The 144,179-nt window shown below is 41.1% G+C and overlaps 1 protein-coding gene across 2 annotated transcripts; it reads left to right on the plus strand.

The window, feature by feature from the left end:
- Positions 1-2,441: 2,441 nt before the first annotated feature.
- CDK19 (cyclin dependent kinase 19) lies at positions 2,442-119,760 on the plus strand. Of its 2 annotated transcripts, XM_072141785.1 has the most exons (14): positions 2,442-2,734; positions 16,077-16,152; positions 40,115-40,225; positions 44,578-44,718; positions 64,133-64,190; positions 66,020-66,151; positions 98,090-98,233; positions 100,461-100,530; positions 102,250-102,322; positions 106,455-106,552; positions 109,090-109,168; positions 110,415-110,666; positions 116,181-116,296; positions 116,805-119,760. In XM_072141785.1, exons 1-14 carry the CDS (start codon positions 2,607-2,609, stop codon positions 116,887-116,889), a joined length of 1,563 nt encoding a protein of 520 aa, XP_071997886.1. In that variant the 5' UTR covers positions 2,442-2,606; the 3' UTR covers positions 116,890-119,760. The 2 variants fall into 2 exon arrangements, with proteins under 2 accessions (XP_071997886.1, XP_071997887.1); XM_072141786.1 differs by having other exon boundaries at positions 116,181-119,760.
- The last annotated feature ends 24,419 nt before the right edge of the window (positions 119,761-144,179 follow it).

Below are 144,179 nucleotides of genomic sequence, written 5' to 3' on the forward strand. Positions count from 1 at the left end.
CTTCCTTCAACATGCAGTAGAAACCAGGGGCCACATTTACAAAGCTCCGTGCACCAGTTTTCAGACTTTGCATGTTCTTTCTAGTGCAAACTGCTTGCATAGGTAATTAAGAAGTGTCCACTCCACCTTTGTGTCATAGCTGCACTATTCTTCATGCGACACAAATTTCTGCGTTCCGGTGCTTGGTTGGTTTAAAATGCAAAGTCAGAAAGAATTGTGTCGCACGTCACATATTAAACGCGCACTACAAAAAAGTGGTGCTCTCTGTCGGAGATATACAGAGGACGCCAGATTCATGAAGAATGGGCACCAGAATCCCGAATCTAGTGCCCTCTGCACACTACACAGACTAACTGCATATAGTGCAGTTCACACTATTCTTAGTAAATGTGCCCCCATGTTTGCATACATATTCAACATCAGGAATACTACTTGTGGTTTAATAATATCTGAGTAGAAGAACCTGTGCCAACTTTTGAGCAAGAAGGAGTCTGCAAAGATCTGGCGATGGCTATAACTCGAGCCAGAGATTCCCCAATTTGAGGGCCTCATATTTACTGAACATTTGGAAATAAAGAAACCACTGAGATATTGTAAATGTATTGTAAACTTATTATGCCTCCTCTAAGTTCTAACAGGTGATATCTTATTTGTGCCTGTATTTTTTATATGTAATGTTAAACTGTGTGGACATCCTGACTGTCTCCGTTCTGAAATGCAATACAAAGACTGATATTTTACATCAGAGTTCAATCAGTTTTCAGTCAGAGTTTGTTCAGTGTCTCAGTTTTTCACGTAAGAAGGACTCAGGACTGAGGTCTATCTTTTCTATGGCAACTGATGCGTGAAAAACGCATTGCACTTGCATTGAACTGGAATGTGTCTCAGACTACAATGCGTTTTTGATGCATCTCCATAGACTTGTATGGTGCGTTTTTCACGCGCGTGAAAAAAAGTCTGAAAAGGCCCATTGATTACAATGGGTCAGAATGCAATGCAAGTTCTGCACGTCAAAAGCATGCGCAGAAAACACGGCAGAAAAACGCAAGTGTGGAAGGGGCCTAAGAGGAAGAGCTTTGCCTTGGGGTTTGTTCATGAAAGAAAATTCTCAAATTTTAATCCTCTAGTGATGTTTACACAATAAATACCATTTTAACCCTTAACATTACAATTTACTCAGTTTTATTGCTGTTTTAGCTCCTATCACCCAGTGATGGTCAGTGTTAATGTCCAGGGTGTGGGCATTATGATCCCTGTAGTTCTATGAGCTGACAGTGTGGTCAGATTATCAGGGTGCAGGTTATATACACTTTCATTTACCTTCTGAACATTCTACTAGTATCTGACACATAGAAAGAGACATGAGACAGATCAGAGAGAGGTTTGTAACAATATGACACTCTCCAGCTCTACTCCTCACAACATGCTGGCAGGATGTCAGTGTCTGTGTATCAGTGAGAGCTCCTTCCTAGAATGCAGGGGCAGGTGCCCATGCAGGGAGCAGAGAGAGAGAAGAGCTCCCTGAAGCCTCAGATAAGATGGCTACCAATCCTAAAGTCAGAAGATCCAGGGTCGTGTTCAGGATCAACTGAAATTGGGTACACCAGAAGTGATTGGAATTATATCTGTGAAATGCTGTATTTTTGTTAATAACAGTGAATTAGAGAATGTGCTATTCTGTTATCCTGAGTACATTTAAGAAACTTGTCTTTGTGGGAATACCGCTTTAATGCAAGTGTGATGTTTGTAACAGTGCGTTCATGTAAGCAGAGAACTCTCTGTTCCACGAAGATGGAGCAGGGACCATGCTCTGTGTAACACAGCCTGTGCAAGCATGCTCATCCTAATGCGGAAAATCACTGTCCTTCTCCAGAATTGGTTACGGTTGACCCCCTAGGGTGCCTGTCCGAGGAAAGGATTCAGGGAAGAGGAGACTGTCTCCCATCTAATTGTCATTCTATTTTCATGTGTAACACATATGGACTCAAATCCTCCCCTTAGGGCGAGTATTTACTGGACAGAGAGTTTTATCTTTATAAAACATCATGTATGGTCACCTGGAGTGCCCCACCCAGACATGCAAGATCACTAACTGCCCTAAATTGCTCTGGGGTTGGCTAGGAACATTTTTTTTTCTAAGAATTTTAACGGTTTTAGCCGTGTTTTTTTTTTTTTTTTTTTTTTTTAAGAAAAGGTACAATTAACTCAATCTTATCAATAAAAATCCTATAAGCACATGGTTTTTATTCACGTTATTGCACAAAGTGTCCTATATTAGTGATGTATTTTACTGTGTTAGTTTGTATAGTGGAATTGTAATATTAATATGATTCATTTTATTGTAATCTGTTGGTTTAAATAAAGTTTCTCTTCTCTGCTGGGATAGTCAACTTAAAAAGAACTAGCCTCTGGCAACCTAGTTTGCTGAAACAGAAAGTAAAGACAGGGGGCGCTGTGGCTGCAAAAGTACATGGCATGCGTCCGTGTGCACGGGAGAAGAAGGAAAACAAGGAAATGGTGGAGGAAGAGCTGCCTAGTGATTACATGCTAGCCCCGGCAGCCGCTCGGGGGGCATTGATGGGTTAAACACTGCTTGGCCGAGGAGGATGGATTACGAGTTTAAGAGCAAGCTGTCTGCCGAGCGGGAGCGGGTGGAGGACCTCTTTGAATATGAAGGTTGCAAAGTGGGTCGTGGTACCTACGGGCATGTTTACAAAGCCAAGAGGAAAGATGGGTAAGTGGTTCGGGTGGGAGGGCAGAGGGGCGTGTATAGGGCGGCGTGTGCCCGCTCTCTCCGTGCATTCATGCACATTAGTGTGGTAGAGCAGTGTGCACACCATACATACGTGTAGAAGACGCATGCTCTTTGTGTGTGAACAGAAGTGAGCCATGTAGTGGGCGGCTGCTGTCAGGTTATTGATGAGGATGTTGTTGTGTTGTAGTTGTGTGTTACAGTCCTCCTCTGCACACGCCCGGGATGCTGAACTTCTGCTGGGGGAGGGGGGAGACCCAGCTACAAATGTTTATGTTGGGGTAAGCCAGCCTTGTGGGCCGCCTCCTCCATCCTCCCTCCCACCCCTGCTCCCTCCTGGAAATGCCTGCACAGCTCTATAGTATGTGTGTGACAGCAGCAGCAGGCTCCCTCCTCACTGCCATTGTTACAGCCAGCTGCTGCCTACAGAGATGTCACATGGATACATTGCATGCGATCATTATGTAGCAACACAATATCTGCCATTTTATACAGAATTGAATGAGGAGAAGTGATCACATGCAAAGTGTGTCCAGCTTCAGAGCAGAAATACAGAAATAATTCATAGTCTGTGGTAAAATAATCCCCCCCCTCCCGCCCCCCAAAAAATGAAATTCCGTAAACACATTGGTTTACAACTATATTTCCCTGTCTTCATTTCTTATGTGGCACAGGTGGGCTTTTACATACATTTTAGCTATATCTCCCCCCTGCAGAGGATACTCCTTAATGACATTTGTCGATCCACTTTTTGGAAGCTCTTCTATGCCATTTCGTGTTCTGGGGAGATTGTATTTTAATGTTTTAATAACTTAATGAAAATTTACATATTTTTTAAAAAATTCTTTCTATCAGCACATTGTAGCATCTGTAAGTTTTTTAAAAAATGTTATGCTTTGATGAACAGAGCTACCACCAATTTTTATAACCTTGTATCTCTCTTGACCTGGTATTTTACATAGATTTTCTGAAATTACAATTTTGTCTACTTATTTATTGTCATTTTGCCATAATTGCATTTAGGAAGGAAATTTTGAATATCTACCTCTTGGTCAGTAGGATTACACGTTGGACACTATATAGCAGTGATGGCGAACCTTTAAGAGGCCGAGTGCCCAAACTGCAAACCAAAGCCAACGTTTCTATTGCAAGGTGCCAACACAGCAATTTAGCCCAATAGCGCCACAATACCACTATACAAGAGGCAAATAACACTGTGACATCATGAGGCCACCATTACAACCACATAAATAGCATAATTCTGGTTATAAAGATCACTACAGAAAGGCCAACATTACCAACAATAACACTATACTAGAAGCTAATATAGTGATGATTACTGTATTACTGCCATCAGTGTGGAATATTACCGCCATATACTGATTATCATTACCCCCATACAGTGACAGCAGTCCTGAGTAGAGGCAGGGACTTGGGGACTATAAGTTAGTCTGCTTATGGACCAAATATTGCCATCTTAACCCCTTTTTTGTTTTTGCATTTTCATTTTTCACTCCCCACTTTCAAAAATGTAACTTTATTTTTTTCCATGTAAAGAGCTTTGTGAGGGTTTGTTTTCTGCATAATGCAGTGAAATTGGTGCCATTTTTAGTGCCATTTTCTTGTGGGCTTGGATTTTACTGCTTTCACTGTTCACCACAAATGAAATGTCTCATATATTCTTTAGGTCGGTGCGCTCACGGGGAAACTAAATTTATAAAGGTTTTATAATATTTTCATACATTTACAAAAATGAAACCACCTGTACAAAAAAAAATTATTTATTTTGACATTTTTGGCGCTAACTTTTTCATACTTCAGTGTACGGAGCTGTGTGTAGTGTAATTATTTCCGAGATGACCTGATGTTTTTAATGCTACCATTTTGAGGACCGTACAGACTTTTGATCAGTTTTTATTACATGCTGCAAAATGGCTAAAAAGTGGCATTTTGATCCAATTTGGCAGGGAGGTGGAGAAAGGTGTGGGCACATGTGGATTTGGGATCACACGTATGACAGCTGTCTGTGGCCACATATATACTTGCCTCCTCATATGCACCATGCGGCCAGTGATGCAGCATAGCACCCGGCCACATTGTACATGCGCTGCCTGCAGTGGAGCTATGCTGGCTTCATTGCCCGCCTGATGCAAGTGATGAGCGCTTCAGACACAGACCAGTATATATGTGGCAACAGACAGCTGTCATACAGGGGGATTTGGGACACTAAATCACAGTTACCTATAGTTGGTTTAGTGTCCCAAAGCCACCTTACAGGACCTCTGAAGGCATTTGTAGCTCTAACACTGAACTGCTGATGTGCAAACCACACACAGCAGCCCCCGCATCTCCTGACCTCTTATCATCTTCTGATCCTGCAGGCTTGCTTCTGTGGACTCTCACTCCTCGTACTGCTGTACTTGTCTTCCCGGGCTGAAGAGGAGGAGGAGGGGGGGGGGGGGCGTTCACTGATCGGCTGCTACTGTCTCACTAAGGCATCACTAGTGAGAGCAGAGCCGATCAGCTTCAGGATGCAGTGGCTGCCAGAGCTCCGACTTTGATAAGAATGGGGAGATGGTACGCTTGCCTGCAGAGAGGGCTCTGCGTGCCCTCTCTGGCACGCGTGCCATAGGTTCGCCACCACTGCTATATAGACTTCTTCCTTCACTTTGTAACAACAAAACACTGACGTATGAACCTTGTCTAAAAAAAATCTCCCTTAAAGAAAATCTACCATCAAAAATAAACCAGGGTCACTATCCCATTGATTCAAGGACCATGACTGTGGTAATATTCTTATACTTGTTGCCCATAGCCTCCTTCCTTATAAAATCAACTTCGAAAATTATACTAATTAATCTGACTTTACAAACTGTTACACTGTCTCACCAAGAGGTGAGCAGGAAGTTCTCACTGCACAACTGCTAAGGGAGCAAGGGTGAGGTCGAGACAACCAGTCTATAAAACTAGATCACCCCTCAGACTAAGGCTACATTCACACTAACGTATGGGGGACGTATATACGGCCGATATACGTCCCCCATACACTTCTATGGGCGCACGGCACCCTACGGGAGCGGTACGGTGCCACACACGTGCGGCACTGTACCGTTCCGTACCTGGGAAAAAGATAGGACCTGTCCTATCTTTTCCCGTAATACGGCGCCGTGCGCCATAGGTTGCTATGGAGAGGGGCGGGGGTGAGCTGCGCTCACCTCCTCCTCCTCTCCCCGTACACTGCCGTTGCCCGCTACGGTACGGTACGGGCGGGCAACGGCAGTGTGAATATAGCCTTATTAGCATCATTTTAAAAGTAGATTTCTAGAAGGATAGCAAATATAAGCAGATTACCACAGTCACAGTGCCTGGGTGTATGAGTAAATGTACTTAGTTTATCATGATGGATTTTGATTATAGATTTCCTATTTTAATGTTATAAAAAAGTGCTAATATAAATGTATACTATATGAAGACTTTGAGAGTGGTACATTTGTGCCCCCCAACCCCTTTATGATATGGTAATGAAGATCACAGTAATTATACTGTTGTGAAACATTATCACTTGTGTTATAGAAAAAGATGTTTCCATTTGCTGAAGTTATCTTTGCATCATAAAACAGACAGCATTGATCAGGTTGACATGGAAAATCCCCTGCAGCTACTTTTTCATGTTAGAGCATCACGAGTTGTTCTAGACTGTATTGTCTAGGCTGCAACAAGTCGGCCATAAAAAGATACAGCAGGAAAGTACTTTAGAAATCTTTGTAAATAGTGATACGTTTGTCCTGTGTATGAGTAAACAAGTTCCCATGTTATCTTTCTTTTCTTTGCTGAAGGTGAAGTGTATTTCTGGTGTTGGTTATGAAGGTAATATTAGACATAAGATAACCATGATTATTCATCCCTTTTCAACCTATTCACCTAAAGGACATCATATTTGAATGGGGGGGGGGGGGGGGGTGTACATTGGAGCCAGTGATTGGCTGCTGCCAATGAATGTGGTGTTCCTCTCCAGTGATGTCACTCCCAGGGACTGTGGGTAGAGATGCAATGTGCTGCATCCGCTTCCCATAGAGGCCCATTGCCTTTGCTCAGCGCATACGTCGCTCAGGCAGAGGCTGCAGCATGAAGACACAGCTTGCTGGGCATTTCCATCCTGCATTTTTTGACGTATGGGAAATGAAGTGGCCAGATGGAGGAACAACTATGCCACTATTTGTCAAGGTATATGCTAAGGGTATATGTCGGACGCTTTCCTGACATATACGCTTAGCATATACAAAAACGTGATGAGCACCTAGGCTGATTTGCATATTTTATAAACTTTTATTTAGCCAAAATGTGGTCATTCTAAGATATACGATGCTTACTGATCCATAAAAAAAGGATACTGCTCAGCAGTTTGAGTCCAACTATGCACAAATAATGGAAGGCGTAAAAGCAGATACTAACTAACAGCATTGTAATCAGTGGAAAATAAATCTAATCCACTAAAAACTGCAAAATGGAAGCCTGAAAAGGATGGGAACTGGCCCATCTGGTTACTTCATTTCTAACTTCCACCACGAACCAACCTGTTCTGCCTGTTCAGTCCATGTAAGAATCAGCCTGTTTTATGGCTAGGTCCCTCTACAGGCAGACCGGTATTTCATGATCCATCTTGTTCATATGTCATTCCTTAGAGGTGACCACTTGTCCTCTGGAGTAGCCCCTAGTCCACACAGTTTAACAGGATATTCTATAAATGTCTGAAAGATACAGGTCTCGGTGGTGGGTTCTTTCCCTAAATAGAGGTGGCCTAAATGAAAGAAACTGTTAAGCTAGCTGTTCAATGCTGGTTTCTTTAGTTTCTATAGAATGAATGGGACTATTTTGCTACTCAGCAGGTAGAAAGATGCTTTGCAGCACTTAAAAAAGCTACCTATCCAGTGCTACTGCAGCCTTTTTTGGGGGATTGTGGGGTTCCTGGCAGTTGGTTCCCCACCAATAGTCTAGGGAAGGCTGGTATGTTGTAGAAGTATCCCATATAAATATGGTTTAAATAATAATCTTTATTCCTATAGCACCATCATATTCTACAGCATACAAACAGTCATATGGAACAATAGGAGTGAGTGCCCTAGACCTAGAGGATGATGGGGAGGTATAAAATCTTTTATAATGGTCCAGGTATTCTTTAAAAAGGAAGAACATAAAATTTTAATTGAAAAAAATGCTGCTGCTTATACATCAGCTGCTTTGTTATATACAGTTGGCTAGAAATGTTAAGGACCTAATAATTAGTTTCCTAGCAAGCCCTTTGCAGCTTAATGCACATATTTCAGATTCCAAATGGCTTAATGACCAGCTCCTTAGATGTATAGTGCAGCGTCATTAATGCTGTATGGTGAGGGCAAATGGGTGGAGCTCTCCTTAAAGGGCCCATAACCCCACCAATCGTGGATGTTATACCCATACCTCAGAACATTTGTCATGGGGAAAGAGGGACGCAGGATGTAGTTGGTGATGCCCACTGTATAATGCCTCCTGTCATGTGGCCATGTTCCCTTATGGACCTCCATATATAATTCTCCCTAATGTGGCCCACCAACTTCTAATACCCCTTAATTTCAGTTGCTCCTACTCCCAAAAAACACTTTTCTGTTGGGCCCACACATATTATGCCTCCTTTACTTTTGATCCCACCCGCTCATAGCTTACCCTTTTATTTATCCCCCCTTACATTGTGGTCCCCACCTTTTTGCTTTTCAGTTTTTCACTTCCCACATTCCTTAAACCGTACTCATTTTACAGAGGCATTTGAGGGCTTGTTATTTGTGGGACAAATTGTACTTGTGTCATCATTGTATATTTTGTGAAGTTTCCTAGAAAGCTGGAAACAAACTCCAAATGCTGAGGAATTCACAAACAAGATCCACCATTTTCTAGCAGGCTTTGTTTTTGCGACTTTTTACAGTGTGGTCTAAATGACACATGCCTTTCTTTCTTTGGGTCAGTACGATCATGGAGATAAGAAAACGTTTTATACCATCTTATTTTGGGGGAAACAGGGTGTTTTATATACATTTTTGCTCCTAAGAACACTATGGGTCTTATTTTTAGGGGATGTCTTATATTTCTATGAACAAAAATTTTAATTTAATGTTGAAATAAAAATTTACATTTATTTATACACTGTAGTTTCCACTTATATATTCTATTTCCATGTACATCAATCTATGATACATTTGCCCATATTTTAGGTCACATCATCATCTTCTGGAACCTCATCATAACTCTGCAAACCCTGAATGTCATGCTGAATTTTTTGTGACATTTCTTTTAGAAACATTGGCCCCAATCTCTCATATTTAGTCAAAACATAAATATTTATAAATATGTATATGTGGCAAATGTTTGAAAAGTGATGATTTGTACTTTTAAAAGAAATCTTTTCTAGATCGGGCATTTTAGGATGTGCAGCTAATATGTTTCTGATTTTTTTTTCTTTTTGTATATACATTCTAGGGAATGTTGGTGATTTGAAAATAAAAAATTCTAAATGTTTTTTAAACTTAACAGGTTAACTGCTGCTCTAGTGTAGTAAATCTGCAATAAGGTTATTGGTATTGGTGCTGGATATTACATCCCCACTTATTCCCTTATAATGACCTATGCTATGGATAGGTTGTTAATAGTTAGTCTTAGGCCCCTTCTCCACTGGCGTTTTTCACGCGCGAGTTCTGCGCGTGCATTTGACGCTCAGAACTCGCATTGCACTCTGTCCCATTGTATTCAATGGGTCTTTCTCCATTAGCGTGGTTTTGAACGCGCGTGCTTGCGTTCGTTTGCACGCGCGTCAAAATCGCAGCATGCTCTATTTTTGCGAGTCACGCGCAATTTTCACGCCCCATTCAAGTCTATGGAGATGCATCAAGAACGCATTGCACTCGCAATCATTGCAAGTGCAATGCGAGTGCAATGCGTTTTAAACGTAAGGGTTGCTAGGTGACCAGAATAACATTATTTCCCCTGCTCGCGAACGATCATTTAATTAATAAAACACAGTGAAGAACAGTGAAGAATAGAATAAAAACAGTGAACACAGTGACCACAGGATCATTTAAGATAAAAACACAGTGCAGAACACAGTGCAGAATAGATTACAGATGTTCGGCACATCTGCTTACTTGTCGGGAGATACGCGCGGAACGGCGCGAACAAAATAGCATGTGAAGAACAATATATATGTGTGAAGAATACATTGCAGATGTATTTAAACATCTGCAATGTGTTCTTCACACACATATATATTGTTCTTCACATGCTATTTTGTTCGCGGCGTTCCGCGCGTATCTCCCGACAAGTAAGCAGATGTGCCGAACATCTGTAATCTATTCTGCACTGTGTTTTGCACTGTGTTTTTATCTTAAATGATCCTGTGTTCACTGTGTACAATGATTTTATTCTATTCTTCACTGTTCTTCACATCTGCTAACTTGTCGGGAGATAATATACGCGCGGAACAGTGAAGAATAGATCGCAGATGTTTGCAAATTATCAGAAGACATTATTTTTCAATTAAATAACACATTTTAATCCCAAACCATGGTCCCTTTGAAAACTGCTCGAGTCTCCCATTGACTCGCGCGTCAAAAATGCGCCGAAAACGCAAAAACAACGCTAACAACACGCGCGTGAAAAACGCAAAAACGCAAATTACTCCAAGGAAAAATGGAACAAAAACGCAGCCAAAACGTCAGTTTTTCACGCATTGCACCCTGACGTGAAACGCAACGCTAGTGTGCAAGAGGCCTTAAAAATCCCCTTTAAGTTGGCCAGATAGTTGTGAAGCCAAATATAATTTCCTTGCGGAAGGGCAAAAATCTGAGTACTTCAGGGGTAGATTTTAGGTGTTTAAGATTATAATACATGCCGAAAATTGGTCATTTTTTGGGGGGGGGGCACAGTATCTGAACATAGGCCATTCAGCAGATAAAAGAAATGCAAATAATGATTTAAAATACTGGAACCGTCACTTGAGACAGAAAGAAACGCGTTGGATTTTTCGACTAAAAACTGAGTCTCCATCAGGTCTCAATGAACAGTTAAGTTTTGCTTGCTTTCTCTAACCTTACCCCTTCTATTGAGGTTACTACTGCTTCATTTCCTCTCTGTTTACATTCACAAGATGAATATTTCCCTGTCCTCTACCTCCACTGTGCCATCTGACATAACCATTGAGACCAAAAGGCCCTCTAAATCCCTATCTACTCATCATAACACTAGGTATACTATTAGGATTACTATAGGTCACGTCACTGCCTATGCCTTACCTGCACCTCTGACATTGTTTATTTTTGCGCTTGAATATGTAACTTATTACCTACCGGGTTTTGATCCCTCCCCACTGCCGTCTATGCACGACTTGTCTTGATCTTTTGCCCATGCAGTCGCGGTTTTTCTTGATGGCAGTGCGCACGCACGATTGTGTATACTCGACTGGGTGTGCGCATGCGCAAGCCGCACATTGTTGTGTGCGGCCTTGCCCAGCATCTCCTAGCCGGTGTGCACTCTACACGCTCCGCCCACTACACACGGACTTGGATGAACTACTCCAAGGAGTCGTCGCCTTTAAACCCGCTCACAGGCACCATTCGCCTCAACCCACTGGTTGTCATGGCTGACATCTAGAGTCTACGATACAGACTCCCTCAGTCAAATATACGCCACCCTGCTCGCACATCTGACCCCTTGATGCCTCATTAGGATAAGGTAAGATCATGACATATTTTTTCACCCTAATATAGCTTGTCAACTACTCTCATCCCAAAGACGCTAATGTGGCATACATTGTATCCCTATTTTTGATAGGGTGTCTTTTGACAAATCCAGTGATCCCCTGATGAGCCTAATAGGGCGCAACAAGCCTTGTCAGGATTTTGGATGCATATCTCATTTGTGACACCTTACGACACCATATGACTAAACCTGACTATACATGCTGAATAGATCTTTAATAGGGCCAGTTATTGCAGGGTCAGGCTCCAGTCGGGACTGTGGTTAATTAGGATCACAGCTCCCAAGCTAGGCAAACAGGGCGCAATAGATTTGTTGTTCAAGATAGGGCTTTTGTAGGGATTTTTGACAATGGGGCACATTTAGAAATATTCTGACTTTCAGACAGCTTGATAAATCTTCCCCAATATCTATTACTTACCCCTTTTGTTTTTTAATCCATGCACTCCGTACAGATCTCTATGCACTTCACCTATACATAACTGACTTACTGAAAGTCATACACATTGGGGGGAACTACTCTTGGCATTTCCCCAAGGAGCAACATTTATGACCTACCGGTGATTCTTGAGATGTACAAACAGCTTACAAGGTGAACCCTCTACATATTTTCACTAAATAAAAGAGGTGACTCACAGCAGGTTATCATACGTTCATTTATCCTTCTTTTTTTAGACTGGTTACAAGTGCAGAAGTTGCAGAATTGAATGTACCAACAGTACTTCACAACATTTTTTATGTAGACATTTTTAATATGGAAGTAAAAGTTATATTTTAAATCACTATTTGTATTTCTTTTTTCTATACTCTGGAGGGATATTTGGGCTACCTCAGCAGAAAACTGAGTGACCCCAACATTGTTTTTTGTGATTCAGTGGATTAGTATACCTGGCTGTTGATTACGCTATGAATGGTATCTTGAGGTACAATAGATTTTTGCGACTTTTAACTCTGTTCTTTTTCAAGTATGCCTTTGTGCATCATTGTTTTTTTGTGCATCTTTGTGCATCATTGTTTTCCAGATGTTCCGTGCAACATTTCTCTTTTTTTAGTCCAGTGCAGGTGCAAAGGAAGTTTTTTTTTTTCTTGGATCTGATTTTAAGATGTATATTGGAATTATTTCACATGCTTTAACTGTTTAACATTTTGCACAGTAACCTCTTTTGTCAAAATTCTTGCATTTTTTTTATTGGTCACACATAGCAGTTTTATTGCGTTTTTAATGCATTTTTAAACTAATTACAACAGCTGAGGAGAGGTGATTTGCCTTATTTCATTACTGTTAACATTGCGTTTACTATGCGTTTTGTAAATTCAGATGTTAACACTAATGTAATTAGGAAAATGTCTCTAAAATTCACCTAAGAGAGACAAAACTATGATACATGTGGCCTAGTATTTATTATTGCACTAGTTACTCATTATGATTGGTATATGGTTCCAACTTTACTACTGCCCTACATTTTATCTGTGCTGATGGTGCAATTGCATATGATTTGGCACAGTGAATTGTCTTGGGCTGCTGTTGGCAGCTTCCTCATACCACACCTGTATTAATTGTTGTTACAAGTCCTGTCTGCTCACCAAAAATCATTACCTCATACAGGTTTTTTTTGTTGTTGTTTTGGAGAGGTGCCTACTTCCTTACTTTCTGACTTGTGCGCTTAAACCATTGCATGGCACATTTCTGCTCTTTCAAAAGAAAGTAATTTAAGATACTTTCCATGATGTACCTCGCCATGGGGCCACTATGGGTGTATGAAGATAATTCATGGGCTGAGACCTCTTCAAACGTACCTGGTGTTTGCTGCATTATGCAGCAAAGACTCGTCAGTAACACCCGCCACCTGTGCCAGCAACGATAGTGTGTGTAACTAGTTAAAGGGAACCTGTCATTCTTGAGGTCATTTTTACATGATGACAGGTTTCAATAGCCTCTGGCATGTTAATTTAAAAAATGCCTTTGTGGTGAATCTGAATAAGTCCACTGAATTTAAAGTCCTCTTCTCCTCACTCCGTCCTGCTCACTTATTGTCTTCCCTTTCTTCAGCCTCTCCCCTGCTCCCTCCCCTTGCTTAAGTCAGCTCCCTGCTGCAAGCAATTCTCCACACAAACTGTTGATAGATGGTCTACATCAACTTGTACAGGGCAGAGAAAGAGACTTGTGCTCCCTCCCTTATACAGGTATAAAACTGCTTTTATAAAAGAAAAAAACTTAACATTGCCTTATATATACAAAAAAACTACTACAATACCTTCTCTGATAGACAAGAATGTAACTACTATAATACTGCCCCTAAGTAAAATATTTTAGAATACTGCAATTTCTGTACAAGAATATAATACTATAATACTGCCCCCTATGTACAACAGCATTACTACTATAATATTGCCCCCTATACTACTATAATTACTATTACTACTATTTCTATGCCATATAACCCTGTATACAGCCAGTGCCCAGTATACAGCTAGCCAGTCCCTCCCAGTATATAGCCAGCCAGACCCCCAGTATATATAGTAGCCAGCTTTTCCGAATTTTGCATAACATAAAAATGTTTATAAAAAGTGATCAAAAGGTCGGACAGTCCTCAAAATGATAGCAATGAAAACGTCAGCTCATCTTGGGGAAAAATGACACCATACACAGCTTTGTACATCGTAGCATGAAATAGTTATTGTCAGAAGATGGCAAAACAATTTTTTTTTTCATACTCCAAGGTTTTCATTTTTTTTAATGTGGTATTCCCAAGATTGTACGGAGCCAAAGAATAAAGACAACCTATCATTTTGAGAGTGCAGGGAAAGCCGTAAAAACCGAGCCCACAGGAAAATTTACTGCTTCCCAGTACATGGCATTGGAATAATAATTACTGTCACTAAAGGTGCTGTCACACTTAGCGCTTTGACTCCATTTAGAAAGAGAATCAAAGCGCATGGGGACATGCTACAGCTCGATCGTATATGCGTGTCTATAGAAATATATGAGATTGGTAACCAGCACCAGTTGTCTTGTAATGTCTTAAAGCAAGACACCGGGTGCTAGTTAACACTGGGGGACTTGAGTCAATTATAGAGAGCTTTCACTGCAGAAAACGGTCTCATCCCATCTATTTCCCCAAATAAGCAAAGTTGCCATCTGTACCAACCAAATGGAAAAGAAAGATGCAAACAACAGGGTTGAACCTTCTTCTTTACAAATTAATTAATGCCCCCATAGTGAAAATGCTCATTGTTAAAGGAGGATGGCTATGTACACTACACGGGGCTGGCTGGCTATGTACACTACACGGGGCTGGCTGGCTATGTACACTTCACGGGGCTGGCTGGCTATGTACACTACACGGGGCTGGCTGGCTATGTACACTACACGGGGCGGCTATATACTGGGAGGCTGAGACCAATGCATTTCCCACCTTCGGCTTATACTCAAGTAACCTTTTCTTCGAGTATATATATACGGTAATACTATATGTATGTATGTATGTATATATGTTTCGTGATTGTAACTCACATGTGTGAGTATACAAATATGTTTTTTTTTAAAGGGAAAGGGGCCCCATTCACAAGTCTGCTATGGGGCCCTGTCTCTCCTTGTTAAACCCCTGTTTAGTCCCAATGTTTTTTTTAAATCTATAATCTCAAAAACGTATACACTGTAACAAAGCATTTAGGAGCTGCAGTTAGAATCTCATATTCCCTTCATTAACTGTTATTGGTTATAATACCATCACGTATATGGGATTGGCACTACTTGTTCTTTCCCTAGAGAAAATCTAGTTTGCAGGTCAGATTCTTGCAACCTGTGCTTTTATCAATGGGAGACAGCCACCCAGCAACAGCTCATGGGTGGAGTAGCACACACACCTGCCAGTAGTTTCATGAATTTATACAAAGTAACTCCAATACACTGACCTCTGTCTCAATGGGGCTTACTCATATGACATAAAAGTGTTCTTCCCAGAACCTGGAAAAATGGTGCCAGACGTACGCTTACCTGGATACGGCCTGGCGGGCATAAGTTTGTGTGAATGTGGCCTTAATTGGCGGTCTTTGTAATGAGAACTCTTACTTTCTGACAATCAATGACTGAGACACAATTGTGAATTAGAGCTAAATTTATTGGATATTTTAAACTTTTGTAAAAAAAAAACAAAAACTTAAAAGTGGGGTGTGCATCTAGTGTGCCTATTGGCTTTTCTGCTAAACAACAAAACTCCCCTTGTCCAGCTCTGTTCAGAAGGATCCTGGCGAGGGGCAGTGTTGCAGAGCGCGTGACCACCAGGTCTGACTCATGAAGTTGACTGTCTTTAGAAAAACAGGGTTGCAATACCAAATTATAGATTGAAACATGTTTTCAGTGAACTAACAGAAAATCAATATCGGTGTGCAAGACCCTTTAACTAATGACAAGTATCATATAGTAAATATTAAGCCACATTGAAAAAGAAATCATTTAGAGATTCTAAATAAAATACATCTTGATGTTATTTTAACAAAGAATTATAGACCTGGGTTGTAAATATAACCTTTCTGACTTTTTCAGAAAAGATGAAAAAGAATATGCACTGAAGCAAATTGAAGGTACAGGGATATCCATGTCCGCCTGTAGAGAGATTGCAGTAAGTGTGAATTTCATTATTTGTATATGATTTTTCTTTTCTGGCCATATTTTTGCTGTTTCATCTGTTAGGAGGAAATTTTCATGATATGTTGGAGTTCTTACTGTGTTGTTATAGATACCATGAATAGGCTGACAATTTCTTTCTAGGTGGATAAACTTGGGGTATTACCAAGTTTCATTCTAAACCCTTATCCACAGAATAGGGGATAACAATCTGATTGGCAGGTCTCCATTGATGATAAGAATTGACACCCCTCCCCCCCCCCCCCCCCCCAAGAAAATGGGGCCACCATGCTTTTTTTTTAATTATTGAAGTGATAGGTCAACCATGCTTCCTGTTGATACATTCAATGCTATTGGAGTGTCAGAGTCACAGTGCTCAGCAAATACCACCGACCCTGTAAACATTGAATGGAGTGTCATCATTTAGTGAGAATGGAACCCTTGTTTTCATGATCGATCAGTCTTACACCCACTGATCAGATTGTGAATATAGAATAGCAATAATACTTTAAGGAAGGACTCTGTCTTAGTGTATTTACTGTTGTTACATTTGATACAGTAATAATATAAATACACAATGGTCTTATTTTCTAATTCATTTATTTGTTGATATAGTTATGTTAATTTTAATTGTGTTACTTTATAAATAATGCTACTTTTTGACTCTTTACAATCCTACACTTGGCAGAAAATCGGTATTTACAGATCATACTTTGCATAATGTCCTTGCATAGGAAACATGACAAAGATTAGTTTAAATGGAAGATATTTATTTAGTGACCAACATTCAATAGGGATAGCTCCCCGAGGTGGGATATGGCATATACCATGAAATCTATTGGTATGCAGCGAATTTAGTCTAATTTGAATGGAAATCTACCACATGGATGCAGTATTGTACACCAAGCACACTTACACACTGGTGTGTGATCCCTGAAACATGATCTGTTCTTCCTTTATCTTCTCAATTATTCTGCTAATTATGCACGCCTCTGCTCAACATTGCTGCCCGCCAGCCCTACCCAGCCACAGAGCCGATGATGTCAGATGGAGTCAGAATGGGCTTATGTGACGTAAACAGGAGCCCCTGAGGCTCATTTGCATTATTTTAAAAGGCAAAACGAGGCCATTAGAAGATAAAGGAAGTATGGATCCTTTTACAAGGGACACACCAGTGTGTGTGATTGGTGTACAATACTGCAGGCACGTGGTACATTCCCTTTAACCATAACAAATATTAAACGTTTCTGATTGTGTGGAACTGTGTAACAATTGCCATTGTGTTTTTTACAGTGATTTGCAAGGTAAATTTTTGTTTGAACAACTGCAGTAATAGAATGTAGAAGGAGCAGATGGCCTTAAAGTCAGTGATGTGACAACCATGTGTTCTATCTTCATTACAACTGCTCTAAAGTCTTGTTGAGTTGCACTGTTCTCTTGCAGTTTACTGGGTAGGCTGAAGGAAACAAAGAACCTCTGTTCAAGTGTATATCATGCAGTGGCACCACCCCAATAAATAAATGCTGGCACTGGTCTCTCTTGATTGCTTACATATGTTTTAAATCGGTGGTCAATATGAATACAGAATTCATTGTAAAATCTGCTCTATATCAACAACCTAAAAAGTAGATTACACAGTTTGCATTTTCTAGCTGAACAAGCTAGTTTCTACTTCTAGCATATGCTTCACCTGTTGTGATCGCCAGGCTTTTGCAAGTAGGAACGTATCATTAAGATCTGACACACAGCATTCGTGTTTTGAGGAATACATTTTTCTCTGGTTTTCTCTGGGGAAATGCTCAGAAGTGGGTGACTTCATGCTAGGACTACAGTATTGTCCAGCATTGTATGTATGCCTGAAAGTCCTAAAAGTGGCCAGGATCATGCCTGCTTCAATGGAATGTATGTATTTACTTTTATTTTCGTTTATTAAAATGTAAATATTTGGAAGCAAAAGAATGTTTATAAATGTCACAATTTTATTTTTTAACCCACCCCTTTAATAACTTCCAAGGTTAAAAGGATTTTCCCATAAAAGACGTTTCTTGTTTCATTTTGGAAAACACAAAGTTATAAAATGAGAATGAAGTTCAGGTGTGCATGCCATTCCTCTGCCCCTTTGATTTACTATGGGGGCTTCTTTTTTGTGGGACAAATTGTACTTCATACCATACTTCATATTCATACTTTGTGCTGAATTCTAATGGGTTTGTTTTTACTGCATTCATGTGTCGGAAAGGTGGATAATTTATTTTACTGATTAAGCTATGAACTATAATTTCACTGAGTATTTTGTGTAATAAATATGATTGGCCTTTTGATGGGCCTCTAATGGGTTAATTCAGCTTCTAAACACATTTCCCCATGAAGATGACTGAATGGGCTAAGTTAACGCCTTTCAACATATACAGTATGTATGTGATTCTCATCATTGTGGGATCTGCCCTTCTGAATTTGGGGACGGCATATGGACCCACTGATTCCTATCATTCTGTTCACACTTTTTGTTTTTTTTACATGGATATGCAAACCATGAAAAATAAAATTGCTACATGAGCTATTTTTTTTCACATGCAGACTTGCCTTCATAGAAGCCAATGGATCTAGGCAACCAAATGGACATGGCAAGAAGTAGATTAGCAACTCATCAGTTTTTTTTGGAGATGTGAAAAAGGGATACTGATACAATACAGACTGAACATGGACATCACACATTTGCATTTTTTGCTGATGCGCAGCAGACACGTCTTTCTGAATGAGCCCTTATTTTGTGCCTTATACATTTTTATTTAATTTAACTGTATTAATTATATGCTATTAATTAAAAAAAAAAGGATGATGGAAATTGCGAGTTCAAATCCCATCTAGCCAAAACAATATTTAATTGAATAACATTAACATTTAGAGAGGTGACTGTTGATCCACATTCTATAAAGCCCTTGGCAATGACGAGATTCCTATTACTGTGCTTGATTTATTTAAAGAAGACCAAATATTATAAGGAAGGACATTTTGTGGGTGTCTATAATCCAATTATGACTATAATGGATACACTTTTGCAATCTTCTGCATTTTAACTGTTAAGACTGCAGTGTCACCATAAACCTTCACTTCACTCTGTATGTGTGACTTATTAAAGGACACGGACCCCGGCATTTAATTAGAAGAATTCCTTATATATCAAGCTCCAACCTGGGTGAATTCAGGTCACCATTCCTGGGAACATGTTCACCAAGCTATACTAGCTTGCAACTGGAGGGGGGTCAGTGGTGGTTGCAAGCCAAACATTTTTATGTACTGCACCTACTTGCAGCCACAATGACATGGAGGTAGGGAATAACAGTATCCTTTCTCCACTCCCATATCTCAGGTTTACTTATGTCTTACACTGGAGACTGTTTATTGGAATATCATTGTGTTATATTCCATGTCAAATTTGGGGGTTACTGACTTGGATTTTGGCCCACATGTTCTATATTTGTAGTGGAATTTCTAGTGGATTAAATTTTGTGGACCCCCCTCGTATCCACCCAATCTCATCACTCTTCAATATTTTCTCAGAGTATGGGGCTCAAATTTGCCTTATCTCGCCGCATCTGATCTGCCTCCTCTTTTTACATGCTCCACTGTTCCCTCCCAGTATGGAGACCCCTGGGGCATTTCATTCTTGGAGGGAAAGCCTATTACCCAAAATATACTTTATCTTCTATAAAATCCACCTTTTGGATTCATGCAAAATAGTTTTATTTTATATTTATATTACAGCTCATTCCCTTTTTAAGGAATACAGTGCGGGCAATTTAATTATCCCTATTCACTATTTTTCCAGTGTCTTCTACCCTGCACAGCACTTCTGGCATGTTGGGGTTGGAAGGAGTGTTAAAGCCAAGACTATAGCAGAGACCTTGTCTAAACTTGTCCGACCTGGAGGAGATTTTACCAGACTCTACAAAGAGGCCACATCCTATTGTATATGGCCACCGGATCAAGAGCAAGGGGGAATTTTAAGACTAGTGTTCAAAATGCCAGGCTTAATAAATTCCCTCCAATATTTAATGAATTAATTCCTTTATTTATATAGGGCCAACATATTCTGCAGCGCTGCACAGAGCTTTCCATGCTTAAAGACCCTATTTTAGTGATAATCAGTGGAAGGGGTTGTTCTCATTCAATTTGCCAAATGGATCTGCATGCTTCTATATAGACCTAGCTAGATCAGTTCACTACAGTACCCTTTGAGGAAGCTGACCTATAAAGGCACATCCAGTTCCTGCGGTGGTTGTCTTTGATCCCTTGTAGGATCCTACAATATGGTTGGTATGCAGCTTGACCTCTGGTAACTTCTTTTCAATATGGTTAACTAACTGTTTTGTGTTCTGTATTTCTAACAGAGCTGGATTATGGGTGATGGAGGCCCCTGGGTGCAGACAGCTCATATTTAGAAGGAAGACTTAAAGGAAACCTACTACTTGAAGTGGTAGGTGTAAGCTGCAAATACTGAGCACCAGCTCAGGGTGAGCTGGTGCCGGAGCTTACTTTCGTTTTTGTCATAAACCGCTGTTTCGCAGTTTACGCACTTTTTAATGTTTATAGCTGAAGCAGCTTCACCGGCTCTTCCGCACTTCCTATGTAGGGGCGCCTACATAGGAAGTGGCGAAGAGCCGGTGACGTCACACGCGCACGGTCGCGTGCTTGGTGCACCGAAGCTGCTTCAGATATAAACATTAAAAAGTGTTTAAACCGCGATACAGCGGTTTAGGACAATAACGAAAGTACCTACCATTTCAAGTGGTAAGTTTCCGAAGCTCTGTGACTGACACTAAACATAAGGGTTGCTTTACACACCAGAAGGTTAGTTAGTAACTACAGGACTGAAAGGGCAACTAGCAACTCACATGTAATGATCTGCTCTGTTGGGACCAGAACTTGGTGGTGACCTCTCCCGGTCTGCAAAATTTTCCCCAAGATGTTTTCAGTGACCTTTAATACTTATTGTACTAAAAATAAGCTAAAAATACCTGTAAATAATATATAGCCCCTCTTGTTTAAATACAGCACCCTCAATTTATTATATAATATACAGTACAGCAACCATACCATATATACATCATATACTTCTTAATTTATTTACTGCATACCCATAACGACCTTAAAGGGGTATTCTCGCCTGGGCATTCACATTCAGTTTGATAAATCTGCCATATATAAACATTTCTTCAATTAGATGTTATTAAAAAAAAATGTTCCTGTGTGAAGATAATTTCTCATAAATGTAGCCATGTTGTCCCTTAGAAATGATATAGCTTCCTCGGATACGGCCACGTCTGCTGGAGAGATTGCACAAAGAAACAAAAGGTTTTTGTATATGAAATGTCCGTGATTTACTACATGTCGCACAGTCGTCCTGTGGTAATGATTGCTGAATGCTGGAGGTCAGACAGGACTCAATAGCTCATGTCTGGCCACCGCTGCCAAAATGTGACGTGGTCGTATCCGAGGAAGCTATCTCGTTTCTAAGGGACAGAATGACTACATTTATGAGAAATTATCTTCACACAGGAACATTTTTTTTAATAACATTTAATTGAAGAAATGTTTATAAATGGAAGATTAGTGAAACTGAATGTGAATGCCGAGGCGAGAATACCCCTTTAAATATATAATCTCTATTATTAATTAAAATCTAGTATAAAGCAACTCCTAATTAATACATGCAGCACCCTCTTAAACAGTTATTTATATCCTGTGCCCCCAGTAATTAATGTATATTAGTCCCTAGTAATGAATACATACAGCCCACAGCAAAATATCAAAATAATAAAACTTTACTCATCTTCTTCTGCTTCCCCGGTGCGTGGAGTAACCTCCTCCTCATTCAGCAGTTGGATATCATATTGCGTGATGTCACTGCCCCGATTGCACCAGGACACTGATGTCCCATGCGTTTCTTGGTCTATGGCAAAGCGGGGAGCGTATTGTTCCATCGCTCTGCCATAGACCCAAGTATGTGGAGGGTATGCCTCTGGCTACGCCTTGTTGTCCAGTAAGCCATACTAGAGTCAATCCTCGGACCTCTAGTAGGCGATTTGGCCACACCGTGATCCACCATTGGTGGTGTGAGCCCCCAATAGGAGCAAAGTGGTGCCCTCCACATAATCCGGGCCTGCTAACAAGTATTGCACATTGTTATCTCCAATGGGACTTGTATTTAATTTGTTTATTGTAGTATTGTACTGTAGTCTTATAACAATATATAGCTGGTATGTTGGATGAAATACAAAAAAAGTACTTTATTACATCATCAAAAGATTATTAAATATATACAAGACACAGACAATATAAAAACACCTAAAAACACACACACAGAATTGTGTGTTAGACTCTCCTGGGTCAGAAATATGACCCAGTACTCCCCGGCTATCACCGCCCACGACCATAAATACATTCCATGCAAAGGTATAGGTGAGGGCAACAAAGTATACAAATTTTTTTTTTTCTTCTTCTTGGTATTTACATGTAGCATTCGGATGCGGGGATATTCCCTTCTATATGATATACTCACGTTGGCAGTGCCTGTCCGTGCAGCATAGTTCAATATATAGCTGGTATGTATACTTGTTTGGGAACTATCTGTGTATGCTATTAGGTCAGATGACCATTCTGTTTTTATGTATCTTTTGTACTAATACTTTAGTACATAATAAAACTTTTCCACATTTGGAATTTTTTATCGGCTTCCCAGTACACGGCATGTTATAATAAATTACATCACTGGAAAGTAAAATTTGTTACGCACAAAATAAGCCCTCACACAGCTCTGTACACAGAAAAATGAAAAAGTTATGGATTTTTGAAGATTGAGAGCGAGAAATGAACAAAAATACCCTGCGTCCTTAAGGGGTTAAGAAGATTATAGCTAGAGGGATAATTGCAGCGCCAACCTAGCAGGTACAAGTGATGTCGTCTCTAGTGGCCCAACTGATGCCTTATGGGATTAATGGCAAAGCACAGAGGGCAATAAATCTGGTAATCAAAATGTTTTCTGATCAGAGGGTTACAGGGATGGATTTTTTAGGGGTTGGGGTCCTAATTTAAATTGAAATACCTAATGAATTGTCATTTAGAATGTTCCACAACATATCAATTAGGTAGTGTAATATCTATTTTGACAACTGATATATACAATGACTGAGTACTGTGTGAGCATATTTCTATTTTTGCCTGTACAGTGAACAGTATTGCTGCGTATTCCCCAGGCAAAGAGTCAAGAGAAGATTAATAGTCTAACGGAAGATGGGTTAGTAGCAGAGCAATAAAGAGCTAAAAATAGCTCTGGAAATTGTTATTCTCTGCAGTACAATGACACAAAAACTGCCGCATTGTCCACTCTTAGTGTATATTACAGTGTGTGCTTACCGTAAAAACATATATATAGGTATTCTAGTAACCGGAAAAATAACAGCCTGCCATATATATAGCTTTCATTTGAACATACAGTAAATTGGCAAAATATCCATATTAATATTCTTCTGAATTTTTGAGCATGTTTGTTTAAAAAATAATTTCTGAAAAGAAGCAAGAATAAGGAGTTTAAGAGAAAAATAATACCATGTACAGTTATATGCCTTATAAATATAAATAGCTACAATGTTAATGGTTTTCAGAAGATATGCTCAGCTCTCTATACATTATAATACAGGTTGCCATAAACTCCAGTTACAAAAAAAAAATTGTAATAAAATAAGCATGTGAGATGGCATATTGTGAAAACCTATTTCTGTTGACAGACGGCATACTGGAATCCTTGGTCTTGCACTGTGAGTCTATTGGCTGCAATGATTCTGGCCATAAATGCATGTGATTAGATTGGAAAGGCAGGCTAGCAACAGCAAGCTGCAGCCAATAATCAGTCCTGTGCCTAGTGCAGTGACTCATATAAATGACTTTCCCCCTAAACACACAATCTTGTAATGTGCTTTGCATCTATAATTACAGTACAAGGGATTAGAGGAAAATCAGTATCCTGCAAGGCAATCGGCAAATGATTTTAACTATCTGCAATATTCATTGTATAAGACGGGCAGTGTTTGCAGCTATATGTGTACAAGTATACACAGTGGCTGGCCACCTAGACAGGAGAAAGGTTATTAATGCGACAGAATACTTAAAATGGAATGTCAAGAAGTTTTTCACACAATTCTGTCCCTGCCTATTGCCAGCCCTGTACTAAATCACAGACAACAACCGGGCAGCGTTTTCAGACGACAAGGCAAAAGTATAAAAAAAAAATCAAGATCGTGGCAAGATTCATAAGCGTAAGACAGAAGTATAGGCAAAAAGGGCATAATATCACAAGGGAGCCAGAAGACCAAGTCCATAACAGGCAGGCATTGTCAGGTGTAAATGAAGTGACCGAACACTGCAGGCGATTGGATCAGACTTTTGTCACTTCAATATGCACAAGACACCCCCCCCCCCCCCAGCCCAGAGAGACTGGCACTCAAGCAGCCTCCCCCAGAATATCACATCTGGTTGTGTTTCCAAACCAGGATTACTGATCTCCAGGCCCTTATTCCACTGAAAGCTAAGGAGCAGGAAGTTTGTACCATTTTGTTTGCTTCAGATATATTTACTGTACCTAAATTTAAAATAAGGAACATGAAGAAATCTGTTTACTACTATAATTTTACCACATCGAGTAGCTGAGTGCAGAGGTACCTGCCGTGCTGATGCACACAGGAAAGAGTGGGAAGCAAATTACATCCATCTAGGCTCACTGCCGGTGTAGCTTCCCATGAGTTTGAACTTTTGTAAGTTAAATCTACATGAGTAATTCAACCCTGAGTGGGGAAAAAACCCCACTGCCACAGGTCCACAGATACTAAATTTTAAGAGAAACTTTCACTACTTTCACCAACCCCAACTTTTTGCAACCTTCAATAGGCATTGTTGTGAAGAAGAGATTAAAAAATATTGTTTTAAAACCTCTTGTTACACCATTACACTAAATTGCCTGAGCGTGCATTTTCCAAGGGTGGGGATTGGCACTCGCTCACATGAGTGACCATTAATTAGGATAGACAGGCCAAAAACTTCAGTGATGTTTATCAGATGTTGGTATATGTCTAATTGAACATCACTACGTGACCTTGCACTGTCCATGCGTTGTCCGGTAAACATGGGGTAGACAGTAAAATTAATCCATCAGATTGAGGTATGCATATGTAGTAAATGTTAATTCATTTATATAAGGAGAATGAGGCCCTTCCCTCTTTGAGCATTCTCTTCCATGTGTTTTAAATGTGCAAATGCTCCCAGTGGACTTAGAATGGATCTAACTTTTCCTAAAAACAAAGTCTTTCCAAGTGGTATTTCCAAGCTATTGGTACCAGTAAACTTCTCTCCAGCTCCCTCCATTCCAGAGCAATCAATGAAATTATTTTCAGATCTCTTCTGCCAGTTGTGTGGAGCCAGAATTCTCCATTTTAGGTTTCCCACAACCGACCATAGAGAGCTTAACTGCCACAGTTTTCACAATAATTTTAGAATCCTATGTGCTAATTGGTCCCTCCTGTCAGATGTGTGGTCTCTTCCCACCTGACTCAAGAGATCTGAAAGTAATTAGACTAATTACTGGGGGAACAGTAATACCTAGAGAGAGGTATCCAACTGTGAAACATTGCCTTAATATACGAGGCACCCTAATTAATATACTGCCCCCCACAAATAATTATTTAATATACTGCCCCCAAACACAATTGTTTAATTTATATAATATATGAATTATTTTTTTTTTATCATTCAAGGTTTTATTGATTTAAATTGAGAAACATACAGAGTAATATAATTTTATGCATTACTTGCCTTTAGGGCATGCATATTTAACAAGTCAACATTTCAGTTAAAGATACAATGATGGAACATTTATAACAAGAACGAGCAGTAAAAACTGATCTTCACTATTGTATTATCTTTGTTATAAGAGATTATACATTATAATGAAGGTAGGGCAAACCTTGTTGCCAATACACATAGCAAATATAGATTAAGAAGACAGGAGATAGAGGGGGGGGGAAACGAAAGATTAGGTAAGCGGGGGTTAGGAGAGGATGGGTGGGGACGGGAGGAGGGAGTAGAAGGGGTATGTAATGGTAATAGTTATGTGGACCGGGAGTTGTAGTTTTCCCCAGTTGCACCACCTCCACAGAAGCCTTAGTCTTGTAATGTGCGGTAGGACTGGGAGCTCAAGAACTGCTGCCAGTGAAACCACGTCTTAGAAAATCGCATTCGGTCCTTTGGGGACTGAGCGATGAGTTCCTCCATTCTGTGCGTTAGGGCTACCTCCCCGAACCATTCACTCAGTGTGGGGGGGGAGTCTGATTTCCACTTCCGTGGAATGATTGTCTTGGCTGCCTGCAAGAGGTGTTTTGCTAGCGATTTCTTGTATGTTGAGACGGGGATATCAAACATAAATAGTAACACTGCTTCAGGAGTATTGGGTATTTTAAGGCCTGTGACCTCTTCAATGACCTGAAGTATCTTGGGCCAAAAGTTTTGCAGGCGAGGGCACCGCCACCAGATGTGGGACATTGTACCTCCTGTCGATCCACATCGCCAGCAGCTGTCTGGGACATTTGGGAACATTTTGTGTAAAAGCGAGGGTACTCTATACCATCTCGCCAATATTTTATAACTAGTTTCTTGGTGTTTAGAGGCTATGACTGCCTTCTGAGCCAGAGAGAAACATTGTGACCATTGTCCTTCCGAAAATGACTTCCCCAATTCCGTTTCCCAAGCTTTGCAAAAAGACGGAGTAGACGTACGGCTGGGAGAGATTAGCAGTTTGTACATCTCTGATAAGGCATGAGGCGTGTGAGTACGTGCCAGACATAATTGTTCAAAATGTGTCAGAGTACGTGAGAGTTGGGAGTGAGATTTAATGGAGGCATGAAAGTGTCGGAGTTGGGTATATTGGAATTGGTGAGTGGCTGTTGGTGTGGTGTCTGATAATAGTACTGAAAGCGGCTGTAGAGTGGTTCCTGCCAGAACATGTGCAAAGCGAAGAGGTTTAAGTTGTGTGCCCGATAGGAATTCACTCTTTTGGAAGCCAGGTCGGAATAGGGGGTTGTCCATGATAGGTGTGAGTGGCCCTTGTTTGTTCACTAGGGAGTAACGGGGGCTTAAACCTTTCAGAATTCGCAGTGTGTGTTCGGTGGAGAATGAAAGAGGGGTGGAATCTCTAGTGGTGGGGCACCACGTCCAGGGGAGGGTGGAGATTTCTCTGGGACATATATCTTGCGCCAGTGTGACCCATGTTTTGGAATGTTTATGATGAAAGAGATCAAGCACTCTAGCGTGAGCTGCCGCCAAGTAGTAGAGGCGACAGTCCGGCAGACCTACACCTCCTCTATCTTTTGGTAGAATCAGTATTTCTCTTTTCACTCTGGGACGACCCGTGGACCAGACAAATTTAGAGAAGCACTTTCTGGTTCTATCCCAAAAGGAAGTAGGAATGGTGATGGGGATGGTTTGCAGGAGGTAAAGTATTCGAGGCAGGAGGGTCATTTTAAGGATATTCAGCCTGCCAAACCAAGAGAAATCTTTTTTCCGCCATGTATCTAGGTCTGCAATGAAGTTGGCCAGTAGGGGGGAGAAATTATTATTAAACAGTTTGGATAAGTCACTAGAGATCTTAATACCCAGGTAAGTAATGCCCCCGGGGGGCCAGGTAAACGGAAGGGCTGTTTTGAGGGTATCTACTTCAGAGGGGGCGAGAGATATGTTTAGGGCTTCTGATTTTGTCATGTTAACTTTAAAGTTGGACCACTTCCCGAATGCTGTTAAGTTGGACATCAGGGCTGGTAGGGACTGGGCAGGGTTGGTGATATAGACCAGGAGGTCGTCTGCAAAAGCTGAACACTTATGCTCAACCCCGGCAATGGAAATACCCTGGATGTTAGGGTTGTTACGTATGGCTCCTAATAGGTGTTCCATCACTAGAACGTATAGGAGCGGGGATAGGGGACAACCCTGCCGGGTTCCATTTTTGATGGAGAAGGGGGCAGATAGGGTCCCGTTGATTTTCAATCTGGCTGATGGATTGTTATATAGTGACAATATTTTGGCAGTGAAGACGGGCCCTAATCCAATGTTGTGTAGGGTTTCTTTTAGTGAAGACCAGGCAATCCTATCGAAGGCCTTTTCGGCGTCCAGGGATAGTATCATCATAGGGATTTTATGGGACTGGGCGTAATTCATGATGTCGAGGGTTTTTATGGTGTTGTCTCGGGCTTCCCGGCTAGGGACGAACCCTACTTGATCCTTATGAATAAGATCTGGCAAGAGGGGATTTAACCGGTTGGCTATAAGTTTGGCATATATCTTAAGATCGATATTAAGGAGTGAAATCGGTCTATAGCTACCGCAGGATTGGGGGTCTTTGCCTGGTTTGGGAATGACCACGACGTGTGCGGATGTTGCTTGGGGGGGGAAGGGAGATTCCGGAGAAACAGTGTTAAATGCTTTCAGCAAAATAGGGCTCAATATGGACAGGAAGTGTTTATAAAATTTCCCTGTGTAGCCGTCCGGGCCGGGGCTCTTACCACCTGGGAGGCTTTTGACAACCGCTTCTAGTTCTGCTTGTGAGAATGGTTCTTCTAAGGCTGAAATGGTATCTACTGAGGGGAGGGTAAATGGGGAGGGGGGAGATATGTTCGTCTCTCCTGCGGGAAGGGGGGTGACTGGGAGGTTGTATAAGTCTGTATAGAAGGAGTGGAAAGCCTCACAGATATCTGGAGTGGAGTGTGCTATCTTGTTTGGTGCAGACTTAATACTTGAAATAAAGGATTGGGCCGCGCGCCTCTTCAAGGCTCTCGCTAGCATTTGTCCACATTTGTTGCCGTACTCATAAAATTTACTGCGACATATTTGCAGCATTCCCCCGTGTGCCAAGTCAAGCAGGTGTCTAACTTCTAGTCTGGCCGCTTGTAATTCACGCAGTGTAGAGGTCGCTAGCGCACGTTTGTGCTGTGTTTCGAGAGAGGAAACTTTTTGTAGGGCTAGTTGCAGTTTGTGAGCCTTTTCTTTTTTCAGGCGGGTCCCATGTCTGACAAATACGCCCCTAATTAGCCATTTAAGGGTGTCCCATTTGGTCAGAAGGGGGGTCATGTCTTGTTCTCTCTCCTGAATGTAGTTAGTGATTGTTTGTGACACTTCAGCCGTGCATAGGGGATCTAGCAGGAGTGATTCATTTAGTCTCCATGACCATTCGCGTTTGGTCAGGGAGGGCAATCTAAGGGAAGCGTAAACTGGGGCATGGTCTGAGAGCAGTATATTGCCAATGGAAGTGGAGACTACCCAAGGGAGGGTGTTGTGTTGGGTCAGGATGTGATCCAGTCTGCTATACACACCATGTGGAGCCGAATAGAAGCTGTAATCCCTGTCCGAGGGATGTTGTATCCTCCAGATATCACATAATTGTAATTGTCTGAAGGCTCGTTTTACTTTTTTCAGAGCTGAGTAAGCGATGCTGGATTTACCTGACGAATTGTCAAGGGTAGGATCCAGAGTTAGGTTTAAGTCACCACATAGTATAGCAGAGCCTTTTATCAATGGGAGAACCTCGTCGAGCAGATTACGTAAGTAGGTCACCTGGCCCTGGTTGGGTACGTAGGCATTAAGAATGGTGAAGATGTGGCCACTAATGTCAATAGTGAGTAAAAGATATCTGGCGTTAGGATCTACGGTACATTCAATTATTGTATGGGGTAGGGATTTATGTATGGCTATGGCTACTCCACAGGAGCGTGATTGGGGATTGTTAGCAAAGTGCCAGGAGGTATAGTGTTTATGTCTCATCAAGGGGGAATGTCCCACCTTAAAGTGTGTCTCTTGCAGGCATAAAATTTGTACCTTGTTTCTGTGGAAGTGGTGCAGTACCTGGGCTCTCTTAGAGGGAGAGTTGAGTCCTTGGGCGTTGAAGGAGGCAATCTTGAGTTCAGCCATCGTCAGGGTGATTGATTTATTGAATTTCCGTATCTCTGGGTACTAAGGGAGAAATGAGTTAGCAGTGGGGACAAGAATGATGCTTAGGGAGGGTTTTGGGGAAGGGGTGGGGAGGGGCTGGGTTGATGTGGGGAGAGGGAAAGATAGGCAGCGGGAAGAAAGGGGAGGAAAACAAGACAGAAGCAGCGCCTACGAGGAGAGGCGAAGGAGCTGCAGCAGTAACTAATAACCAGTGGTATAGAGGGTGTCGGACTGACAACCAGTGTCGACCGATATCCTCCAACTATTGGGGTGTGAGGTTCCAGTCAGGTGAGCCACACGTGGTCCCCCTAGGGTGAAATGGTAAGATTATGGGCCATCAGGCAAAACGTAGTGATGCTAGATATAGTGGGCAAAACATTATACAATGTAGTTAAGAGGGCGTAGAATCCTAAAAGGATTAAGTTGTGGTAACGGCATTCAGATAGAGTCCATGGACCAACATTGTGGTAGGTCAGATCTAGACATCAGCGTGGGGGTGCTGAGTCCTGGCCATTGGTGCGATGAGGCCGCTTCCTGGGGCTCCTCTTCGGGAGGCCTAGTGGTGTTAGGTTGGCAGAGAGCGGATTGATTCCTCCTTTTGGTGGTATGGAGAAGGAGGGCCAAGTGGTTAGATGAATTGTAGGTAAGTTCAGGTCACGTAAGAAGGATGGCAAGTCGTCAGCTGAGCGAAGGGAGGTTTCCTTGCCTCCTTGGCGGACGTGCAGAGCAAAGGGAAAACCCCATCTATAGGGTATGTCACGTTCACGTAACAGATCAAGCAGGGGTCGTAAGGCAGCCCGTTGCGCCAGTGTATAACGGGACAAATCTGGTAGGATTTTAATGACAGTACCTTGATATGTTATCTGTTTTTGAGAGCGGATTTTGAATAGGAGCTGCTCCTTTAGTGCGTAGAAATGTATCCGGCAGATGACGTCTCTAGATGTTTGAGAGTTCGGATCAGGGGGTCTCAGAGCGCGGTGTGCTCTGTCAATTTCAATATATGTGTCAGGTGGGCGTCCTAGAATGCCATTGAATATGGTGGTTATTGTAGAGAGCAGGGTAGCTTGTGAAACACTTTCTGGGAGGCCTTTGATGCGCAGGTTATTGCGCCTGCTTCTGTTTTCAATATCGTCTATATGTTGCTGTATGGCAAATAGCTGGGTCTGTTGTCGCTGAACTGTGTCTTGTAGGGTCTCAATAGACGCTTCCGTGGAGGTTTTGGCCTGATCCAGAACATCAATTCTGCTAGAGAGTGTAGAGATCTCAGAATGCAGTTTGGCGAATTCCTGCTTACAGTCGGCAGTTATCTGCGCTGCGAAGTTAGACATGTCAGTCTTAGTAGGCAGGGAGGCAAACAATGTATGGAGGTCTGACAAGGTGGGCATTCTTTCTCCAGTGAAGGAGAATTGTGTGGATATGGAGTCCTGCGCTGTGACCCTGGGAGGAGTGAGTGTTCCTGATTGTGGGCCAGTTCCGGGCCCTGTGTGAGGAGGAATAGGCCCCAACCCTAGCTGTGTTATGGTTTGCAGGGGGGAGGTTAAGGGGACTCCAACCCCGTACTCACAAGCAGGCCTCCGGCCTGAATCCGCATTGCTGGGGCTCGAGGGTCCTGGGGCTCCTGTCCCGGTTTTGTGCTGGATTTCCACGGGGGGGTCAAGCAGGCTCCCGTTGTGTGGTGTTCCCTGGTCCGGAGCCAGTTCACCTCCTCTCATTTCCTTGCCGTTTTCCTCCCGGTGGGAGACGGCGTCTGGCAAGTTATTGGCCGGTTCTGCCGCTGAGGTCGTGCCAGTGAGGAGCTGCATCTGCGGCGCTGATCTCGGCGGCGGTGGGGAGGTGACGGTCTGGCGGACGTCTGCGGCTTGCTGCAGGCCTGTGGGTTCGGCGCATGCCGTTTTGTTCTCCTCGGCGCGGGCCGTGGGTTCCGACGGCACAGCGCATAGCAGAGGTGCACGGAGCAGTTGTAGCAGTCATCCGAGCGGGATCGGAGGCTGCGGGTTGCGTTGTTGTCGCCGCGCCTGGCTGCGATGGGGAGCATGGCGGGCGGTGGCGGCCATCTTGGCTCCTCGTGGTCGGCGGCATGAGGTCCATGTTCTCTGGAGTGGTCGGAAAAAAATGGCCAATTCCTTTCTTGGTCGTATATATCTTTTGGGGGGTCTTGGTTAGCCCTTTTCTGGTGGGTTTCCCCATGCCCGTGTGCCTGATGGCTATCGATGGAGAGGGGTTCACAGCGGAGCTCAGGTTCAGTGCGTCCTCACTCTTCCATGGCTGGCCACGCCCCAATATATGAATTATTTTATATATTGGACCTTCACAAACTTTTTTCAGCTGATAGAAAATCATGTACTAACTTCTGCTCCTGCATTTTCTATCTTCTTGCCGCTGCCAGACAGGAAAGGGTGAGCCTGGAGTGCCAGGCCAGATAACCTGGATCTAGGGCCCGGCACTGGCGCTCCTATAGCGCCACTGATAATCTGGTTCTGTTTGTACTTCACACATTCGGACCCCGACCAAAAACTCTATCTGGGCCAGCTTCTTTCCCCGGTTTATCTTTCCTCAGACAATTATGTACATCTTCCTGAGTAAACTTTAACATAGATTGCCCTAATGTTTCAGTAAAGTTGTCACTACCAGCCCCCTCTACTAGGGTCCCATACTGCCTCTTTACTGAATGATTGAGGAAAACATTGAGATCATTGGCCCTCTACACCTTACCATTTTCTTCAGGACCATTTGCATACATACCTGTAATCCTCTTTAGACCATTCCAAACTCCTTTTAACCTGTCTCTGTTCTAATTTATTCTCCAGTTTCTCTGATCTTCACCATCATTTCTTACTCAATGGCTTTGACCAAAGGTTTATTATTATTTATTATTTAAATTTTAATCCTCAGAACAAACATTGATGCAGTCTATGACCACCTCTACACCTTCTTCAAAGTCGTCATGTGCTACTTTGGTGGAAAAGCACAGTTGCAATTCTTCCTCAGCCGCTTCGCTCCAACACATGATCTACCATTTCTGGAGTAGAATCAAACTGTGATCATATTGCCCCAGGGGTGGTAACACCACCAAACTATACCCATCTGTGACATTCGCAAAAACCAGGCAAAGTTCAATCCCCTCTGATCATACACTTTGCTGCCTACCAAAATTCTGGAAACCTGTTGCAGTGATTAACCCTTTAACAACGTGTGATGTATACTTAAGTCACAGGCTGAGCCCTCTCCATACCCGGTGAGTGTTTGCTGCATATTGCATATTACTGTAGCATGGAAGTATATGGTAGGATCAATCAGACAACCTAGGTGGTCTGAAAAATAGTAAAAAATAAAATAAAGAAACCCGAAATATTCTGATCACCCCCATTTCCCTAGAACTGATATAAATAAACCGTAAAAATCATAAACATGTTGGGTATTGCTGCATCCCAAAATGTCCGATCTATCAAAATATAATAACAGTTATTCCCGGCATTTAACCCTGTAACGGAAAATAGCGCCCAATGTTGTAAATGCCACTTTTTCCACATTTTGCAATAAATAAAAAAAGTAATAAAAAGTGAACAAAAGGCCGTACAATACTCAGTGGTAGCATTGCAAATATAATCTTAAGTCGCAAAAAATTACACCACACACTCCATACACTGATGTATGAAAAAGTTATTAGCTCCAGAATATGGCAAAATTAAAAAAAAAATTTACAGGAAGTTTTAATTTAACCCAAACCCTCACATAAAAAAGTTATAGATTTTTGAAGGTGTGAAATGAAAAATGAAGACTCAAAACCAAAAAAGGGCCCGGTCGTTAAGGGGTTAGAATCATCCGTGATGACAACAATCCATACAGATATCTATTTTGTAAATTTCCCACTTCACTATGCAAGTTATAACTTTCTTCTGAAAGACATGCGGATGGTGGGATGTAGAACAAAGTCGTGGATAAATGTCTGATTGACACCGCAGTGGTATTCCCATAGATTTCCCTTTTAAAGATATAGAAATAAAGATATCTGGTTTTATTATACAGTTAACTTTTCTCTGACCAATGGTTCCTAGTGAGGCCATTTCTAGGCCTTTTTTGTGAAATTTGTCTAAGATGGTGAGATGTACATGCGTACCAGGACTATTCCCAAAGGTTCTGAGTGTTTTGAATGATATAGAAGCTGGCTATGTATCAAGAAAATTCTGTTTTCTTTAAGGCATTTTCCTATGTTCTTCAAACAATACAATCTTGTTGAAACTAAAACAAGTTTCAAGTACCGTACTTGATCTGTACAACCAGAGGTTAAAGCAGCTGGTTATAACCAAGCACTTAAGTAATGGTGCCTAAAGAATTGTGGGGCAGCATGTGTATATATACAGGTCAATTAAGTTTAAGAAAAGAAATGGAGCAAACCGGAGCCTAAATGATAAGCAGGTAGGAGAAATCAATAAGACCAGTTGTAGTACAGGCAGTCCCCAGGTTACATACAAGATGGGTAGGTTTGTTCTTAAGTTGAATTTGTATGCAAGTTGAAATTTGTGTAGTTTATAGTTGTAACCCCATACAGAATTTGTTCTGGTCTCTGTGACAATTGGATTTTAAAAATGTTGGGTTGTCATAAGAATCAGAATTAACAATAAAGCTTCATTACAGACACCTTTTATAACTCCTACAGCTGATTATTATATCCTAGGGCTAAAGTACAGTGAATTACCAACATCTAGGGTTCCATTTGTAACTAGGGTTCATCTGTAAGTCGGTTGTTCTTTAGTAGGGGACCGCCTGTATAATGGCATCTAACTCCCATTTTAAGGAAATCTACCAAGTATTTACATCTTTATTAACCATTAATGCTGCTGGGTAGCATGAATACAGCTATATGTTTATATAGAGGTTAACCATCCCGACACAATTTTACCATTGTAGTCAAGAAGTAAGGTATCTAGTAAACCATTTTTTAAAACACCCATCCTGACAAAATATATTTATAGACGATCAATGGTTGCAGTGGTGCCCCCTAGAGAAAATCACATGTGCATGGGCAAGATCACAGCATTTCTTTCAATGATTATTAATTTTTTTATGAGCACTATCCACAGTTGTTAAAAAATATAGAATTTTTTCCCTTGGTGTACAGAGGTTAACTTACAGTGCATGACATTTAGAAAGTTTACCCGCTTTACAAGGTTGCATGTGCTCACTCTATCTGTTGAGGACTGTATTTTTTTGTTGTTTTCAGTTGCCCAGATGTTCAGTTTTACAACAAAGGACACAGGGCGGCTAACATAAATTTGCATTTGGGATAACCTGACTGTTGATGAAATCCCAAAAACATTTACCAAATATTATACAGATTCTGTAACCTAGAAAACTTTTTGCATATGGGGCTGCTGACATTTCACTGAAAAGATATTGGGCTGACACAATAACAATCATATAATGGTATGTTAAGGGTAAACTTATGTGGAGACATTTATCGTCATACAGTTATATCATGCAGCTTCTAAAAGTCAAGGTTGCTTTTTGGAGCCTGTGTAAAGATTAGATTTGAGAAATGTAAATAACAGTGCAGATTATCGCTGCCATTCCAAGTATGCTATTCTTTTCTAGAAGAGAATAATGGATATTAAAGGGGTATTCCCATAAAGACAATTTTTTAAAATATACTCGGGATAATAAAATAACACATTCTCTAATACACTGTGATAAAATACAGCATTTCACATATATAATTCCAACCTGTCTCTATCAGTCCTGGTGTACACAATTTCAGTTGCCCCTGGACTCCAACCCTGGATCTTCTAACTTTCGGGTTGGCAGACATCTTGTCTAACACTGTGGAGCTAAGCTGTTCTCTGCTTCCTGCAGCTTTTCCTCCCCCCTGAATTCATGGATGAGCTCACACTGATACACACTGACTTCCTGCTGGCAAACAGCAGCAGCAGCGAGAGGAGAGCTACAAGCTACAGGCAGATAAGTTCTTTATCCCCGGATGGGGAGGGAGGATCCTCAGATCTAATAGTATGAATGTATGTGTGTGTGTGGTAGAGCAAAGATGTAGCTGAGCTGCAGTGTCATTGTGTGTAATATGCATCTCAGGGATCTCATTATCTAATCTCTGATCTGTCTCTTCTCTCTTTCTACGTGTCAGACACTGGTACAAAGTTCACAAGGTAATTGAAAGTGTATATAAACTTTGTACCCTGGTAATCTAACCACATTGTCAGCACATCTCACAGCACTACAGGAATTATAATGGGGAACATTTACTAACAGTGGTGCAAACTGCACTAAATGTGGTTTGCCTGTCTATAGTGCAGGGTGTGCCAGATTCATGAAGAATGGGTGCCAGAAATCATGAATCTGGCGCTCCCTGCACTGGCCCAACAGAGTTCACTAACTTTTTTGTGGTGCACCTTTAACATAGGGCGTACAACACAATTATCAGACTAGTCAGATTTGCATTATAAATATGGTGCTTTGTCCGACTGAGCAACGAAACGCCCCCTAGTTTGTGTCGCATAATGCCTAGTACAGCTGTGCCACAAAAGGGTCGCTTGCGACACAAAAGTGTCTCAGATATTTCTTAAATACCTGTGCAAGCAGTATGCACTAGGAAGAACCTGCCAAGGCTCTTAGTAAATAAGCCCCAATGTGTCTGCTGTAAATAAGCCCCAGTGTGTCTGCTTAGAGAGTCTCTGGAATTTTAAACTGACCATCACTGAGTTAAAAAAGCTAAATCCGCTCTGAAACTGAGTAAAATTGCACGGAGGCCGGAAGAAGCGCAACCTGCACGAAACGGCCGTTGCCTTTTTGTAGCATCACTCCTCACCCCCTCCCTTGCCTGTCCTATATTATGTGAGTATCCTTTTTTAACTCAATAAAGAAGAATCATCCTTGAAACTGGACGTTGGTGAGTGCCATCCTTTCTACATGACCTTTGCTTGTAAAATTGTAAGGGGTTGATCTTGAAAAATGATCTTTATTGTGAGAATTTTTTTTTTTTCTGTGGGCAAACCCCTTTAAATATGGAAAGTCTTCTTTTCACCTTCATTTCCCCCTAGAATTACATGTACGGTATTTGTATGTATAGTCGCACTACAGTTTAATTTCTGCCATAATGGAAATACTCCTGCTAGCATTTGAGGAGCATTTTTTGTCGAGGAGGAGTACTTTCTGGGAGAGTAACAACACTTATTACCTTCCACAGGATAGGAGAAATAAACAGTTTGCAAAAGGAGAGACTTCCAACACCTTGTAACCACTCTGGTGAGAGCTGCCAGGTTCAACCCTATTGGGGCACATTTACCTAGCTGTCCGCTGTGTGGGGTGGTGGAGTAAGTGGGCAATTGTATCAATTGTAGCTTAGTGGCTAATACAGGCAATCCCCGGGTTACGTACAAGATAGGGTCCGGAGGTTTGTTCTTAAGTTGAATTTGTATGTAAGTCGAAACTGTATATTTTATAATTGTAGATCCAGACAAAAAATTTTGGCCCCAGTGACAATTGGAGTTTAAACAATTTTTGATGTAATGGGACCAAGGATTATCAATAAATCTTAATTACAGACACCTTATAGCTGATCATTGCAATCTGGGACTATAGTAAAGCATTCAGAAAGCTTCACCAGAGGTCAGAGTGGTCTGCCTGTAAGTCGGGTGTCCTTAAGTAGGGGACCGCCTGTATATTTTTTAAAGAATTTAACAATAGCACAGTGGGCCTATGCAACTGCAGCACAGCACAATACTATCAAATTTTAGAAATTTCAAGTAAAGACATTTGGGATGTACAGGGGTGTTGGAAGCTGTAAAGGCTATGAAGGTAGGGCTTTCATATGGAATAGTTTTACCTTATGGAGTCAAGCCATTTCTTAATTGAAATCTCAATAATATATACACAAATGTAGCCTTCGGAAAAGTTTCTACTTGCATATTTCTGCCTTCTAGCTAAACTGATGCTGTTCATATGATTTTCAGTTTGTCTAACATATGAGTTATCACATGAGCTTGTTGCTGCAAATAAATGTCTTCACAGCATGACTTACAATGAACTTGAAACCCTTGTTACCAAAGTTTAAGAGATTTTTATCTAGGGCTTAACTGCCCTAGGTGGATCATTACAAGGGTAAACTGTCTGACTGGAACCCACCTGTTAAATTGAATCTTGGGGCCCACCTACTGCTATGCGGAAGTATTACATATACTTACTCCCTGAATGTTTATATGCTTAGACCTCGTAAGAAGCAACATATGCTTTGGTTTGTTTTAAAAGCACTCAAGCATTTAGTTTTAAACACATCTGCAGAGGAGTAAATTCTAATGCTTTTCAAAATGAAATTCAGGCCCATCTTTTGAGAACGGCCGTAACCCTTTGCTGTCTATACCCTTTTTAATTTTTGTGCTTCCATTATTGGTTCCCCTTTAAAAAAAAAAAAAAAATCCATAACTTTTTTATTTTTCTAAGTTCGGAGCTTTAAGGGCTTGTTTTCTGTTGTCCTTCCTATTGGCTCTGTTTTTATGGCTTTCACTGTGCGCATCAAATAATACTTCCTCTTTATTTTTTGGGTCAGCACGATTACGAGGATACCACATTTATATAGGTTTTATTAGGGTTTAATCAGCTGTAAAAAAAAAAAAATCTAAAATATTTTCTATGAAAATACCGTAAATATCATTTTGCCAATGTGCCACTGACCCATTTTAACAGTACAGTGGTTTGCAGTAAGTCATAGCATAGCATAAGTCAAGCATAATACAAAATATTGTACTATTTTGGTACTCTTTGCCAAGGGGTCGAATAATTTATTTAGAAATTGTTCAAAGCATACAAGCCAAATTAACATAAATCAACTTTCTCAAATACAGTACTTTTTTCATTTCCTTTATTGTACGCACCTTCAGATTTATAGTGTATCTAGTGCAGAATGACAGATGTTATTTGCAATTAATGTCTTTTAAGGAGTAGCCCTCTTTTTTTTGTATAATGGTGGGGTTAAATATTATTGTATGTATAGTTTCCTAGTTATACTATAGGTTGGTATAACAAAATTGGAATTGATTTTATCTATTTTTATATGCAAACAATTGAATTGAAAAATTAATTGGTGCCTACATGTCAATTGCAACTAATTTTAAATGAAAAAGCTTCATTTCACTATTTGATTTCCATTATGTCACAGGTGCTCCAGCGACCCACGACCTGGGTCGCAAGGGCACCCATGCACCTGTCTGTGCCCCCGAACCACTGCCTCTGCTCTCGCCTCTCCACGATCCTGTGCTGGCTCCAATGCCAATAATTGGCGCTGGCCTGCTGCCATTTCTGAAAAATTTCCAGTCTCTTCCTGTGTTCCCTGCCAGATCTTGTGCCTTAGAAAAAGCTTTGTCTCATGCCCTGCGCTGTTATTGTGATTTCCTGTTGTGACCCCGGTTCCGTTCCTGACAACGCTCCTTTGCTGCCTGCCTTGACCTATTGCTACGTCCCCGACTCTGATCCCGTGCTGCCCGTCCTGACCTCCTACCTGTCCCGACTACGATTCTACCTAACGTCTTTGTACCTCGTCTTGGCTGCTGCCGCGGACAAAGTTGCACCTGTAGAACGACCTGGTGGTACCACGGCGCAGCAAGTCCAACCTGCTTTGCGGCGGGCTCTGGTGAAAACTGGGTGCCACTTAGATTACGGTCCCAGGTGTCGGCTTATGTCATCGTCCGTGTTGGTCCGGTGGCTCCACTACCCCTGGAGCTTTACACATTATCTTACACATTATATTTCTAATGCTGATGTCAACATAGATGCTTTATTAATAACAATTTTCAAATGAAAGCGAGCAATAAAAGTATCAGTCATAAAACATGTCTTGATATGGTATTAACTTAATTTTAGCTGCCTTATTGATTTTTAATATACTTTTGCATACTGACCAATACCTTTCTATTTTTTACTTCTTCCTACAGCTGTTACGCGAGTTGAAGCATCCAAATGTCATTGCTTTACAGAAAGTATTCCTGTCTCACAGTGATAGAAAAGTTTGGCTACTGTTCGATTATGCAGAACATGATCTGTGGGTAAGTTTGGATTTACTTGTATGCGGTTTCCAAAAGCTGAAAAAATAGCTATGGATCCTGCAAATCAAATCATGAACAAATGAACAAAAAACCTTTAGGATTATGTAATATATTGCAATTTACAACTTGCCTAGCATTAATGAGCACTAAAATCAAGCTCAATATATAAATAGAATAATAATAATCTTTATATAATGCCATCATATTCTGTTGCGCTATACAAATCATAGGGAACATACGTATACAAATAAAATGCTACATTCCAAAACCGTACAAAACTTCATATAGAACAGTAGGAGCGAGGGCCCTGCTTGCAAGAACTTAGTTTATGAGGATGAAGGGGTATAAGAGCTTGTATAATGACCCAGCCATTCTTTAGAAGGGAACAGAATAAAATCATTTAATAAATAATAATCCTGCTGCATGAACCAACCATCAGCTGCCATCTTAAGTCCAAGGTGAATGTGACTGCAGAAAAGTCTACAGGCGGTCCCCGTGCTATGTACAAAAGGCTTAAGTTGAGCCTCGGAACTGTATATTTTTTTTAGTCTCTGTGACAAATGGATTTAAAAAAATGTTGGGTTGTCATAAGAACCAGGATTAACAATAAAGCTTCATTGCAGACACCTTTGATAACTGTTACAGCTGATCATGGTAGCCTAGGACTAAAGTAAAGTAAATTAATGAAATCCAGAGGGCTGTTTGTAACTAGGGGTCATCTGTACGTTGGCTGTAAGTAGGGGACCGCCTGTATCTGGTATTTGCCGGATGACAGACAGGAAAAGCACATAGGATGGGTCAGTAACGAGAGTTGACATTTCATGCAGTTAGTGAGTGTGATACCCTTGTCTAAAGATGACACCAGCACAGGCTTAGCACCAGAACCAATTTCTGTATGTAAACAAAGAACCAGGCTCCATACAGAATTATAGCACCAGAATACGGATCCTTTTAGAAATAGAGCAACAAAATGGGCTCCATGTACGGCACCTAAGCAATGGTTATAACACAAAACCAACACCTGAAATAGCCTCTGTACACAATTTAAAGGAAACATGACAGCTCCCCATTTGATTTACATATACGTATACTTCTCAAGCTTGACACTTTTAACTGTTATGTGGGGGCGTAAGTAGGAGAGGCACATTTGCACAGACACTTTATACAAAAACACTCCTATATACACACATTTATGTGATTATATACACACATAAAGTTCTGAACTCACACACTCAATTTTATATGCATGTGCAAACATACACACATGTATATATTTATAGGCACATATTTATGTGTTCATATATACATTTATACACTAATGCATACAGTAGATACAAAGTCAAATGGTATATACACATACAGTATATTCGCATCCATACATTTAAACACACATCTAGACATCAAATTTGCAAGCATACTGTATAGTACAAACACATTATATATATATATATATAATATACACACACATACACATGTATATAGCATATACCTATACATAAAGTATACACTCACCATACGTACACATACATGCAGTATAAAAACACTATATGCACACATACTGCTTATGCATACAGCATCTACACACATAATGCATATACTTACAGGATATAAAACATATACACACATACATACAGCAAATACAAACGTACGGTACAGACCAAAAGTTTGGACACACTTTCTCATTCAAAGAGTTTTCTGTATTTTCAGGACTATAAAAACTGTAGATTTACACTGAAGGCATCAAAACTATGAATTAACACATGTGGAATCATATGTACAAAAAGTGTGAAAGAACTGAAAATATTTTTTATATTCTAGGTTCTTCAATGTAGCCACCATTTGCTTTTATTACTGCTTTGCATATTCTTGGCATTTCCTTGATAAGCTTCAAGAGGTAGTCACATGAAAAGGTTTTCACATCACAGGTGCCCTGTCAGGTTTAATAATTGGTATTTCTTGCCTTATTAATGGGGTTGGGACCATCAGTTGTGTTGTGCAGAAGTCAGGTGGATACACAGATGATAGTCCTACTGAATAGACTGTTAGAATTTGTATTATTGCTAGAAAAAAGCAGCTAAGTAAAGAAAAACAATTGTCCATCATTACTTTAAAAAATGAAGTTCAGTCAGTCTGAAATATTGGGAAAACTTTGAAAGTGTCCCCAAGTGCAGTTGCAAAAATCATCAAGCGCTACAAAGAAACTGGCTCACATAAGGACCGTCCCAGAAAAAGGAAGACCAAGAGTCACCTCTGCTATGGAGGATAAGTTCATTCAAGTCACCGGCCTCAGGAATTGCAGGATATCAGCATCTCAGATTAGAGACCAGGTCATTGCCACACAGATGTCTAGCAACAGACACATTTCTATAACAACTGTTAAGATTAGACTGTGTGCAGCAGGCCTTCGTGGTAAAATAGCTGCTAGGAAACCACTGCTAAGGACCGGAAATGAGCAAAAGAGACTTGTTTGGGCAAAAGAACACAAGCGTTGGACATTAGACCAGTGGAAATCCGTGCTTTGGTCTCATGAGTCCAAATTTGAGATCTTTGGTCCCAACCACCGTGTCTTTGTGCAACACAGAAAAGGTGAACAAATGGACTCTAGATGCATGATTCCCACCAAGAAGCGTGGAGGAGCAGGTGTAATGGTGTGGGGGTGCTTTGCTGGTGACACTTTTGGGGATGTATTCCAAAATTGAAGGTATACTGAACCACAGCATCGGCATGCTATTCCATCCGGTTTGTGTTTAGTTGGACCATCATTTATTTTTTAACAGGACAATGACCCCAAACACACCACCAGGCTGTGTAAGGGCTATTTGACTAAGAAGGAGAGTGATGGGGTGCTACGCCAATTAACCTGGCCTCCACAGTCACCAGACCTGAACCCAATTTAAGATGGTTTGTGATGAGCTGGACCGCAGAGCGAAGGCAAAAGGGCCAACAAGTACTAAGCAACTCTGGGAACTCCTTCAAGACTGTTGGAGGGCTATTTCATGGGACTACCTCTTGAAGCTCATTAAGAGAAGGCCAAGAGTATGCAAAGCAGTAATCAAAGTAAAAGGTGGTACTTTGAAGAAGCTAGAATATAAAACATATTTTCAGTTCACACTTTTTTTGTATATAATTTCACATTAATTCACAATTTTGATTTTGTGAATCTACAATTTTTATAGTCGTGAAAATACAGAAAACTTTGAATGAGAAGTTGTGCCCAAACCTTTGATCTGTACTGTACATACAGTATATACACCATGTACATACACATACATACCATGTATACTCATAAAGCACAAAACAAAAAATGTGTGTGTGTATATGCAATATCAAACAGGTGGGTGAATGAGTGGCTGTGTCAGGAATTCAGCCGGCTGTGTCGGCGGGTGGGAAGGAGGGCTTTTGGGTGTGCTGTCAAGGGAGAAGCGGGAGACTGTGTGGGTGGAAGGCAGGTGGTCGGATGTGCAGATAGGAGGATGTTCGGCTGTGCCAGCAGGTGGCCGGTTCTACAGTTGGGCGCAGAGGTGGGGTGCAGACGGGTCCTATTACATTTCGGGTAGCCAGACCCCTATTCATGCTGTGCTCTTGCTGTCAGCAGGGAGAGAAGGGTCTGGGAGAACGGTGTTGATCATTTTTTTGGTTCTGCTGTCCATCCGATACCCCTGTGCAATGCGGGCCCCGAAGCAGCCGCTATGGCAGCTACAGCTGTTGTGTCCCTGCTACTATTCATACTGCAAAATCTACACCACTAACTTGTTAATCTTTAACTAAACATTACCAGCCTTGTATGCAAATGAGGTCCTATAGTCCAATCTACACTACTCTGAGGGGAGCAGTCTGGTGTACTCATGAGATGACAGCCCGGCAACTCCCTCCTATTTCCTCATTATCTCTAAGCCTTGTGCTTGTGCACATTCTTCTTCCTGAACCAGCCTTGTCATCGAGCCTCCTGCTTGCATAGCGCATGCGCTCCCCCCTCTGTAAATTGGCAGGATTTCCTGAGAGATTAGGGTAAACAGCGACCGCAAGGGGTGTATACGGCTAGCCTGGAGGACGGTTTAGCCATAAATATAGATAACGTCACAATGCTAATTGGCATAATTGCCGGGGATAAATACAGTAGATTTTTGGAACTTCAAGCAACAGAAAGAAAAAAAAATGTGAAAGTTATTAGCAGGAGTGCTGCGTGGTGCAATCGAAATGGTAGGAAAGAAGCATGTGATAGGTGTCCTTCAAAGCTTCAAATTCAAGCTTGGTACATAACTACAGCACCAGAACTAGGCTCTGTACGGAAATACTGCAACAGAAGCAGGCACTGTACAGAAATACTAAATTATATTTTTTTTATGTTTCAGCATATCATTAAGTTTCATCGTGCCTCAAAAGCAAATAAGAAGCCCATGCAGCTACCTCGATCAATGGTGAAATCTTTGCTGTACCAGATTTTGGATGGAATTCATTATCTGCATGCAAACTGGGTACTTCATCGAGACCTGGTAGGCAATCAAAGTCTAGATTCCCTATGACATGTGTGTTATTCCTCTTTTCTGTAGCCCCTCCCCCCCCAAACTTAAACCTCCCCAACAACGGGGGAAATGTTTTAATCTTGATTAGAGGAGCTGACTGCTTCCTTCTGAAACGTTCCTGTAAACCCCATCTGCGTCCTCCCTATAAAGGGACAGAAGATGCCCTTGTTGTGCAAACTAGTTGCCTCATGTAGAAATTGCTCTGTGAAGTCTTTTTTTTATGTACTTGTTTTGATAAATAAAAAAACAAAAACTTAAAGTGTGTGTGCTATCCTACTTTTCTTCATATTAAACAGTGTATTTAGCTGGTAGGTAATTTGGGAGCTAGTAGATTCCCTTTACTTGGTAGACCTATTTCCTTACTGAGCAAAAATTTCATTTGAAATATTATCCAGGTCTGCAAGGAGTTAAAGTGGCCCGCAGGATAAGGTATAATAATCTGATTGGTGTAGACCAATCATGCATTAGAAAGAAGCATTCTTTTAAATACAACCTGTCACCAGCAACCTCATTTTCAGTAAAGATCAGTTGCGGAAGCCCATCACACATGCTGGGTACGGTCACACTTTGCAGTTAAAACTGCATTGCAATCAGCTTTGAGATGGTTTTAGGTGCAGTTTTGTCAATTGAACAGGTGAAAGACATTAACTGAATGGATGAAAGACATTTGTGGAACAAGTTTCCCGTTCAAAATCAAATTTACTCGTTCAGTTCATGTCTCACCTGTTAAATTTACAAAACTGCACCCAAAACCACCTCAAAGCTGATTGCGATGCAGTTTTAACTGCAACTTGTGACCGCACCCTCTGTCTTCTCTGGGCATTTGCATTACAATATAATTGTGTGTTATAACCTACAATGCATGCTGACAGAATCCTATGTGTAGTCCCAGGGGTTGGGCTTTGGTGACTTGTCTGTGCTAGACTCCTTACCTCTCAGCTACTTTTGTGCTCTAGCGATGTGTTTGCGAGCAAGCCGGCTGTTGTTTGTGAAGGACGGGAGCCGGCTCCTTTCAGTGAGCCAATGGCTTACTTAACCCCACCCCTAACCAGCTTACCACGACACCTTTAACCTAATATAATCGTGTTAAAAGTGGAGTGGTGTGGGGTGATTGGCTGGACTGGACCTCTCTATTATATATTTAATATGAAGTCGTTCAGGAGCCAGAAGAGCCGGCTCTTCTTAGTCAGCAGAGCCTAATGAGCCAGCTCACTAAGAAGAGCCAGACTTCCCAACATTATTGTGCTCCTGTACAGCCCCTCCCTCCCCCACTGATGTCAGCTCACCAGGCTGTGAGCTCTCTTCCTGTGATGGAGCAAGAGGGAAGGCTTGACAGGAGCACAAAGGTGAGAGCTGAGGAGCGATCAGCGCAGAGAAGCCACATGCTGTTTTTGAAATGCTTCCAAACCAAAACCCAACACCTAGGACTACACAGAGGATTCTGTCAGGGTGCAGGGTAAGTTATAACACTATTATATTTTATTGCAAATGCTCAGAGAAAGAAGAAAGGCATATTTGCACTGCAGGTGGGATGGGCATCTGCAACCTGTCTTTAGTGAAAATAAGGTCCCCGAGGACAGGTTCCCTTGAAATAAAAAATATTACATTGGTTATTATTATTACCTGCACTTATGATCTATGAAATAAAGAAATGTTTTAAGGTAAGGTAATTGTTTTCATTTTGTTTAGGTCAATATTCCTAGACACCTTATTTTCAAATAAAGTAGAATAAAAGAAAGATGCAGACAAATAATAGTAAGTTATGGGATGGTAATGGTTAATGCTAAGCTGTGGAAATAGTCAGATATAGGTCGCTGAGATTTATTCTGGCACAAAAAAGCTGTATTTTCCACCCTAAAAATGTCATATTCTTTGATAAATGTTTTGAGCCTATTTCTGTATATACATCTGCTAATCTGGGACCCTTACCATTAGCTTGCTTCTATCTTTACAAAGAATCTATGATCGATGTATGAAAAACCTATTTGACTGCTTGAATAGGATATTAAAACCATATATTTTTCTTAGCCCACAGGTTTTAACTATTTTGGCTAAGAAAAGCCAAAAGGCCAAAGGTTAACTATATTTCAGGCCTTTATCTAAAGCTATAGGGCTTAGACCATTTCCCTGATAGGTAATTGGGTTACTGTGGCTAGAAAGGGTATGTAGAAGCAATGGCACTGAAACACTTCTTATCCCATATGCATTCCTTAGGTCAGGGTTGGTGTGTGGAGTGTTAACTCTGTATAGCTATACAGTGGTACTTTGTGCTCCAAACAAACACAATAGTGCACAATAGAAATATCATGAGAAAAGGAATGGCGCGGTACTCAATCAGCTTGATTCTGAAAGTTATTACGGCATTCCAAATAATTCCAGGGATGATGAGGTGAATGCAGAGGTGCACAAACAAGTGATGGTCATTTCACACTGATAGTGCTGTTCCTGCTGCCACCTATTGTATATTTCACCTGTCACTCAAATTGCATCACCTGCAACAACACTCTCATGTGATTACGTAAATTAAAATGAGCTTGATGAGCTTCACTTAAACCAGACTTTTACAGAAAAATACTCCTACTAACTTCTAAAATCTTTTGACGCTAAACTAAGCAAAAATAATCAATTCTCTAATTTACTCTTATTAGCTATTTGCAAGTGTTTAGCAGCTAGCAGAGGTTTTAGCTTGTCCCCTTAGGCTAATCTGCATTTGTCATGCTTCCTGGTAACCATGGGAAACTATATGGAATACCTAGAGATGACTTGTTAGGAGGGGCAGTAGGAACTTTGGTGATTTCACAAGAATGTGACTCATCACCTGCTACAGGTTGGCCTACCGGGGGGGTCCGTGACTCCGATCGCAGCCCCGGGGTCGGCCAGTGCCCCAGGGCTGCGTGCTACACTCCGGGAGCCAGGTCCTGCTTTCTAGCTCAGTGTGTTACATAACACAGTGTAATGCAATTTGTAATAAGAGCTTGAACAGGCGATCAGAGCATTGCCTGTTCAAGCCAACCTGTAAAAGTAAAAAAAAAAGTTTTTAGCTTTATTTGTTTGGGTGTTTTAAAGTCCCCTAACATTACTGGACCAGCTCGGTGAACGCTGTAAAAACAAAACCCAAAACACTTGCCAAAAATGTAAACTTTTCAAAAAACCCCTTCACAAAAATGTTCGAAAAGTGATCAAAAAAAGTTATGTACGCCAAATTGGTACCACTGAAAAGGACAACTCAACACGTAAAAAATAAGCCCTAAACCAGCTCTGTCAACCAAAAAGTATAAAAGTTATGTCTCTGAAAAGATGGTGACGGTGACAAAAATAAATGAGATTTTCTCTATATTAGTTTTTCTTCAGTAAAATTGTAAAAAATACATAAAAAACTATATAAATGAGGTATCATCGTAACCGTAGTGATCCATAGAATAAAGATCATATGTTATTTTTATGGTACGGTGTACAGCCCCCCCAAAGAATGCAATAAGAAAGGAAAACAAAATTGGCGATTTTCTTTTCCTATATACATTTGAGGGTGCGGTCACACGTTGCAGTTATAACTGCATCGCAATTAGTTTTGGGCTGGTTTTAGGTGGTACTGTTTATTTTAACAAGTAAAAGACATCAAATCAACAAGTGAATAACATTTGTGGAACAGCTTTCTCCTTCAAAATCAAATTCACCCGTTCAGTTCATGTCTTTCACATGGAAAATTGACAAAACTGCACCTAAAACCACCTCAAAACTAATTGCGATGCAGTTTTAACTGCAACATGTGACTGCACCCTTAGAGCTAATAACACCTCATCAATAAGCTAATGACCAACTAAAATGAAGTATTTGTAAAGTGCATCTCATGTCGCTGAAAATAAGCCCTTATTTGTCCAAATTGCCAAAAAAATAAAGATTGTATAGCCAATAAAAAGGGACAATGCATAATCTGCTCTGAATGGCGTAGCTTCCCATCAATGCCCTGGCGTGTGCCCATACAGCAGGTTACCAACACATATGGGGTATAGGCGCACTCAGCAGAAATTGGGTATCAAATTTTGTGGAGCGATTTGGTATTTTATCCACTGAGAATTTGTACATTTTTTGAAAAACACCTTCCTTTTTTCCAAAAAAGTAAAAATTTCAAAATTGCACGCGATTTTGTTTTATCCCCTGTAAAACAATTAAAGGGTTAACAAACTTCATGAAAGTTGTTTTACATATGTTAAGGGGCGTTGTTTTACATATGTTAAGGGGCATAGTTTCTATAATGGGGTTTTACTTTTATTGAGGCTTCTTAAAGTGACTGGAACCTGAGCAGGTCCCTGGCAGCATTTTGTGTATTTTATGAAAATGTGAAAAATTGCACCCAAATTCCCATAACATCCTACAAAAATGAGAGAGTGCATAAAAAACCATGTCCGCACATTCGGTTAATGTTAATTATCAAGTTTTTTTTTTGGCTGTTGTGACTATGTGTGGAAAAAGAACATTTTGAATTTCGAAAATCAAGAATTTTTCAGAATTTTTACCAAATATCCGTTTTTTCATAAATAAACGCACAACATACCACCAAAATTTTTAACTAACATGAAGTACAAAGTGTCACAAGAAAATAATTTCAAAATCACTTTGATATGTTAAAGTGTTCCAAAGTAATAACCACTTAGTGACACAGGGCAGATTTGAAAAAAATGGGCCGTGTCAGGAAGGTGAAAAGTGGCTTCGGCATTAAGGGGTTATACACAGGATAATTTGCTGATCGACGGGGGTCTCAGTGATGAGACCCCCACAGATCACTAGGTTCCAATGGGGTCCCAGGTACCTCCGTCGGATCCCCATTACTCCCCGAGTGTAATGGAGCAATTCTATGGCGCTGATGGAGATTGCAGAGTGCTCCACTTTTCAGTTAATTATTTTTTACAAAAGTTTTTAAAATGTCCAATAAATTTTATTCCACTTCACAATGGTGTCCCACTTGTTGTTTGTTCGTCACCAAAAAAATTACAATTGTATATCTTTATGTTTGAAGCCCGAAATGTGGCAAAAGGTAGAAAAGTTCAAGGGGGCCAAATACTTTCGCAAAGCACTGTATAGAAAGAAAATAAGACATTACAGTGTAACATTATCACATGAACAAAAGGAGTAGCATTTATCCACCCACCAGCTCAGGGATAACTTAACAAATAAACTATTACAGGAGGTCACCGAGTTAAGAGCAATCGACTTTCAAACAACCCCTAGATACAGATGGACCTTTCTGCCCATTGTGACCTCTGGTGAAGCTCTCTGGACTCTCTCACTTTAGTCACAGGCTGCAAAGATCAGCTTTGGGGTGGCTGTAATGAAGCTTTATCAATAATCCTTCTTCCCATGACTGCACAAGATTTTGAAAATCTAATTGTCACAGGGGCAAAAAAAATTTGTCTGGAGTTAAAATGATAAAATATATGAGTTCTTACTTACATACAAAATCAGCTTAGGTTCTTTAGTTTTGTTCCTATCTTGTGCGGGGACTGCCTGTATTTTCATGTTTTTTAGTTTTATAAAGCAACTTTCTTCAGACTGGCTTTTGCAAGAGAGTGCTATTCACATTGCCTACAAATATGAGTAGCTTCGAGTAGATTGTTTGTGGTATGCTATGAGAATTTTGTCATCTGTCTGTGTGGCAGAACAATGAATAATGGGCAAAGGAAAGCAGCACGTAACTTGGGAATTGTTCCCACGGGAATTAAGTTCTTAAACAATGTCTTTTTATGCACAAAAAATAGTCTAATACCATAACACTATAGGGTCAGTAGCAGTTTATGCAACAAAATAGAGCAAACAAAATAAAATAGGAAGGCACCCGTAGAACTGTGCCTCGGGTAATACTGTCAGGAAGGTATCACAGTTAAAGACACAGCGGACAGATTAATTCCACGGAACAATGATGTGCAACATCATGATGCAACAATGATGTGTAACAACATTACCAAACACCCAAAAAAACGGGGTCCGGGAATACATGCAAAAAAGTAAACAAGCAAAAGTAGGTAAATGCAGGTAGTAAATGACGTCAACGGTTTTTTGTAAAATAGGAAACCATTTTATTTACATCCACAAAACAGTGGTCAAATATACCAATGGTGACAAAGATGTACAGATGGGTGTTAACATGAAATAAACCACCTTCTTCATGATACATGAGGGTGATATGTAAAATGGTGTGGGAACTTGCAGTCTATATGTTCAATAGGCGTAATAACAAAATCACGGTAGCTGCATTTATGTTCAATAGCTGTGTGTCGTATAGCCACTTCCCTAGTGGTTGAATAGTGCATCCAGTATATTGTAAATTACAGGAACACCCTACAAGATAAATTACAAAGCCTGTACCGCAATTGATAAGTCAATCTAGTGTTTTAGAAAAGGATCATGGCCTAAAACTTGCCTCTGTTTTTTTAAACCCCTTAACGCCACAGCCCTTCTTCGTTTTTCACTACCCACATTCAAAAATCTATAACTTTTTTTTTTCCATGTACAGAGCTGTGTGATGGCTTATTTTCTGCGTAACAAATTACACTTCAAAATGGTGGTATTTCATATTCCATGCCGTGTACTGGGAAGCAGGAAAAAAATTCCAAATGCAGTGAAATTGGTAAAAAAACGCATTTGTGCTGTATACTTGTGGGCTTGGATTTTACGGATTTCACTGTACAGCCCAAATGACATGTCTACTTTATACGGGCAAATTTGTATAGGTTTTATAATGGTTTCATACATATTAAAAAATGTAAACCTCCTGTACAAAATTTTTTTTTGGATTTGGCCGTCTTCTGGCGCTAATAACTTTTTTATACTTTGATGTATGGAGCTTTGGGAGGTGTCGTTTACAATGTTGTCATTTTTAGGACTGTGCAACCTTTTGATCACTTTTTATACATTTTACATATTTTGATAGATCAAGCATTTTCGGACGCAGTGATACCTAATGTGTTTATGATTTTTACTGTACATTTATATCAGTTCTAGGGAAAGGGGATGATTTGAGTATTTAGGTTTTTTCATTATAATTTTTTTTTTAAACTTATTTTTATTTTTACTATTTTTCAGACTCCCTAGGGTACTTTCACCCTAGGGTGTCTGTACGATCCTATCATATACTGCCATACTACAGTATGGCAGTACAGGCGGTCCCCTACTTAAGAACACTCGACTTACATACGACCCCTAGTTACACACGGACCTCGGGATATTGGTAATTTATTGTGCTTTAGTCCTAGGCTACAATGATCAGCTGTAACAGTTATCAAATGTGTCTGTAATGAAGCTTTAGTATTAATCCTGATTCTTATGAAAACCCAACATTTTTAAAATCCAATTGTCACAGAGACCAAAAAAGTTCTGGCTGGGATTACAATGATAAAATATACAGTTCTGACTTACATACAAATTCAACTTAAGAACAAACCTACAGACCCTATCTTGTATGTAACCCGGGGACTGCCTGTATATTGGGATTTTACTCCTCATACATTACAATGTGCTGATAGCACATTGTAATGCATGGGTTAACCCGAAGACACGAGGCTACCATGGCAACAGATCGCCGCTCTCCGATGACGTCACGGGGAGCGACGATCCTCGCCGGCGGCATTCAGCGGGGAAACACCCGCGATGGGTGCCAGCATCGGTGTTACCGGTATCACAAATGACCACTTTTTTGTTCTTAATAAAAATTAAAAGGTTGAAAACTCTACTATGCATAATTATTTACAACATGATTACTTTAAAAAAATATATACTGTTATCATAGGCAGTTTGTTCAAAAACATTTCAATTATACTCTAATTGTTGATGACTGGAAAATTACAATGACTGCAATTCATAAAGGTAATTTTGGAAAATATGAGAAAATATTATTTGCATAATAATTTGGAACACAGTGTAGTATACCTATTGAACACACAGACTGTAAGATCCCACAACGTTTAAATGTCTTAAACAATGCAAAAGATTATATTATATTATTATATATTATTGTTCTAATACTATATTTTTTTCTATTGATCTGTATGGTAAAAATTACATACGACTTACATACAAACTCAACTTACAGAACCTACAGAACCCATCTTGTATGTAACCCGGGGACTGCCTGTACTGACAACCCGGACTTCACTGCTATAGATGTAGTGGCATGGCATTTGTGGCCAGGTGCACTGCAGCCAATCAGTGGCTTGAGCGGTGAGCTTTTCATAAATGGCATGTTGCTGTTGAGTCTAGGGATTGACTCCAGCTCTTTGACCATAAATGAGAACTAGTCCAGCAAGGACTGGAAAAATGGCAAGAACAATTATACTGGCACTAGAACAAAAGAGATTTAAAGTGATATAGGGCACATGCACACAAAAATGTAAAAACAATTATTCTTGGTGATGAACCCCGTAATGGAATATAGGGCCTAAATTCATGAATCAACACTTTTTTCGGCAAACAATTTTTTAATTTATTTTTTTTATAAAATGTGAAAAAACGGTTTTACAGTTAACAAAATAGTATTAATCAAAACATCATCCAGTCCCACAAACAATGATGCCTTACACAGCTTTGTACACTAAAGTATGAAAAAGATGCAAGGCAATGGAAATCAAGGCATTTTTTCTAAATACAAGGTTTTTAAACTTTTTAAAACATAACTAAAATGTATATAAATTTGTAATCCATAGAATAAAGGAGAGCTGTGTAGTTTCGAACAAACATTGAAAGCTGTAAAAATAAAGCCCATCAGAATATGTTGCAACAGTGTCTTTTGAAATTGGTGAATTCCACCACATTTGGAATTTTTTTACGGCTTCCCAGTATATGGCACAGAATTTTAAATAGTACCACCAGAAAGTACTACTTGTCTCCCAGTTAACAAACCCACATATAGCTTTGTACACAAAAAAAGTTATGGCTTGAGGAAGGAAAAGAGTGGAAATGGAATGCAAAATACAAAAAAACCCCTTGATCTTGAAGGGGTTAAATGGGGATCACAGCGGGAATAGGTTGGCCCCTTAGGCTCATTAGCATAATTTACCAAGTTGATTTTAAAAGGAAGGGGACCATGGACTACAAATATAAGAAGATTACCACAGCCACGGTGTCTGGATCTATAAGTAAGTGCCCCTGGTTTATCATCATAGATTTTTATGCTAGATTTCCTTTAGAGAAGAGCTGTACAGAACAGCAAAATGTGACCTGGTTATTCCAGGACCAATAACCCTTAATTAATGAAAGGAAAATGGATCAGTATCCATATCCATTATTTTAAGACCGTTTGTCTTATCTGTTAACCCCTTACTGACATGTCATAATAGCGCGTCACATGTCAGCTGCGGGTGTATGGAGATGGCTCATAGGCTGAGCCCTCTCCTTACAAGGTGGGCGTTTGCTGCATATTGCCAGCACCAACTGCGGGTGTTAAACATGTAAAAAACCCGGCAAAGCTGCCGGAGTCATTTAAATTCGTGCTACACATGGGTGCCACCATCTTGGATTCGATTGCCACTCCCTGTGAGGTAATTTTGGGGCGGTGATCAGTTGATATGACAGCCTTGGGTCATACGAAGGTTTCCTTTTAACTCAATCATTACAATGTGCGATTTTCACATTGCACTAAATGATGTGGTAAATTCCCAAATACTGCCATATTGTAGTAGTACCCCAGGGGGTCTGAAAAATAGTAAGACATTTTTTTTTAAGTTAAAAAACAAATTAAATAAAAAATAATTCAAATCACTCCCCTTTTACCTATAAATGATAAAAATATAAATAAACAATATAAATCGTAAACATGTTAGGTATCGCTGCATCCCAAAATATATATCAAAATATAATAAGTTATAATAAGTTATTCCCGGCGTTAAACCCTGTAAAAGAAAATGGCGCCCAAAGTAAAAAAATGGCACTTTTTTAACATTTTTAAGAATAAAATTTTTTTTTATAAAAAGTGATCAAAATGCTGTAGAATCCTTTAAATGATAGCATGAAAATGATATCAGGTCGAAAAAAACCTCTGTACACCGAAGTATGAAAAGGTTATCAGCAGCAGAAATATTTTATTTTGTAAAATGCATTTTTTCACCATTTTCACTGAATTTTTAGATTTTTTTTTCCTGCTTCCTAATACACGGCATGGAATATTAAATACTGTCACTATGAAGTCCAATTTGTTACGCGGAAAACAAGCCCTCATACAGATCTTTAAATGGAATAATAAAAAAGTTAGACTTTTGAAGGTGGGGAGTAAAAAATGGAACTGCAAAAAAGAAAAATGTCCTTGGCGTTAAGGGGTTAAAAAGTAGAGCATGTCCTCATTATATCTATTTTCCATGGATCACTTGTAGGGCCAGATACATTAAAACTTGTGGACTGCATTATTTTGCAAAAAAGTGTTGCAAAAAAAAAGGAATCTTGTACTGATTAATTATACATAATAATCTGAGATTGGAAAGATTCACTGTTGTGAGCGTGTGCACCCATTTTGACAGATTATTCACACTAAAGTCCACATAAAAAAACACCTACTGTATCAGGGATATTCCTATATCACACGTTTATGATTTCTGCGCATTCTAAAATGGATTGGGAAGTTCTAAATAAGTTGTTGTCTTTCTTTATCCCTAGTATTATTTACAATATTCTGCATTTTGCTTGTAAACTAAAACATTTATGTCTGTAAAATCTATTAGTCTGGTTCCAGGCTCCTTGCTGGAATAGTATTTTTGTAGAATTGAATAGATTGATTATATATCATAAGCACAACCTTGGTAAGCTTCTTATTTGGTTTACAAAGCATAGCAGTATTCTTGGTTTACCAAGGCTATACAAGCTGTAGTGCTTACATTTGCTGAAAACATCAACCAGCATTTTCCTGTTTATTAAAAATAACACTGAGTGTATATTTTTATTCCAGTGGATAGACTTCCCTCCATTGAAATGATGCCATTGCATTGTTACTACTGGAGAATATGCTCCGGTAAGATAACAAGCTTCTATTCTCTTCACAGACTTTTATAAGAAAACGTCATTCTTCTCATGGCTCCATAGTGCATTCCTCACATTTCTATACAGACGCCATGATTTGACATATCAGGATTGGTACAGTAGTTTGCAATGTTTTTTTCTTTATATTTTATTTTAAACTACGTATCAGGTTTTTAATGGAGGAGGGGCATATGAGACAGGGTTGGACTGGGGGGCCTAAGTCTGGGCAATATTACCTGTATATTCTAAGGCCACATTTCTAGAATGCATTTTCCTCACATTTTGAAAGGCACAGCAAATGTATACCAAAACACCTCAGTATTAATGATTGTAAAAACATGGATGTTTTTTGAGATATGCAATGTATTTTAAAGTGTGAAGGCAGCTTAACCCCTTAAGGACGTAGCCATTTTGTAGCTTAAGGCTCAGTCCCATTTTTGTATTCTGACCTGCGTCGCTTTATGTGGTTATAACTTTTGAACACTGTTACTTATCAAAACAATTCTGAGATTGTGTTTTCCCCACATGTTGTGCTACATTTTAGTGGTAAATTTTGGCTGATAAGTTTTGCGTTTATTAAAAAAAAAAGAAATTTTTTATTTTTTTTTTAAATTAGAAATCATTGCGTTTTCAGGCAGATAGATTTACCACCTAAATAAATTGCTGAATAACATTTCCCATATGTCTACTTTACATTTTCATAATTTTTGAAATGTCTGGATAATTTATTTTGACGTCACGCGGCTTACAAATAGATTATCGATTTTCTTTATTTTCAGAATTTTGGGGATAAATACTGTTTTAAATGAAATTTTACATATTCAGCATTAAAACCCCCCCTATTTTTACTTTTTTATTTTTTTTGTGTTCACCGTATAGCCTAATAATCATATTATCTTTATTCTATGGGTCGATACGATTACAAGGTTACCATTCATGAATATTTTTTCTTATGTTTTACTAAATTTGCCAAATAAAACCCTAATGTGGGGAAAAATCTGTCATTTTTGTATCGTCGTCTTCCAAGTGGCATAACATTTTTACTTTTTTGGCTACAGAGCTGGTTGATGGCTTGTTTTTTGCGGGACATGTTGTACTTTGCAACAGTATCACCCTGGAGTACATATGTTTTGTTGATCACTTTTTATTGCATTTTTAGTGGGATTCAATAGGTAAAAATCATAATTTTTGGCAGGTTTTTAACATTTTTTTTTACGGCGTTCATCGTATGGGTTCAATAGTTATTTAATTTTATTCTACGGATTGTTACGGATGGAGTGATACTATATATGTGGGGTTTGTGTTATGATTTAGACTTTATTGAGCGTTATATATCTCTTTATATGTTTTGGGGCTTATGGGCATTTTTAGTGATTTATAAACATATTTTTTTACTGAAGAACTTTAAAAAAAAATTTTACTTGTTCCACCATGGCATTGACCGCGGCATTTAACGGGTTAAACACCTGTGATCGGAGCCCACTCCGACCGCGGCTGTTACCCAAGGATGTCAGCGGTAGATTACTGCTGACATCCCGCGACCCCCGATGCCCGTTCGGCTCCTGTGCAGAGCTGAAACGGCATCGTCTCTGCGCAGTAGCTGTACTGTGCTGAGCACTATTCCCAGGACTCAGCGCAGTACAGCTACGCCGCAGAGCGCTAAGGGGTTAGAACCATGTGCATAAGATGCGATTGAATTCTGTTTTAAAATGCATTTTAGGCGCATCTGGTGAATCTCCTCCCAGAACATCTGCATTACCCACATTCCCCTAAAATCTAAGTCAATCTGGATGTTGGGTCCAGCATTTGGTAGGACCTATTCAAAGCAATCAGTCCCTCTGCCAGCTCCTATTGTAGACCCTCACCTCCCCCTCATATTGTGGCCCTTCATCTCGCCCTCATATTGTGGCCCCTCATATTTTGACCTCTCACCTTCCCCTCATATTGTGACCTCTGATCTTGCAGCCTCTTATCTCCCCCTCATATTGGGGCCCCTCATCTTCCCTTCATATTGTGGACCCTCATCTCCCCTGTATATTGTGACCTTTCCTCTCCTCCTAATATTGTGTCCTTTCATTTACTCCTCATACTGTGCTCCCTCATATCCCCCTCATATTGTGACTTCCTCTCACCCTCCGCTCCTCTCATATTGTGGCTTCTCTCATCCCCCCCCCCCATATTATGGCTTACTATCATCTCCCCCTTACATTGTTACCTCTCATCTCCCCCTCATATTGTGTCTTTGCTCCTCATACTGTGGTCCCCCATGTCTCCCTCATACTGTGGTCCCCCGTGTCTCCCTCATACTGTGGTCCCTCATGTCTCCCTCATATTGTGGCACCTCTCATCTCCTCCTCATATTGTAGCCTCTCATTTCCCTCTCATATCCCCTATAATGTGGGCCCCCTCTCATATCCCCTATAATGTGGGACCCCTCTCATATCCTCCATAATGTGGGCCCTGTGTCTTATCCCCCATAATGTGGGCCTCCTCTCATAACCCCCCATTGTGTGGGTCCACTCTTATAACCCCCCATACTGTGGGCCCCCTCTCATACCCCTTCATATTGTGGACCTCCTTTCATACCTCTCCCATATTGTGGCCCACCCACTCATCCTCTTTTCTTTGTTTCAAATGAATTTAAACACCACATACTCACCTGTCAGGTCAGCAGCTCTCCTTCTTATCTTTCTCTGTGCTGTGATGTCAACCTGATGATGACATCATCACTCCGCATCTGCTGGCATCACAGATGCAGGGGAACAGTGATGATGCAGAGAGCAAATTGCTCTCCGCACCATCTGGTTATTCAACTTTATCTGTGCCTTTTCAGCACGCAGGTGAAGGGCTGGATTAATAGGTGTCAGGGCCCACCGGTGTTTTCACCATAATGCGAGGGGGTGTTCACCAAGCAACTTTTGGGGAAGTAAGTCCATGGACTTTGTGTCACTCATTTAGTGTCATAAAAATCTTTGTGGAAGACGCTTATTTGAGCATTGCTATAGATATTAAAAAGGACTGTTTGCCAATGTACCGCACAAAACTGGGGTGAAATAGAGTTTTAATATCTTAAAGGAATTTTTCCTTGTTGTGTTTCCGTCCGCCTACCAAAACTTTGGCAAATTTAGTTAAGAATTAAAATGAGAAAAGGTTTGTCCCTGTTATTGAAACATTGAATGGGAGAAAGATTTTCTGGATTCGGAAGGTATTTTAGGTTACAAATGTTGAAGATTTATACAGGCAGTCCCCAGTTTACATACAAGATAGGGTCTGTAAGTTTGTTCTTAAGTTGAATTTGTATGCAAGTCTGAATTGTATATTTTATCATTGTAATCCCAGCCAGAACTTTTTTGGTCTCTGTGACAATTGGATTTTAAAAATGTTGGGTTGTCATATGAACCAGTATTAACAATAAAGCTTCATTGCAGACACCTTTTATAACTGTTACAGCTGTTTATTGTAGCCTAGGACTAAAGTACAGTAAATTACCAATATCCAGTGTTGCATTTGTAACCAAGGGTCGTATGTAAGTCGAGTGTTCTTAAGTAGGGGACCGCCTGTATACATCTCAAGCTAGTATGGAGGATGGGGAGAGAGATCATTATTTGCGAGATAGAGATACCTTGCTTGTCTACATTCGAAAAGGAGACCCATGATACCCCCGATTTCTTATGGGTTTTGTGAGGTTTTGTTGAGAACTCCAAAAGGTAAGGTAACTGGATTGGATGGAGTCCACTTCAAACCAGCCACTGTTAAATTTTATTTAATTTATTTAAATACCCCCATCAATCAGAGAGGCACTGATAGTCTTGATCTCCAAACATGATAAAGATCAGTAAAATTGATTCTTATATGCCCATTGCATTGATTAATTCAGACAATAAATTACTGGCCTGAAAGTTCTGTCTGAAAGGTTAAAAAAGTTTTATGCAAACTTATTAATGTAGATCAAAATTGCTTTATTCCTTGTGTATAAACTATTGACAATATCAGGAGGCTGTATTTGAATTTGTAGCTGACTCCAATCCGGTTCAGTGTTGATCTTTTATCTCAATCCCAAATCCCCCCGTGTCTCGCCGCTTTTATGTGACCAGACTTGATTGACTGGACAACACACCAATAACGGTGCTAACTTCAAATATACAGGCAGTCCCCGGGTTACATACAAGATAGGGTCTGTAGGTTTGTTCTTAAGTTGAATTTGTATGTAAGTCAGAACTGTATATTTTATCATTGTAATCCCAGCCAGAACTTTTTTGGTCTCTGTGACAATTGGATTTTAAAAATGTTGGGTTGTCATAAGAATCAGGATTAATACTAAAGCTTCATTACAGACACCTGTGATAACTGTTACAGCTGATCATTGTAGCCTAGGACTAAAGCACAATAAATTACCAATATCCAGAGGTCCGTTTGTAACTAGGGGTCGTATGTAAGTCGAGTGTTCTTAAGTAGGGGACCGCCTGTACTAATAAAAAATTATTTACTACTAAATATAGAAAGAGTGCACAAATACTAGATAGATATTATTCAATATTGCACATAAATAGCAACAGAACTAGCACATAGGTGAGTATTACGATTTACTTTTTTAACCCCTTCCCGACATTTAATCGTACCTGTAATAAAAAGTAGTAATAGTACTGCATCGCGGGAGGTGCATTCCCGCATTTTGCAGAACTATTACGACAAAGCTTCTATATATTATAGCCGACACCCGCCTCTGACACCCGCGCGTAAGCGGTTGGGCGTATTCATAAAGGGGGCGAAATAGGGGCGTTGACTGCCTATGGAGTAGGAGGGCAGTCCAGGGGTGAAGCAGCGGACTGCCCCCTCATGAATACGCCCGACCACTTACAGCGTGGTCTGGCCTTATCTATTGTACAGCGCGGCAGTGTTTGCTAGCGTTATCGGAGGTTTCCGATAACGCTAGGAGTGTAACACTGCGGTGTCTGTTGTAGCACTAGGAGCTGATTACTTCAGTAAGCAGCTCCTAGTGCAGTTTTTAGAGGTTACAGGTCCTCTTTAAGGTGGAGTTATTTTTTTTTATAAACCTCTATTGCTGCGAGCTACAAGTTGGAGAGCCCATCTAGAGAGCATTTAAAGGAAACCTACCACTGATGGTAGACCCCTAACACTTACATGTTCATCTATTGCAGTGGATTCTTGTGCTATGTTTTTTTATATCCAGGAATATCCACAATTTGTAGAAAAAAGTGTTATCAGAAAAACATGTAAATGATGGGCTATAGGGCATCAGTGGAGCCCCTCTGCATGCTGTCATCTGTTAATTCATTCACTTCTCCAGTATGAGGCTGACCACCTTGTCATGCCTCTACTACAGGATGACCAGTGACGCCACCGGACTCTCTCACAGTACTATCTTCCTCGCACAGCCGGCTACACAAGAAAGATAATATCGCCTATGTGCAGGATTTGCAGAGAGCCGGAGGACACCTCTGCTTGATGTAGGGCCAACCTTGTACCGGAGGAGTAAATAAATTAAAAGATGACAGAGCGCAAAGGGGCATTTTTGAAGCACACATAGACCCTCAGGCTCATTTACATATATTCTCAAATGCTTTTTTCTACTAATTGCAGGTATTCCTGAATATAAAAAACACCGCACAGAACTCCACTTCATCGGACAGACATGCAATTTTTAGGGGTCTACCATCAGTGACCTAGCATGCTTACATGGTGCTGTGTACCCCCCTCTGGCAAGATCCACTGTTATTCAAGCTTCCTATGCCCTTGTTTTTAAAAAATGTAAAACTATATAGCTATAAAAATAACTATACAAATTATAAAGCATTAACTGTAGCCTGGCAAATAGGTAGCATGATATCAATTCTGTGTAGAACGTTTAAGTATCAAACTGTATTCATTCATTTGTTTTTAGTGCAGTACATTATGAGGGTCTCTTAATACAAGATGATATTGTTTGCATCTTTATATCACTGCAGGGGCCTTTACCTGTACAGCTTTATGATAAATAAAATAGAAGAAATCCCCAGGGGGGTTCTGCAGGGAAGCTGCATTACAACTTGTGGATAATGATAACTTCCTTGTGAGGAAACCTTGTAGTTGCTTTTGTTCCCATGACAACTCTGTCTCCGAGGTCTAGGCAGTATCATGAGGATAACTGTGATACACCACCGGGACTTCCACTCTATGGAAAGCTATTGTTCCTTTGTAGAGTATCGAACTCTACCGCAATCATTATGGTTTAACAGAAAAGAAAAATGTGACAAAGTAATTCAGTTGCAATGAGACTTTGGGTAGACAAGACTTCTAAAGGTTCATTAATTTTGCATATTTGCTTATTTATTTGCTTCTAGAAAATGCATTTTCTTGCATTCATTTAAATGGGCACTCCCACAAGTGGTCATTTCCAGGGGAGACCTGGGAATTGTTTTAATAGTAACATTGAGGATTGGTGCAGGAAATATCAATAATTTTTTTGTGACATTTTAAATCTTTTTGTTTCATTTTACTGCTTGTTCATTGAACTGCAATAAATAATAATGCAATATAAATAATAAGCATTTCAGACAAAATACAGACAGTTTAACTAATTTCTGAGATAGAAAGTAATGTGTTGTATTTCACTAATGTGTTGTAAGGTGTATAAAGTTAACGTATGGGAACAGGTATATTGTGCATTGTTACAGTATTGGCATTTTATGAGGCTTTGTTCTGCTCACTGAAAACTCTGGCAGACAAAAGATAACGTAACTTTTTTGTCGTTATTGTGGTATTCTTATATTTGTTATGAATGGCCTCCATCATTCTAAAACCAACTTTTTAATTATGCTTATGAGTCTGAAGGGCTCTGGGGGTGGTATAAGAGCCCCTCCTTGCATTAGCTTTGCAGGTTTTTTTTTCACTGGCTCACCCTTCCCTCTGCTCCCTGCCCACACTTCATCCCTCCCTCTGTCTGATGTAATATCACTGCAGCAGACAAAGATTCAGCACACAGTGGGAGAGAGAAGTGCTCCTTGCACAGTGTAACAGTCTGTGAGTATGTAGCAAAGAGGGGCTCTGGTAATGCACCCCCCCCCCTACTGGGTCATTAGCATAATCTAATAAGTAGATTTTTGAATGGAGGCGGCTGTGGATAACCAATATAATAAGATGATCACAGTCACAGTGCCTTGATCAATGAGTAAGTGACCCTGATTTATCATGCTTGATTTTGATGGTAGAGCTCCATTAATTTTTCCTTGAAGTATATGTTAAGTTTTATCTTTTTGTTTCATTATTTGTTATATGGCACTGTGTTTCAGCTCTTGATGTTCACATGTTATCCCAGATATACATCCAGGCTCTGGGTTACGTACAAGATAGGTTCTTTAGGTTTGTTTTTTTAAGTTGAATTTGTATGCAAGTAGGAACAGGTATTTTTTATAATTGTAACGCCAGACAAAATTTTTTTTTTGGCCCAGTGACAATTCGATTTTCAAAGTTTTGTGCTGCTCCGGGAAGGGAACAAGGATTATTAATAAAACTTCATTACAGACACATTACAGCTGATCAGTGCAGCCTGGGACTCAAGTAAATCATCCAGAGAGCTTCACCAGAGGTCACAGTGGGAAGAGCGGATCTGTAACTAGGGGTCGTCTGTAGGTCGGGTATCCTTAAATCTTGAACCGCCTCTATTAAGAACCAACAATCATTTTTTCTGACGCATGACTGTGCATCAGGGTTGGGGTAGTATTGCACCCTTTCCTTTAATATAAACTGACAAAGGCTAGCTTATGCCAAGCATGCCCCACTCTGTCCGCTTGGCATGGAGATGAGGTAAGGGGGCGGGTCATAATTTTTCAAGACATGTATGCTAATACATTCTTTGATAAATCCCCCCCTTTATTAAATAGAGCTAGTCTACAGGCTTACTGGGAGGCAGTGCGTCTATATATAATACATATCATTATAAAGATGATACTGCAGCAATTAAGAAATTACTATACTATACTATACTATACTATACTATACTATATTCAGACATAAACCTGTCAAACTTCTAAAATAATGGACCTAATAGTTAGTCCCTTCATTTAAAACTAATATAAAAGTTGAATAAAATATTGTATTCTAGTTTTCCACCATTATGGGATAGACAGGATTACAGTTACCAAGATATTTCCCTTTAAAACATGCACTCTATTTATGTGACATGGATGATACATAAAATGTAATTATTTCAATTTTATTCTTTAATAGGGTTAAACATCTATTTTAATAATATACAGACATGGGGAACTGTACATATTCCTCTCCTGCAAACCTCTAACTTAATTATATTTATGCTCATTAAATAAACATATTAAACATGTTATAAAAATAACTTTCCTCCCATTCTGAATTTAAGCCTTATATTTTGCAGAAACCAGCAAACATCCTGGTAATGGGGGAAGGTCCTGAGAGAGGAAGAGTCAAAATAGGTAAATAAAATTAACATAACTGCATCAGATTTTGATTTAAACGTGCTTGTATGCTATCTAGACTTTCATTAAATCTGTACACTAAGCATATTTCCAATTCTAATTTTAGGATATGGTTGTCAAACTCTAACATAACTAAGGGTGAAACATAACGGAGAACCTTTTTCTAGGACAAATGTATCTATATCCTTTTTATAAATCTTAATAATGCAATAAATACAGAGAACTACAATTAGGTTCAGTTACACCTATTAAAGGGGTTTACTCATGGCAAGTGGTAAAGTATAATGGAATTATGAGCCTTTAAGGTTCATTCAAATGAACGTGTGATTTCTCCAGTCCTGTACTTCCGTGCAGTATGAATCCATATATATGTGATGTTTTTCATCCGTATGTGCATGTATGTCACTGTATCTGTACCGTATCCATATAAAATATGGCAGTCTGGCAAATGATGGCTAGCTGACTATTGGCTGGCTGACAGAATGCACCTCCCACTGGTTCTGGCATCCCTGGATACTGCACATACGTCAGTATACGGTACACAGCCATATGCAACATGTAGGCAACCCATATTTTATACATTCCCATAGACATTCCCATGGAGTATGGACGGAAATACATGAGAAAATAGGACATGCTCTATATTTTTTATGTCTCAAAAACGGTATGGTACGGTGCACAATACAGCCATTCAATGGATATCAATCTTCATGTCAAGCCCAAGAAAAATGGAATTTAAATCTGAACTTTGAAAGGGCCATTTTAAAATATGAATACTTTTTTATATAAACCATTCAATTGTAGACTTCTCAATATGTTTAGTGTCATTGCCCTTCTGGAAGGTGAACCTATTCCTCAGTCACAAGTCTTTTGCAACCTCTAAAATGTTTTCCTCCAGGATTGCCCTGTATTTTAGTTTCATCCATTTTCCTATCAACTGTGATCAGCTTCCTCGTCCCACTGAAGCAAAGCATCCCCACAGCATAATTCGGTCACCACCATGCTTCACGGTGGGGATACTGTCTTAAGGGTGACGTGCAGTGTTGGCTTTCCTCCCTACATAGCATTTGGCCTTTAGGCCAAAAAGTTACATTTTGGTCTTATCTGAGTAGATCACCTTCTTCCATATGTTTACTGTGTCCCCCACGTAGCTTTCCACAAACTGGGCAAGTTATGGATTGATTTAACCCCATAAGAACAAGGCTATTTTCTTTTCTTTTTTTTTTTTGCGTTTTCATTTTCACACACGTTTTTTAAAAATCCATAACTTTTTTGTATTTTTCCTCCTACACAGCAGTAATACTACTATTTAACATTTACTAATATAATTCTACTTCCATGTGTCATTTTATTATATTTCAATTATAATACAGCAGATACTTGCCCTGTATGGACAGGGCTCAGCCTGTAACCTTTCTTTGTACAGTGTTAAAGAACATCTACCATCCGTTTTACTAACGTATCCTAAGAAGTCCCTCCGGAATTTCAATAGTTGCACCTTTTTTTATTGAACAAAAGTACAAAGTTATTTAGGCAAGTAATTTTATTTACAATGCAAAAAACAATGGTTTAATTTCTTTCCATATTACCTTTCTATTTTCAGCTAAAAGTTTATATAACCAAAAACATAAATACCCTAAAACAGGGTGATAAAAGTACAAGTCATAGCTTACAAATGAAAAAACGATTAGGACCTTTGAATGCATGAAAGCATTAGCACTGTCAATTCTACCAAATTGACTTAGTAATAAAGAAGGGGTAAATCCTCAGGTACTTTATTGATTAATATGGTAGTAATGTTGAGTTTGTTTGTTTTTATATTGTAGCTGACATGGGCTTTGCTCGATTGTTCAATTCTCCTTTGAAACCACTAGCAGACCTGGATCCAGTTGTGGTTACATTTTGGTACAGAGCTCCAGAGCTATTGCTTGGTGCAAGACATTATACTAAAGCTATAGGTAAGTAATTTTGTAGATGCTTATAGAAAAGAAAAATGCTTTGCAATATTTTTAGTTTTTCATATAAATATGATGGATACTGGTGTGTATTATGAATCAGTTTACTATATTTTATAGCAAATCTAAGCATTCAATTAAAATTGCGAACAAAAACTTTTTATGGACTCACAGTGCATGTGATATAGTCCCGCTAGGCTAAATAGCTAAACATAGCCCAATTAGAACACTCTTTTTAAGACTTGGATTCCTGCAAAACTAGAAAGCTTATGGGTGGGTAACAAGCAATTTGGGGAAACCTAAAATTGAGAAAGAAAGTTGAGAGAGTTGAGAGATTTGCTGGACTATTGACTCAGATTCTAGTTTTTCCAATGACCCTAATCGCCCCAAAGTCATGACCTCATCCCCGCAAGTGAGCTTTGATGGGTTAGCCACTTGTCTATTTATAGCATGATAATTTATATGGCAGCCTGGCTTTTCATGTGTAGCACTAGCACTTTAAGTTCATCCTTATAACTAGCCTTGACATGCTGTTGAATATTAATTTGAAGTGGACATCAAATAGGGCTAAAATTACTAAATTTACCCAAAAAGGAGTTTATATTGATATTTGTCCCTTGGGGATTTTTATTTGTAGATGTCTACTTGATGCCTCAGAAGAGGAAGTTATTATGTCTTTGGCAGGCTTTGCTGAAATGTCATGAGGGAGTGAGAGGATAGGCAGGTGAGACTTTCACAGGGGGTATTAAATACACTTTTAGTCCACCTTACAGGATAATATCATACAGAACCCCAATTATATAAGCCGTGATCAAGAAAATATCATGGTGGGTGGAAAATCTATAATAATCTCGAAAGTTTGTATTAGAAAATTCCATATGAGTATGTAGTTGAAGCCACCAGGAAAGTCCTGGTAAAGACTGGGAAATTTGAATACGTTCTATCAGTGCGGGGACCCCCACAGATCGTGAAAACGAGGGGTCCAACTGACCCCTTGTCGCTCCATAAGAGTAATGGAGCACACCACAACGCATGACCGTTCTGCTCCATTAATCTCTATGGAGCTGAGGGAGATCGCCGAGCGCGGCAGGACTGAGACCCACACTGATCAGCAAGTTAGGCCCTAACCTGTGGATAGGGCCTTACTTGTCTATGTGGGAAATCCCTTTAAAAGTGTATAAGAATAAAGAAAGGCCCCAAATACAGTAATACTCTATTTCTATTTCCATAATGGCTATTGTTTGTGCAACTTAGGGACAAATCTTAATAATAGAAAGTGGCATTGGAAAGCATACAAGCAATAGTAACTAATGGTACTGCGATGGGCAGGCTGACAGTTTGGACGTTTGCCAACACATTCCTGCCAGTTTTTGAGAATAAATACATATCTGTGTTTATTGAGTAGTCTAGGTATATTTGCTTCTTAATGACATATGTGGTTGACTTTTTCATGTTTGTTCTGGTTCAAAGCACTTTTTTCTTAATTTTGTGTCTTAATGCCAGCTCCATTAACCAGTCATTAAATTTAAGATGGATTACACCAAAATGAACTTTATTGATGTATTGGTGAAAACAGAAAGAGATCTTTGCTTACCACAGTGTATGGAAGGCCAACAGCTACAAATACACTTTTACATTTTATGAGCTATAGTTCCCAGCAGAGTTCGCATTAACGCCTCACCACGCGTCATAGACGCCTGATGAGGCGCCATTACCCCCCAAAATAATTGCCATGCGTAAAGTTACGCTTGGCAATTATTCCCTGTAGCGCGCAGGCTGAGCGGTTCAGTGCATGCTGCAAATGAGGGAAATGTCTGTAGGGCGATCAGAGCGCGCACCGGGCCGCTCAGCGGGACACTTGACACAGTCATCAGTGTCAGGGGCGTGCCGGAGAGACCCGGAGTGAGAGCAACGGCCCCAGAGCGGTGAGTGTGTGCTGTGTGCGGTGAGTGTGTGCTGTGCTGTGAGCAGTGAGTGTGTGTTGTGCTGTGAGTGTGTGTTGTGCTGTGAGTGTGTGTTGTGCTGTGAGCGGGTGCTGTGCTGTGAGCGGGTGCTGTGCTGTGAGCGGGTGCTGTGCTGTGAGTGGTGAGTGTGTTCTGTGTTGTGAGCGGTGAGTGTGTGCAGTGTGTGCTGTGTTGTCAGCGGTGAGTGTGTGCAGTGTGAGTGTGTGCACGCTGTGTTCTGTGTGAGTGTAGTGTGTTCAGTGTTGTGAGTGTAGTGTGTTTAGTGTTGTGAGTGTAGTGTGTTCAGTGTTGTGAGTGTAGTGTGTTCAGTGTTGTGAGTGTAGTGTGTTCAGTGTTGTGAGTGTAGTGTGTTCAGTGTTGTGAGTGTAGTGTGTTCAGTGTTCAGTGTAGTGTGTTCAGTGTAGTGTGTTCAGTGTTGTGAGTGTAGTGTGTTCAGTGTTGTGAGTGTAGTGTGTTCAGTGTAGTGAGTGTAGTGTGTTCAGTGTAGTGAGTGTAGTGTGTTCAGTGTAGTGAGTGTAGTGTGTTCAGTGTAGTGAGTGTAGTGTGTTCAGTGTAGTGAGTGTAGTGTGTTCAGTGGTGATTGTGTTGTGTGCTGTGCGGTGAGTATGTGCTGTGCTGTGAGCGGTGATTGTGTGCTGTGCTGTGAGCGGTGATTGTGTGCTGTGAGCGGTGAGTGTGTGCTGTGCTGTGAGCGGTGAGTGTGTGCGGTGAGTGTGTGCTGTGCTGTGAGCGGTGAGTATGTGCTGTGCTGTGAGCGGTGAGTGTGTGCTGTGAGCGGTGAGTGTTTGCTGTGCTGTGAGCGGTGAGTGTGTGCTGTGCTGTGAGCATGTGCTGTGCTGTGAGCATGTGCTGTGCTGTGAGCATGTGCTGTGCTGTGAGCGGTGATTGTGTGCTGTGAGCGGTGAGTGTGTGCTGTGCTGTGAGGGTTGAGTGTGTGCTGTGCTGTGAGGGTTGAGTGTGTGCTGTGCTGTGAGGGTTGAGTGTGTGCTGTGCTGTGAGGGTTGAGTGTGTGCTGTGCTGTGAGGGTTGAGTGTGTGCTGTGCTGTGAGGGTTGAGTGTGTTCTGTGCTGTGAGGGTTGAGTGTGTGTTGTGCTGTGAGGGTTGAGTGTGTGTTGTGCTGTGTGTGTGTGCTGTGAGCGGTGAGCGTGTGCTGTGCTGTGAGCGGTGAGCGTGTGCTGTGAGCGGTGAGTGTGTGCTGTGCTGTGAGCAGTGAGTGTGTGCTGTGCTGTGAGCGGTGAGTGTGTGCTGTGCTGTGAGCGGTGAGTGTGTGCTGTGCTGTGAGCGGTGAGTGTGTGCTGTGTTGTGAGCGGTGAGTGTGTGCAGTGTGTGCTGTGTTGTCAGCGGTGAGTGTGTGCACGCTGTGTTCTGTGTGAGTGTGCTATGTGTGCGGTGTATTACCAAAATTTTCATACTTCTCCTCGGGTAAAAATACTCGGGTGGGTGCCATCCCGGACAGTGGAGTCTCACCTTTCATGCCATCGGGTAAGACCTGGTTTGTACGATTACACTGTAATGTTTATTGACTATTATGACAATGGCTGTATGTACCTTCAGCTTCATAGTGGGCTCTCACCCAAGATCCCACCCTCATCAGTACTAGGTCTTACCTGTGTATATACATTGTGGGGTGGGTGCCATCCCGGACAGTGGAGTCTCACCTTTCATGCCATCGGGTAAGACCTGGTTTGTACGATTACACTGTAATGTTTATTGACTATTATGACAATGGCTGTATGTACCTTCAGCTTCATAGTGCGCTCTCACCCAAGATCCCACCCTCATCAGTACTAGGTCTTACGTGTGTTTATACATTGTAATGTTCCTCCACTCTTTGTTGTCCGGTGATGCCCCCCTTCTTTTTCTGTTTTCGTCACCACTGGATTTTTAATGTTTTATGAAATGTTTAAATAAAGTACAAATCATTTTTCTAACTCTAGTTCTAGTCTGGCTTCCTTCCTTCAGGGGGCTCCCGGGAGGTACAATAGGATAAGTGAGTGTGTGCACGCTGTGTTCTGTGTGATTGTGCTATGTGTGCGGTGTATTACCAAAATTTTCATACTTCTCCTCGGGTAAAAATACTCCTCAAAAATGGTAAGAGGAGTATTTTTACCCTTCTGGAAAAATGTTAGTGCGACCTCTGGTTCCCAGCATGTTAAGAGGCCATTACTCTTTGTTTGTTGGCCTTGTATGGATCTACAGCGATGATTTTGTATTTATACTGCAGTCAATGTATTTCGTAGAGTATATTTAGGAAGCATTACATAGGAGGCATTTACTTAGGTGTTAGTACTAGATTGAGAAAAATTGGACATTTGTGGTAGACTAATTGTTCATAAGTGGAATTTTTTTTTAGTTTCTTTTGATTTCAACTAAATGGTTCCCATGATAAGATCTGCTATCAGGAAACACTGTCATCTAATGGATGAAGATACAATTCTAAGATGCGTGATTCTAATTTAAAGGCTAAGTGGACCAATATTGGAGTTTACTTTTCATGTGAGGTAGTTTATTTGCTCTAAGACCAATAACCAATAAATATGTACAGATTTTCTGTTGTAAAAATGGTTTTATCTTATATACTCAGAGAAGATTGTATTAAATGGTTATTCCCACAAAGACTAGATTCTAATATGTACTCAGGATAAAAGAATAACACATTCTCTAATTCACTGTTATTAACAAAAATACAGCATTTCACAGATATATTTCCAACCTGTCTCTATCAGTCCTGGTGTACACAATTGCAGTTTCCCCTATACACAACCCTGTAACTTCTGTCTTAGGGTTGGGGGCCGCCATCTTGGATTTCTGTGTGAGGCAGTGAAACTGGGATTTCTTTCTCTTTCCACTCTTTGCACTGTAGCCACGCCCCCTGCAGCCCTGGACGGAGCTCACAGACACTCAATCATTCACTTCCTGCCAGCAGACACATCATCAGGAAAGAGAAGATGCAATCTCTAGGCAGATAAGTTATCTGGGGGAAAGGGGAGGCAGGCACAGGAGATCTCATAGTGTGAGAGCACATATGTAGTAGAGCTGACCGTGTAAAAGTCTGTGTGCCATTATGTAATATGCATCTCATGCATCTCCTCATCTCTGAGCTGTCTCATCTCTCTTTCTATGTGTCAGTACAATGTCAGAAGCCAGATGAAAGTGTATATACACCTGTACCCTTATAAAGCTCACAGAACTAGATGGATCATAATGGGGCACATTTACTTACTGTCCGCTAGGGCGAGGGCATTGTCTGATGATAATTTTACACTGAACAGCTTAGGGCAGTGATGGCGAACCTTTTGGAGACAGAGTGCCCAAACTACAACCAATCCCCATTTATACGTTGCAAAGTGCCAACATGACAATTTAAGTAGTAGCTTATTGATCCCAGCTGTATGACAGGTTTCAATTGTATTGGCATCCTGAGTTCACCAATACAATAGAAAGATGATGGGGAAATTTGGATTGTAACTTCCCTCCAGGGTCCCCTGAAGAGGAAGAATCAGGGGACCCAGAGCAGGAGCTCCAATGTTAATCCATCTCTATCCACCCCTTCTCACTCCTCCTGTAGTCCTGGCAGCCGAAGATGTTGCTTTAAAATGGCGCTGAGCATGGCATGTGGTCTTGGACCACAGGAGGAAGCTTTGAGTCCTGTCTGTTGGTGTGAAGGCCTGGGTGCCCACAGAAAGGGCTTTGAGTGCCACCTCTGGCACCCGTGCCATAGGTTCGCCACCACTGGCTTAGGGAGTGATAGGAGCTAAAACAGCAATAAAACTGAGTAAAATTGCTAAGAAAGGGGTTAAATGATCTTTATTGTGTAAACATCACTAGGGGCTTGAGATTTGAGAATTTTCTTTCGTGGGAAAACCCCTTTAGATATATATCCCCCACACAAACACATATTTGGCTGTTAGGGTAGCATGGTGGCTGAGTGAGTAGCACTTCTGCCTTGCAGCGCTGGGGTCCTGGGTTCAAATCCCACCCAGGTCAACATCTGCAAAGAGTTTGTATGTTCTCTCCGTGTTTGCGTGGGCTTCCTCCGGGTCCTCCAGTTTCCCCCCACACTCCAAAACATACTGTTAGGTTGATTAGATTGTGAGCCTCATGGGGACAGGGACCAATTTGACATGCTCTGTGCAGTGCTGCGTAATCTGTAGGCGCTATATAAATAAATAATTATTATAGGGTTTAAATAGGGTTTAATCCACTGTTGTCTTTTCGAGGCATGGAGCATGCTAAGAAATGGCTTCCTCCTCTGGTGAGGATCTTGAGCATGTGTGTAACCCTCATTGAATAGCATGTGGAGATCAGTCCAAGGCAATGTCCATTGAGCGTCTAGGTTATCCTTTATCATATGACACCACACGTGCGTACGTTTGTTTATGGCCAGTTTTCATCTCAACCATAGGTGGTGGGTTTTTTAAAGGAAACCTGTCATTAGCAATTAATCTAATAAAGCAATACTATTATATTATCAAGTAGCTGAACACATTCTAATCTTCCGGAGATCTGGTTAGTGAGGTCTCTGGATGTAGAAACATCAATTACATTATAGGTGGCTTTTTGAGGAAGAGAGAGCTTGACTTCACTGTTAAAATCTCTGCCTCCTTGACAGGTGTTCAGCTGCTTGGTAAAATACTGGTAGTGGTTTATTAGGTCAAAGGGAACCCTACAGCCAAAATTGACCTAGTTAACCACTACAAATACAGTATTTTTTCGGATTATAAGGCGCACCGGAGTATAAGGCGCAACATCAATAAATGCCAGCTAAAATTCATATATCAGGCGCACCTGATTATAAGGATGTATGACCAGCAGTTGGCAGACCTGTGCACAGTTTAAGGCAGCTGTTGTCTGTCAGTATGGTTCATATATAAGGCACACTGGACTATAAGGCGCACCTTTGATTTCTGAGAAAATCAAAGGAATTTTTGTGCGCCTTATAGTCCGAAAAATACGGTATGTTGTTGAGCAGCATATTACTATTCAGATCATGTTTCTTTCATGTTCCCACTTTGTGGCACCTTTGAACTTTGAGGTGAGATGTAAATTGGTAGTATAAACCAAGACCAATGCGGAGAGCTTAGTGCTGAAGTCAAGCTCTCCCCATCTCAGAACACCCCTCTCTTGTGCATGACATAATTTACCATTTTAAGGCTATATTCACACTGCCGTTGCCCGCCCGTACCGTACCGTAGCGGGCAACGGCAGTGTACGGGAAGAGGAGGAGGAGGTGAGCGCAGCTCACCCCGCCCCTCTCCATAGGAAGTAATGGCGCACGGCGCCGTACTGCGGAGAAAGATAGGACGTGTGCTGCACCGTACGGCTCCCGTAGGGCGCCGGGCGCCCATTGACGTCTATGGAGGACGTATATCGGCCGTATATACGTCGGCCGTATATACATCCTCCATACGTCAGTGTGAATGTAGCCTATTATGGAGACTCGGTTTGTGTGCCTGGACAAAGAGCTATCATTCTGATACGGGAAGAGCTTGACATTAATGGTAAATGATTGGGTTGTCCAAAAAGAAGTAGTTGGTATTGACATCTAAAAGGTTCAGATGACCAATCACTCCCCTGTCAGCGGGAACCTGGCTGTCATTCATGGCTTTTAATTGTGTGCTGTCACCATGACACAGATTTACATCATGATACCATAAATGTTTTGCCAGCACATAGTTACATTATAGAGCTTTAAGGGATTAAACCAATGAACCTTTAAAAAGAACCAGGTAAAAATTTATTTTGACACATTTCAGTCTAAAATATTTTAATCCTGTTATCTAAAGCTTACATGTAAAAAAACAACAGGAAATGCCCAAATAAGTGGAGCTGAAGCATGCATGTGCTTGGCATCCAGACTTCTGCATCTTTCTGCCAGGAATGATACAACATGCTTTTTGCTTGAGCAGGTGGAAAATATTTAGTGATTAGTTTTTGGTTTAAGGTTTTCAAAACAAACCATTCTAGAATTTGAGAAGTTATGGGAATGGGTTGTACAGGTGTTTCCTATATGAGAGTGCTTGATATATGTAAAGTCATCATTATTTGATGAATTTATTTTTTTGGCACTGTAATTTTTTTACTACAAGAAACAATCAAAATGTGACATTCTTTTTTGACATATATGATGTTCATTCCGACACATTGTAACGCAAATAACTCTATATTACTAACATTTCCATAAAGACATAGATAAACCTTAAAGGAAACCTACCACTTGAAGTGGCAGGTATAAGAGGGAACTACCAAGCACCAGCTCAGGGTGAGCTGGTGCCGGAGCTTATTTTTGTTAGTGTTTTAAAACGCAGTATCGCGGTTTAAAACACGTTTTAAACTGTATGGCCGAAGCTGCTTTGGCGCAGGGAGGTACGCGCTCGGCGCACCATGCGCGCGACCGTGCACGCGGCTACATAGGAAGTGAATGAGAGCCGCGGGCACGGTCGCGCGCATGGTGCACCGAAGCAGCTTCGGCCATAAAGTTTAAAAAGTGTTTTAAACCGCGATACTGCGGTTTAAAACACTAACAAAAATAAGCTCCGGCACCAGCTAACCCTGAGCTGGTGCTCGGTAGTTCCCTCTTATACCTGCCACTTCAAGTGGTAGGTTTCCTTTAAAGAAGGATGTAGTTGGAGTGAATTTAGACTTAAAGGGCATCTACCACCAGGATGAGGATCTGTATGCTAATAGGAACTAATATAGGAACAAATGTACAAGTGAAAATATGCAAGAATTTTCAGGAATACCCCATACAGTAGGATTAACCAGCAGTTGAAAATTTCAGTAAAACTTTAGATACCATTTGTTTGTTTAGTATGACCAGCGGAATTACATTTCACAATTACTTACTAATTTACAGATATGTGGATATCATCTAATTTATGTCCTGACCACAATATAGCTGACCTTGCATTCCATTCTGAGATAAAAACATGTTGGTTTTGTACCAGGTGCCAGCTGTGTCCCTTAGCAGGGTGGAAATTCTTAGATGTGACAGCTCCAGGTGTTGAATGCTTTATAAGAGAGAGCCAATGTGTGGTTCTCTTTTGTTCCCTGATGATGATCATATGGTTGGAAGGATAAGAAGAATGTGTAGTTTGATCAGGTGTTATTTTTAAATATATTTTTATGAACAAAACTTATCATGAAATTGGTAGTTCTAGAGAATTTCCTCATCAAACAAAAATATGTATGCTATGATAGCATTTTTGCAGTTCTTTGAGAGATAAACATTTCCTTAAAGCAAATCTACCATTAATACTGCTACGTAGATCTTTTCCTGTATTTAATGTATAAAATCAGCCTTACTTTTATGCTAAAGAATCGCAAGTGCTCCTGGAGCGTCACCATAACCCATCCCTGCTCCAGGGGCTCTGGCTATTACGTGGTCCCCCTTCTCACTATGTACCAGAAAGAAACTAATACTGTACTGTGTGGGTGATGTGTAATAGTCAGAGCCCAGGGGGCACACACAATAACGATTATTTTAACCCCTTACTTCACAATTTTACTCAGTTTTATTGCTTTTTTTTAGCTCCTATCACTCTCTATTGTGCTCAATGCAAAATCCCAGAGTGTGGGCGGGGCCTCTTTGTGGGTGGGGCCTCTCTTAACAGGCACATTATGACCCGTCTAGTTCTGTGGGGCGACAATGTGGTTAGAGTATCAGGGTACAGGTGTATATACACTTTCATCTGGCTTCTGACATTGTACTAACACACTGACACATAGAAAGAGATGAGACAGATCAGATTTAAGTAAAGTATCAGATCTCCTAATGAAGATATAGTCCAGGAAATCTTATAGTAGTTTTTTTTACATTCAATTCAATAAAAAAATTTTATTAGCTTATTTTATTGAAATATATCTGATTACAATTAATACAGTACTTCTAATCTAATATATAAAGCTGAGTGCACAGCAGCTCTCTGTCACGTCATAGACTCGGTTTTGATTTCACCCCACACTTACCAAAATCCACTTATTAACCACCACGTACAGGAGGCATTGTCTGCTGTAGTGATGTTTCGTTTGAGAATGAGTCGGCCCCCTTTAACCCGATACATTCAGGTTAAAATGGGAGTGGTGTGGATTGCGCCTCCCTATTATATATTTAACTGGGAGTCATTCAGGAGCCAGAAGAGCTGGCTCTTCTTAGTGAGCTGAGCCTAATGAGCCAGCTCACTAAGAATAGCCGTAATTCACATCACTAGTCTGCTGCTGACAGGCAGGCTGCGACGGGGCCTGACAGACAGGCTGCGACGGGGCCTGACAGACAGGCTGCGACGGGGCCTGACAGACAGGCTGCGACGGGGCCTGACAGACAGGCTGCGACGGGGCCTGACAGACAGGCTGCGAGAGGCCTGACAGACAGGCAGGCTGTAACAGGGACTGACTGACAGACAGGCTGTAACAGGGACTGACTGACAGACAGGCTGTAACAGGGACTGACTGACAGACAGGCTGTAACGGGGACTGACTGACAGACAGGCTGTAACGGGGACTGACTGACAGACAGGCTGTAACGGGGACTGACTGACAGACAGGCTGTAACGGGGACTGACTGACAGACAGGCTGTAACGGGGACTGACTGACAGACAGGCTGTAACGGGGACTGACTGACAGACAGGCTGTAACGGGGACTGACTGACAGACAGGCTGTGACGGGGACTGACTGACAGACAGGCTGTGACGGGGACTGACTGACAGACAGGCTGTGACGGGGACTGACTGACAGACAGGCTGTGACGGGGACTGACTGACAGACAGGCTGTGACGGGGACTGACTGACAGACAGGCTGTGACGGGGACTGACTGACAGACAGGCTGTGACGGGGACTGACTGACAGACAGGCTGTGACGGGGACTGACCGACAGACAGGCTGTGACGGGGACTGACCGACAGACAGGCTGTGACGGGGACTGACAGTCAGTGACAGATAAAATATTTTATCTATTTTGTTATAGCTAAGAGCAGTTATTTACTATCCCGGGCAACACTGGGAGCTACTGCTGGTTGTTACATTAAAAAAGCAGGTGTCCTGAATTTGGAAAAAAAACGCACAGACGCCTTTACCAGTTTCTATTTTGTTATACCAAATGTGCAGCTACCACAACTCTAATGCGCCGGGGTCCCAATAGGGTCCGGAGGAAAAGTGGAAAGATTTTTGCAAAAAGCGAGTTCACGTGGAGCGCTATTAGTAATAACTTACCCAAACTATGAAATATACCAATGTTGAAACCAAAAGAAGTTTATCAAAAGAATTTAATGTTATTTTAAAAATAGTTAAAAAGTATATAAATCTTACAAACAAAGTCCAAATGACGCGTTTCGGGTCGCAGACCCTTTCTCAAATACAGGACATAAATGAATAATCATATCAGTATTGCAGTCTTTAAATACAAGATAAGTGTGTACTTACAGTTGCGATGCTGTGCGGTGAATGGGTAGGGAAAATGGCGCGGAATGCGGGTTTTTGCCGCGCAGACGGCACGGAGCCGGGTAGCGCATGCGCAGTGGGTTCATGTTAGAAGTTGTTGCCGGAGGTATCGGAAGTCAAGCGCGGTGAGCGGCCGTCATGACAACGGAGCATGCGCTCTCGAAGTTCCAGGTATGTAATGTTAAGGGCAATAGAATAAGTGCTTAATGAGTACTTGATGCGCATGTCAGGGTTTAGCGCTAGTTACAAGAAGAGAGCACAATGTGTTTACTTGGATATGGATAGCAGAATAGGGAAAGAAGAAGAATTTGCATGATCTAGGGTAATTTTAGTAACATTGAGCCGATTTGGTGGGAAATAAAGGAATAATAGATCAGTATACCTTTGGTGATAGGAGTTTCAAAATAGTAATTATACTGGAAAAAAATTCAAAAGTAGGATCATTAGTATTTGCAATAAATACTGAGTATTGATTAAATAATTAAATAAATAGATGTATAGATGAATTACATACATAAACAATGAATGCATAAATAAATAAATAATAATAATAATAAAAGCTCTCATGAATAGTTAAAAAGAATATGTTAGAGTGGATATTATCAAAATTAAAAAGGAGGGGATGAGAATTATGGTCACATATAAAAATATATATCAATACATACATGCATAAAAAAACTAATTTTGTATATATACATGTTCATATACACTCAAAATTAGAAAGTATTGGGACTATAATGGTATAACCAGAGGGTAAGACAATATTTGTCTCAAAATACGTTTTCTAGGCTTTCGTTTAGTCCTGTGGGTGTCAGGCATTGTAGTTTGAATATCCAAAACATTTTCTCTTTTCTTCAGGTAGTTAAATCTCTGAGGTGTATTGGATTTTATGTGCTCAATAGGTGTAATATTAAAATCACTCATGTTGCAACTGTGATGGGTGGCTGCATGGCGTGAGACACTATGTAGAGCAAAACCTTTTTCTATGTTTTGTCTATGTTTGTTAAAGGGGTTGTCCGAGTTAAAAAAAAAAAAATATATGTGGCCGGGAGCGGGGTTACTAAAACAATAAAGCTGTACTTACCTCCCGGTGCCCTCCCGTATCCAGCGCTGCTGTCGCTCCGGTCCGGGGGCCATGTAAACAAACATGGCCGCCGGAGCAGCGCTGGACTCAGCTTCCGGCCGGATGCAACAACCTTCCGGTCCCCATACACAATGCTGTGTATAGGGACGGATAGGCGTACCCGGCCACGGCCGGCCGGAAGCTGAGTCCAGCGCTGCTCCGGCGGCCATGTTTGTTTACCCCTTTAAGTCTTTCCCTCAATGGTTGGATGGTGCGTCCAATGTACTGTAGCTTACACTTACATTCCAACAGATATATAACGTATTTAGAGCTACAATTGAGAAAGCTCTTAATGGGGTAAACTTCTCTAGTAACTGTAGACATAAAGTTACTTTGTCTGTGTGTGATCGAGTCGCAACATTTACAACGATTGTGACCGCATTTGAAGCTTCCTAATAATTTGGGAAAGAAAGAGGATTTCACATTCATTGTGGCTGCCTCTGGCCGAAGGCGGCTAGGTGCCAGAATATTCTTGAGGGTTTCTGACCTTCTGAAAGTTACTTGTGGTTTTTTGGGAATAGATTCCCTCAGATAAGGGTCATGCATAAGTATTTCCCAATTTTTGGTTTCAACATTGGTATATTTCATAGTTTGGGTAAGTTATTACTAATAGCGCTCCACGTGAACTCGCTTTTTGCAAAAATCTTTCCACAGCAGAAAAAAAGACAGCAGCACAAAGCCAAACTTAAGATACATGTACCACCTAGAGCTGTAGAAAGCAATGGGAAGTGATGGGCTGTGCATCAGTGAGTGGTTCTCAGTGAAAACAAACAATGTGGGGTAATCAACCTGGCAAGAAGCTAAAAAGATTGCATCATAGTATCAAAGTATCATAGTATATCAGGCTGAAAAAAGACGCAAGTCCATGAAGTCCAACCTTTAAGAATTAAATAAATGTTTTATCCCCATAACCCGTGATATTTTTTCTCTCCAGAAAGGCATCCAGGCCTCTCTTGAACATGTACATAGAGTCCGCCATAACAACCTCCTGCGGCAGAGAGTTCCATAGTCTCACTGCTCTTACAGTAAAAAACCTTTGTCTATGGTGATGGAAGAATCGCCTCTCCACTAGGTGTAGAGGGTGCCCCCTTGTCCTGGTCTCAGGCCTAGGAATAAAAAGAGCTTTGGAGAGATCCTTGTACTGCCCATTCAAGAATTTGTACATTGTAATGAGGTCTCCCCTCTAAACTGAGTAATCCCACATTTTGTAATCTGTCATTGTAATCTAGTCCCCTATTCCCCTAATAATCTTGGTTGCTCTCCTCTGCACCTGTTCCGGTTCTACTATGTCCTTTTTATACACTGTTGCCCAAAACTGTACACAATATTCCATGTGTGGTCTGACCAGCAATTTATATGTAGGCAAAACTATGTCTTTATCATGAGAATCAATTCCTCTCTTGATTCCTCCGTGATTTTATTTGCTTTAGCAGCAGCTGCCTGGCCCTGGTCACTAAAATTAAGTTTACCATCCACCAATACCCCCAAGTCCTTTTCAGCTCCAGTTTTAACAAGTAATTGACTGTTTAAAACATAATTATATTTTTTGTTTCCATGGGCAAAGTGCATAACTTTACATTTATCTACATTAAACCTCATCAACCATTTCTCTGCCCACTCCTCAAGCTTCCACAAATCCCTCTGTAATGCTAAACTATCGACCTCAGTATTTATTACTTTACACAGCTTAGTATCATCTGCAAATATTGAAACTTGATTGTGTAAGGTCATTAATAAAAATATTAAAAAGAAGTGGCCCCAATACTGACCCCTGTGGCACTCCACTGGTAATGTCAACCCAATCTGAGAATGTGCCATTAACAACCCCATAGCGCAATAAGACGTACCCTTACGTCTTACTGCGCATGGGGGAGTATGAAGAGGGCTCACAGGCTGAGCCCTCTTCATACTCACCGGGCATTTGCTTCATAATGAAGCAAACGCCCGTCGCTAACACAAGGGTGTTAACCCTTTGATTGCCGCCGGCAAAGCTGCCAGCAGCATTAAAGAGCCGGCGGCGCGTGGGCGCCGCCATCTTGGCTCCGATCGTCACTCCCCGTGACGTCACCGGGGAGCGGCGATCCGTTGCCATGACAGCCTGGGATCACACAAAGATCCCAGGCTGTCATGATCGAGGCTATCTATTATAATGTGCGATCTGCACATTATAATAGATGGTATGCAAAATCCCCATATACTGCCATACTGTAGTATGGCAGTATATGGTAGGATCAATCAGACAACCTAGGGTTAAAGTACCCTAGGGAGTCTGTAAAATAGTAAAAAAAATAAATTAAAAAAAGTAAAAAAAAAAAAATTATATTAAAAAAACATAAAAATTCAAATCACCCCCCTTTCCCTAGAACTGATATAAATATAAATAAACAGTAAAAATCATAAACACAATAGGTATCGCCGCGTCCGAAAATGCCCGATCTATCAAAATATAATAACCGCTTTTCACTGCGTTAAACCCCGTAGCGGAAAATAGCGCCCGAAGTCGCAAATGGCATTTTTTTGCCATTTTGAAAAATAGAAAAAATTCTATAAAAAGTGATCAAAATGTCGAACAGTCCTAAAAATAGAAGCATTGAAAACGTCATCAGAAGTCGCAAAAAATGACACCACCCACAGCTCCATACACCAAAGTATGAAAAAGTTATTAGCGCAAGAACACGGCAAAATGAAGAATTTTTTTTCTGTACAGGAGGTTTTAATTTTTGTAAATGTATGAAAACATTATAAAACCTATACAAATTTGGTATCCCCGTGATCGTATTGACCCAATGAATGAAATAGACATGTCATTTAGGGTGCACAGTGAAAGCTGTAAAAACCAAGCCCACAAGAAATGGCGCAAATGTGTTTTTTCATCATTTTCACTGCATTTAGAATTTTTTTCCCGCTTCCCAGTACACGGCATGGAATATTTAATACCATAACTACGAAGTGCAATTTGTTACGCAGAAAATAAGCCATCACACAGATCTGTACATGGAAAAATAAAAAAGTTATAGATTTTTGAAGGTGGGGAGTGAAAAATAAAAACGCAAAAACGAAAAAGGGCCTGGTCCTTAAGGGGTTAATGACGACCCTCTTTTTTCTATCACTAAGCCAATTACTTACCCAAATACACAGATTTTCCCCTGGTCCCAGCAGTCTCATTTTATGTACCAACCTTTTATGCGGCACTGTGTCAAATGCCTTTGAAAAGTCCATATATACAACATCCACAGCGTCCCCCAGATCCAGTCTGGAACTTTCTTCTTCGTAGAAACCAATCAGATTAGTCTGAGAGGACCGATCTCTCATAAACCCATGCTGACGCTGGGTTATAAGGTTATGTACAGTGATATACTCTAGGATAGCATCTCTAACAAACCCCCTCAAATATTTTCCCCACCACAGAAGTTAGACTCACAGGTCTCTAGTTTCCAGGATCGCTTATTGATCCTTTTTTGTATATTGGTACCTCATTTCCTATGTGCCAGTCGCGTGGAAAATAACCAGTCCTTAGTGAATCTTCAGATATTAAAAATAACGCTCTATCTATCACGTTACATAGTTCATGTAGAACCCGGGGGTGTATCTGGCCCCGGTGATTTATCTGTCTTAATGGTTTGCGAGGCGGCGCCGTACCTCTTCCTGGGTTAAACGGTTGACATTCCAAAGACAATTTACATCATTCCTCATCGTGTCTTCCACCAGGGGATTTTCCTGGGTAAAGAAAGTCGAGAAGGCGACATTCAGTAGATTGGCCCTTTCCTCGTCTCCTTCCTCCATGACCCCCATGTTATTCCTATGAGGGCCCACACTCTCTGTTTTTATTTTCTTATCATTTATATACTTGAAAAATAATTTAGGATTAATTTTGCTCTCCCTGGCAATATTTCTCTCTATTTTAGCGGCCTTTGTCTGCTTTTTACAGGATTTATTTTTCTCTCTATAATTCTGTAATGCCTCACAGCAACCATCACGTTTTAGCACCTTAAACACCTTATCTTTCTCGCTTATTGCTTTCCTTACAAGACTAGTTAGCCACATTGGCTTTTTTTTTTTGTTCTCTTATGCTTTTTCCCATATGGTATATGTTTCTCACAAGACTTTTTTAGAATATATGAGAAAAATTCCCATTTGGGGGGGGAGGTCTTTTGTCTTTGAGAAAATTGTCCCAGTTTATGCCTATAAGGTCTTTCCTTAGTTGTAGAAAATTTGCCCTCCTTAAGTTTAGAGTGTTAGTTGCCCCTCCACTAACCCTCTTAGTAAAGCGTAATGCAAAATCAATGATATTATGATCACTATTACACAGGTTTCCCCCAACCTGTAATTTTGACACCCTAACAGGTCTGTTGGTTAGGATAAGGTCCAGCAGTGCCCCCCTTCTTGTTGGCTCCAGGACTAGTTGCGACAGGTAATTGTCTTTTGTTGTTGACAAAAACCTTCTACCTTTGAAGGACCTGCAGGTTTCTGCCCCCAGTCAATATCTGGGTAATTGAAGTCCCCCATGATAAGTACTTCACCATGCTTTGAAGCCGCATCCATTTGACTTATCAGTATTTCCTTTGCTGCCTCCATTATATTTGGGGCCTTATAACAAACCGCTGGTAATATTTTATTATTCTTTTTCCCTCCTCTTATCTCCACCCATAGGGACTCCACATTTTCATTTGCGTCACTGATGTCATCTCGCAGGACAGGCTTGAGGCAAGAATTCACATATAAACAAACCCCTCCCCCTTTTTTATTTATACAATCATTTCTAAAAAGACTATAACCATCAATAGTAACAGCTAAGTAATAGCTACTGTCCAGCCATGTCTCGCTGATACCCACTATATCATATTTGCCTTTTTGCCTTCCAACATTAAGAGTTCCAGTTCCTCCATTTTGTTTGTGAGGCATTTGTGTACATACACTTTATATGGTGTTCCTTATCCCTATTCCTTTTGTTCTTATTCCCCAATCTTATTCCAGCTCCCATTCCCCCCCATGGACTATGACTCTTCCCAGCTCTCTATCTACACTGTCTTTTTGCCCTGCACAAGTGTAGTTGTCCTCCCCCCAGGTCTCTAGTTTAAAAACTCCTCCAACCCTCTAGCCATTTTGTCCACCAAACAGCTGCACCCTCCCCATTGAGGTGCAGCCCTCCCTACTGCAGAGCCTATAGCCAACAGAAAAGTCAGATCAGTTCTCCATGAACCCAAAGCCCTCCTTCCTACACCAACTTTTGAGCCACTGATTTACCTCCATGATCTCCCTCTGCCTTTCTGATGGAGAAAATCTGTCAACCTGATCCGCAACATGCTGAACCCAAGCACCCAGCAAACAACACACTGTTCGGTATGCACGGTCTTTGTTACCGATTGCCCTGTCTGTTCCCCTAATAATTGAATCTCCCACTACCAGCACCTGTCTGACCTTGCCTATGCTCCCATTACCCTTCTTACTGGAGCAGACAGTCCCCTGGTTGCTAGAGGCCATGTCTTGCTGCAGCATTGCTACCCCAGAGCTGATATCCCCCTCATCCGCCAGCCTGGCAAACTTATTGGGGTGCACCAGATCAGGACTAGACTCCCTGCAACTCTTCCCTCTACCCCGCCTTCTACATGTTACCCAACTAGCTGCCCCCTCACTCTGTACCTCTATACTTCCATCCCCAAACCAATCTTCCCCAGAGAGTTTGTGCTCCAGGAGCAGATCTGGCTGCAAGATCTGGCTGCAAACCATTTCAAAATAAAATTGCTTCCATATAGACTTTAGATGAATCTGCTGTTTTTGTAACCGCACAAGGTCAAACCAGGCTCCCTGTGCGCACCAGGAGGCTCTTAAGTATACAGACTTCCAGCATTAGCATAACAAATAAAATGTCTCACTCCTCTATCTGGTAGTTTAAAAGATACAGGGGCTTATTTACTAAGGGTCGCAGAACGCACTTTCGTCGGACTGTTCTCCGTTTTCGGGATTTGTGCAGCTTTGACAGGTATTTAACAGGGGTTTGTGTTGGTGTTGTGCCGCACGTGATCGGATTGTGGTGCAGCTTGTGCTGGTGGCTTCCATGCGACACAAATTGGGGTGGCGTGCTGTCAGACAATTTGACTGATTCAGACTCAACACGGGATTTAACTTTAAAATTGTGTCGAAAGACAATGCACTTACATACACCAGGAAGAAGAAAGTGTACTCCGGCGGACCTGAGCAGAGAAGCGACACACATGCAGGATATCGGGCGCACGATCTAAGTGAATTGCGGCACAGTGCATCATCGTCGGACAATGCACTTTAGGTGAACTCAGTTGGGCGGGTAAGGATATCTCCCCCACGGTTTTAAAGGTTGGTGTTCTCACCACTCCAAAAATGATGAAGAATATAGGAAATCCAGGATCCCTCCAGTGACTACTCCCAAGTTTACGACTCCACCGCCAACCTCAATCTACTTCCTTATCCAATCACCACAGTGGTTCCTATAAATATTTTGGCTAGCTGCCTAGATCACCGGATTACAGTATTAAAATTATTTTATTTATCTACCGTAAAAGTGCACATTTAAACTGAATATAATATTTGTCACCACACCCGATCCAGGTTTCACATCTTCCCATTTCCTCTTTGGCATGGTGTTGGAATGTTTCTTAAATACAAAGTACAAAGGCAAAAACCCTCATTTTCCTAACAGAGAGTGCTATTCACATTGCATTCTCCCAGACTAAAGCATCCGCCACTTCTGGACAATCTGGTGCAACGTGATGTTGGTGGATGGAGCCATGATGTACCAGATGTGCCCAATCGGATTCCGGTCTGGGGAACATGTGTGCCAGTCTATACCTTCAATGCCTTAATCTAGCAGGAATTGCTGACATACTCCAAGCCACATGAGGTCTAGCCTGTATTAGGAGGAACCCAGGGCCAACTGCACTAGCATATTATCTCACAAGGGGCCTGAGGATCTCATCTCAGTACCTAATGGCAATCAGGCTATCTTTGGTGAACACACAGAGGGCTGTGTGGCCCTCCAAAGAAATTCCAACCCAAACCATTACTGACCCATTGCCAAACTGGTCATGCTGAATTATTTTGCAGTCCATAGATCACTCTCCACAGCGTCTACAGACTGTCACTTGTGCTCAATGTGAACCTGCTTTCATCTTTGAAAAGCACAGGGCGCCAGTGGCGAATTTACCAATCCTGATTTTCTCTGACAAATGCCAAGGGTCCTGAACAGTGTTGGGCTGCGAGCACAACCCCCAACTGTGGACGTTGGGCCCTCATTCCATTATCATGGAGTCTGTTTCTAACCGTGGCCTGCTGGAGGTCATTTTGCAGGGCTCTGGCAGTGATCGTCCTGTTACTCCTCCAAAGGCAGCAGTAGCGCTCCTGCTGCTGGGTTGTTGCCACTTGGTGCCTCCTCCATGTTTCCTGGTGTACTCCTTGGTGTCTCTAAGAAGCTTCTCCAGCCTCTGGACACTACGATGACAGACACAGCAAACCTTTTTGCCACAGCTGGCATTGATGTGCCATCTTGGATGAGCTGCACTACCTGAGCCACTTGTTTCTTGGTAGGAAAGTCATATAAGCAAGTGGAGGCCACACACAATACTGAGTCTCATTGTGTCTTGTTTTATGGACATTACATCAAAGTTGAATCAGCCTATTGTGTGTTTTTCCACTTTAATTCTGTGGCTCCAAATCTAGGCCTCCATTGATTTACACATTTGATTTCCATTGATGATTTTTTTTTGTAATTTTGTTGTCAGCACATTTGTACAGAAGAAAGTGTTCAATGAGAATATTTAATTTATTCAGGATTCAGGATCTAGGATTTGTCATTTGAGTGCTCCCTTTATTTTTTTGAGCAGTGTATTTATTTTAAATGTACAGAAGTTGGTGGTGGAGCCATGAGATCGTGGATGCTGGCTTGATTTTCCTCTTCTGATCGTATTTGGAGTGTGGAGAACATCAGCCTTTAAAACTGCATCTTTTAACCCTTTCACAACCCATGACGCAATAGCACGCCACGGGTCGGCTGCGGGTGCATGGAGAGGGCTCAGCCCATCAGTATTTGCTGCATATAGTGTTAACCTGCAAGAATGTAGAATGTTTTTTCTTTCCATATTTGCATGTCTTTCCTTTGGATACTAGTTTCCTTCCACACTCCAAAAACACGTAGGCAGGTTAATTGACTTTCAGTGAAATTTGGAGAAGTCTATCTTTTTGCATGCATTTTATATGTGTATATTTCGTATTCTGTGCAGAATATGTTAATGCTATAGAAGAAATGGACAATAAATAAATGGAATATCAAGTCAGTCACTTTGGCCTCATGCACACAATGGTATTTGGGGTCTGCGAGCCTTCTACACCAGTCTAGCTCAGGCCCCTATCGTGGTCCATTGTGCATGGTCACGGTGCATGCACTGTGAGTGAGCTGAGCAGCTACACCACAAATTATAGGTCATGGCCATTCATTTCCAATGGAAAGGTTGCAAACAGGGGAACACTTTCTCCTGTTTGCAGCTTGTAATGCAAACACAGTTGTGTGCTTGTAGCCTAACTCTGCTATTGCCTAACTTGCACTTAGTCAAGTAAAGTGCAGCTTGTAAGACCACATTTTCTATCAAGTCATATCGGTTAACACATATCAAAAATAGCCAGCGTGCTAATAAATTCTGTAGCTGGATGTACTTGGTCATCTGCCAGTCACACTAAAATGAATCAGTAGCAAATGACTCAACCTTGGATGACTGATCCATGATGTAGTGTAGTATGGCTTACTTTTTCTCATACTAAAGGTTTCATAGACTTATATTTCTACTCGTTTGGGTCTCATGCACAGGAATGCACATGTATTTCAATGGGCTTGTACACAGAACTGTGGCTTCTATTTCTGTCCGTGTTGGTGTCAGTCTTTTTCTATTAAAATACTCAAAATAAAAAAGCAATGCAATAAATGACCAGTAGGTAATGTCCAAACAATACCAAGCTTTATTAGTTACAACAAATAGACAGAGCACACAATATATAAAAACACATAAAAGGATGCAGAAAACAAATTGTACCCAAATGTGGGACAAAGGAAGGTAAACAGCAATGTCCCGGAAAACCTCCCCCTAGATCCTGCCAACCAATGATATAAGTGCAATAACAATAAAAGATTAATCAGCCTACCATATGACCTATGAAAAAGATCTTTGCTCTAACAATGTACAGAAAATGGATACTTTAGAAAGCAAATCATAAGATACCAATATCAGGGTAGTTAATAGAGGCAAGTATAGTGATTAGTGAGTGGGGTGGGGGTCCCCATGCATTTTGTCACAAGGCTGTGAATTCCTCACAGGTAAATCAAGGATGTTACAACTTAGTTACAGCCTCCAACTGAAAAATGTGAAGGATATGGAGAAGGGAAAGCCAAAGTCTAGGTCAGCAAGCTAAATCAATACAACAGAGTACATCATCAAAAGAATATGTCACAACCACATGGCAATACAGTACAAAATCATGAGGAAATGGGTGGTTTGAAAACAAAGCAGGTGGTAGGCAACTCAAATCCAGGTCGGGCAGTATGAAAAGATTGGTAGGTAATCAAATTACGGCCATGTAAACACAGTCCCAAGGAAGTATTTTAGCTGATTAATGAGCTGATTAAGAGGTAGTTAGGTATACCGCTTAAAATTTTACATACCTCACAGACCACTGGTGCGAACGGTAGAAACCAGGTAACCTTTTTGCTATAGGTCATATTAGGTACACTTTGGGTGGTTGATTTTCCTGTGATTCCCTTTTATGAATTAAAAATATAGCAGTTTACCCGGATCCACATTAATATAACATCAACCCAGTATTGTGCCCCTTAGAAGAAAGGAATTGTCTGAATAAGTCCTTCCATAAAAGTCATGAGGGACTTTTTTCACATTGCCTGTTCTGTCTTATACTGACTTGTACTTGTACTGTGTTGGACCCACAATACTACTAATATCTTTCTCTTTCTTATACAGTATATAAATATCAACAATAAAAACAAATTTCACTTGCTTTCCATACATTAAATAACTGTCCCATATGTGTAAAAATTTACAATAGAACAATGCGTATGTGACCAGGTAAATGGTAATATGTCTGGTAGGCACATGTCTACATGTCTATCAGGACACATGTCTATTAGAGTAGGACCCTACTCCTGAGCATCTATAATGGAAGCTATATAAGTATATAGTTCTATACAGATTGTCCCATGGAATAATATCTCTTTTTAGTTTCTCCTTTGTGTGGTCAGTTCTAGATTAGTCAGTAGTTTTTTCCTATGGGGAATACAGACAACTGTGCTCATGGATAGTTTAGAGCATCAAAAACTAAAAATAGAGTAATAATGAAGTGTCCAGAGCACCAATAATCAATAAACCCTATTGCTGTTGCATGTATTGAATTCTACAGTTGTAGTAAAACAGTATTGTATTTATTGCACATTAAATAATGACAAATAAAATTGACATAAAAAATTTAATAAAAAACATAAAAATAAAATAATGCAGCAAACTGACTTCTCATTTCTATGTTCAAAAAAGGCTTGTAATATATCACAATGGGATTTGTTATAGAGTGAAATTTGTTGCAAAGTGACTATATAGCATATATTCCCGTATACACATTAATAGTCCCAAAGTAGTGACATGTCGCTGCAAAGATGTGAGGGTCTTAAGTTGTGCACATAAAAAAGACTTTTTTGATTTGTAAGTCCGCAAAAAGGAAAAATGGAAACGTATGTGGTCTTGTGTTACTCACGGATCGTCTGGCACTCTGTCTCATGTATCTTCTCCTTCGATGCTACACGTGTATATATTGTTTCGTACGGCGTCCTGGTTTCTCTACTGCGCATGCTTAATACAAATATGTTTTTTTTCTTACATCGGAGCTCCATTCTTTTGTAAGCTTGGATCCTTTAATGCATGTAGTGAGTGGCCTCCTCGGTTTGTAATAGAGTTGTCATCATGTTTCTTGATGATGATCTTTTTAAAGAAATGCAATTTTTGTTTGCCGAGGATAAGTTGTAGTGGAGAAGTACAGATAGCACCACTGTTCACATGTGCCAAATATAAAGACACAGACACTTTATACGCGTTTCAAAGGTTATACCTCCTTTTTCAATAGCTCAATAGGTCCCCAGACAACCTCTAGTTACAAACGGACCTCTGGATGTTGGAAATTTACTAAACTTTACCCCCAGGCTACAATGATCAGTTGTAACAGTTATCAAAGGTGTCTGTGATTAACCTTTATTGTTAATCCTGGTTCTAAAATCCAATTAATAATAATTCCTTTATTTATGTAGTGCACACAGATTATGCAGTGCTGCACAGAGCTTGCCAAATCGGTCCCTGTCCCCAGTGGGGCTCACAATCTAATCAACCTACCAGTATGTTTTGGAGTATGGTAGGAAACTGGAGAGGAAACTTTAATTATATTTGTGATACAGAAAGATTGAGTATGTTCACAGTGATTTATTGTGCTGCAAATTTATGATAATAAATATTTTTGTTTAGTGAAAAGTGTGTGTGTGGGGGGGGGGGGAAACAAGAAAGGAGGACTGTTTTGTATGTTTCAATACCTTTATTCGGTTCTTGTGTTGGGTAGCAGCACCAATGGCTTGTTGTTTTGTATGTTTTACCATTTGTTTAAATATCTCATGTTACTTGCAATAAAAGGAAAAGATTATTTTCCATTTCTTCACTAACCTAATGCTTACTAATCCCCGAACAATGACACAGGTGTATAAACATTATGTATGCCAGAGGTCATTGCTCTTATTCTAGAAAATCCTCTTAAAAAAAAAAACAGAAATAAAACATAATAAATATTTAAGTTTGGTGATAAGTGCATGATTATTATCAATGTATTGTCTAATCAGAAAGGCTGTGCTTACACTTGAACTCCTTTCAAAGCCTCTATCACAAATTTAATCAAAAACACTAGAAAAAAGTTGGAAAACTGATAGGCACTTTGCGATCAATAAACCACTGGTGTCTGCCATGTGTATGATGTGATTTGGGGGAATTTCCACAAGGGAATCAATCAGCAGCAGGAGGGCATACTTCAGTGTACGGAGCTGTGTGTGGTGTCATTTTTTGCCACCTTTTATGACGTTTTCAATGCTACCATTTTGAGAACTGTACGGCCTTTTGATCACTTTTTATTGAATTTTTTATATTTTTCAAAATGGCAAAAAAAGTTAATAACTGTTATGATATTTATTATCAGACATTTCTGGACGTGTCAATACCTAACATGTTTATGATTTTTACTGTTTATTTATATTTATATCAGTTCTAGGGAAAGGGGGGTGAGTTCAAATTTTAGATATTTTCATTTATTTTTTTATTTTATTTTTTTACTAGTTTTCAGACCCTCAAGGGTACTTTAACTCTAGGTTGTCTGACTGATCCTACCATATACTGCCATACTTCAGTATTGAAGATATGAAAAAATCTTGCTAAAAAGTGCTTGCGTCTTATAGATCGAAGGTCCGGAGGATCCAGCACTGCCAGACCCTACTAAGCGCTGTAAGGGAGATTGGGTGATGCCCTGATATAGAACTGCCCGATCTTCCAGAGAGGAGAGCCTCCGCACTGCTCTCCACTTTCTTGGGTGTCCTACAGGACCTGTGGTGATGTCAGAATCACATGCTTCTTACATCACTACAAAATGCTGAGAATCGGGACATGGTGCCCTGGGACAGGGTAAGAAGAAGGGGAAGAAGGAAATAGGAGAAGGTGGGAAGTGTGTGAGGGGGGTGTATGTGTGTAACTGTATGGATGGTGCAGAGCTGTGTGTGTAACTGTATGGATGATGCAGAGCTGTGTGTGTAACTGTATGGATGATGCAGAGCTGTGTGTATAACTGTATGGATGAGGCAGAGCTGTGTGTGTAACTGTATGGATGATGCAGAGCTATGTGTGTAAATGTACGGTTGATGCAGAGCTGTGTGTGTAAATGTACGGTTGATGCAGAGCTGTGTGTGTAAATGTACAGATGAAGCAGAGCTGCATGTGCTGTGCTTTAGTGCGACCAGCAGAGATATTTTAATTGGAGTAAAATATATTTTTCCTTTTTTGGAAGCCTAAATTTGGGAAGTGTCCTATAGTAAGACACTTAGTAAGAAAATGCATACAGTGTGCCGCCATGTAGTATAAAATGCATATAGCGTGCGGCCATGTAGTATTAAATGCATACAGAATATCGCCATTTAGTATAAAATGCATACAGCGTGCGGCCATGTAGTATAAAATGCATACAGCGTACCGCCTTGTCGTATAAAATGCATACAGCATGCGCCATGTAGTATAAAATGCATACAGCGCGCGGCCGTGTAGTATAAAATGCAGCATACCGCCATGTATTATAAAATGCATACAGCGTACCGCCATTTAGTAAAAAATGCATACAGCGTACTGCCATGTAGTATAAAATGCATACAGCATGCGCCATGTAGTATAAAATGCATACAGCGCGCAGGACATAGTTTTTATTCCTGTGACATTATACTGTCAGTGACTGTGGTGTTTTTAGAGGCAGCCCTATAGTGCAGTAATTTTTTGGCTTTGTATAGTAATGTGCAGGGTTTTTTTTCGCAACTGGTATATATTTTTGTATGTGGTATATTCATTACTGCAATATTATTAGTATTGTACAGGTATGTGGGTATATATATGTTTATATGCAACTGTATTTCAGTGTTTCTTATATATGGTGGGTGTATATATATGTGTAGCGTAAATATATTGTATGTAAAGTATATATGGGGCTGTGTTAATATGTGTTTATGTGTGTTATGCATATATTGTGTATCTCTGTGGAGTGCTGTAATGTGCAGCATAGGGCCAGCAGCGAGTATTTAGGTATATGGGGTCCCTGATTCTAAGTTCGCACCGGGGTCCACTGGAGTCTTGTTACGCCACTGATGATAATGATATACAGTAATGATGACAAACTGTTGCTTTTATCATCATTATCATATTATTTATCAATGTTCATGCAGTCATTAAAATCTTACAGGCAGGGGTGTACCGAGCCTTTCTGCTGCCTGAGGCGAGCCATAGAGAGACGCCCCCCCCCCCATATATGTAATTTATCTGGGAGTGTCAGGACCAGATCCATCATATTGGTTTGGTGTGAAAAATTAAGCAACACAAAATGCATACAGTGTACCACCATATAGTATAAAATGCATACAGCGTATCGGCATGTAGTATAAAATGCTTACAGTGTACCGCCATGTAGTATAAAATACATACAGCGTGTCGCCATGTAGTATAAAATGCATACAGCGTACTGCCATGTAGTATAAAATGCATACAGTGTGCCGCCATGTAGTATAAAATGCATATAGCGTGCGGCCATGTAGTATTAAATGCATACAGAATATCGCCATTTAGTATAAAATGCATACAGCGTGCGGCCATGTAGTATAAAATGCATACAGCGTACCGCCATGTCGTATAAAATGCATACAGCATGGGCCATGTAGTATAAAATGCATACAGCGCGCGGCCGTGTAGTATAAAATGCATACAGCATACCGCCATGTATTATAAAATGCATTCAGCGTACCGCCATTTAGTAAAAAATGCATACAGCGTACTGCCATGTAGTATAAAATGCATACAGTGTGCCGCCATGTAGTATAAAATGCATGTAGCGTGCGGCCATGTAGTATTAAATGCATACAGCGTACCGCCATGTTGTATAAAATGCATACAGCATGCGCCATGTAGTATAAAATGCATACAGCGCGTGGCCGTGTAGTATAAAATGCATATAGCATACCGCCATGTAATATGAAATGCATACTGCATATCGCCATGTAGTATAAAATGTATACAGCGTATTGCCATGTAGTACAAAATAGAAGCTCTGATAAATATCACAAATACTACATATACATACAACATATATACACACATATACAAACAGTATATACAGCATATGCACACACTGCACATACATACATATATACACACACTGCACATACATACATACACACATATACATATTTTATATATATATATATATATATATATATATATATATATATATATACTGTGAGACACTGAAGGGGTTAACTGTGGATGGGCGGTATGTTTCCCCTAGGTTTTGCTATTATGCAAGGCCTTAGTGCTGAGGCTGGGTGTCCAGCACCTTGGACACAGGTTGGGAGCAGCCCAATCAGTTTTTTTTTAAAACCGCTCAGCAGAGCTGAAGTTGTTGTCTCTCTCTGGAAGGAGGCTGGAGAGCACACAGCCCTGACCTCTGTGCCTGGAGCAGCCAAGTGATTTTGTATAGTGGTGAGTTAGTGAACACCTGTATAGTTAGCACCCTGACGGGTAGGATTTTTGTTTATTTAATGCCTGAATGTAAAGGCTGTTTTATTTTGCTGCTACAATAAACGCAGGCGAGACCTGTTTGGACTAAACCTTGGTGTCACTGTCTTGAACTGCATCACAGCACCCCGCTACCACGGTCTCTACTGGGCCAAATCTCCCACATATGGTGCTTCGGATTGCGGGCAGTTCAAAAGACACACACCTGAAAGGCTTGCTACATCCTGCAACATTGCATGGCCTGGGTGAAAGCAGCAGGCAAATTGCAGGATAAAGCCAAGACGGAGGACTTTATTAAATACCTGCAAGAGGAGGCCAGAGCTAATCGGCAGCAGCAGCAGGCCATGCTCCAGCAGCAGGAGGAGAGGTCCCGCCAGCAGCAAGCCATGTTTCAGCAACAGGAGGAGAGGTTCCGCCAGCAGCAGGAGGAGAGGTCCCGACAGCAGCAAGCCATGCTCCAGCAGCAGGAGGAGAGGTCCCGCCAGCAGCAGGAAGAGTCCAGGGCTGATCGGCAGCTGCAGCAAGCCATGCACCAGCAGCAGGAGGAGAGGTCCCGCCAGCAGCAAGCCATGCTCCAGCAACAGCAGGAAGAGTCCTGAGCCATGTTCCGGCTGATGATGGAAAAGTTTTCTGGCGTTATGGCAGCACCGCAAGCGACGACTACTGAGGGGTCCCATACTGGTTTGCAAGGGTACCCGGTTGTCCAGCATTCCGCACGGGCTGCAGTGCAGAAGGCTTTACAAAAGATGACGGCGACCGACGACGTGGAGGCTTATCTCACTGTGTTCGAGCGAGTAGCTGAGCGAGAGGAGTTACCAGCTGAGCAGTGGGCAGATGTCCTGGCGCCGTTCCTGACAGGCGAATCGCAGAAGGCCTACTACGACCTGAGTGAAACAGAGGCCCGTGAGTACCCCCAGCTATAGGCGGAGATTCTGGCTTGTCTTGGGGTCACCGTTCAAGTTCGCTCCAGCCGGGTCCACCAGTGGGCATACTCTGAAAAACTACCCCCGCGCTCCCAAATGCATGACCTGATCCATCTTGTCCGGAAGTGGCTACAACCCGAGGACTGCACCCCAGCACAGATGGTCGAGAGAGTGGTTCTTGACAAGTTCACCCGTTCTCTGCCCTCTCGGCTCCAGCGGTGGGTTGGACAGGCCGGTCCCACAAATGCTGAGGAACTCGTGTCCCTAGTAGAGAGATATCGGGCTACAGAGGATCTTCTACTTGTCTCTCCCACACGAAGCAGTGCCAGTGACAAGGCCATTAAACCATCTGGTAAGACTGCTACTGCAGAAAAAGGGAAACAGGTCAGGTTGGGAGGGGGTACACTGGGGGGCTTGGATACACAGAAACCCAGTGAGGCTCGTGACAGAGGTCATAGCCGTATCCAGTGCTGGCGATGCCATGAAATGGGCCATATTGCTGCCAGCTGTCCCCTGTCAGTGGAGCCAATGGACTGCAACCAGACCCGGCGAATGTCACTGTTTGCCCGGCCGGTTCTGGCTGCCGAGTCAGTCACGGATGCAGAACCCCAAGTGTGTATGGTCACAATCGGTGGTCACACGGTGGAAGCCTTGCTAGACTCAGGGAGTCTGGTTACCCTGGTGCGGGGAACTTTGGTTGATCCTGGACTGTACAGTGGGCGTAAAGTGGGAATGTTATGTATACATGGGCTTTTTCAGTACGTGGTACTCCCCTTTGGGCTACATGGGGCTCCCGCCACATTCCAGAGGTTAATGGATCTCGTCCTAAAACCTCACCGGAGATATGCCTCGGCCTACCTGGATGACATCATAGTTTATAGTAACGATTGGGAGAGTCACCTGGCCAAGGTGCAAGCAGTGATAGACTCCCTGAGGGCAGCAGGGTTGACAGCGAACCCCCAAAAATGTGCACTGGGTCTGGAAGAGGCCCGTTACCTGGGGTACCGTATTGGGCGAGGTGTCATCAAACCCCAAGTAAATAAAGTGGAGGCGATCCAGCAGTGGCCACGACCTATGAGCAAGAAGCAAGTGAGAGCTTTCCTAGGCATAGTGGGCTATTATCGCCGATTTATCCCCGATTTTGCTACCATAGCGGCACCCCTGACTGACCTGACCAAGGGTAGCAGAGCGGTGATGGTAAAGTGGAGTGAAGAGGCTGAGGGGGCGTTTCAGCGACTTAAGACGGTTTTGTGTGAGGGACCGGTACTGATCACCCCTGACTTCACCAAGACCTTTATTGTGCAGACTGACGCTTCTGACGTGGGCTTAGGAGCTGTTCTGTCCCAAGTAGTGGAGGGTGAGGAACATCCTGTGACATTCCTGAGCCGCAAGCTCACACCCCCCGAGAAGAACTATAGTATAGTTGAGAGGGAGTGCTTGGCGATAAAATGGGCTCTGGAATCCCTGAGGTATTACTTGATAGGGCGACAGTTTACACTAGTGACCGATCACTCTCCCCTCACCTGGATGAGTCAGGCCAAAGAGAGGAACGCCAGGGTCACAAGGTGGTTCCTAATGTTGCAGAATTTCAAATTCACGGTAGAACATCGAGCAGGAAAGCTGCATGGGAATGCCGATGCCCTGTCTCGTACCCACTGTCTGATGGCCAAAAGTGTTCGCCCCCACAGGGTCAAACAAAGGGGGAGGGTATGTGAGACACTGAAGGGGTTAACTGTGGATGGGCGGTATGTTTCCCCTAGGTTTTGCTATTATGCAAGGCCTTAGTGCTGAGGCTGGGTGTCCAGCACCTTGGACACAGGTGATGGGAGCAGCCCAATCAGTTTTTTTTTAAAACCGCTCAGCAGAGCTGAAGTTGTTGTCTCTCTCTGGAAGGAGGCTGGAGAGCACACAGCCCTGACCTCTGTGCCTGGAGCAGCCAAGTGATTTTGTATAGTGGTGAGTTAGTGAACACCTGTATAGTTAGCACCCTGACGGGTAGGATTTTTGTTTATTTAATGCCTGAATGTAAAGGCTGTTTTATTTTGCTGCTACAATAAACGCAGGCGAGACCTGTTTGGACTAAACCTTGGTGTCACTGTCTTGAACTGCATCACAGCACCCCACTACCACGGTCTCTACTGGGCCAAATCTCCCACAATACATATATATATATATACATACACACAAACACACACACAGCATATACAGAATATACATAAACACTCATACAGCATATGCACTTATACACACACACACATGCACATACATACACATATACACACACATATACATACACAAACACATATAAATATACATGCACAGATAAAGTTACATTACCTTTTTTTTATGGTCCTGACAGGTATGCCGACCAACTGGCATGCGGACAGGAGCTTGGTGCCAGGTGGTCGGCGGGCGGAAGATCGGTGCATGCCGGCCAGGTGCTGGGCGGGCACTTGAGAGCTTGTCCTGGTCATAGCATGGGCAGGTCTGGATGGTGCCGGCTGCAGGCAGTCGCATGGTCCTGGCCGACGGCCGGTCGCATGGTGCGTGCGGGGGCGGTAGCTCGGTGCCTGGGGACGGGCAGCTTGGTTTCCGCAGGCAGGGACCATAGCGTGGGCGGGAGAATGGTGGTGGCCGGAGGGCATGCAAACGGGAGCTCGGTTCCGGGCGTCCGGCGGGAATTCGGTGCTTGCCGGCCGGCAGAAGGGGCGGGCGGCAGCTCAGTGCCAGCAGGCGCAGGGAGTCTCGTTCAGGCTGGAGTGCGGGCCGGAGGGCGGGTGGGAGAACGGTGCGGGCCGACTGGCAGGAGCACGGTGCCGCCCCCTCGTACAGCAGGAGGCGCGCCGCCTGAAGCGAGATTCTCAACTCGCCTCATGGCAGGTGCGCCCGTGCTTACCGGATAGCAAAGCACAAAAATATATACAGTTCATATTATTCAGTGTCCAAGGTGGCAAACTCACCGCCTCTACATGGTAAAAACGACTCTGTTCAACTTTGTATTTCGTTTTACTGCTTTTCATTCTTTTTCATGCATTCAATTTTTTCATTTTTTTGTAATTTCAAAATGTTAGTTTATATAAAGCAGATATTAATACTTATGGTAAGACGCCATTTTATTTTAACAGATATCTGGGCCATTGGTTGCATTTTTGCTGAATTGTTAACATCAGAACCGATTTTTCATTGCCGTCAAGAAGATATCAAGACAAGTAACCCATTTCATCATGACCAGCTGGATCGGATATTTAGTGTAATGGGATTTCCTGCAGGTATATGACTTTCTATACTTTCTAGCACTGAAGCATTAAAATAAGTATATAATCTATTTTGGTACCTTACCACAACAGTTTAAAAGAGTATTAAATGTAAACATTTAAAAATATTTATTTCCACATCTCCAAATTTATCTGGAATTCTAAACAACTGTATAGAGTGTTTTGACGCAAGCGTTTGGTTGGAATGTCTCCCCCCAACTTTGCTTTCTATTATAAAGCAGCTCAGTTAGCACAACTTGCCCATATTCCCACTGCTCATGGTGCCCATAGAAGAATTTCTCTAGAATCTCTACTACTATACCAGTTCTCTCTCCCTGGCCTCATTTGGACACTAGGCCATTTTCACTACATTCCTTAAAGGGCACCTACCACCACAAATCTACCTATAAAGGTAGATTGGGTGGTAGGTGGATCAATGGGACGTGAGGATAGCCCTTTTAAGGGCTAATCCTCACGTCCCTGCACTTTTTTGATAACTTTTATTAGATATTTATTCAAATTTACTTATGCGGCTACTGGGGCGTGGAGTAGCCGCATATGAGATTACACGAGGCGGCTACTCCACGCCCCGGTAGCCACTTTACCCCTCCTACTCACCCATCTTCGGCGCGCAGCTCCGCGCCCTTGTCCGGCGAACCTGCCGTCTGCGCATGCGCAGAAGAGCAGGCCCGCCCCTGCGCGGTCACTGCTCCGAAACAGGCGCGGGCCTGCTCTCCTGCGCATTTGCAGACGGCAGGATCGCCGGACGAGGGCGCGCAGCTATGCGGAGCTGCGCGCCGAAGATGGGTGAGTAGGAGGGGTAAAGTGGCTACCGGGGCGTGGAGTAGCCGCCTCGTGTAATCTCATATGCGGCTACTCCACGCCCCAGTAGCCGCATAAGTAAATTTTAATAAATATCTAATAAAAGTTATCAAAAAAGTGCAGGGACGTGAGGATTATCCCTTAAAAGGGCTATCCTCACGTCCCATTGATCCACCTACCACCCAATCTACCTTTATAGGTAGATTTGTGGTGGTAGGTTCCCTTTAAAGGGAACAACATGTGACTTGTCTGTGCTGCAGACTCCTCAGATCTTAGCTCCTACTTTTGTGCTCCTGTAGAGGAGCTGTACAGTAGCACAAAGGTGGGGACTGAGGAGCTGAGGAGTGAATCCACACTTGTCTAACCACCGTCAGAGGTTGTGACAAGCTAGGTGATATGGTCCACATATGGTGGCATTGTCGTGGTGGGAGTGCTCTGGAATAGCATCAAGACCCTTATCCAACCACTACTAGGTCACTCAATTCCTTAACCTCCCTTTGTACACTTATTAGGAGATAAACCAGGGAGAGTTCACAACAAAGCCCACCGCCCAGTTCAGTTTATTGCATTCTCTACTAGGAGTAAATGTGTACACATACATAATGGGGAGGACATTTATCTGCTGTCACTTTTTTTGCGGCACAGGTTCCAGCCTTCTGTCTAACTGGTCACCAGCTGTGCTTGTGTAAATTTTACATCAAGGCCTGGCTAGTGTAGAATTGCGCATTTTATCGCAACTTCGATTTGCGCAACTATCGAAGCCTGGCGTGGAGGTGGCGTAATGGGAAAAATAATCGCATTACCTGGTGGTTTGCTAGGTATTATGATTATTTCAGGGCTGGTGTAAAATCCCTGATAGATGTCCCCCAATGTTTCTTGGAGTTTGTATGTTATAATTTAGCATTGTGCATTTCTACCATATATTAATAAAATATACCATGTGAGAATCACATAACCTCTTTCATACTTCATCTTGCTGCTAAGTTAATGCCAGAAAAGCAAAATATTGGAAAGTAAACATTACAACGTAAATGCGGTTGCTTTCTGTGTCGCAGCCAGAACATTGTGTTCACAGACATAGCTGTTATATGATTACCCACTTCCACCCCATATAGGGTTTATCGGCCAATAGACATTCATATCTTTACTCTCAAAGGTATCTGGACAGTTGACAGGTGATCATCAACACCATTATCCCTCTTTGCGTGGGTCATATGATGAGATACCTAATGAAACTACGGTACTTCCAGAAAAAGTTCATTGGTCATGCAGCATTCTCTAATCATGTTTTATATGACTTTATCTTCATGCTACTTTGTTCCATTTCTAAATATAAGGTGTCCCTAGAAATGAGCTCATACATTATTTTTGTGATATGAATTGTTCCCAGTAAAATAGTAAAACATTGCTGTCTGTTCAGATAAGGACTGGGAAGATATAAGAAAAATGCCAGAATATCCTACTCTTCAAAAAGACTTCCGAAGAACCACGTAAGTTTTCATATGAATTTCCCAAAGAAGTCTTTTTAAAGAAATGCTTTGTCTATGCATCATATAGAAATGGTACAAAAATTCTTCCATATTTTGTGCAGTTAACAGTCCAAAATAATATTGAGGGTTTTTTTTTTAATACTGATGACCAATCCTTACACCCAGCCTATCAACTGTTATAAGCAGTCAGTGCTCAGAGAATAGAGTTGGAAGCAGACAGCTCCATTCTTTATATAGGAATGTATAAGTAATTGCAATTCAGCTTCCATTCAATGGATTGTCCAGAGGTTGAAAAACATGGCTGCTTTCTTACAAAAACAGTTCCATATCAGTTAAGCTCCATTCATATTTATACAGCTGAGCTGCATTATTGGGGATATTTTGGTAATGAAGCAGTCATGTTTTTCAGCTTCCGAGGGACCCCTTCAATCTGCAGTAACCAGGTCAGACCTCTATATAGAGAACAAAGCTGTCTGCTTCCTGTTGCATTATCTGTTCATTGACTTTGAATTTTTTTTTTATCAGTGCATATATGAAATCCTGTTCACTTTGCTGTTAAATTGGGAAGATGTTCTGCATGGATTCTGCAGTACAGTATTTCACACCTTATAGCCAGCTGCACATGAACTTGCTCTGTTGCCATTGAGGAGATAAGAAAACAATGGCACTGTCGAAAAACTGTATGCTGTGTACTTCATAGTACTAATAGATGTAGGGGGCAGTGAAATGGTTCCAATCGGGTTCCTAAACATTTCTACATATTCACAAACAAAAGAAAATAGAGGCTTCACTCAGGCCAAAACTGAGAATGCCCCACTGGGCAATGACCCTTCCCAAGCCAGTGTTGAAGAGAAAGCATGGATTGTATGGGCTTGAGAAAGCACAGATTGCCCAAAACGGGCTGTTGCTCAGTGGAGTGTCTGCCATTCTCATGTTTGTCCCAAGAGCAGAATAAAGCATTTTTATGGTTTTGTTGGAGCCGAAGTAGCACAAGCGGCGAAACAACAGGCACTCCTCACCAGTGACATGTCTCTACCATCCTCCCTCTATGTCTTTGCATATGTGAGTATGTTCATAATTATAGTATAAATTGAAGATTCAAGACAGCTTTGAGTGCCTTTCTTTTTTTATCTGCTTTTAATATTGCTATAAGGACTGTCTGTAAGGAATAGAGCACAACCCTAATTTAAGTCGGCTTCTTAGATGTATGTAAAAAATATTAACTGTCCATAACTTCCCCAAATAGAAGTAACCCACCAAGCAGTGCCATCCACATTTTCTTGTTGTTTATGTTTAAAGCATAAAAAAACTTTCCTTTCGGGATTGGGTCATTTAGTAGTAACGGATAAATTAGCTGGAATTGGCTGTACTGGTTCTTCAGAGAACCATGTACAAGCTACAAATACATTTACCAAATATGTGTTGTATAAGGAGCTATAATGGAGCAGTATACTACTTTTCTGCCTAAACTCTGTGTATTATTCGAAGTGAAAAGAATAGATCCCAAGAGCTCACTTCAAAGACTGTTAGAACATGTCTGTTTTTATTGTAATACTTTTCTTGGGACAAGAAACTTCGCTGGTCGTGGGCACTTTGAATATTATACTTGGCTGTTTCAAATGTATGATTTAATGTTTGTGAAACATTTTCCCATGTGCACTGGACATTTTATAGCCATTAAATCATCTTTATATAATTCTGTATACATTTATGTTGTAGGTATGCGAACAGTAGCTTAATAAAATACATGGAAAAGCACAAGGTAAAGCCTGATAGTAAAGTTTTTCTACTGGTAAGTGATTTAATTTCTATAATGTTACTCTTTACTGTTGTGGAATGAAATAGCTTCTAAACAAAAGCTTAAAGTAATTATGTTAAAAATATAATATCATATAACACAATTTACTCTCATGTAAGGACATCATTGTACAACAACATGTCTATTCTCCTAAAACAGTACACAAATGTGTTTTCCCATTTGACTACTTAAAGTGCTTAAAGAGTACCTCAGACTTATAGATCGCTATTTATCAATGTGTACAAATAATGTTTGATCTGGGGCACATATTTTAAACTTTGGGTCATAAATTAGAGCAGCGTGAGCCTTACACAATAGTTTGTAAGTGGAGTTTGCCTCAGTAGGTGAGTGGGCGGCTTCCAGATTTAGAAGGAAACAATCCCTAGATTTGGGTCTGCTGAACCAACATGCCATCATGCAGCTGTAATTTATCCTTTTAGCAATGTAAAAATATTTATTTCTGACAGAAAGCCAGAAAAAATAAGTTTAAAATAAGAATTTAAATGAGAAAAGCCTGAATTGGTTTGATCAGGTCACTGTGCATGCCGACGAAAGAGCATCTTTCACCAGCTTTGTCAACTCCAACTCTTCCACCGTTCCAGAATAGTCAATGTCATTCTTTTTGCAAATCCTTTGTCTGTTTCAGCCCTGGACCACCAAAGAGAGTCTATATAGCATGCTGATCACTAAAATTAGGTAAATTAGTCTCTGTAGGGCAATCCTGGGCTGTAACAAGTAGTCTAGCTCCACCAATCTGACTGTAGAGGCCGAAAATAATTACCGTATATTCCGGCGTATAAAACGACCTGCCCTACTTTCCTGTTTAAAATATAGAGTTTAAGATATATTCGCCGTATAAGACTACCCCTTTTCCAACGCATACAAAACACCGGTAAAAATTAAAAAAAAAACAGATTTGATTTTAACATGGTCCTTTTTTTAATTTAAATTCTTATGACATGCAGGTATATAGCAGGAAAACTGTCGCTCATAAACATAAGGCATACAACAACAACATTAGCATCGTCCATTTTACTGTAAATGTTACCATACTGTACCTTAAATTTTTATTTTATTAAATATTCCATGCCATGTACTCAGAAGCGGGAAAAAAATTCCAAATGCAATGAAAATGGTGAAAAAACGCATTTGCGGCATTTTCTTGTGGGCTTGGATATTACGTCTTTCACCGAGCGCCCCAAATGACATGCTTACTTTATTCTTTGGGTCGGTACGATTAAGGGGATACCAAATTTGTATAGGTTTTATAATGTTTTCATACATTTACAAAAATGAAAACCTCCTGTACAATTATTTTTTTGATTTTGCCAACTTCTGGCGCTAATAACTTTTTTATACTTTGGTGTACGGAGCTGTGGATGGTGTCATTTTTTCAAAATTTGATAATATTTTCAATGATATCATTTTTAGGACTGTACGACCTTTTGATCACTTTTTATAGATTTTTTTATATTTTTCAAAATGGCAAAAAAGTGCCATTTTCGACTTTGGGCGTTACGGGGTTAAACGCATTGAAAAACCGTTATCATATTTTGATAGATCGGGCATTTTCGGACGCGTCGATACCTGATGTATTTATGATTTTTACTGTTTATTTATATTTATGTTAGTTCTAGGGAAAGGGGGGTGATTTGAAATTTTAGGTTTTTTTAATTCTAATTTTTTTAAATTTTTATTTATACTATTTTTCAGACTCCCTAGGGTACTTTAACCCTAGGTTGTCTGATCGATCCTATCATATACTGCCATACTACTGTATGGCAGTATATGGGGATTTTCCTCATTCATTACAATGTGCTATCAGCACATTGTAATGAAGGGGTTAAAACGAAATAGCCTTGGGTCTTCGGAAGACCCGAGGCTACCATGGAGACTGTTCACCGCCCCCGATGAAGTCACGGGAAGCGGCGATCCCAGGTAAGATGGCGGCGCCCATGCGTCTCTATCTTTTTGAGGCTGCCGGCAGCTTTGCCGGCAGCCCACGCTGTGAAAACACCCGCGATCGGTGCTAGCACTAAGTGAGTCACACATATTAAAATTTGCATTGACCTGCCTCTTTGCATCCTCCTTTCCTGTCTGCATTAGTATATAAGAATAGTTGCATCACTTTGGGAAACACAATCAACATCAGCACCATCCAATCACCCACTGCTGCTGCTTTCAAGGGGGGGCGAAGGAAAAGAACGACTCATCCCACTGTATGTGAATACAGTGGGATAGGTCCTAATTGTCCATTTGCTATCCTTAAAGGGAACCTGTCACCAGGAGACCCGTTTTTAGCACTCCCCCAGTCCCCACAGAGCAAAGTACATATACTGCCAAAGTGTTTTTGTATTAAAAATAGGTTTTACAGAAAAAAAGATATGTTATAGTGTACCTTTCATTAGCATCTGCTGTGTGACTAGGCAGTTGCCTTTTGGGACCATGAAAAAAAAAAACTAGAAGGTGTTACACTGCTTGACAATATTCTGGTAGTGGTTTATTAGGTCAATTGCTGACGACAGGTTCCCTTCAAATAATTATAGGGGCTGGAGAAATATTTCCATCTGTGTCAGAGTATGTGAAAAATGTACCTATTTAAGAATGTAGGAGATGTGGTTTGTGAAGGTGGCAAGGGGTTCCTCCCATAGTACCGTAGACTACTTTCCTTATTATTGGTTCTTAGTAGACTGATGAAGTGACAAAATCTTTTTCGTGATGATAGAGTTAAACTTAGTGTTTCATTATCGCACATTTTGCACCTTGTATTATTGGGAGCTGTATTGCTGGGGTTAAACCAAGCTCCTGCCTTCATTATTCATGACTTGCATTAGAACAGCTCTGTGCTTTGATTGCTGTGTCAGTGCCATTAAGGCTCATCATGATTTACTTTGTCATATATAAAATGTGCTTACCTACACATGTTCTAAATCTGATCTCACAAATATTTATAAGCAACCCTCCTATTTCAGAGCATTTCCCACAAACCACCTTCTTTTACCTGATGACAAAAACATTTTGTAACCTCTAAAGAGGAGTAAGCATTGTATATTATGTCTCGATTAATTATTCAACCCTTCATTTAGTAAGCTGAAGAACAGTGTATTGATATTGATCCATTCTTGCTAATTGCATATTGTAACAGCAGTGCTAAATATATCACAGAGTAATGAGAGTACAGTATATAGTGTGCGTCATTGACATTCAGCCTCACAGAACCAGTATTTTACACTATGAGAAATGAGTGTTACCACTTAACTCCTTAGTGAGGTGGCCTGAAAAGGATTTAACAACCTAGGCATTTTTACCAAATTTTTCATTTTTAGTTTTATGTGGGGTTAAAATTGGAAAAAAGACTGTTTGTCATTTATATTATATATTTTCAAATTTTCAAATTAACTCAAAATGAACATTATAAATGAATTCCCTATTTTGTTTTGGTTGTTTTGATGTTTTGATATATAACATGTATAGTCTCGGGCAGTCAAAGAAGAGTTAAAATTCATATAAAAATGTAATAAAAAAATACTGTATTTACAAAGTTAGACTATATCAAAGGATAATGCAAGTCACTTTCTATAGGTAGTCACTACCTGCTTTTTTTTTTTTTTTTTAAATGTATTTGCTATTTGGGTCTGCCTATGCTCCAGATTGGGGGAGATGCATCAACCTGTCTTTTCCAGAATTCTGGGGCAATATCCTCCTAAAATGCTAAGCGCCACTTTTGTTACAGGTTTTAGACCGTTTTCGGACAGTTTTACAACTTGTCTGAAAAGGGGGCATAGCCTTGGGAAAAGGGCATGGTCTAGCTTAGTCGGCAGAATATGTAGTTGGTGTGCCATAAAACTCAGCCGAGCTGGTCTAATGTCCAACTCAACACTCTTGCACCAGCATAATTTATTTGGCGCAAAATACAACTGTGCAGTGAGACTCCACCGGTCTGTTCACCGACCATTTTAATCCCAACCACTGAGTTTATTGTCAGAGCCAGGACTTTAAAATAGAAGCAACTGATCCAACAAAGAAGGAAAATCACCACATTGATTAGTGTCCTGCAGTAAATTAACACATGGTTTCCAATTTTTGTGTGTGTGGTTTGATTTTTAAAACAATATTTGATTTTTAGCTTCAAAAACTTCTAACTATGGACCCCACAAAAAGAATCACATCCGAGCAAGCTTTACAGGATCTCTACTTTCAAGAAGATCCTCTGCCTACATCTGAGTAAGTATTCTCATCAGATCATTCTACGCATTTCTTATTATGTTCTGCCTACGCACTTTGCCATAAATCACAATATTGTGTCCTGTGGAGCCAACAATCTCTGCACTTACGCAATACGTCATTTGACTGGTAGAAAATATAACAGTTTTATTGACTCTGAGCTTGACATTCAAATAATATGCTCTTGCTTTTAAATTGCTGTCAGAACTGGTAAAAAAGAAGATAAGAGAAACACATTCTTATTTTATTGAAAGTAATGTGTGTGCACACTGGAAACAGACATTTTTAAGAAACTTTGTGTAGCATTTGTGTGTATATGTATACATTATGTATATACACTCACCGGCCACTTTATTAGGTACACCATGCTAGTAACGGGTTGGACCCCCTTTTGCCTTCAGAACTGCCTCAATTCTTCGTGGCATAGATGCAACAAGGTGCTGGAAGCATTCCTCAGAGATTTTGCTCCATATTGACATGATGGCATCACACAGTTGCCGCAGATTTGTCGGCTGCACATCCATGATGCGAATCTCCCGTTCCACCACATCCCAAAGATGCTCTATTGGATTGAGATCTGGTGACTGTGGAGGCCATTTGAGTACAGTGAACTCATTGTCATGTTCAAGAAACCAGTCTGAGATGATTCCAGCTTTATGCCATGGCGCATTATCCTGCTGAAAGTAGCCATCAGATGTTGGGTACATTGTGGTCATAAAGGGATGGACATGGTCAGCAACAATACTCAGGTAGGTTGTGGCGTTGCAACGATGCTCAATTGGTACCAAGGGGCCCAAAGAGTGCCAAGAAAATATTCCCCACACCATGACACCACCGCCAGCCTGAAACGTTGATACAAGGCAGGATGGATCCATGCTTTCATGTTGTTGACGCCAAATTCTGACCCTACCATCCGAATGTCGCAGCAGAAATTGAGACTCATCAGACCAGACAACGTTTTTCCAATCTTCTACTGTCCAATTTCGATGAGCTTGTGCAAATTGTAGCCTCAGTTTCCTGTTCTTAGCTGAAAGGAGTGGCACCCGGTGTGGTCTTCTGCTGCTGTAGCCCATCTGCCTCAAAGTTCGACGTACTGTGCATTCAGAGATGCTCTTCTGCCTACCTTGGTTGTAACGGGTGGCGATTTGAGTCACTGTTGCCTTTCTATCAGCTCGAACCAGTCTGCCCATTCTCCTCTGGCTTTAACAAGGCATTTCCACCCACAGAACTGCCGCTTACTGAATCTTTTTCGGACCATTCTCTGTAAACCCTAGAGATGGTTGTGCGTGAAAATCCCAGTAGATCAGCAGTTTCTGAAATACTCAGACCAGCCCTTCTGGCACCAACAACCATGCCACGTTCAAAGGCACTCAAATCACCTTTCTTCCCCATACTGATACTCAGTTTGAACTGCAGGAGATCTCTGAATCTCTGAACGCACAGTACGTCGAACTTTGAGGCAGATGGGCTACAGCAGCAGAAGACCACACCAGGTGCCACTCCTTTCAGCTAAGAACAGGAAACTGAGGCTACAATTTGCACAAGCTCATCAAAATTGGACAGTAGAAGATTGGAAAAACGTTGCCTGGTCTGATGAGTCTCGATTTCTGCTGCGACATTCGGATAGTAGGGTCAGAATTTGGCGTCAACAACATGAAAGCATGGATCCATCCTGCCTTGTATCAACGGTTCAGGCTGGTGGTGGTGGTGTCATGGTGTGGGGAATATTTTCTTGGCACTCTTTGGGCCCCTTGGTACCAATTGAGCATCGTTGCAACGCCACAGCCTACCCGAGTATTGTTGCTGACCATGTCCATCCCTTTATGACCACAATGTACCCGGTGAGTGTATATATATATATAATATATATAGTTCCCCATTTCTGCCTTCTTTGTGGGATTGGGAATGGTTAAGTAGTGTATACTTTCATCTAATTACATTCAATGTTGCATCCTCACATTAAGTTACAGGGTTTTTTTCAAGCTGTAAAGAGCATGTATAGATAATAATTTAGTGAAAGAGCCATACTTGCTTGGTGCTCCAGCCCCGCGCGTCACTTGGCACACAAGCAGAACACTTTTGCAGCCACTTGCTTGCTGCATCGGTGGTGTCAGGACATGTGACACATAAAGTTGTCAGTACCACATCACCATTGTAAATATACAAGACTAGCTCGTAGACCAGCCAATGATCACTGGAATAGTAAGGGATTATGAGGTAAATGTTTATGGTATCCCAAATGCAGTCTCACAATTAATTTCTAAAGCTGGAAAATACAGTTTAAAATTTCTTTAATTAATTATAATCAATTTTACTCCATTGAAATACATTAAACAGGAAGGTAGATCAATTTATTTGAAGTGATTTTGTGTAAAGTCCACAGGCTATCTTTCAATCTTACAACACTTGCAACTTGTTTATGTAAAAAATTTGTACAGAATATTAGTTTCTATAGGCAGATTTATTGTTGTTATCATGTTAATCTACATTGTGACGTTTAATTGCCTGCTTTATGCTTACATATTTTATTTCATCAGTGTGTTTGCAGGGTGTCAAATACCATATCCAAAACGGGAATTTTTAAATGAAGAAGAACCAGAAGAAAAAGCTGACAAGGTGTGTTCATCACTAAGAAATTCTGTGCTTTTCCAGACCTATGCAAAGCTGGATTTCATCATCACAGGCAACACATTATATGCCTTTACACAGCTCATACACTGAGTGTATCTGTAGACACATCCAAAGGCATATTTTTTCCTCATTCTGACCAGTATACATTGCATCCTGTAGGAGACAACGGATGGAAAGACGCAACAAGTTTCATCTTTTCATTCTGATCTCTCCTGCTGAGCAACATAAATGTTGAGTGGAGGACATTAGTGTCTGTTGGATGGATGCAAAGTATTGCATCTCCCTTTCCTGCCTGCATTAGTATATAAGAATAGTTCTATCACTTTGGGAAACACAATCAACATCAGCACCATCCAATCACCGACTGCTGCTGTTTTGAAGGGGGATCAAAGGAAAAGAAAGACACATTCCACTGTGTGTGCATACAGCGGGATACGTCCTAATTGTCCATTTGCTATCCTTAAAGGGGACCTGTCATCAGAAATTTGTCTAATAAACCAATACCAGTTTGTTGTGAAGCAGCTCAATTCCCTCCTAGATCATGTAACTTTCACGGCCCAGTGTTATGGCCTCTTCCAGAAAATAATTTCTGAGATGTAAATTGGTTGCATAAAGTCATGGAGTTGGAGTGTTTAGTACTTAAGTCAAGATCTCTCCACCTCAGAACACCTCCTCTGCTGTGATGGATATCATGCACCTGACTTTGGGAGATCTGGTTATTGATGTCTCTGGATGCAGGGCCTTCAATCACAGTGAGGGTGTTGTGAGGCAGGGGGAGCTTGACTTCAGTTTTAAACTCTCTGCCTCCTTGACTTTATTCACCCATTTTACATCTCAATTGAAAGAAACATGATCTGTAAGGTGTTCAGATGCTTAGCAACATACTGTTTGTGGTTTACAAGGTCAATTTCTGCTGACAGGTTTCCTTTATTCTGTCACATGGCCTCTATGTAGCACTTCCTAATTGAAGTGAAGTGGTCTGCGCTGCAATACCAATAGACCAACAGACATGTAAGTGGTTCATTTCATTAGTCCAGACAACCCCTGTTTTACTCATTTACAGTACTGGAACAGGTATTGTCTAGCTTGGTTCAATATGTATGAATATACAAAAATTTCCATATGATTGCGGTTTCAGTCACTTCTTACTCATTACTATTGGATTCTGTGCTCCCTGGGCTTACATTCTTCATACATGTATTTCCATACCTACTTGTTTTCATGTTTTCAGAATCAACAGACACAAAATCAGCACCAGCAACAAGCAGCAAACCAACAGCAGACAGCTGCTCAGCAGCAACAGGTTCAGCAGCAGAACAGCAGTCAGACCAACGGTACAGGGGGAGCAGGAGCAGCAACAGCAGCAGCACTCCAACACAGCCAAGACTCCAGTCTTAACGCTGGACCCCCAAACAAGAAACCACGCATGGGGCCTTCAGCTGCTAATTCTGGTGGCCCTTCTCTAATGCCTTCCGAATATCAGGTACTGCTGAATTTCTTTGGCCAAGGCCCTTTACAGACCCCTTAAATAGTTTACTTTGGTTAATTGTGTTTAGAATAAATAATATATATTTCAGACTAGGCAAAATTATGAGCGTCTATGAAAATTTTCCTTCTGTATGCCTTTATTCATAAATTGGAATTTTGTTCTTATAACGCCAATCTCACACATAAGTCTGGAGTGATGTAAAACACAAATCTTTTATTATGATTTATTTAGAGATTTTTTTAAAAGATTTAAGTACATTTTTTACCCTACACCCAGACTTAGAGACATTTAAAAAAACTTTTAGATAAAGAATAGTTAATTATGAAAATTGTAATATCACAGGAAAATGCCTCAACTCCCTCTCCATTTATTAGCCCTCTCCAAATTCTCAGTTGCTCAGATCAGTGTTCAGTGATGGTCAGACAAGTGTGACAAGCAGCTCTGTAAAGAATACTTGGAGGAGATAACAGTATGATCTTTATTCACATCTACACTGTTCAGTACTGGTAAAACTTGACAAAAAAATGCAAAAAACATTGCTGTTATCTGATGCAACATGTCCAAGTCTCCTCACTAGGTTTAGCTTCCACTGTCCATAGATTTCAGTGAATTGCAGCCTCTCTTTATTGCAGACAGATGCTATTTTTCTCTGATAAAAAATATATTACAAAGTTTATTACATCCTTATTAAAGGGGTTGTCCACTTTACGCACATTATAGCAAATTATTAATATTCAAAAATACAATTGACTGGTTTCAAAGCTTTTAGATTGTTACTGCCCGAGGAGGGAAGCCCTGGCCGGTGGCTATATCTCCGTGCACAGTCCCAGATGTTTCCGTGTGGTGATGTCACCGAGCTACGGCAAGTCCAGAGGGACAGAATTCCAACGCGTTTTGGAGGTGATTACTGTCTCCTTCGTCAGGGAATCCTGTTGCTGTGCGGTTATCGTTCTTTATAGCCAGGAACCAGGTGAGTGAATCATGTGTAAAAGTATATGTATGTGTTATTTTAAAAGTTTATCCCACATTATTATTACAATGGATTGTAGTGATGATAACATTTTAAAATGTGATACCTTTTATTTCATAATTATAAAAATATCGTGCATATGACAACGTAAAAAATACTTAACTAGAAGATGTATGAAATTAAAAAAATGTATAAAAAATATATCAAAAATGAATAAAATCATTCTTCAATAAAAGACAAATATGATGTTTTTTCGTCATGTGTCATCCAAGTCTACATGAATCCAAATAATAAAATTTTTTGATTGAGGCCCATCGGGGCCAACGAGTCAAGTAGAAATATCCACCTGCTCTCCACTCGTGACATTTGTGCAAAATAATTGCCTCCTCTCATACTAAGGTGGATCTTTTCTATTGCAAAAAAATGTGATCCTTCATGTCAAGGAGATATTAATTGTGAATGTATAAGATTGGTTTAACTATAGGGTAATTACAAACTTTGTTTAAATATTTGGCATCTATTGAAGCGTCCAGGCAGCTTTTATGACATCCTGGAGCTTTAACAGCCTGATAACCTCTGAACTGAAGACTGGTCTGTTCAGACCCCAAAGGACATTTGGTCTCCCTACCCCCCCTCTTCTGCATCAGTATTTGGAAACAAAAGACTGTTTAAATATTCCTGGACTCTCCCCCCTCATTAAAACTTTGCCCAATCCTGAATGACCCTCTGGACTAATTAATGAATGGGAGGTTCTGAAATCTGAACCAAACTGAGAAGTTATAAAACAATATGAAATCCAGGAATTGGTGTTCACATTTTGGGGGCTGCTTGACAAGCTGAGTGTGTTCCTCATTTCTCCCACCTCCAGGGATCAGGATTTACTTTAAGTTTGTAAGTTTCTGTTATTTTTCTCCCTTTTTATTTTATAACTGTTTTGCCGTGTTGTGTGTCATTTTATTTTGTAATTCTTTTGTTTTTAATATCTTTTTATGCACTGATCAACTTTTTGTAATTAAAGCTTTTCACTTTAATTTTGGTCCCTGTATGCTCTGCGAACTCATAGCCTTGTGAAGTGTGCTTAGCTGTGTGACTGCTAGAGTGCTGAGTGTGCATGTCTAGTGGTGTGACAAGGTGACTGCTTGAGAGCAAGAATTGATGTAGAGTGGGATACTTATTGGTCCCAGTATAAATGCAATAAGTGGTGGCAGCGGGTCTGGTTCTGGTGCTGGAGCTGTATGAGGTGTGATTTAGGCTCAATTTGTGTCCTGAGTGAAAGGTGAGCGCAAATTTGAGTAGGCTAAATTAACCCGTACAGTTGCACCCCACGTCACGTGACGAGGCGGCGGCGTCCTCGCCGTGACACTTCAAATCGTCTTTGATGAATTTTTTTGCAATGTTTAGATAAGGGATGTTCTTCTACTTCTTTTTTGATATTTCTTCTATGCTCATTAATACAATCTTTTAAATTTATTTTGGTGCGGCCAACATATAATTTATTACATGGACTTTTAATGCAGTATATTACTCCCTTCGTGCGACAATTCTAATTTCATACATCTTCTAGTTAAATATTTTTTACGTTGTCATATGTAAGATGTTTTTATAATTATGAAATAAAAGGTATCATGTTTAAAAAAAAAATTATCATCATCACTACAATCCATTGTAATAATAATGTTGGATACATTTTTGTAATAACACATACATATACTTTTACACATGATTCACTCACCTGGTTTCTGGCTATAAAGCATGATAAATGCACAGCAACAGGATTCCCTGACGAAGGAGACAGTAATCGCCTCCGAAACGTGTTGGAATTGTGTCCCTCTGGACTTGCCGTAGCTCGTTGACGTTACCACACGGAAACATCCGGGACTGTGTACGGAGGTATAGCCACCGGCCGGGTCTTCCCTCCACGTGCAATAACAATCTACAAGCTCGGAAACCAGTTGATTGATTCAACAGCAACAAGGATATACCAAAGAATCCCACGACTGCAACCCTTCAGATCGCCCATAGTACCCCGCGACCTGGCCGGACAGTTAACTACAGTCACAAATACAGGTACCAACATTAACCCACGCTATACATACACTTAACACCTTGGTAGATAACAGACAGGTGTTATAGCATGATTATATAGTTGGTGTACGTTCTGATTTTCGTCACCGTATTACTGTCGTAGTTATATGTGATTTATGGGTATTCTCCTTCATCCTCCATTGTATTTTTGAGCATTTAATGTGGTCCTCTTATGGTTAGCCACTTGGCAGTTTGGGTGCAGGTCACCATTCATTGATACTAGCGACACTATTAACATTCATTAATATTCCCAAGTAGTTGCGCCAAATCCGAACAATTGTATAAATTATTAATATTGTTTGTACAATGAAAACTTGTACAATTTTCCATTATGCCTCATATCTCATGACAATGGACCAGTGTTTATCTAAGTCAGTAAACAATGAAGTTTTCTGTTGCAGGACAGCAAGCAGAGATGTATAAAACTGTAAAGAATTGATACAGAAAGTATATTGGAAACTTTTAATACTTTTCATTACACAAACAATATCAATTAGTTGCTGGAATGTGCTTAAAGTGGACAACTACTTTAACTATTCATCTAAACACACTTTTGGAATTCAGTTGCTCTTTAGTGTGGATGAATCAGGTTTCCAGTTTTATATTTTATGTCCCCCAAATAAAGCAGCATGTCAGTAGATTTAAAGGGATCATCCAGGATTTTAAAAACACGGCTTTCTTCTAAAAATCATATCTGTCTGTGGATTTTCTTAGGTGTTGCAGCCCAGCTGTACAAATATATTCACCAAATATAACCCATAGACAAATGTGACATGGGCTCTGAAATTATGCAGCCATATATCTTTTTCATTAAAGGAGTTTTCCCATGAACAAAAGTTAGGCCCTACCCATGCCGCGCTCGGCAATCCCTGTCAGCTCCATAGAGATTAATGGAGCAGAACGGTCTTGCTCGGCCGTCTGTTTCATTACTCTGATGGTACGTGGGACCCTATCAGACCCCTCCTTTTCGTGATCTGTGGAGGTCTCACTGATCAGCAAGTTAGGCCCAGCCCTTGGATAGGGCCTAACTTTTGCTTGTGGGAAAACCCCTTTAAAGACCTCTAATGGTATCCTGTCACATTGAAGCAACATTGCAGTATGCGTTCATGACATTAGCTGTGCTTATTCTGAGTTTAGGAGCCCAGTGTGCAGTTCTACTAAGTGATAACCAGCATTTCTGTATGACTGGGTGTGCAGGGATAACAGTCCCAAGTAGTACTGCCCTCTGGATTGCCATTACTAAAGGAAGTACAAAAAAAAACCCTTTATCTAAAGTTATTCATATATCAGTTTAATAATTAAACAACATTAAAAGCCAAGATGGTGCTTATAAAAGAACATTGGGGTGGGATTCATTAAGGCGGCATTTTGTTTCTTTACTGTAGTCTCTGCTAGTTTTCTAACGTCGACTATCGTTAATGTGGCGGGCCGAGCATTCATGCCCTTGCCCACTATCCGACACGCTCAAAGTGGCATTTGGGTCGGAGATTCATGTGCTTTCTCTACCACAAAACTGGGGGAGAAACAGGGGTGTAACTAGAAACAGCAGGGCACCATAGCAAATTTTGTTATGGGGCCCCCCTCTCCCTAGGTGGGAGTCTAAACTAGCAACATAGGTTATACCAGTAATAGCTGATCGATGGGGGTGCAGTTCAATAAGAGCAATGTCTCCCCTAAACTACGGAAAGTGCTGCCTGCTTTTGGCTCTGCCCATCACTTGTTGTGTGTTGCACCCCCACAATCAATTATAAATTACAAATACTTTGGGGTAATTCAGGACCAGTTTACGTCTGTGTTGTGCTTTCAGTTTTCCTATTCCATCAGGAAATGAGAAAGCTGAGAAACAATGGGAGAGATTCATTATGGCTTCTCTCCCAAGCTTTTGGTGGAGAATCCACATGAATCTCCTCGTCACCACAGGTTTTATCAGGTTGGTTCCCAAGCGAAAAGTCACTGGTTTAAATTAAGAGCAGTTTAGAAGAAAACTTCCCAAAAGAGAGAAACTAACATGAAAGTTAGTTTAAAAAACAATAAAGTCCATTCATTGCAAACCCGCCAGGTGGAAGCAATATCAAGTCACTCATCACAAGGTTTATCCATTCTGGTGCAACAAAAAACCTCCATTGTGTTTTACCCGATGTACGTCTATGCTGTATGCTAAATAATGAAAAGTTGATTTTATAAAGACCAAGGAGCCTGCACTGGAGTTTTTTTCCGTTTTCTACTCTGCAAGTATATGCCTTTGCCTTGGGCACTCCGAGCGCAGCTGGCCGGTCCACTGTCAGGTGGGAGAAGTTTGAAGCTGACTACCGTGGGAGTTTAAGTTTGTGTCAAGCATATATGATATTAGTTCCATGATAAGGATTTTACTCACTGATAAAAGTACAGTACATACAATGTTTCAGTGTTGTCACAATTACTAATATTTTGTTTTTTCACTTTAATTCCTAAAGCACTCCTCTTCACGTCTGGGTTACCAAAGCAACATTCAGGGAGCTTCTCAACCCCAGAATACTATGGGTTATTCCTCAACATCTCAACAGAGTTCACAATACCACCAGCCTCACAGGTACTAGTGAAGTGAGCTGTAAGAAGATAACCCAGAGCGAACGCACCATTTATATGAACGTGAATACTTTAGGATGCTTTTTGTAGGCTCTTCCAAACTACAACAGTTCGCCTTGTCTGGTAACTTTAGCAAGAGTTTGGAGAATGTCCATCCTTTATTATCTCCTGAAACCTTCTTGTATTTGTACCGTCTGTCACACTGGTGAGAAAATGTGACTTTATGACAGCACTTATCTTGATTTTATTTTTTAAAGAAAATATTCATTGTGCAGCTTTTCCATACCGTAGCTATGTGAAAGTGAGGCTGAGGAATGGAACCCTATGTCGTGTACAGAAAACCGGAAGCTTTCTAGCTGTTTATAGTTTTGTATATAAGACAAAAAACAAATGCACTTTTTAAGCACTGTGTTCTGTTAACAGAGCATTGCAGTTTTGCATATGGATGTCAAGAACAGGAACTTTTACTGTTCCAAATTTCCTATCTTGATTTTATTTTTTTTTATGAACAGAATTATGAAAAAATATCAACAAGCCTGCATCAGGAAAGAATATATAAATGCAAGATCCAACTCAGGAGTGGCTGTAGTATATTAAACTGTAGTACAATTTATCTGTACAAGTCAAGTCAACCTTTTACCTATTCATACTCAATGCAGATCTACACCTCAGCCTTGTCAGCTGTTCATTTACTATTGTGATGTTTCAACATTTGATTGCGAGGTATCTCTCAAATGCATCATCCAAAGAGTTAAACTGCTTTGCAGAATGTGGACAAATCCTACAGCTCAATATTTTGACATTTACATTTTGGTTCTGAATCTGTGTTTGGTCTTGTGATAATTGTGATACAAAACGGAGTACCCAACAAATTCACATCTTGTACATTCAAAACATACCCACAGGATCTGTGAGATATCTGGAGACCCCCATCTAGTGGCAACAATGTGTGGAGAGGTGTCCAAACATGTTTAGGTTCTCTAATCACTTCCTGGTGACACTAATTTGGAGATGGGAAATATATCTTTAGTGGTATTACACTCAATAAGTAATGATGACTTTGCAGGTCACTATAAAGTTATGTAGACTAACTCATAAGGGGGTTTTCAGTTTCATACATTCCAGTTTTATGTAAATAATCAGTCACATAATGAGGTTAAGTTATGCAATATTCCTATACTTAGTTCTGAGACTGTTTTAACGATATTCACCTGCTAAATATACTTAATTTTTCATTGAACGTTCTCACAGTAGCAGTTTGGGACAATTCATCTGTTTGACAAAGGATCAGTTCAGACATGCCAACATGTAAAGTATAATGAATAGTCTAAACTGCACTATTTTGACCATCAAGGGCAATAAAAATCTAACAAAAGTAGAGACTGATTTGGCAAGCTCTGTGTAGCGCTGTGTAATCTGTGAGTGCTATATAAATAATGGAATTATTTTTAAAATGTTGGCTCAGTATGGAATACTGAAAAGTGATTATAGTATGCAAGATATCCAGCATAGGGCAGCTCACTTTATATGGTTGTGCATTTTTCGACATGGCTTTCCTTATGGGTTACAAAACAGTCATTTTATACTACTGACTTTGAATTTTGCATGGAGGGTGTGGGAGTTGCTTGTACTGTGATGCAGATTCTTCAAATAAATATACAAGATGTGATATTGCCAGGATCGGAAACTATCAGACAGGCTGTCCCCTTACTTCTCCATGCCACATGCCAAGACACAGTAGACAGCGGTAGCAGTGTAAGAACGTTTAGCCTAAATACCAGGAAGGGAGAGAATTTAGTCATTTCGGTGATAAGATAAACTGATATTTGGTTCACAGAGGATTGCCTTCTCATATGGGTAACTGACTGTAACAAACACAAAGAATTTTGGAAAGCTGTGTTTAATATTAAAATAAAAAAGCTGTAAATGCTACAAGTATTGGTGGACAGACTCTAAGATTATAATTAGTATTGCGCAGATGTCTCTGTGCATTATGCATCTATCACCAAGTAATACCATTTATGTATTGTAATCGCACTAGAAATATATATTTTTTACAACGTGACACTGATGTTCCTTACAGTCTCTTTAAAATTTCTAATTCAGGCTAAATTTTCACTTATAAATGGACCTTTCCTAATCTGTTGACAAGGATATATACGAGGAGACAAAATAATGTTTAATGGGAGAAAACCCCACAATGGTCACAGAAATGACTTGAATCTGACAAAAGTAAAACATACATTAAATTTCTATGAAAATTAACAAATGAAAGGCAGACTTGTTTCAACACATTTTTTAGAAAATAAAACTCAGATATGATGGTATCCCGGAAAAAATGTGAGCAAATAGAGATGTTAATTTGCAGTGTGTCGTCTAATTAGCATCATAGGTGTCTACAATCTTGTAATCAGTCAGTGGCCTGTATAAAGCACTACAGCTACTCACTGTGCTGTTTGGTGACATGGTGTGTACCACACTCAAAATGTACCAAAGGAAGCAAAGTGAATAGTTTTCTCAAGAGATTTGAAAAAACAAAAATAGACTAGCATGTTAAAGGAAAAGGTTGTAAGATCTCCAAGAAGCTTGATGTTTTTGTGACTACAGTTGCACATGTTATTCAGAAATGTAAGATTTTGGGACTGTAGCCAACCTCTCTGGACCTGGCCAAAGGAGGACAATTGATGACAAATCAAATAAAAGAATAATATCAATAGTAACAAAAGAGCCCAGAAAAACTTCTAAATAGTTAAAGGTGAACTTCAAGCTCAAGGAACACCAGTGTCAGATCACACCGTCATTTGTTGAGTGAGCCAAAGTGGACTTAATGGGAAAACCAAGAAGGACACCATTACTGAAAATAAAACAGAAAAGAGAGGTAGATAGCAATCCAAGTGCTACTGTGTATTTGGGGAACCTAAAGTTGTTGCTTGCAGTTGATGGTCCAGGTGCACGAACCCAATGTCGATTCATGTAATGGAGGAAGCCACAGCACTCGTAGAATTAAAAAAATCTTGTAGTCTTTATTTAGCAAAACATATTAACATGACGTTTAACACTGTGGCTGTGTGCTGTGGCTTCCTCTATTAAATTAATTGCTGAAAACAAATCATAAAAAAGCAAGATTGAAATTTGCAAAACAACATATTGACAAGCCACAAAACTTCTAGGAAAAGGACAGATGAGACTAAAATGTAAAGTGGCCTGTAATGGGCCCTGACCTAAATCCTATTGAACAGGCATCCTTCAAGCCCCATATAGCTAAAATAGTTTGCTTTTGAGGAGTGGGCAAAAATACCTGCTGAGAGGGGCAGAAGTCTCATTGACAGTTTTAGAAATTGATTGCAGTGATTGTCTCAAAAGGTTGTGCAACAAAATATCAAGTTGAAGGAAATCTACCACTAAATGAAAGTAAAATGAAACTACTTGGATAGCTAAAAAGAGAAAGAGAAAGGACATCTAAAAATAAACGCAAATACAGACAGTGTGGGAAAACTGGAGGGGTACACTATTACATGTATATACAATGCTGGTGTTGGCCAAACACTATCCAGGCCAATGTAACATTATATATGACAGGTACTGCTATTGCAACATGCCCAATACAGAAAAGTAATATTGTACAATGTATTAACACATATTCAGATATACTGTATATACTTGAATATAAGCCGACCCAAGTATAAGCCAAGGTACCTAGTTTTACCACCAAAAACTGGAAAAACCTATTGATTTGAGAATAAGCTGAGGGAGGGAAATGCATTGGTCACAGCCTCCTAGTATATAGCTGCCAGCACCCTTCTGTAGATAGCCAGCCTGCCAGCCCCCTTCTGTAGATAGCCAGCCTGCCAGCCCCCTTCTGTAGATAGCCAGCCTGCCAGCCCCCTTCTGTAGATAGCCAGCCTGCCAGCCCCCTTCTGTAGATAGCCCGCCTGCCAGCCACCTTCTGTAGATAGCCCGCCTGCCAGCCACCTTCTGTAGATAGCCCGCCTGCCAGCCACTTTCTGTAGATAGCCCGCCTGCCAGCCACCTTCTGTAGATAGCCCGCCGGCCAGCCACCTTCTGTAGATAGCCCGCCTGCCAGCCCCCTTCTGTAGATAGCCCGCCTGCCAGCCCCCTTCTGTAGATAGCCCGCCTGCCAGCCCCCTTCTGTAGATAGCCCGCCTGCCAGCCCCCTTCTGTAGATAGCCAGCCTGCCAGCCCCCTTCTGTAGATAGCCAGCCTGCCAGCCCCTGTTGCCGGTAAAAAAATAATAAACTTACTACTCACCATTCCGACGGCCCGGACAGCTCCTCTTCATCTTCATGCCGCAGGTCCGCTGCAGCTCCGTGGCCACCCCTCTTCTATCTTCATGCCGGCTCGGGGCCGCGATAGCTCAGTGCGCACCCTGCTTCGTCACCTGATGTTACATTGGCCTGGATAGTGTTTGGCCAACACCAGCGTTGTATATACATGTAATAGTGTACCCCTCCAGTTTTCCCACACTGTCCGTATTTGCGTTTGTTTTTAGATGTCCTTTTTTAATGGTATATTTGCTGTAATATACTGTTGATTGAAATTACAATAAAGATTCTGATTTATCGATTGAGGCATATTTGTGCTCTTCTATGGAAGCTTGATAGGGGTAATGTTAATTATTTACGCCTCTTGAATTACATCACTTCCTCATCCCATGTTGGAGAAGGTGGTGGTGTCCAGCAGGAGGCATGAATAATTAACAGCTCGGCGATTTTTTTTTTTTCAGTGTTTTCAAGTTTAAATAAGACAACCGCTGGGATTCTGGAGAAGATGTGCAGTTTAATTTTAGTTTATTTTAGTGGTAGATTTCCTTTAAGAGTACCATCATTTCCAGGCCTGTTTCATGAGTTTTATTTATTTTTTTAATTCTCTTGAAGCATGGTTGAAAAGCAATGTGAGCCTGTTATTTGCTCATTTTCATAGAAATTTTATTTAATTTTACTTCTGTCAGATTCAAGTTATTTCTGTGAACATTGTGGGTTTTTCTTTTATTAAACGAGGGTTACCAACAATTTTACCACAATTACACTGCATCACAGATTCGTTGTTTACATTTCTTCTGGCTTCCTATAAAGAAAATCAACTACTAAAAAAACCCCAAAACCATCTAGGGATACTAACCTGGGCTCCTCTTCATCTTGATCCTGGCGCTTGTCTTCACTAAGCTTGGTACGCCATGATCACCTAGAAAAGAAACTTTTAATTAGCAGCACAGAGTGCTAATTATAAATTCCTTTTCTAGGTGATCCCAACGTACCAAGCTTAGCGAAGACAAGCGCCGCGATCAAGATGAAGAGGAGCTTAGTATCCTTAGATTTTATTTTGTTTTTTTAAGTGGTCGATTTGCTTTAATGACATTTTACCAGTTACATCAGGATACACCTGATTAGTATTTCTTTATTTTGTGATTTTTTTTTTTTGGCTAAGGTTAGTTACATTGACATTTAATTTGCATTATGTATATGAAAATTTGCATTATTTATATAATGACATCATAAAACGGATATTATGAGAAATCTATTATTTCTCATATTTTCATAATATGATATTTTCATATTTTGAGTGCCATACTTTTAACTGTATTTCCAACTATAGAGCACATGGATACAGAATATATATGGTATCATTATAATATTTTGCATTTAGAAATATATTTATTTGTGTTTTCAAATGTTCATAATTTTTTAGCATTTCATAGGGTCCAATGAGCAAGACATTCTTCTTTGTCATTACTCTTTAGGTACAAAACTCTAAGATAACACTCGACCGTATTGGGGCCGTGTTTCGGGGCGCACAAATTGCTATAGAGAGGGGAGGGGTGAGGAGCACTCCATCCCCCCCCCCCCTTTCCACCCACAGTGTGCTTGCCAGGAATCCAGCTCAGAAGCACACTAAATAAGAAGGGAGAATGGACTTGTGGCCAGAACTGAACTTTATTCATTTACATCAATTTAATTCTTTAATATATATGCTTTTTAGCAATAATAAGATTTATGTTTCCTGAAATTATTTTGACACATAGATACATATGTCTGGAAATAAAGAGTTTTTGTCAATGAACACACAAAGATTAGAATTAGGAGAACCTTTTTATTGGACTGGCTTTATGTAGCATAGAGTGCAACTGTAACATTTGGCTCATCCATTTATCTTAGCATGAAATATTGTGTGTAAATACTTTTGTCCTGCTGAGGTATATACTTCATTATTTCTCATTTTTTCTTGCTTACTCTTACTTAGATTTTTTTTGTATTATAGTAGAACTAGGGTCCAAGTAATGCCCTACCTACACCAATGTGCTTGCTCTGGAGCATTCCCTTGACATTGTACCAGGGATGGGAATCCAAACATCATTCCTACAGGACAACTATTTCATATTGTATCTATGATTACAGTACAGTGTGGTGGTCTCGCTGGAAAGCAGGTACTCCCTGCATCATATATGTGTATGATACTTGGATTTATGCCATGTTTGGTCCAATTTGTTTCACGGGCTGAGCACGTTTGTAGGTTTTATAGTCACTATGTCTGTGCTGATGGCCTACATCTCCAGTATAAACATGGCTTTAAGATAGCCTTTTGAACATAGTATGTTTTTATGATTGTAACATGTTTATTGTTACTTTACCAAAAGCATGATGATTTTTTATCTTTTAGTTAATTAGCTTTGCTCTTCATCTTGTGCTCATACTGTTTTATTGAGAATCTATACACAGTCAATGTAAATTGTTTACATGGTAAAAAGCCCTTGATATTGTTGTCTTTGTATAACTGGATGCTGACTGTTAATTAGCCACAGTTCATATAATGCAAACCACATAGCTGTATCATTTTTATCATCTACAGTGATAATATGGGCTGGGAACACAAATGAAATTTCTTTCATTGAAAGGCTGTTTTACCATTGTAGGTTGCAGATTACATTTTTGATATTGCAACTATCCAGGAGTAGATTATAGTGTACACTCACCGGCCACTTTATTAGGTACACCTGTCCAACTGCTCGTTAACACTTAATTTCTAATCAGCCAATCACATGGCGGCAACTCAGTGCATTTATGCATGTAGACATGGTCAAGACAATCTCCTGCAGTTCAAACCGAGCATCAGTATGGGGAAGAAAGGTGATTTGTGTGCCTTTGAACGTGGCATGGTTGTTGGTGCCAGAAGGGCTGGTCTGAGTATTTCAGAAACTGCTGATCTACTGGGATTTTCACGCACAACCATCTCTAGGATTTACAGAGAATGGTACGAAAAAGAAAAAACATCCAGTGAGCGGCAATTCTGTGGGCGGAAATGCCTTGTTGATGCCAGAGGTCAGAGGAGAATGGGCAGACTGGTTCGAGCTGATAGAAAGGCAACAGTGACTCAAATCGCCACCCGTCAAATCGCCAAGGTAGGCAGAAGAGCATCTCTGAACAGACAGTACGTCGAAATTTGAGGCAGATGGGCTACAGCAGCAGAAGACCACACCGGGTGCCACTCCTTTCAGCTAAGAACAGGAAACTGAGGCTACAATTTGCACAAGCTCATCGAAATTGGACAGTAGAAGATTGGAAGAAGATTGGTCTGATGAGTCTCGATTTCTGCTGCGACATTCGGATGGTAGGGTCAGAATGTGGCGTCAACAACATGAAAGCATGAATCCATCCTGCCTTGTATCAACGGTTCAGGCTGGTGGTGGTGGTGTCATGGTGTGGGGAATATTTTCTTGGCACTCTTTGGGCCCCTTGGTACCAATTGAGCAGCGTTGCAACGCCATAGCCTACCTGAGTATTGTTGCTGACCATGTCCATCCCTTTATGACCACAATGTACCCAACATCTGATGGCTACTTTCATCAGGATAATGCGCCATGTCATAAAGCTAGAATCATCTCAGACTGTTTTCTTGAACATGACAATGAGTTCACTGTACTCAAATGGCCTCCACAGTCACCAGATCTCAATCCAATAGAGCATCTTTGGGATGTGGTGGAACAGGAGATTCGCATCATGGATGTGCAGCCGACAAATCTGCGGCAACTGTGTGATGCCATCATGTCAATATGGACCAAAATCTCTGAGGAATTCTTCCAGCACCTTGTTGAATCTATGCCACGAAGAATTGAGGCAGTTCTGAAGGCAAATGGGGGTCCAACCCGTTACTAGCATGGTGTACCTAATAAAGTGGCCGGTGAGTGTAGGTGGTTTTAGTTGTAACCCGGGGGCAAAGCCTTCTAGGTGGCCCATGGCCACCCAAACCACCAACCAAAATTTATAGTGAGAAGGATCTTCACCTATGCTCGTACATCTGTTCCTACTCTCAATATAGATGTACACAAGAGCAATTTCAGGACTTGAAGGTCCTCCACGGGTCCTGAAACTACAGAAAGAAAGCAGGCAAAAAGGACGCATCCTCCATTCTCCCAGAAGCTTAAATATAGTACCATATGTAGGAAGTGATTCCAAACTTGTAGGGGCTATAATATTCATACAGCACAGGGCCTTTGGCAGTCTTAATCCACCCCTGCAAAGATCCATCAATATTGACATCCATTCACTGTACGTGGTGGGGTCCCTTTCCCTCAGAGTCAAGAGTTGACATGTTGTCCAGGAAGAAGGCAAGTGATATCACTGTAACCCTATAAGTCAAATGATATGGACATACATTGATCTCATTTAAAAGAAGCCTAAAAATATTGAAACAATGTCAGTAGATGTAAATGGTCACATGCATAGCAGAATTTATCTAAGATCTGTATCTTGAACAGAAATACTGTTATCCACATGTCCATTTCTAACCACAGTATAATCCACTGACAAGAGCAGTTTTGTATCTGTCAAGGAATACAGATAACTCCAAAGGGGGTGTCAGATGTTTTACAGCTGACTGCACACTGTCCTCTTCATTACAAAAAAACTTCTCTTTAAAAAGGCCCTTCAAGGATTTCTAGCCTTTCATCTCGGCCACATTACAAAAAACAAATGTTCTATCAGCATTTTAGCGGTTTCCTCTTCAGTCAATAGGATGGATTCACAGAGAATGAGAGTGAACTGCCAAAAGAACAAGTTAGTATAAATAATTGTGGGAGCGGGCTCAGGCCCACAAGAGTAACCAGCAGGCAGGAAGCAAAAAAACTTGATATTATTTTTCCTATGAATTTATAAAGAATTGAAGAGATGGTTTAATAAAAAGATCATTTGTGTTCCAAATCATATTGACATATCCACATAACATAATTACCTTATCCACGTGATAGTTGCATATTATCTTAAAATATGTTACCATTTTGTGTATAGCTCTCCTTTGAAATATTGAGTGTTTTCATGGTAATACAACAAACAAATCTGCTGTGAGATTTGATGCTGTAGTCATGTGTTCACTTTCTTTTCATCCCTTCTTCTCAAAAACCTACAGATAGTAGCATTAAGACAAGGTAGTACTGCATTATATCTGTAATTAGACATTTTGTTTTCTATAGACTGTAGATTTTAGGAGATTTTTAAATAAAACTATTTATAAAGTTGGCTTATTTGTATGTCATGTGTTGGGGCAATAAAAGATTATATTAACGGGAAACTCTCAGCATTTTGCACCATATATAGATAACAGTGTTTGGTATTGGCCCTGGAGATATGTGTAACCATATCCATGTGTGTGGTGTTAATAGGAGGACTGTGTTAAATACCTTAATATTCCAGGATTGTAGATGGATTTGGAGCTCCCTGGCATGCGGAATCTCTTCTTCAAAATATTGGGCAATGATACACAATGACCATGAGCTATGCCAAAATACACAATCTTTATTGAATATGAACATCACATAAATATTATATTATACACCAAACCAAGAATCATTAAAAATATTTTAAAAGGATACGAAATCCTCTGTACAAAACCCAGGGGAGGGTAGGGCCCATGATAAGGCCCACCAAGAGCGACACATCCCTACCCAGCTCCAAACCCTAAGCCTGTCAAATACCAGTGATGTTTCAAGGCAAAAAAGATAACCAGAGGATATGTATCTATAAAGTAATAGCGTTAATATATGAGACAAATTGATAGGTATAGTTACCAGGCAGGCCAGACAAGAGGGTAAGGGTCTGGGGGAGCCCCACGCGTATCGCCACTCACGGTGGCTTCCTCAGGGGTAAAAACCCCATTGCCCAGTAGGTTTTTTCATGTGCCCAGTTTTCTACTATTTGTGTAGTTCCTCCTTATTGATTTTTCTTCAAAATATTGCTCCACAGCCCACTCTGACTCACAGCAGAAGAGAGGGACTGTGTAGTGTTAAATAGCAAGATCTCACTCACTAGTGCACTAGAGTGCTCAAAGTCCAGCTGCAATCTTGGAATGTAAATGCATTCCATATATAGTTGTCAGAAAAAGTTTTTATCACTAGGACCACATTGCGACTGGGTTTGAAAATTCAACATAGCAAGAAAAAGTTGTCCTACGTGGACATATAAACCCATTTGTCACGTAAAATATAACTTTTATTGGTGTATATTAAAAGATGGATGTGCTCCGTCCAAAAAGTTTAAAAGTTTACAGAGTGCGGGTGCTAGAATTTATATTTCAAGTAGGTAAAGTTTATTAGGCAGCTTATGGCCACTGTGACCCACAAGGAGGGGGGCTGATATGGATACAGCCCTCAAGTAGAGAGGTATACCCGCTATAACAGCGGTGGGGACGCCCCACGTTAGGTTAGTGTTGGGGCCCCACGATGTTATGCGGTCATTGTCAGTAATCTCTATGGGCTGGTCTGAATTGACTTTTCTGCTGCCAGTGACTCCTATAGATCGGTTTGGCTCTGCTGCGGTACGGTAACTAAATTTCTGATATATTGTCTAATATTTCTATCTAGCTATCCACTGCCTCTGAATTAAAAACTGCCTAATAGCCCCCCCCCCGACATGTTTCGCCACATGCCGTGGCATCCTCAGGGGGATCGGGGCTATAGCTAGATAGAAATATTAGACAATATATCAGAAATTTAGTTACCGTACCGCAGCAGAGCCAAACCGATCTATAGGAGTCACTGGCAGCAGAAAAGTCAATTCAGACCAGCCCATAGAGATTACTGACAATGACCGCATAACATCGTGGGGCCCCAACACTAACCTAACGTGGGGCGTCCCCACCGCTGTTATAGCGGGTATACCTCTCTACTTGAGGGCTGTATCCATATCAGCCCCCCTCCTTGTGGGTCACAGTGGCCATAAGCTGCCTGATAAACTTTACCTACTTGAAATATAAATTCTAGCACCCGCACTCTGTAAACTTTTAAACTTTTTGGACGGAGCACATCCATCTTTTAATATACACCAATAAAAGTTATATTTTACGTGACAAATGGGTTTATATTTCCACGTAGGACAACTTTTTCTTGCTAATTGCATTCCACACACAGGTGTACCTGCAGCTGACCGATTCTATTTAAATAGATACATTACCATGCATTTGTCTTATATTTCCCAAGTCATAGCTGTAAAAATGTGTATATTTCTGAAGACTAGCATTTCATTTTATTCATAATTAGCAAAATACATTTTTTGCTATGCCCACATAAAAACATTGAAATGCTTCTCATGTATCTTGTCATATTTTATATATTTTCAGCAAATCAGCTTAAACCTGCATGAATACAGGCAGTCCCCGGGTTACATACAAGATAGGGTCTGGAGGTTTGTTCTTAAGTTGAATTTGTATGTAAGTCGAAACTGTATATTTTATAATGGAAGTTCTAGACAATTTTTTTTCTTTTGCCCCAGTGACAATTGGAGTTTCAAAATTTTTGGTGTAATTGGACCAAGAATTATCAATAAAGCTTCATTACAGACATCTTACAGCTGATCATTGCAGTCTGGGACTATAGTAAAGCATCCAGAGAGCTTCACCAGAGGTCACAGTGGGCAGAGGGGTCCGTCTGTAACTATGGGTTGTCTGTAAGTCGGGTGTCCTTAAGTAGGGGACCCCCTGTAAAGTATTGTGCTAACCGTATGATATTTTGCAGCCTGGTGACTTAACTTTTCCACATTAAATGTGGATTTGGTACTTGTAATTTATGCAACACATAGTATAGATAGCTGTTGCTGTGTGATACAAAGGAACTGGAACCCGTTGTCAACCAGTTTTTGTGCATAGTTGATAAATACATAGAAAAACTATATTTTGATGGAGTTTTGTAGTGGAGCATTATATTATAATTTATATATCTTGTTTATGCTGTTGCAATTACTACATATTCTACAACATATGTAAATAATAAGTGTAGAACAAAATCTATCTCTGTCTGTTGTTAAAGGGGTATTCCCACGAAGACAAGATTCTTAAAGGGGTTATCCGGGTTTAAATTTTTTTTTATGGCCGGGCTGGGGAGGGCTAGTTAAACATAATAAACATGTACTTACCCCCTCCGGCGCCGCCGTTGTCCCGCGCCGCGGTCCCTTCGATCCGTGCCCCTGTTTGTTTACAGGGGCACGGAAGCCGTGCACAGGGAGCTTCCGGTCCACGATGTGGACGGCTCCTCCCATGCGTCCCTATCTCTCAGCGTTGTAAGCCGGCCGGAAGCTCCCTGTGCGCCGGTGTAATGAAACCGGCGCACGGAGAAGACCGGCCGCGGTGCGGGACATCGGCAGCACCGGAGGAGGTAAGTACATGTTTATTATGTTTAACTAGCCCTCCCCAGCCCGGCCATAAAAAAAAATTTAAACCCGGATATCCCCTTTAAATATACTCAGGATAACAAAATAACATATTCTCTAATTCACTACTATTAACAAAAATCCAGCATTTCACAGATATAATTAACCTGTCTCTATCAGTCCTGGTGTATACAATTTTGGTTGCCTCAACTTCTGAGCATAAATCTTCTGTCTAGGGTCGGACAGGACAGATTTGTCTCCTGAAAATCTCCTTTCTGCTCTCTGCAGTGTCTCTGTATTGGCCCCTTCCCCCTGCATTCCAAGACAACCTCACACATACACACTTCCTGCGGGCAAGCAGCATGCACAGACTAAATCCGCAAGCTACAGGCAAGATAAGATCTTTACAGCAGAGGACTGTCTGTTTCATAGCTCAGATGTAGCATAGCTGAGGTGTCATCGTGTGTTATATTCATATTATATCTGTCTCATCTCTCTTTTTCTATGTGTCAGATACTAGTAGAATGGTCTGAAGCTAAATAAAAGTGTATATAAACCCTGTACCCTGATAATCTAAACACATTGTCAGCACACAGCATCTCATAGCACAGAGGAATCATGATGTTTCTCTGAGAGACCATCACTGAGTTATAGGAGCTAAAACAGCAATAAAACTGAGTAAAATTTAAAGTACGGGGTTAAAATGATCTATATTGTGTAAACATCATTATTGAAATTTAAGAGCTTTATTTAATGGGAAAACCCCTTTAAGGCATTTCAATGGACCCCGAACCCTCATCATCTAAAATATTACTAACACTAGCTTCCTGTTACAATCATACTGCTATGTAATATTACTGCTATTTCATTCCTTCAATTCATATTAGTGATATTCAGCTCCACATTTTTCTTTTCCTCCCTAGCCATACCTGCCAATACATTAACACTTAGAACAATTTAAACATGGCAGACATTCCGACTCTGAGCTGCTGATGCATGTTTCTTACTCCATTATATATTATCACTGTCGGTCTGCTGAGTAGTAGTCTGTGATGCCCCAGAGGCTACCCATTTGTTTTACTTTACAATTCCAGTAAACCTAATAAAAACAGTCTTGTATTGGCATCTTCTGCATTAGCCTTTCCTGTCTTTCAGCAAAAATTATGAAATTTTTAAGATTCTTGTTAATAATGCCAGGACATCTGCTAGTGTCACTGACTGGGCCAAAATCAGTAACTTAGAAGGAATTTCATAATATTATGAAAAGAAGCAACTAGAACAACCTTCAGCTAAATGTTTATTCATACATCTCCAGCTATGTCATCAAGAGAAATGTTTTGTGTTCTTATTCTTGAGAAAATAAACTTTAATATTGCCTAATGTAGTATCAAAACATTCCTAGTATGCTTTCTGGCAAGCCTGTACCAAGGCTATTGATGACTATGAAATATGGTGTCACGATGTGGTCAATGAAATGGCCAATGTGGTTAGAAACTGTTCCCACCTCACTTTTAGTGGTTGATACATATGTCATATGAAAAGTGTCATGGGTGGAATATTTCAATAACCATGGGGCATGGCATCTACTAATTTGCTTGAATACCGATGAATATGTTATAATCTTTCATGGACAAATTCATTGGGCATTATTCAATGATGCATTATGTATTTTACTCTGTATTCAATTCACTGATGAAGGTTACAACTGTTTTGTTACTTTACACATTGTTTTACTAATTTTTTCTGTCCTCAGTAACAAATGGTCATGGTTTATTTGTCTCTCTTGCCATTAAGAAATGTATTTCCATAATGGTTACAACATACACTTGTACATCTAATCACATAAGCAGTATACATGAATCTATTCAGTTGTCTCATTTGTCATTGTATAGAAGGTCATATGTAATTTAATATAAATGATATGTATTACAATGTAAAGAAGTAAAAGTTACTGCACTGTTATCTCCTAAATATTTAGTGATAAATTAATACTATTTAATTATTTTTACATTTATAAATTGTCCATACACACTAAAATGTAACAAGATTGCAATTTTTAAAGGCAGTTTCAAATATTTTTTAGTTTATGCAGTAGATACTTTTCTGTAGTTTGTACTTTCCAATGTATTCACAATTGGATGTAGTTGGTATTTAAAGTGGTTTGTAAAATTTCAAATGGATTTAAAGTGTAGGTTATAAGGCAAGTGGAAATCTGAAGTGCTGTTATCAATTTAAAGGACTTGGAAATGACTGCCTGCCTACAGGCAATCACATTTATAAACCACATGTTTGTCAGCTGACTTGTGCTTGGGCTTGGAATGTCCTATTTTCCTATTTTCAGTGGTAGACTTGGTATTACCCGTTAGGCCTCTTATAAGGCTATTGACAATAGAAACACAGGATTGTGCCTGCCCTATGCACCTCATCTATATTTCTTGGTTTGGATTGATCAAAATGTGTTATTTTTCTGTAGGTTGAGTTAAATTTCCCTATAAACCATGTAGGATTTTTACATTGCTAGTGTAATTTATTTTTCGGGCATCTCCACAAGTATGGACATGCTAGAAAATCTACCATCAAAATCAAGCATCATAAACCAGGAAAACTTACTCATAGAAAAAGATTCTTATATTTGTTATACATGGCCACCTACCTTCTAAAATAAACTATCTTTTCACTGGTTGTTACAATGAGAAGAGCAGGTCCCTGTTCTGCTTATTGTAACAAAGAGTGAAAAGACATCACTGAGGGGCTCTGGAAACACCTCTAGAGCCCCTGAGCCTCATTATAATTTAAAAGTTTAATTTAGGAGGAAGGAGGCCATGGATAACAAATATAAGAAGATTGCCACAGCCAAAGTGCCTGGATCTATGAGTAAGTGCCCCTAGTTTATCATGATGGATTTTGATGGTAGATTTCTTAAATGTATATTCTTCATGTAATCAAAGTAAATATACCTCCAGATACTGTAGATATCTTCATATTAGTTGTTTAACAAAATGTTTGATTTACATATTGTTTTTTAATCTGTACAAACCTCTGAGATAAGGCTTTTTTCTCATAATTTACAAATGTAAACCTTTTATCTAGCCTCTGCTGTCTAGATGACTGTTAATGATATAAATATCTTGTGTTTATTTTATATTTTTGTTTGAAATAAAATGTATTGGATTTTACTTCTGTCTAGCTGTTGTGTCCATGGTAAAGACTGCCTCTTGAGAGAGTCAACAATTATACATAAAAAACGACTGTGGGCCTAAAACAGTTCTTCTGTTTAGTATGTAAATAACAGCATTCCAATAAAATATGGGAGCCAAATCGTCAAGTTCTCCTCAGTTACTATGGCCATAAGGTGGACTATTTTGCTGGCAAACCATTTCAAATCTTAAATTAAAATTATGATTTTGTTTAAAATACATACATATAACATACCATTGTGACCTGACTGTGCAAAAGAAGAAACAGAGGGCACATTAGTTAAGAGCCTGTCATAGTTTCATTCTCGCCAAAAGAGTAATAAAGACAGTAAAAGTTGAGTCCAACATGAACCGTGGTGAAGCTCTCGCGATGCTTCACTTTAGTCTCCAGCTGCAATGATCAGCTGTAAGGTGTTTGTAATGAAGTTTTATTGATAATCCTTATTCCCAAGACAGCACAAAATTGAGAATGGGTTACTTAGACGATTGAAGATGGTTGCATCATCATAACTATTTTCTGTGGAGTGTTTTCTAACAATTCACTTAGAAAATGTACCTCACTGAGGAGGAGTACAGCACATTAGCATATGAACATGTTCATTGTCAGTCATTTTGAAACTCCATTATGATTTGCATATTTCCACATTGCTGAAAGCAAGGATTGACAGTAGTTTTACATTTTGATATATGTTGTTTGGGAGAGAGCACAAGCACAATGGAGCACATTTACTAAGGCCTTTGCGCCAGTTTTCTGTCGGACTTTCTACGCACCCATTTTGTGCCACAAGGTGCACTAGGCATCGTGCGACACAAATTAGGAGGCGTTACGGTTCTCAGTAAGACCACAGATTCATAGTATCATAGTATATAAGGCCGGAAAAAGACGCAAGTCCATCAAGTCCAACCTTTAAGAATTAAATAAATGTTTTATCCCCATAACCCATGATATTTTTTCCCTCCAGAAAGGCTTCCAGGCCTCTCTTGAACATGTACATAGAGTCCGCCATTACAACCTCCTGCGGCAGAGAGTTCCATAGTCTCACTGCTCTTACAGTAAAGAACCTTTGTCTATGTTGATGGTAAAATCGCCTCTCCTCTAGGCGTAGAGGATGCCCCCTTGTCCTGGTCACAGGCCTAGGTATAAAAAGATCTTTGGAGAGTTCCTTGTACTGTCCGTTCAGGTATTTGTACATTGTAATGAGGTCTCCCCTCAGTAATCTTTTTTCTAAACTGAATAATCCCAAATTTTGTAATCTGTCATTGTATTCCAGCCCTCCATTCCCCTAATAATCCTGGTTGCTCTCCTCTGCACCCGTTCCAGTACTACTATCTCCTTACACTGGTGCCCAAAACTATACACAATATTCCATGTGTGGTCTGACCAGGGATTTGTATAAGGGCAAAACTATGGGGCGTATAAATAATCACAAATGCTAGCCTATTGCTAGCACTTGCGACTATTAAGCCCTGTCCACCAGCTTCACGCGAGTTGGTCGGCGTGGGGCATTACTTCCCTGCACCTGCGCAATCGCTGCCGTCGGTGACTTTTAAGTCGTAGAATACACGCGGCGCAGCCTCCTGCCCCGATACATCATATTCGCAGCGACGGGCAATCATATGCTTTCCCCCTATGGCTTTATCATGAGAATCAATTCCTCTCTTGATACATCCCATGATTTTATTTGCTATAGCAGCTGCCTGGCTCTGGTGACTAAAATTAAGTTTACCATCCACCAATACCCCCAAGTCCTTTTTAGCTCTAGATTTACCAAGTAATTGACTGTTTAGAATATAATTATACTTTTTGTTTCCATGGCCCAAGTGCATAACTTTACATTTATCTACATTAAACCTCATCTACCATTTCTCTGTCCATTCCTCAAACTATCGACCTCAGTATTTATTACTTTACACAGCTTAGTATCATCTGCAAATATTGAATCTTGACTGTGTAAACCCACTACAAGGTAATTAATAAAAATATTAAAAAGAAGTGACCCCCAATACTGACCCCTGTGGCACTCCAATGGTAACATCAACCCAATCTGAGAATGTGCCATTAATGACGACCCTCTGTTTTCTATCACTAAGCCAATTACTTACCCAAATACACAGATTTTCCCCTAGTCCCAGCAGTCTGATTTTATGTACCAACCGTTTATGCGGCACTGTGTCAAATGCCTTTGAAAAGTCCAGATATTCAACATCAGAGTGTCCCCCAGATCGAGTCTGGAACTTACTTCCTCGTAGAAGCCAATCAGATTAGTCTAACAGGACTGATCTCTCATAAACCCATGCTGTTACTGGGTTATAAGTATGTACAGTGAGATACTCCAGGATAGCATCTCTAACAAACTCCTCAAATATTTTCCCCACCACAGAAGTTAGACTCACAGATCTGTAGTTTCCAGGATCGCTTTTTGATCCTTTTTTGTATATTGGTACCACATTTGCTATGCGCCAGTCCTGTGGAACTTAACCAGTCCTCAGGGAATCTTCAAATATTAAAAAAAATGGTCTGTCTATCACGGTACATACTTCATGTAGAATCCAGGGGTGTATGCCATCTGGCCCCGGTGATTGATCTATATTAGTGGTTGTGAGGCAGCGCCGTACCTCTTCCTGGGTTAAACTGTTGACATTCCAAAAAGAATTTACATCATTCCTCATTGTGTCTTCCACCAGGGGATTTTCCTGGGTAAAGACAGTTGAGAAGTCGACATTCAGTAGATTGGCCCTTTCTTCATCTCCTTCCACCATGAGCCCCATTTATTCCTAAGAAGGCCCACACTCTCCATTTTTAGTTTCTTATCATTGATATACTTGAAAAATAATTTGGGATTATTTTTGCTCTCCCTGGCAATATTTCTCTCGGTCTCTATTTTTGCGGCCTTTATCTGCTTTTTTCCGGATTTATTTTTACCCAGGTTCCCTCCAATTTGTAATTTTGATACCCTATCAGGTCTGTTGGTTAGGATAAGGTCCAGCAGTGCAGCCCCTTTTGTTGACTCCAGGACTAGTTGTGACAGGTAATTGTCTTTTGTTGTTGACAAGAACCTGTTACCTTTGAAGGACCTGCAGGTTTCTGCCCCCCTGTCAATATCTTGGTAATTGAAGTCCCCCATGATAAGTACTGCACCTTGCTTTGAAGCCGCATCCATTTCACTTATCAGCATTTTCTCTGTTGCCTCCATTATATTTGGAGCCTTATAACAAACCCCTAGTAATATTTTATTTTATTTTTTTCTTCCCCTTATTTTCACCGATAGGGACACATTTGCATTTGCATCACTGATCATAATCTCGCACGACAGGCTTGCGACAAGAATTCACATATAAACAAACACCTCCCCCTTTTTTATTTATATGATCATTTTTAAAAAGACTATAACCATCTATAGTAACATCCCAGTCATAGCTACTGTCCAGCCATATCTCGCTGATATCCACTATATCATATTTGCGCTCCAACATTAAGAGTTCCAGTTCCACCATTTTGTTTGTGAGGCTTCTGGCATTTGTGTACATGCACTTTATATGGTTTTTCCTATTCCTTTTATTCTTATTCCCCAATCTTTTTCCAGCCCCCTCCTCCCCCATGGACTATGACTCTTCCCAGCTCTCTATCTACACTGTCTTTTTGCCCAGCACAAGTGTAGTTGCCCTGCCCCCAAGTCTCTAATTTAAACACTCATCCCTACTGTAGAGCCTGAACCCAAAGCCCTCCTTCCTACACCAACTTTTGAGGCACTTATTTACCTCCCTAATCTCCCGCTGCCTTTCTGGTGTGGCACGTCGTACAGTTAATATTTCGGAGAAAACTACCTTTGTCAACCTTGCCCTGAGCTTATGGCCTAAATCCTTGAAATAATTTTTAAGGACCTTCCACCTACCTCTTACTTTGTAATTAGTGCCAATATGGACCATGACCGCTGGTTCCTCACCAGCCCCTCCCAGTAATCTGTCAACCCAATCTGCAACATGCCGAACCCGAGCACCCAGCAAACAACACACTATATGTACCGTCTTTGCCCTGTGTGTTCCCCTAATAATCGAATCTCCCACTACCAGCACCTGTCTGACCTTGCCTGTGCTCCCATTACCCTTCTTACTGGAGCAGACATTCCCCTGGTTGCTAGCGGCCATGTCTTTCTGCAGCATTGCTACCCAGAGCTGATATCCCCCTCATCTGCCAGCCTGGCAAACTTATTGGGGTGCACCAGATCAGGACTAGACTCCCTGCAACTCTTCCCTCTACCCCGCCTTCTACATGTTACCCAACTAGCTGCCCCCTCATTCTGCACCTCCATACTTCCCTCCCCACAACCATCTTCCCCAGAGAGTTTGTGCTCCAGGAGCAGCAAACTTCGTTCCATATTATCAATTACCCGCAGCCTTAAACTTCCTCATTTAGCTCCAGAATCTGGGCTTCCAGATGAGCAATTTTCACACATCCCACACAGCAGTATTCCCCCTGGAACGGCTGTTCAAGGAAAGCATACATGGCACAGGATGTACAATGTGTAGCAGGATATACACTGAAGTCCATCATCATTTAACATGGGGATTTAACATCATGCATAGTCTGTCGCACTCCCTATGTTAAAGGTGCACCACAAAAAACTTGGTGAACTCCGTTGGACCAGTGCACGGAAGCGCCAGATTCATGATTTCTGGCGCATGTTCTTAATTAATCTGGCGCACCCAGCATTATACACAGGCAGAGCACTTTTAGGGCAGTTTCCTACATTCTTGGTAAATGTTCCCTTTTGTATTAATACAAATGAATAAATTATTAAAGATATAGAACATTGTGAAAACATTGTGAAAACAACAGCACTCCCACTATGCATTCTTTTTAATGTTATTTTTACTTTCCTGTGTCTTTTAGAAATGATGGCGTCTATTATTTAAGGAGATGGATCATGTTCATTACCAGTTATATTCAATATTAAATGATGGACTTTGATATTGAAGGGCAGGTGTTTTTAGGTGTAATTAATAATAAATTCTCTATGATATCATAGCTTTTTATATTCTTATCGTCATGGCGAAATCTGCGTTCAAGGGATTATGTATAATTAGACCTGGGTAAGGCTAGCTATGCTTCCAGGCAATTTCATTTCAATGAACACAAGTGTGAACAGGACAACGATTTGACCAGCAGGCTTATGCAAATTCCCATAAAATCATTCCTATATTTCTCCATTGTAAGAATATCACAATACGGAGCAATTGTACATACACTGCTAAACATTTTTTGTATGAAAAATAGGTTTCAGAACAAAAGATAAGTTATATTTTACCTTAGAATGACATGTGCTCTCTGATTAACCAGGTTGCCACCTGGGCTGGGCTGAAGAGGAGTAGTTTCCCCCCCACCCTCGGGAAACAACTTGTCCGTGTGTGATTTTCAAAAGCCTAATCCTGCCCCTCACCCGCCCTTCTCCCGTCATTTTAACACCCCCTGACCCAGCCCCCCAACCGACGTCACCCATCCATGTCACGCCAGCTGTCCGGATCTCTCGCTGACCGAGGTCCCCGCATTCATCTGAGCATGCGCCAAACTACGCTGCTAACTCAGAGTAGCTACGTAGTTTGTGTAGCTCCCAGCACCTCACTGCCTACATAGCTACTCTGACACGTAGTAGCATCCACTCTCTTTGTGCCTGCACAGTCACCGCTGCTAGAGTGTAGTGGTGGCTATATCTAAGGACAACAGGAGGCTTTTGACAAGAATGTTCAATTTTAAGGTAAATAATCACTATATAGGTCCATTATTTTATTACAACTATTTGAAGAAATGTATGTCTATTGTTCAGTAATTAAATAAAAGTCATATAAATAATTGGGAATACCCCTTTAAAATACCTGCAAACAATGTTCTCAACTATCTCAATGTTTTGGAAAGGTAGGTAGATTTCTAACTAACAAAGCACCCACCTTAGGCTCAATGGAGTTCCCCAGCTTCAAAGTAGAGATAAAAACCACACTTGGGTGGACTCTGGCCCTGCAACTTCCTCATTTCAGTCATTTCAGAGCCCCCGGGAAGAGGAGGAAGCAGGACTGCAGGGGAAAGATGGAAAGGTAAGAAATAGAGATGAGCGAGCACTAAAATGCTCGGGTACTCGTTATTCGAGACAAACTTTTCCCGATGCTCGAGTGCTCGTTTCGAGTAACGAGCCCCATTGAAGTCAATGGGAGACTCGAGCATTTTTCAAGGGGACCAAGGCTCTGCACAGGGAAGCTTGGCCAAACACCTGGGAACCTCAGAAAAGGATGGAAACACCACGGAAATGGACAGGAAACAGCAGGGGCAGCATGCATGGATGCCTCTGAGGCTGCTTAAATGCACCATTATGCCAAAATTATGGGCAACAGCATGGCCATGACAGAGTGACAGAATGAAGCTAGATAGCATCTAAAACATCCAATAATTGACCCTGACACTATAGGGGACGGCATGCAGAGGCAGCGGCAGCAGCGGAAGGCTAGAGAGTGGCATGGCGACATACCCTAAATGGACTCAGGCTTCAAACCAATGGGTAGCAGAGAGGAACCAAAGGAGGTGAGCAAGAAGCGCTCAAATAATATCGGTACATGATAAAAGTTTGCCAGTATATTTTGTGGATTACACAGCAGGGTGGCGACAAAGTTAACATGGAAGCCATGAAAACAATCCAAAATTCTGCCTGACACAGCTCGTTTGATAAGGGGACGATGTATGGAGGCAGTGAACTAGTAGTAGATTAAAGGTGCTGCAGTTAAAACTATGTTAGTTGTTTCTTGGCATGGAGCTGGCGCTCCGCTGCCAGGCGAGCTTTCGCCAATCCAAGCCCCTGTCTCTAGGCTACTCCCCAAACAGCACTTCTAAGAACCTTTTGTATAAGATCAAGTGTAGTAGCGTTCTTATAAGTTTAGGATATGGCGGGTGAGGGGAATGTAAACAGATGCGCAAGAAGCGCTGAAATAATATCCGTAAATGGTAAAAGTTTGCCAGTATATTTTGTGGATTACACAGCAGGGTGGCGACAAAGTTAACAAGTTTGTTGTGGAAGCCATGAAAACAACCCAAAATTCTGCCTGACACAGCACGTTTGATAAGGCGGGCATGTATGGAGGCAGTGAACTAGTAGTAGATTAAAGGTGCTGCAGTTAAAACTATGTTAGTTGGTTCTTGGCATGGAGCTGGCGCTCCGCTGCCAGGCGAGCTTTCGCCAATCCAAGCCCCTGTCTCTAGGCTACTCCCCAAACAGCACTTCTAAGAACCTTTTGTATAAGATCAAGTGTAGTAGCGTTCTTATAAGTTTGGGATATGGCGGGTGAGGGGAATGTAAACAGATGCGCAAGAAGCGCTGAAATAATATCCGTAAATGGTAAAAGTTTGCCAGTGTATTTTGTGGATAAGGCAGCAGGGTGGCGACAAAGTTAACAACTTTGATGTGGAATCCATGAAAACAACCCAAATTTCGGCCTGACAAACCTCGTTTGATAAAGGGACGATGTATGGAGGCAGCTATATGGACGACTTTTGGAGGTAGCAATGGAGACAACGTGTGGAGGCTGCTATGGAGACAATTCAATTTGGATAGTGCCTGTATGTGGCAGTCCAAAAAATTTTTCAAACCAGAGGAGCAGGTAGGTGGCCCTCCAGAAAAATGGAATAGATTGAGTGCCTGTATGTGGCAGTCCAAAAAAGTTTTTAAACCAGAGGAGCAGGTAGGTGGCCCTCCAGAAAAATGGAATAGATTGAGTGCCTGTATGTGGCAGTCCAAAAAAGTTTTCAAACCAGAGGAGCAGGTAGGTGGCCCTCCAGAAAAATTGAATAGATTGAGTGCCTGTATGTGGCAGTCCAAAAAAATTTCAAACCAGAGGAGCAGGTAGGTGGCCCTCCAGAAAAATGGAATAGATTGAGTGCCTGTATGTGGCAGTCCAAAAAATTTTTCAAACCAGAGGAGCAGGTAGGTGGAGCTCCAGAAAAATTGAATAGATTGAGTGCCTGTATGTGGCACTCCCAAAAATTGTTTAAAACAGAGGACCGGGTCGGTGGCCCTCCAGAAAAATTAAATGCATAAAGTACTATAGGTAGAGCCAGTGGGCCCTGTCAAAAAATAGCCAGTTTCCTCTGCTTTACTGTACAAAGAGCAGGAGAAGGAGGGAAATGAGGAGGAGGAGGAGGAGTGGATAAATTATTCAGGTTGAGCTTCCTTCACCTGCTGGAGATTGGAAATTAGGAGAAATCCATGCTTTATTCATCTTGATAAGCGTCAGCCTGTCAGCGCTGTCAGTCGACAGCGCTGACAGGCTGTCAGGTGATGATGCCACCAGCTGCACTGAAAACCCGCTCGGACAAGACGCTAGCGGCAGGGCAGGCAAGAACCTCCAAGGCGTACAGCGCCAGTTCGTGCCACATGTCCAGCTTTGAAACCCAGTAGTTGTAGGGAGCTGTGTGATCATTTAGGACGATGGTATGGTCAGCTACATACTCCCTCACCATCTTTCTGTAAAGATCAGCCCTACTCTGCCGAGACTGGGGACAGGTGACAGTGTCTTGCTGGGGTGACATAAAGCTGGCAAAAGCCTTGTAAAGCGTACCCTTGCCAGTGCTGGACAAGCTGCCTGCTCGCCTACTCTCCCTCGCTACTTGTCCCGCAGAACTACGCACTCTGCCGCTAGCGCTGTCAGAAGGGAAATACTGTTTCAGCTTGTGCACCAGGGCCTGCTGGTATTCATGCATTCTCACACTCCTTTCCTCTCCAGGGATGAGAGTGGAAAGATTTTGCTTGTACCGTGGGTCCAGGAGAGTGAACACCCAGTAATCGGTGCTGGAATAAATTCTTTGAACGCGAGGGTCACGGGATAGGCAGCCTAGCATGAAATCTGCCATATGCGCCAGAGTACCAACGCGTAAGAATTCGCTCCCCTCACTGGCCTGACTGTCCATTTCCTCCTCCTCCAACTCCTCCAATTCCTCTTCTTCTGCCCATACACGCTCAACAGTGAAGGACTCAACAATGGTCCCCTCTTGTGTCTCGCCAACATTCTCCTCCTCTTCCTCCTCATCCTCCTCCACCTCCACCTCCTCCGATATGCGCTGAGAAACAGACCTAAGGGTGCTTTGGCTATCAACAAGGGAATCTTCTTCCCCCGTCTCTTGTGAGGAGCGCAAAGCTTCCGACTTCATGCTGACCAGAGAGTTTTTCAACAGGCCAAGCAGCGGGATGGTGAGGCTGATGATGGCGGCATCGCCACTGACCATCTGTGTTGACTCCTCAAAGTTACTCAGCACCTGACAGATATCAGACATCCATGTCCACTCCTCATTGTAGACTTGAGGAAGCTGACTGACCTGACTACCAGTTCTGGTGGAAGTTGACATCTGGCAGTCTACAATCGCTCGGCGCTGCTGGTAAACTCTGGATAACATGGTCAGTGTTGAATTCCACCTCGTGGGCACGTCGCACAACAGTCGGTGAGCGGGCAGTTGGAGGCCCTGAGAGTGGCAGCATCTGTGCTGGACTTCCTGAAATGCGCACAGATGCGGCGCACCTTCGTGAGCAAATCAGACAGATTGGGGTATGTCTTGAGGAAACGCTGAACTATCAGATTTAACACATGGGCCAGGCATGGCACATGTGTCAGTCTGCCGAGTTGCAGAGCCGCCACCAGGTTACGGCCGTTGTCACACACAACCATGCCTGGCTTCAGGTTCAGCGGTGCCAGCCACAGATCAGTCTGCGCCGTGATGCCCTGTAATAGTTCTTGGGCGGTGTGCCTTTTATCGCCTAGGCTCAGCAGTTTGAGCACCGCCTGCTGTCGCTTAGCGACGGCACTGCTGCTGTGCCTAGAGCTACCGACTGATGGCGCCATGCCCACGGATGGTCGTTCGGAGGAGGAGGTGGAGGAGGGGTGGGAGGAGGAGGAGGCATAGTAGGCCTGAAACACCTGGACCGAGGTAGGCCCCGCAATCCTCGGCGTCGGCAGTATATGACCAGCCGCAGGGTCAGACTCGGTCCCAGCCTCCACCAAGTTAACCCAATGTGCCGTCAGCGATATATAGTGGCCCTGCCCGGCAGCACTCGTCCACGTGTCCGAAAGGCCTCGGTCTCTACTAGCCTATAGGGCAGCATCTCCAGGCTTAGCAATCTGGAGATGTGCACATTAAGGGCTTGGGCGTGCGGGTGGGTTGCACTATATTTGCGTTTCCGCTCCAGCGTCTGGGGTATGGAGAGCTGAACGCTGGTGGATGCTGTGGAGGATCGTGGAGGCGACGATGGGGTTTTTGTGGCAGGGTCCTGGGCAGGGGGCTGACTATCAGCTGACACAGGGGAAGGAGCAGTGGTGTGCACGGCCGGAGGTGAACGCGCTTGTTGCCACTGAGTGGGGTGTTTAGCATTCATATGCCTGCGCATACTGGTGTTAGTTAAGCTATTAGTGGTGGAACCCCTGCTGATCCTGGTTTGGCAAATGTGGCACACCACAGTCCGTCGGTCATCCGGTGTTTCCTTAAAGAACCTCCAGACTTCTGAAAATCTAGCCCTCGCCGCAGGAGCCCTTGCCACGGGAGCTTCACTAGTTGACACATTTGGCGCTGATGCACCAGCTCTGGCCCTGCCTCTCCGTCTGGCCCCACCACTGCCTCTTCCAACCTGTTCTGGTCGAGGACTCTCCTCCGTCTCAGAAGCACTGTGTTCACCCGGCCTCTCAACCCAGCTTGGGTCTGTCACCTCATCATCCTCCGATCCCTCAGTCTGCTCCCCCCTCGGACTTCCTGCCCTGACAACAACTTCCCCACTGTCTGACAACCGTGTCTCCTCATCGTCGGACACCTCTTTACACACTTCTTCCAGTACGTCAACAAGGTCATCATCACCCACAGACTGCGACTGGTGGAAAACCTGGGCATCGGAAAATTGCTCATCAGCAACCGGACAAGTGGTTTGTGACTGTGGGAATGGTCCAGAAAACAGTTCCTCAGAGTATGCCGGTTCAAATGGCAAATTTTGCTGGGAGGGGGCAGACTGGGGGGGAGGAGGCTGAGGTGCAGGAGCTGGAGGAGTGCCGATTTCGGTGACATGGGTGGACTGCGTGGAAGACTGACTGGTGGACAAATTGCTCGAAGCATTGTCCACAATCCACGACATCACCTGTTCGCACTGTTCTGGCCTCAACAGTGCTCTACCACGATTCCCAGTAACTTCAGACATGAACCTAGGGAGTGTAGCTCTGCGGCGTTCCCCTGCTCCCTCATAAGCAGGTGGTGTCTCACCCCGCCCAGGACCACGGCCTCTGACCCCTGCAGTAGTTGGACGCCCACGTCCCCGCCCTCGTCCTCTACCCCTAGCCCTCGGGTTACACATTTTGAAAATGAGAGTTATAACTTGAATTTTTTTTTAACTTTTTTTTTTTGTTTTTTTTTTGTGTTTTTTAGTTTTTAAAACCAAACGATGCTATCCTATTGCTATGGCTATTTTATAGCCAAGTATGAAAGCACACTGCTATGCCAGATGAGATGACGCTGAGTTATGAAAAAAATAAACGTAAAATAAAAAAGGAAATGGCAGACTGTGCCTAATTGAAATACAACCCCGGGCCCTAATAAATTTTCCCACTTCGGTCTTTGCGATGGATATGTGCGTCACTAAGCGCAAAACACAGTGGTCGCAAGTTTGACTCCAAATTGCTCACAATTTGCTAGTAGATGCACTGCAACAACTACAGCCACCAGCAGATCAACCAGAAATCAAATATATATAACGCTACTGTAGGCGTAATTAAGCCGTTTGTATTCTCCTATGGCTATTTTCTAGCCAAGTATTACAGCACACTACTATGCCAGATGAGATGACGCTGAGTTATGAAAAAAATAAACGTAAAATAAAAAAGGAAATGGCAGACTGTGCCTAATTGAAATACAACCCCGGGCCCTAATAAATTTTCCCACTTCGGTCTTTGCGATGGATATGTGCGTCACTAAAACACAGTGGTCGCAAGTCTGACTCCAAATTGCTCACAATTTGCTAGTAGATGCACTGCAACAACT

This window comes from Engystomops pustulosus, chromosome 3, assembly GCF_040894005.1.
Source record: "Engystomops pustulosus chromosome 3, aEngPut4.maternal, whole genome shotgun sequence".
Taxonomy (NCBI): Eukaryota; Metazoa; Chordata; class Amphibia; order Anura; family Leptodactylidae; genus Engystomops; species Engystomops pustulosus.

Excerpts from the sequence above, each read along its gene's own strand:
- CDK19 (XM_072141785.1), top strand. The coding sequence starts at position 2,607 with ATGGATTACGAGTTTAAGAGCAAGCTGTCTGCCGAGCGGGAGCGGGTG. Across the intron at positions 16,153-40,114 it reads CCGCCTGTAGAGAGATTGCA|CTGTTACGCGAGTTGAAGCA; the intron begins GTAAGTGTGAAT and ends TTCTTCCTACAG. Across the intron at positions 44,719-64,132 it reads GGGTACTTCATCGAGACCTG|AAACCAGCAAACATCCTGGT; the intron begins GTAGGCAATCAA and ends TATATTTTGCAG.